At 41.2% G+C, this 124,815-nt stretch overlaps 2 protein-coding genes and 2 long non-coding RNA genes across 12 annotated transcripts in view; all 4 read right to left on the bottom strand.

The window, feature by feature from the left end:
* The window catches only part of NCR3LG1 (natural killer cell cytotoxicity receptor 3 ligand 1), a 24,159-nt gene extending 13,926 nt beyond the window's left edge, over positions 1–10,233 (bottom strand). For all 3 annotated transcript variants that reach the window (XM_021925994.2, XM_021925993.2, XM_031653353.1), the window contains exons 1-2: positions 8,612–10,233; positions 3,729–4,079 (exon numbers count right to left, since the gene is read on the bottom strand). In XM_021925994.2, coding sequence (XP_021781686.2) covers positions 3,729–4,079; positions 8,612–8,681 — 421 coding nt within the window. In that variant the 5' untranslated portion in view covers positions 8,682–10,233. The remainder of the gene's footprint in view (positions 1–3,728; positions 4,080–8,611) is intronic.
* Positions 10,234–24,392: 14,159 nt separating this feature from the next.
* NUCB2 (nucleobindin 2) lies at positions 24,393–81,458 on the bottom strand. 7 transcript variants are annotated; one of them, XM_017948576.1, is made up of 15 exons: positions 81,365–81,458; positions 79,634–79,810; positions 74,958–75,112; positions 62,026–62,169; positions 61,285–61,392; positions 55,585–55,711; positions 47,077–47,180; positions 45,740–45,925; positions 45,465–45,555; positions 44,818–44,876; positions 44,627–44,719; positions 41,123–41,212; positions 25,688–25,858; positions 25,008–25,089; positions 24,393–24,580 (listed from the first exon to the last, which is right to left on the bottom strand). In XM_017948576.1, exons 4-15 carry the CDS (start codon positions 62,167–62,169, stop codon positions 24,573–24,575), a joined length of 1,263 nt encoding a protein of 420 aa, XP_017804065.1. In that variant the 5' UTR covers positions 74,958–75,112; positions 79,634–79,810; positions 81,365–81,458; the 3' UTR covers positions 24,393–24,572. The 7 variants fall into 7 exon arrangements, with proteins under 7 accessions (XP_017804065.1, XP_017804066.1, XP_017804067.1 ...); XM_017948577.3 differs by having other exon boundaries at positions 79,634–79,733; positions 81,365–81,446; XM_017948578.3 differs by lacking the exon at positions 79,634–79,810 and having other exon boundaries at positions 81,365–81,454.
* A 3,545-nt stretch (positions 81,459–85,003) lies between these two features.
* On the bottom strand, positions 85,004–91,360 carry LOC110741217. The gene is made up of 3 exons (XR_002517055.2): positions 91,202–91,360; positions 90,109–90,255; positions 85,004–85,388 (listed from the first exon to the last, which is right to left on the bottom strand). It is a non-coding gene; the product is annotated as an uncharacterized LOC110741217 (long non-coding RNA).
* Positions 91,361–91,724: 364 nt separating this feature from the next.
* LOC103877633 lies at positions 91,725–93,167 on the bottom strand. The gene is made up of 3 exons (XR_002517056.1): positions 93,118–93,167; positions 92,604–92,782; positions 91,725–92,278 (listed from the first exon to the last, which is right to left on the bottom strand). It is a non-coding gene; the product is annotated as an uncharacterized LOC103877633 (long non-coding RNA).
* Positions 93,168–124,815: the final 31,648 nt, after the last annotated feature.

Genomic DNA, 124,815 nt, shown 5'->3' with positions numbered 1-124,815 from the left:
AGAAACTGAATAGAAAGCCAGAAATGGATCCATACAAATATATTCAACTGATCTTTGACAAAGAAGCAAAGGCAATTCAATGGAGAAAGGACAGTCTTTTCAACAAATGATACTGGAACAATTAGGTGTTCATATGCAAAAAAAAAAAAAAATGCATATAGAATATAGACACAAACCTTACACTTTCCACAAAAATTAAAGTAAACTGCCTCATAGACCTAAACGTCAATGGTAAAACTATAAACCTTCTAGACAATAACATAGGAGAAAATCTAGGTAGCCTTGGGTTTGGTGATGAGCTTTAGGATACAATGTTAAGAGCATGATCCATGAAAGAAAAATGTAGTAAGTTCAACTTTTTAAAATTAAGAACTTCTGCTCTACAAAAGACATTGTTAAGACAATCAAAAGACAAGACACAGACTGTGAGAAAATATTTGTGAGACATCTATCTGATAAAGGCTTGTATCCAGAATGTACAAGGGACTCTTAAAACATAACAATTTTAAAAATGAGCCCAGTTAAAAAATAGGCAATCTGAACAAACATCTCATCAAAGAGGATATACAATTCCCAGTACTTTGGGAGGCCGAGACAGGCAGATCATTTGAGCCCAGGAGTTCAAGACCAGCCTGGGCAACATGACAAAACCCTATCTCTACAAAAAATACAAAAATTAGCCAGGCATGGAGATGTGCACCTGTAGTCCTAGCTACTTGGGAGGCTGAAACTTAGGAGAATCACCTGAGCCTGGGAAGTGAGCTGTAATCACACCACTGCACTCCAGCCTGGACGACCAATAAACACACACAAAAACAAGACATACGAATGGCAAGTAAGAACATGAAAAGATGTCCAACATTATGTCATTAGGGAACTGCTAATTAAAACAACAAATGAGATACCACTATATACTTACCAGAATGGCTAAAATCTGGGCCAAGTGTGGTGGCTCATGCATGTAATCTCAGTACTTTGGGAAGCTGAGGTGGGCAAATCACCTGAGGTCAGGAGTCCAAGACCAGCCTGGCCAACATGGTGAGATTCTGTCTCTACTGAAAATACAAAAATTAGCCAGGCATGGTGGCAGGCACCTGTAAGCCCAGCTACCTGGGAGGCTAAGGCAGGAGAATCACTTAAACCTGGGAGGTGGAGGTTGCAGTGATCCAAGGTCACACCACTGCACTCCAGTCTGGGCAACAGAGCGAGACTCTGTCTCAAAATAAATCTCCAAAAAAAAAAAAAAAAAAGGAATTGCCAAGAAGCACTGTACTCTAGTAGATAAAGTTGTTTCTTACGGGAGTACAGGTTAATAATTAAACAAATAAACAGAGTATGGTGGGTACAGGTTTCTCACTGTTGGAGTGGGAGTTTACAGATAAGCAAGAGAAGGATCTATGTGGTAATGGATTAAAGTTGGAGACATCAGTGAGAACAAATGTTTAATATAGGTACAGATGGTTACACATAGAAATATTTATAGATATGTATATATGCAGAGGTTAGTACACATACATATATTTCTTTGCTCTGTTGGCTGAGAGGATCTAGAATCCAATGATACCTCAGTAGCAAAAAGTACACTTAGTGTACTTGGTCTTGGTTTCTAATATCATTTTCCAATAAAAGGAACCAAAGTTTCTTGGAGTATTGGTTGGTTCTAGGACTAGAACCAGGAAATATACAAGAGAGGAAATATACAATATGAGTCTGGAGCATCTTATAGTGCCAAAAAGTAAAAAGTGCTTAAAATCAAACAAAATCCTTGATATGGATTTTCCAAAAATTAAATAAAACAAAAAATAAAATAATAAAATAAAACAAAATCTTACAATGATTGGGGTATGTCAATGTGACACAAGAGCCAAGCGAATGAGCTCCCAGTGGCCAAAGCTGGAACAATTTGAGAAAAAATAAAGTAGTACTGCATTATAACACAAAGTATAAAATAAATATCCTTGAATCCTTATTGATATCAATGATTGAATAAATTCATAAATAGGAGAAAAGAGATAAATCTCCCATGCAGAAGAATTCTTTAAAAAATTATGTAGATATTCCACCCCCAAGGAGGAAGAACATAAGTAACCCCCCACCTTAAGTGTGGGCTGCACAGAGTGACTTCCTTTCCAAGAGTACAGTATGAAAATAGGGGGAAGAGTAACTTTTCAGTAGAGAAACCAGACAAACACTACTTCAACTACATGGCCAAGGTCAACATCAACAGTCATAAGTCATGTGATTTGATGTGATGAAAATAGCAGTTTACCTCTGCAATGTTCCTCCAAAAACCCATAACCCCAAGTCCAATTATGAGGAAAACAGCAGACAAATCCTAATTGAGTGACATCTTGCAATATACCTGACCAATACCCTCACCAAACTGTTAAGGACATCAAAAATAAGGTCTAAGAAACTGTCACAGCAAAAAGGAGCCTAAGAACATATAACAATTAAATGCAATGTATTCTGATGGGATCCTAGAGCAGAAAAAGGACATTAGGTAAAAACTAAGGAAATAGGAATAAACTACAGACTTTAATTATAGTAAAATGTCAATATGGGTTCATTAATTATATCAAGGTACCAAACGAATGCAAGATGTTAATAATAGGGGAAATGGTATGCAAGATGAGAGTGATATGAGAACTCTCATACTATTTTTGCAATGTTTCTGTAAATCCAAAACTGTCCTAAAAAAAAAAAAATCTATTAATGTCTTTAAAAGCCACTGTTGGCCAGGCATGGTAGTTCATCCCTGTAATGCCAGCACATCGAGAGGCCAGGGCAGGAGGATCTCTTGAGGCCAGAAGTTGGAGACCAGCCTGGGCAACACAAGGCCCCATCTCTACAAAAGTGTAAAAATTAACCAGGCGTGGTGGCATGCACCCGAGGTCCTGGCTACTCAGGAGGCTGAGGCAGGAGGATCACCTGAGCCCTGGAGTTGAAGTGAGCTATGATTGTGCCATGCCCTCCAGCCTGGGCAACAGAGCGAGACCCTGTCTCCTATGTAGACCCTTTCTATAGATATATAAAGCCTGGAAGAACAGTGGCTATATATACGGCCATCCTCAGTTGGCTATATATAGAGCCACTGTCACTGTTATTCCTCTGTCAGTTGCAGAGGAAGTGAATCCTAATTAATATGCCTCTCACTCCCAAAATTACTATAGACAAAACATTCAAAGTCTTATGTACAATTATGGAGGGTCCATGCTGGACTGAATTACATCCTCCTAAAATTCTTATGTCCTCCCAGAATTCCCAGTATCTCTGAATGTGACTGTATTTAGAGATAGGTTATTTAAAGAGGCAATTAAGTTAAAAATGGGGTTATTAGGGTGGGCTCTGATCCAATATGATTGGTATCCTTATAAGAAGAGGAAATTAGGGCACAGATATTGGCACAAAGGAAAGACCATGTGAAGACACAGGGAGAAGATGGCCAGAGGAGAGAGGCTTCAGAAAAAAACCAATCCTGCTGACATCTTCATCTCAGACTTCTAGCCTCCAGAAGTGTGAGAAATAAACATCTGTTGTTTAAAGCTACCCAGTCAATGGTATTTTGTTATGGCAGCCTTAGCAAACTAATACAGCCACCAAGTTCATCCACGTATTATCAGACCATTTTATAATACAGGAAAGTGGAGCTCAAAGAGGTGTTTGGGTTTTGTTGTTGTTAACCCCAACACCATGGGAACTATAGGGCACTGCCCCGAGACACTCACCCACAACTTTAAGTTGAACCGTTCCCTGTGCCTTCAGAGGGGTGACAACCACCTCACATCGGTACTCTCCTGCTTCCTCCAGCTGGACTCCAGGCAGCTTCAGTGAGGCGTCCCCACTCTTCAGCCTCCATAGAGACACATTGGCTCCAGGTCGGAATGCCTTTTGGTGATCTCCAAAAAATTCAAAGACCTTGACTTCTTTGTCTAACGTCAGACTCTTCCGAAACCAGGTGATACCCATAGAAGTGATGTTGAGGGGTTGGGAATAAATGACTTTGCAGGATATGGTAACATTGTCATTCAGGCGTGTGGCCTGAATCCCCCTTGCCATCATCTCCACTTTCAGATCACCTGTGGCAATAAGAGAACACAATGTTCAGTTTTTCAATTTATGAACAAGTTTTTGGGATGTGCTATGGACTGAATGCTGGAGTCCTCCAAAATTCATATTGAGGCCTGACTCCCAGTGTGATGGTATCTGGAGGCAGGGCCTTTGGGAAGTGATTAGGTCATAAGGGGAGAGTCCTCATGAATGGGATTAGTGCCCTTACAAGAAAAGACATGAGGCAGGGCACGGTGGCTCACACCTGTAATCCCAGCACTTTGGGAGGCTGAGGCAGGTGGATCGTGAGGTCAGGAGATTGAGACCATCCTGGCTAACATGGTGAAGTCCCATCTCTACTAAAAATACAAAAAATTACCCAAGTGTGGTGGCAGGTGCCTGTAATCCCAGCTACTCAGGAGGCTGAGGCAGGAGAATTGCTTGAACCCAGGAGGCAGACGTTGCAGTGAGCCAAGATCGTGCCACTGCACTCTAACCTGGGTGACAGAGTGAGATTCTGTCTCAAAAAAAAAAAAAAAAAAAAAACAAAAAAAAAAAAAACCAAAAAAAAAACAAAAAAGAAAGAAAGAAAGAAAAAGACAAGACATGAGGCTGGGCCTGGTGGTTCACACCTATAATCCCAGCACTTTGAGAGTCTGAGGCCAGAGGATTGCTTGAGCCCAGGAGTTCTGGACCAGACTAGGCAATATAATGGGACCTTGTCTCTACAAAAAAATAAAAATAAATTAGCCCAGCATGGTGGTTAGCACCTGTAGTCCCAGCTACTTGGGAGGCTGAGGTAGGAGGATCCCTTGTGCCCAGAAGTTCAAGGCTGCAGTCAGTTGTGATAATGCCACTGCACTCTAGCCTGGATGACAGAGTGAGACACTGTCTCAAAAATAAATAAATAAATAAATAGATAAATAAATGAAGACAAGACAGAGAGATATGTCTCTCTCCCCCATGTAAAGATACAGCAAACCAGAAATGAGGCTCTCACCAGAAACCAGATCATCCACACCTTCATCTTGGACTTCCCAGCCTCCAAAACGAGAAAAAAATTTCTGTTTAAGCCACACAGTATATATCTGTTATGGCAGCCTGGCAAGACTAAGACAGGACATTTTTCCATTTCATTTATTTAGATCTTAAATTTCTTTCAGCAATATTTTACAGTTTCCAGAGTATATACTTTCTGTTTCTTTTGTTACATTTGCTCATAAGTATTTTACTCTTTTTGATGCTATTGTAAAGAGAATTTTCTCTTTTTTTGATGTTTTCCGATTTATTTATTTAGAGATAGGGTCTTGCTGTGTCACCCAGGCTGGAGTGCAGTGGTGCTATCACTGCTCATTGCAGCCTCCACCTCCTAGGCTCAAGTGAACCTCCTGCCTCAGCCTCCCAAGTAGTTGGGACTACAGGCACACGCCACCACACTCAGCTAATTTTTTGATTTTTTGTAGAGATGGAGACTTACTAAGTTGCCCAGGCTGGTCTCCAACTCCTGGGCTCAAGCAATCCTCCCACTGCCTCCTCAAGTGTTTGAATTACAGGTATGAGCCACTGCGACTGGCTAGATGTTTTCTATTTTAGAACAGTAGGTTGCCAGCAAGTTTACGCTTACACCAATCCAACAAAAAGTGCAAGGACAGTTCAAAATATTACATTTGCTGTTTCAAAGAAGAGTGCAACTCCAAAGAAGTCAGACTCATTACTAACAATGCAGAGCTAGACATCAATATTTAGATAAATGTCAGAAACCGAATTCCCCTTGTTGCCATCAAACATGTCCTTTCATTAGTCACACCCAACATATCCAAATAAAGTTTTCAAAATTAATGTTAACAAAAAAATGTATCCAAAAACCTGCCAACTTACTCAAATGTTTGTGCAAGTCTATTTTTAAAAATAATACATTAGGCAAACATGGTGACAAGCTTTATGTTCTATGTATCAAGGCAAAAACAGACTTGACCTACAAAATGAAGATAGGGTCAACCGTAACCAAAAAACAGTATGCTTCCCCCTGGTGGCCAACCAAAGAATGGAGGAGCCAAGGATAGGAGAGAAATAGCCAGGCCACCTAGTTCTATTGTCACTCTTATAAATGAAAAGAGACTACCAAAAAAAAAAAAAGAATTGGGGGGTCGGAGGGGGAGGGGAAAATACCAAAACACTAACATGTGCTTAAAAGGAATACAAACCTGAGTGCCAGACTACATAAATTTAAAAGATTTAAATCAACAAATCAAAATTTAGAAGGCAAATTTGGGAAACGTCTATTTTCAGAGCGCCCAAGCGCTCACCCCGGACCTCCATGTATTTTCATTTAAAGGTACAGAGTTTAGTACCTTAATAACAGCTTAAGAGCATTCCTCTTTTTCAAGGACTAGATCCTTGGAATTTTCTGCAGTCTTGTTTCCAAGGAAAAGCATCTATGCATTTATCTTCTCAAATCAACTAGTGGTATAACCTGCATAGAGAATCTCCCGTTCTAGAGCCCTCCAACCAGGGAGGATTGTTAACTACAGCTTTACAAATTGCTCTTTTGAACTTCATTTCTGAAATAAAACCTAACGTTCTTTAAAACATTTTCTATATCAACAACCTTTAAAGACAGTCTCATATAAAGACGGGCTAGAATATCTTGCATTAAAATCTGACGAATTCCTTTGTCTGATTGGATTTTTTTTTTCTTGTACCACTTTAAATTTGCTTCCACACAGAATAACAGCCCGGGAAATAGATGTTCCATTCTAAGGTGTAGGGATTTCTTGTGGGCGGAAATGATTTGTTACGCGCAAGCTTCCGATGGTTTTCAATTTCACAGTCTCTTCCGGTGCCGAAGTCCAGCACCAACGCCTGGTTCTGGGGTCCGACCGTCATGCAGCGGCCGCCTCACTCCTCGTGGCTGGATGAGCCCGAACTAGCTTCCTCCCAGGAGCTGCTGCTGCTGCCACTAAAGCGCCGCCGCACAGCCAAACGGCGTTCCTTCCTCTCCGCTTCCCAGAGACCGCGCGGCCCTTCTCCACCACCGCTAGCATCCGCGGGGACGAGGACCGGACGAAAGTGGCTGGCACCCGAGGCTCCTGAGGAGGGGGCGCCGGGCCCGGGTGGGCGCGGCGGGAGCCCCCAGGCGCCACTTCGAGCTCGAGGAGACCCAGACTGAGGGCGTGGAAGCGCTTCCAGCCACCAGCGCCGAGTCCAGCGCAAATTTGGCTTTCGTCGCCGCCCACACTTCACTCGGAACTGTCTTATTTTAACATTGCTCATTGCAAATGTATAGAAATGCTATTCCCTCGTTTTTATTTTCATTTCCCTCTCCCATTGGGCAGTCATTCTAAGGTGTTTAACATACATTTTTGTTCTCTTTAAGGCTGTATCTTCTGTTTCTCGAACTGTGGAAAGGGTATTACATTGTATGTCCACTGCTTGGCTCTTTGCCTTCAATATCCGTTCACGCTGCTCGGCAAGCAGCAAGGGCGTGGTGTGAAGCTGCCGCCCAGCGCTCCACGGTGAGGTCCACACGCGGCTCGCCTCCACCTGCAGTGACTTGGGGCGCCCAGAGCGCGCCTCCGGTATTCCTACATTCCCCCTCCAGCACCTGGTACCCAGGAGCGTATTGTGGCCAGCCTAGTAAGGGTCAAGCAGCATCTTGTTGTTTAATTGCCATTCTTCTAGTTAGAAATGAGTTTAAATATCTCTACATACGCGTTTCAGCCTTGTAGTCTCCTGTTTAAGTTAACGCAGAACATTCCCATACGAGTTCCCAAAAAAGTAAGAGAACTTTTGAAGGTTACCTCAAGATCAAAACACTCCCCTCCCTCTCTCAATAAAGACCTTACTTAGCAAAGCCAGGAGGACCCACTGATACGCGGATGAATCATTTTCCTATTTTCCCCATTCCCTGATTTTCTTCTCTGCTCCGACCCCTTGGATGATGCAAGAAAGGACCAGATTACCGAGGCACCGAGTGCGCGACATCCAAGGAAGCACCGTTTCCGCTCGCACAGGTGCCGACCCCGCACAGGGCAGGCCTTCAATATCAACCTGTTGCATCCGGGACTCCGCAGCTCACAAAGGAGGGGCGCTTGAAAATAGAGCCTCCAGGCCCGGCGCGGTGGCTCCCGCCTGTAATCCCAGCACTTTTTAAGGCCGACGGGGGTGGATCACGAGGTCAAGGAGATCGAGACCATCTTGGCTAACATGGTGAAACCCCGTCTCTACTAAAACTACAAAAAATTAGCCGGTCGTGGTAGCGGGCGCCCGTAGTCCCAGCTACTCGGGAGGCTGAGGCAGGAGAATGGCGTGAACCTGGGAGGCGGAGCTTGGAGTCAGCCGAGGTCGCGCCACTGCACTCCAGCCTGGGCGAGAGCGACACTCCGTCTCAAAAAAAAAAAGAAAAGAAAAGAAAAGAAAAAGAAAAGAAAATAGAGCCCCCAGCCCCCAGGACGTCGCGGTCCCCTGGAGGGGCGCTAGGGAGCCAACCGCAAGGACCCTCTGGCGCCAGGCGCCTCCGCCCCAGCCCACCCCAGCCGCCTCCACCCCAGCCGCCCCCTACCTGCGGTCATCAGTGCGCACCACAGAAGCCCGAGCGCCGCGCACGCGGAGGAGGCAGCACTCCACGCCATCGCCACGGCAGCAGCTCTGGAATTGTTTTCGCCGAGTGGGACCAGGCGGCCCGGTAAAAACCAAGGGCCGGGGGAGCCCTCTGTTGCGTGAAGAGTTGACGGAGACACAGCCGAGATTTCCAGCCGGTGCTTTCGCACATCCCACTTCTTCGGAAGTCGCCGGGATTTCCAGGGTTCGCACTGCAGGAAGCCAGGCGCGTGACCAGCCCCGCCCGCGCCTCACTTTCGCGCCAGGGCGCGCACCGGCCGGAGAAGCCTACCTCGTCCCCGCCCACGGCACAAGGTTGCGCGGTTACAGCCCCGGTGCCTCTCGCGAGCGGCTCTGCAGTCCAGGACTCTGGGCATCCTCTGAGTTCGCTTAGTAAATTGAGGCCGGGATCCAAGTGGCCCGGGGCGCTGCTCTAAGGAGGATGCTGACCGCAGTCAGTGATTGCGAGAGCAGGTGCACGCGTCCAGAGAGATATCTTACCGTTGGCACGATAAACTTACATTACTTTAAAAACCAAAAGCAACAAAACCTTAGCATTGAGTCGAAAGCCAAATTAAATCCCCAGGACGACTCAGCTAAACGCCTGAAGGTGGCCCTTAATTTCCCATTTCTACTAACCAAGAAGTGGTTTGCGACCTCCTGAAGCAAACCCAAATATTTTCATTCGCTGTTTACCACCTCTAGACCAGTTTTTAAATCAATTTAACCGCAAAGTTCAGAACCCAAGTGGCACTGTAAAGTGTGTGCATTTGTAACGCACAACCTGCATTCTTTCCCCAGCAACCTGCATTCCATTTGTCTCATTGACCCTACTGCATTTTTCCTTCGCATCATTAAAAAGGATGTAATGTACAGAAGAGCACAGACAGACCTAAACTCCAATGCCAGTCATGCCATCTGCTGATTATAGGACAGTGGGTAAGTGACCTCATAGCCCCAGCCTGTTTACACATCTCTAAAACTGAGAAAAAGCAGGGTTAGAGATACTGTCACTGACTAAGCAAATAGTCACATCCTCACTTATCTGCAGAACAGAGTACATGCATAAAGAGCCCAGAAGTGAGAGATGCGCAGAGGGCCCACAGTGGCAGCAACTAGCTGAGGGGCCTTCAGATTGCAGCTTTCCGGACCACCGTTGTAACAGGTAGAGATGTGCAAGGTTAAGTCTGGCTATTGCATTTTAAAAACCTAAATTATACCTCTTCTCAACCTCTGCCTCCTCCAAGGAACCTTACCTGAGGAGACATCCTTGTCTGGTATTAGTGACATCATTAAATAACATTTCCAATGGAGGTATATGATGACTCCTTATACATGCCCAGAATAGTGATTCACAAAGTTGTGACACATACACGTGACTCTGTAGAAATTATCAAATTACACTTTTGGTAATTTTACTGTTTTAGTAATTTTTTGGTACCCTTTTTACTCTAAAGGGTAAAACTGGCAGGTTTCTCCATTTATATTTCGTTAGAATGAAAAGTCATTACCTGTGTTTTCATTTTTACTAATATCACATCTATCTGAACACGTCTTTTGTGTGTGTGTGTGTGTGTGTGTGTGTGTGTGTGAGACAGAGTCTCGTTCTATTGCCCAGGCTGGAGTGCAGTGGTGCGATCTTAGCTCACTGCAACCTCTGCCTCCCCGGTTCAAGAGATTCTTGTGCGTCAGCCTCCCAAGTAGCAGGGATTACAGGTGCCTGCCACCACGCCCGGCTAATTTTTGTATTTTTAGTAGAGACAGGGTTTCACCATGTTGACCAGGCTAGTCTTAAACTCCTGACCTCAAGTGATCCACCCACCTCGGCCTCCCAAAGTGCTGGGATCACAGACATGAGCCACCACGCCCAGCCTGAACATGTCTTTTAATACTTTTGCCAAGTTTTCATTCAACCCTAAAGCACACAGCAGATGCCTCACAATGCTTCTCAAACAAAACAAGCATATATCCTCAGGAATTATTTATGGAAACCTCTGACTTTCTATGTTCTTTATTGGTGCATAGTATTCACAGTATTCAAATGCTGGTTGACACTGAGGTCATTTATATGACACATTACATCCAACTTCCTGTTGGAATATCACATACAATTTTGGAACCATATTGTAACACACATTGAAAATATCCAACAAGCAATCAGAATGGTAAATAAGGGACATTCACCCAAAGACATGTATCCAGGGACAGTATGGCAGAGACTGCTATTTGTCAACCAATATCTATTTTCCCCTTTTTCCTTGAAAAAGGCCTCCAATGTTTTCCTGGGCACAGGGATCTCCAAAATAAAAGACTGCATTTCCTAACCACTCTGGAGCTAAATGTGGCCATATGACCAAGTTCTGGCCAAAGTAATATAAATGGAAATGTTCTGTGTGACTTCTGGGAAATGTCCTTAAAGGGAAGGAAAATGATCTTCTTTTCCCCTTCCTTTTTATGACAGCAGGATAGCACATGTAATGCCTAGAGCTTGAGCAGACATCTTGCACCACAATGTGGAAACCATGCACTAGGACAAGGGGACAGCAAAAGAGAAGGGTTCTGGGTCCCTGATGACTCGTGAAACCTCTACCAGCTTTAGAATGACACTTCTGGACCTGTGGAACATAAGAAGCAAAGTCAGTATGCTACTCTTATTTAAAATGTTCTCATTTTCAGCGGAACCTAATCCTAATCACTACAAATGAGTAAAGGAGCTGAGCCCGTTTTGCTTGGAGTAGCTTGGGGGTTTAAGACATGGTACCAGTCTTGTAAGTCTCTGAAAAGCAAACACCTACGTATGTGAGTACACGTTAGGTGATGTTCTTGAAGGCAAAAGCAAGTTGGAGAGAGATTTTGGCTCAGTATAAGAAAAGCTTTCTGCTGGGTGTGGTGGCTCATGCCTGTACAGCCTGGGTGACAGAGACCCTGTCTCAAAACAACAACAAAACAAACAAAAAAACAAAAACAAAACACACCTCATTCTAGACCAGTGTTGTTCCAAGTAGCTGTGCTGAAGGACTCTTTTTAAAAGTGTCCAACCTGGCCAGGCATGCTGGCTGATCCACTTTGGAAGGCAGAGACAGGACGACTGCTTGAGGGCAACAGTTCAAGACCAAACTGGCCAACATAGCAAGATCCTGTCTCTACTATTTTTTTTTAAATTCTAAAAAATGAAAGTAAATACAAATAAAAAATAAGTGTCCAACCCATGAAGAACTGTCATTTTGTAAAATAAAAATGAATTACTAGAGAAATGAAATAAAAAGACATAAAAATACAAGCCCTCAATTTTTATTCTTAGATTCAACAGACATAAAATTATTTTTGAATTGCTATAAAAGTTTCCAATATCATGAGTAATGTTGGTTGGCCTCCTCACCATTAGGTAACAGCCAGGCGTAGACCAGCACCAGTCACAGACCACACTGTGAGAAAAACCAGTCTAGACAAATGCAGATTGAGAGCCATTCTATAAAACAAATGACCTGTACTCAAAAAATGGCAATGTCATGAAAGACAAAATAAAACTGAGGAGCCATTCCAGATCAAAGGAAATTAAAGAGACCTGACAACAAAATCCAACACACAAATCCTGGATCATGAAAAAATTATTACAAAGGACAGTATTAAGACAATTGGTAAAATTTGAATATGGACTATACATTAGATTAATAGTATTGTAACAATGTTAAGTTTCCCAAATTCGATAATTATATGATGGTTATGAGAAAAAAAATCTTTGTTCATAAGAGATGCTCACTCACATATTTAGGGTAAGGGATCACAATGTTTGCAGCTTAATTCTGAAATGCTTCAGTCAAACAAAGAATTGGACAGAAAGAGTGAAAGCAAGGTATACTAGAATTTGTGAAAGGAAAATATTTTGGGCCCCCAAAATCACTAAGGAAAACTCAAGCTGAAAAACTGCTTAGGGCAAACCTGCTTCCGGTTGTATTCAGTCACTCCTCTGCTCACTGAGATAGATGCATATCTGACTTGCCTCCTTTGGAAAGGTAGAAACTCTAAATCAGAAACTCAAAAGAATGTAACCCTTTGTGTATCACCCGTGACCTGGAAGCTCCCACTGCACTTACAGCCTTCCTGCCTTTGCTTCAAGTTGTCCTGCCTTTCCAGGCCAAACCAATGCACTTCTTACATATATTGATTGATGTCTCACATCTCCCTAAATGTATAAAACCAAGCTGTGCCCCGACCACCTTGGGCACATGTCGTCAGGACTTTCTGAGGCTGTGTCATGGCCATGTCCTCAACTTTGGCAAAATAAACTTTCTAAATTAACTGAGACCTGTCTCAAATTTTCAGGGTTCACAAATTCATTATACTATTGTTGCAATGATTTTTTTCAAAATAACAAACACATACAAAAATAAATGCAATGTGTGATCCCAGATTGGATCTTAGCCCAGAAAAGATTTATAGTAGAGTAACTGGCAAAATTTGCAGATTAGTTTATAAATTGTATCAATGTTAATTTCCTGATTGTAATACCTTTACTGTAGTTATATAACATGTTAATATTTGAGGAAGCTAGGTGAAAGGCATATGGGAATTCTTTATACTATTTTTGCAAATTTTTTGTAAGGCTAAAATTATTTAAAGTTGGGCAGCTAAAACTCCTAACACCCAGTCCAGGACTTTCCACTATACCAACATCATGGACTCTGTCAATGTGCTATCTTACTAAATGGTTCTTGAATTTAAATGGAAATATTTATTTATCATACAACACTGGAGGGTAGGGAGTGTGGTTATAAATGCTCTCAATGACATCTAAATGCTTATTAGACTCTTCATAACATCAGCCAGGTTTCCTCTCCATTATGGATTCTCTAATGTTGAAAAAGAGTGAGGTGCTTTTCTACATGATTTGCCACTGGTTCCCAAACTTGTCTGCATATTAGAATCACCTGGAGATGGGACCCAGGTACCAATATTTTTTATATCTCTTAGGTGATTTCAATATGCATACAAGCCTGGAAACCACTGTGATTTCCACTTCAATGCTATCACTGGAAGACTTGAAGCAGGAGGTGGATAACCACTTACTAGCTATGCTGGAGAATGGGTTCCTTCATTGGAAGATAATATCTAAGCCCTTACTCAGGCTCTATGACTGTCTAATGTTGGTGTTTTACAAATAATCCATTCTATTAACATTGTCAAATATTTTTCCCCAGAAAATTACAACAAATGTTACATATTTTTCTAATTTTACTTTTAATATAATTACAAATAAACCTATACAAACAATGATTAGAACAATATTTTCCAAAAAATATTGCACTGGAAGAATTTTTACAATATATATTTATAAAATGAATTCAAATGTAACAAAAATGATATAAAGTCCTGTTTTTCTGATTCTCTATCGAAGTCCAATTATTTATTTATAGTTTTAAAAATAGGCCAAATATCTAAATAAGAAAAAATAAATCTAAGTAATCTTCAAGCTAGCAAAACTTTTTCCAAAATTTAAAAATAACAATGTTTTTAGCCCCATATTTATAAAAAGTTACTTTTTTTTTTTTTTTTTGAGACGGAGTCTTGCTCTGCCACCCAGGCTATAGTGCAGTGGTGAGGTATCGGCTCACCGCAACCTCCGCCTCCCGGCCTCCAGCGATCCTCCTGCCTCAGCCTCCTGAGTAGCTGGGATTACAGATGCCCGCCACCATGCCCGGCTAATTTTTGTATTTTTAGTAGAGATGGGGTTTCACCATCTTGGCCAGGCTGGTCTTGAACTCCTGACCTCGTGATCCATCCATCTTGGCCTCCCAAAGTGCTGGGATTACAGGCGTGAGCCATCACGCCCAGCAGAAAAGGTTACAGTTTTAATTCAACATTTAAATTGAAAATTTTTCAATATTCTCCCAATAATTAGTAACAACAAATAAAATTCTTTAAAATTCTGACTTTAAAATAGGATATGTAAACCATCATTCTTAAATGGTTTTAAGACATAATTAATACTGGTAAAATGTGGATTATGCAGCACTGGTTTTCTTCATTAAAAAAAAAGTAATAATGGATAGGGTTTTGTTTTGTTTTTTTTCATATTTTAGTTCCAGAGGACAATTTTTTTTTCAGAAGATACTGAATGGTCTTCCATCCAGAACTATTTTAGTCACAAGCTTACACACATTTTCCATCCAAAAAGATCTTTCTATTAAAAGCTATACAAATTGGTACACAGACAGCATTTACTACACAGATACTATTTCTAAAGCTGCAAGTTTCTAATTTTCATGTGTGCTGATACCAGACTAACAGCTTCAGGAAAGATTAACCCCCCTTTCACTGTCACTGAAAGGGGGCTCCGTCTTCTACCTTCAGCCTCCAGAGCTCTTCCATTCTTAGGTCCTGGAACTGGATACAGGGGCTTGGACAGAATTATCAGGAAGTCACCAGAGCCATAGCAGAAGAATGAAACAGTCACTCTAGGCATTAACTGACTTCAAATTGCTGTCCTTACAAAAATACTTAGCCTCTGTTTTATCATTTATATAAATCTTTTAGAAGATAACTCTGTTTTAATATAGTCACCTAGTCTTAATTAGTAATACAAAAGGCTCCCTTAGAGAAAAGATGAATAGCCTGGGATTGTGAGGGAAGGGACAAATTTGTTTGCAAGGCCTGATAATAGAGTCCCATAAAGCCAGTGGCTATGAAACTTTGAGACTGAAAATGGTGCTAGGACCTCTGACATGCCTCAAAAGCTTTCTCCAGTGATTAAGAAGGTGCATTAGAAATACAATAGTGGGAAGATCAATACAAAAGTGGGAAAATGGGGGAGTGCCTATAGAGAGGAAAGAACTTGATTAAAACTCAGGTCATCCACGCAAAAGTAGTGAAGAATTAATAAACTAGGCTACTTTTCTCCTAACCAGGGATTGCTGAATTCATGCCCTAGTTTTTCCGTATCAAAGATGTTTCTTCCTGTATTAACTGTAAGATGAATAATGCCTGCTGAGATCTATGAAGTACTATAGATAGGTTTCTGCTTATCTTTAAAACCATTATTATTTAAGGAGGATATGAAAAAGTCAAAGAACTGAACAGGGACATTCATCAGAGCATCTGACTGCTATGTATTTGCCCCAGATGCTAGTTCACTCTATCAGAGAGGAGTAAAGAGCCAGGGACCCACCCCATGAGTCAGAAATTCTCCTGCAATACAAGCACTCTCTGCAGTTGAAACCAAACCAGGAATGAGGGCCTGCCTAACTAGCTCTAGAAAAACTTCTGCAAAGGTACTTTTTTCCCCCAAAAAAAATCAACCTTGAATCTCAATGAAACATACTATGAACATCAAAGAGAATAAATACACACACATATCAAAAGAAACAAAAAATGATACAGGATTAGGACTGAGATTTAGTTAGAAAAAAATTAAGATGCAAATTCTAAGATCATATTACTAAATGTCATAGAACAAGAATCACTACACAAAATTGATAGGGATTTTAAATGGTCATGTTTGATAGAAATGCTTCAATAAATACCTCCATAAAATTGTTTAAAACATTAAAGGACATAGTAAATACGTTTTAAAAGGGAAATCATCTATACATCACTACTTCAATGAGGAAATATTTAGAAAGTTGTCACACCATGAACAGAATGGGTAAAATTCAAAAGTAAAACAACTCCAAATCACCTTAACAATGGAGGTCAGCATGGAAGCAAAATAGGCCAAGCAACATGGTACAAAACAAATACAACATGGCACAGACTGCACATGTGCCTCATACCTCATGCACAGAAAATCTAAAGCAAGGGCAGGGATTTAATTAAATGACACATACTGTGATATCACTAAAAATGCACATTGAAAATGAACTAAAATTGAACAGAAATAACATGTTAAATGCAATGATTCATGGGAGATAGCAAAGAGAACTAGATGCAATTTTATTTTTTTCTCTCTCACTGTTAAATCACTTGGACTAGTTATAACTTTGAAATCATGTAGAAAATAAATCATTACTCATTTAAAAATTCCATTAGCCAGGTGCGGTGGCTCACACCTGTAATCCCAGCACTTTGGGAGGCCGAAGCAGGTGGATCACCTGAGGTCAGGAGTTCGAGACCAGCCTGACCAACATGGCAAAACGCTGTCTCTACTGAAAAAACAAAAATTAGCTGGGCATGGTGGCACATGCCTGGAGTCCCAGTTACTCTGGAGACTGAGGCAGGATAATCACTTGAACCCAGGAGGCGGAGACTGCAGTGAGGCAAGATCGTGCCACTGCACTCCAGCCTGGGCAACAGAGTGAGGCTCCGTCTCAAAAATAAAATAAAATAAAAATAAAAATAAAAATAGGCTAGGCATGGTGGCTTACACCTGTGATCTCAACACTTTGGGAGACCGAGGTGGGTGGATCACCTGAGGTCAGGAGTTCAAGACCAGCCTGGCCACCACGGTGAAATTAGCCAGGTGCGGTGGCATGCACCTGTAGTCCCAGCTGCTTGGAAGACTGAGACAGAATTGCTTGAACCTGGGAGGCGGAGGTTGCAGTGAGCTGAGATCACGCCACTGCACTGTAGCCTGGGCAACAGAGCAAGACTCTGTCTCAAAAAAATAAATAAATAAAATAAAATGAAAATAAAAATTCTATGGAGTAGCCAAAATTATAAGAATTGTAAAATAAATATTGTAACACTTTAATTCTGAGGTATATATTCATAAATCTGGAAAGGCTTGGGAAATATATTACTAATTATAAAATAATAAAAAGAGGTAAGCAAATTTTCCCAGCAAAACTTAAACTATTAACTGCAATTGATTATAAACAATTAGTAAAACAAAACTTGTTGACACAGGCATGCAGAGCTTTCATGGTAACCAGAGGGTGGAGCACAGAAAGAGAAGTACACTGTCAAGGGCCGGCTGACAAACTGCTACATGGCATACAGGATCATCAAGAGCATGGCTGACATCAATTAAAATCTAAACTAGAGGCCGGGCGCGGTGGCTCAAGCCTGTAATCCCAGCACTTTGGGAGGCCGAGATGGGCGGATCACGAGGTCAGGAGATCGAGACCATCCTGGCTAACACGGTGAAACCCCGTCTCTACTAAGAAATACAAAAAATAGCCGGGCGAGGTGGCGGGCGCCTGTAGTCCCAGCTACTTGGGAGGCTGAGGCCGGAGAATGGCGTGAACCCGGGAGGCGGAGCTTGCAGTGAGCTGAGATCCGGCCACTGCACTCTAGCCTGGGCTACAGAGCGAGACTCCGTCTCAAAAAAAAAAAAAAAAAAAAAATCTAAACTAAAAGCTTTGCTGTGAAAATTATATATATCTATAAACATAAAATATAATTGTTTTTCTACATAATTCTATGAGCAATATTTGAAAAAATCTAAATTTCTAAAACTAAATCAAAAGTTTGATTGCTTTTGATTTGCTTTTGTCACATTAAACAGGTTGGCAGTACTAGAAACAATACATGCACATTTTTCAATTTAGTGTCTTCACCACTTGCTGATGCTGCTTTCTCTGGCTCAGTTCTTAGACTTTTAAAGAAATGGTTACTAATTCATAGCTAACAACTCATTTTTAAAATAAATTAAAAAGTGGGTAGAAAAAGATTAGAATTCTACTAATGATATTATGTCTTTTTAAAAATCAAGGAAAAGGCCGGGCACAGTGGCTCATGCCTGTAATCCCAGCACTTTGGGAGGCTGAAATGGGCAGATCACTTGGGGTCAAGAGTTTGAGACCAGATTAGCCAACATGGTGAAACCCCATCTCTACTAAAAATACAAAAAATTAGCCGGGTGTGGTGGCAGGCACCTGTAATCTCAGTTACTTGGGAGGCTGAGGCAGGAGAATTGCTTGAAACTTGGGAGGTGGAGGTTGCAGTGAGCCATTGCACTCTAGCCTGGGCAACAAGAGTGAAACTCTGTGTCAAAAAATAAAAAAATAAATAAATAAAAATAAAGGAAAGGTCTGATTTCCTTCAAATCCCATACCTCAAAAGCAGACATTTTGTCACTCATAAGGAATGAAAAAGTAAATATTGTATTTTACTTAACACACCTTAGTATCCCAATTCCAAAAGAAACAAATGAATTTTAAAAGTATTAAGTTGAGGCACCATTGGTTAAGGGTGAAGGTGGACTTCTCTAGCAGGTTCTTCAGGGGATAAAAATCCTGCATGACAACGATGAAGCTCATCATCTAACTCTGGCTCTTTTTCAGTTTCTTCTTTATTGTACTTCACAGCTATAAAACAAAGATGAAAACTTACGCACTAACCAGAACCCGGATTGTCAAAACTTTATTCTAAGTTAACAGATTTTTTTAACCCCTCTCTTAAAAATCACATTAACAGCCAGGAATAATGACTTATGTTTCTAATCCCAGCAACTTAGGGGACGGAGGCAGAAGGATTGCTTGAGGCCAGGAATTTGAAGTCAGCCTGGGCAACATAGCAACCCCATCTCTACAACAAATTTAAGAATTAGCCGGGCATGGAAGCACACACCTAGAGTCCCAGCTATTCAGGAAGCTGAGACAGGAGGATTGCTTGAGCCCAGAAGTTCGAGACTATAGTGAGTTATGATGGCACCACTGCACTCCAGCCTGGATGACAGAGAGAGACCCCATCTCTAAAAGAAAAAAAAAATCATGTTATCAAAAACATTTTATAATTTTCTTTATATTTTTCCTGAGAAAGATTTGCATTTAATCTTATTGTAATACTATTCTGTTCAACGTACATAAAATAATGCTGTTGTAAACAAATCTTGGCATAAAAAACATGTATCTATGTCTCAGAGTATTTTTTTTACCACTACTTCTAAATTGTAGTTGTCTTTAGTAAGAGTTAAATATTCTAGAGACTAATCCTTCAAAATCTAATTTTAATTATATATACAGTTTGAGATTCTCAAATTCAAAATTCTGAAACCCAAAATGCTCCAAAATCCAAAACTTTTTGAGTGCCAGCATGATGCTCAAAGGAAATGCTCATTTCAGATGTCTAATTTTTAGATTTGGGATGCTCAACCAATAAAAGTATAATGCAGGCTGGGCGTGGTGGCTCACGCCTGTAATCCCAGCACTTTGGGAGGCCAAGGCAGGCACATTGCTTGAGGTTAGGAGTTTGAGACCAGCCTGGCCAACATAGTGAAACCCTGACTCTACTAAAAATACAAAAATTAGCTGGGTGTAGTGACTCACGCCTGTAATTCCAGCCACAAAAAAAATCCAAAATCCAAAACACTTCAGGTTCCAAGCACTGTGGATAAGGAATGCTCAGCCTCTACTTAAGTATATTATAAAATGCACATGCTTCATGAAAATTCATATGTGAAACAAAACTTCAAATTACTAATAAATTTCACTAACTCAGCTAAACCAAAGACATTTAATAACTAAAGAAATATGAAGAAGAATGGTATAAACACAAGACCAATACTTTCTAACAGAACTGAAAAGAATACTGTTTGCAACTTTCTTAGAAATAATAGGCCAGGCACGGTGGCTTATGCCTGTAATCCCAGCACTTTGGGAGGCCGAGGTGGGTGGATCACGAGGTCAGGAGTTCAAGGCCAGCCTGACCAATATGGTGAAACCCCGTCTCTACTAAAAATACAAAAAGTAGCTGGGCGCGGTGGCAGGTGCCTGTAATCCCAGCTACTCGGGAGGCTGAGGCTGGAGAATCGCTTGAACCCAGGCGGCACAGGTGGCAGTGAGCCGAGATCATGCCACTGCACTCTAGCCTAGGTGACAGAGTAAGACTCTGTCTCAAAAAATAATAATAATAATATTCATTCATAAATGCCCAGTACTCAAAAAAATTATAATTCCTTAATCCATAATTTTAGGCTTAGTAATTCTTTTCTGAATAATATAAATTACATTAGTTTGCTGGAAACTGTGAAATATTTCTACATTAATATCCATCATTTACTCGAGCCAAAAAAGCATTTCAAGAAATTACTCTATTTCTTCCTATTAATTCCTGATTTAACCACAGTTTACCAACTGTGGTTAAACGTTTACCCAAAAGAATGTCTTATCAGTTTCATGTCACAGATAGTAGTCATCAACAAAAGGATATTCCAAACCATTTTTCTATATTGCTTACAATTTAAGCAATATAGATAGAGATTCTATTGCTTATAATTTAAGCAATAGAGATTCTATTCCATTTCTTTAAAAAACATAGCAAGCACTATTACTACATTGAGTGGTTTTTGTAGGTTTTGTAAAGCTGTATATAAGAATAACTTTCCTAAACTGCTATTTAATTTTGGGATCTATTATTTAAGTATGTTTGGAGGAATATGCAATGATTATCTAAAAATCTATAAAATAAGGACTAAGAGTTTAAAAATTATTATGTGAAACAATGTAAACTTGTGAGGTGCTAGGGCAGCCTTCTTTTTTTTTTCTTTTTTTTTTCTGAGATAGAGTCTTGCTCTGTGGCCCAGGCTGGAGTGTAGTGGCGTGATCTCAGATCACTGCAACCTCCACCTCGCAGGCTCAAGCAATTCTCCTGCCTTAGCCTCTTGAGTAGCTGGGACTATAGGTGTGTGCCACCACATCCAGCTAATTTTTCTATTTTTAGTAGAGATGGGGTTTCACCATGTTGGCCAGGCTGGTCTTGAACTCCTAACCTCAGGTGATCCACCCACCTTGGCTTCCCAAAGTGTTGGGATTACAGGCGTGAGCCACCACGCCCAGCCTAGGGTAGCTTTTAACATGCATTCCTATCACACAGAGGTAGGAAAGTTGAATATTATATTTCCCAACCTCCCTTGCAGCTAGGGCTTCAGATATGATTGGTCCAGTCCATCAGATTCACTCACTTGAGACTTTTACTTAGAACCAAGTAACATGGGGACAGAGGCAGGAAGACATGTATCTATTTTTGCTGGCATAAAGAATGGCAGAGGTGGTGTGGCTCTGGAACTGGCAACTGTTCACAGCTTCCTAGTCTAGCAGGCAGCTTCCTAATCCAGCAGGCAGCTTCTTGATTGTTCTAAAAGCGGCAGCTCCTTCAACAGCCTACTCTTGTGACATAATTCCTAGAAGCTCAGCCTAGGTCTGTTTCCTCAGCCCTCCCATCGATTCTGTGACCTATCTATACTCATTCGCCAATTCCTTCTGTTTAATACCTAAAGAAGATTTCATTGCCTACAGCCAAGAATCTTGACCTATACAGAATTTGGCAGCTAGAAGTAAGGCGCAGCAAGTCAAAGGCCCTAAATCTGGGGTTGGCTTAGTTGAGGAGGTAGGGCTTTGGGCAGTGAGACTTTTGCCAACAGAGGTCAAGATGAGGTTGAGACTTCCTGCCACAGAGACGAAGGTGGTAGAACTTCAGAGTGCTAGCATGTGTTGGCTGCTTCTTGCCTCTTTTCAGCAAAGCCCTAAAGAGATATGTGACTTGGACTAAGGTTAACACGTCTGCAGTGATGCAAGGGAAAATAGCTTTGCTGAGAGAATTGCTCTTTGTCTACCATATAAATTGACCAAGACCCAAATCTGGAGCCCTGAAGAATTGAAAAAGTCAAGTACTACTGTACTCCAAAGTGAAACATTTATAAGTAAAGGCTCTGAGGGAGCTACTAAAACTTTCTCAACCTTTTTCAAGAACGTTCCCTTAGAATTTTCTGCCAAATAATAGGAGCCATCCTAGGGGAAGAGACCAGATTAAGACTATTGCCATTCCATGCAAGCCTACAGTTTCAAAGGATCTCAAGGAGGTACCATTCCTGTGAGAACAAAGAGGATGGAGAGCACACAGAGGCCAGCAAGTAAATGATGAGGTTCTTTGTTAAAAACAATGTATTTTACCTTGGTTAAAACTGTCCATGGAAATGACTGAAGACAACAGACCAGAAACTTACTAAATTTTTAGGAATCCACTTGGCCAAGAAACAGAACAAAACAACAACAAAAACCCAAACCTGGCTTGCAACAGATCTATACTGTTACAGATCTGTACTCTAATTCCCAAGCCTGCCCCCAGACACAATTATAGGAAATAAACTGCTAAGGCTGCCCAGCCTCCAAGAAGGATATACTTTCCAATGCCCATGCAGACTGTGTCTGAAAATTAATGTACAATAAAAACCACCCAGAAAGTAAAACCAAGGCCCCCTGAGGACATTAGATAAAGGAATTCCTCTCAGAAAGGTGAATCAGGGGTTGCCTGATGGGCAAACCAAGGAATATATTCATGAACTACAGCAGAGAGATTTAATTATTTTTGCCAAGCAGTATTTTCCAATTGCTATGGATCAGTGGCCACTCTATTTCTAATTCTCCCCTTTTCTAAAAGATCAATTTTAGGGGTCCTGGGCATGGTGGCTCACACCAAGTGATCCCAGTGCTTTGGGAGGCTGAGGGGAGAAGATTGCTTGAGACCAGGAGTTTAAGACCAGCCTGAGCAACATAGCAATACTTCATCTCTACAAAAAAAATGTTTAGCCAGGCGTTCGTGGCGTGTGCCTGTAGTCCTAGCTACTAGGGAGACTGAAGTGGAAGGATCACTTGAGCCCAGGAGTTCAAGGCTGCAGTAAGCTATGATCGTACCACTGTACTCTAGACCAGACAACACAGTAAGACCCTGTCTCTAAAAAGCTTCAAAGTGAGTTTTCTTGCACCTTTGCATTATGCATCTGGCACTCTTGGGGCAGAAAACTTGTCTTTCAGTTTGTAGGTGGCCAGAACACAAGGAGCCACACCCTAACATGACGGAGGGGACTATCTCCAGATAGCATGGTCTTTCATCTAATATGCAATAATGGGCTGGATTTCTCGTGGTTTCTCTTCAGGGAGAGAGGGGTGAGTGTTTTCTATCTCGGAAGAAGATGGTACACAGAAATTTAGGTAGCCAACAAGGGTGGCTGAGGTTCAAATTGAAAGTTGCCTACCAAACATTCCCTCTTCCCTTCTTCCTTAGTAAAATAATCCAACTTTTAGCTGGTCACATTGCCACATGGACTTCTCAGCCTCCCTAGCAGCTAGGTGTGGCCATCAGTGTGACCCAGTTCTGGTCGAGACATAAGTTCAGGTGCTACTGGTTCTGGAAAATGGCCTCAGGGAAGCTGACTCAAGCAGAGAAAGTCCAGTTTCTTGCTTTCCCCACTGCCTCCAGGAGCAAACTTGAACAGTGAGAGTGAGGTAACCTGAGGATAAAAATCATGCACTGAGGATAGCAGAGCAGAAGGATAGGAACCTGGACACCACCTACTTCTAGACTTCTTTTATGTAAGAAAAAAACTCCTATTTAGTTTAAACCACTGTTATCTTTGGTTTTTCTGTTATATGTAACAGAACCTAATCTTAAATGATAAAGTATAGAGCAAAATAAAAAAGAATGAAAAATGACCTGAAATGGTAGCAAAAATGATTCAGGTGAAGAATTTCTAGCAGTTGAGGTTGCCAAAAGTAGAAAAAAGTTACCAGGAAACACAGGGAAATACTATGGCCTTTTCAGAATTGTTAATATCAAAGAAATATTTATTGAAAGAAAGAATGATAAGCACCCATAAAAGAATATCTACGTTTATGAGTGAGAGCAATCTAATTTAAAAGCAAGAGGCAGAGTTTTCTCACTTAAATAGCTCCTAATAGTTTCACTAAATTATGGCATAAAGCCACTTAATTAAATCACTAAAGGAGAACAAAAAAAAAAAAAAAATAGAAGAGACGTGTGAATGTGAGAGCAGAGAGCAGACAGTGAGTTTGTTTTCTTCCTGGTTCTGATAGACTTCAATCCTTTAATATCTGGGTCCCCAAAAAAGTGTTTTCATTTAAAAAGTATCTTCCTTTATTTCAAATATGCTTTTAAAATATTTATTGAGCAGAGAAAAAGGAAGGGAGCTAAAAAGATGAAATAGATGTTGAGTTAACAGCTTTCTTCCGAGCTCTGGTGGACTTCAGACTTTAAATGTCTGTTGGAAAAAAAAAAAAGTTCTTATTTTAAAAGTATCTTCCTTTATTCTGAATGTTCTTTCATATACAAATATACTTGTTTTAAAAAATATGCTTAGCTAATTATAGATTACAATTTTTAAAAACATGTTCTCTGGTAAGATTAATATAATTAGAAAGAATTACAAATAATGTTGAAATAAATCATTTTACCATAAATATGGTTATCAAATTATACAAATGATACAGCACTTAAAATCTGCTGCTGCATAAAACTTTTGGAGGCATTTTCATTTTTCTGTAATCTAAATTGCTCTAATACTAGAAAAAACACACAGAAAATAACATACTACCTTAATGACTTGAAATTATATTTGTAATAAATGTGGACTTCAATTGATACAATAATTTATTTTCCTAAATAAATAATCAAACAAAATTACATACGTGGTTCAAACTTCAATTCTCCAGCTGGCCCTGATGGAGGAATTCCTTGTTGTAATTTTTTTTGTTCCATCTGCTGTATGACCTGGTGAATGGAAAACGAAAGTTAAAAGTATAACTTGATTTTCTATCATATGTGTGACCTTTGACAAAGCACAACAAAGTAACTGAAAATTGTTTTCTAAAACAAAGATATTCAAACGATAAGATTTAGATTTGACCAGGTGCAGTGGCTCACGCCTATAGTCCCAACAATTTCAGAGGCCGAGGTGGGAGGATCACTTGAGGCCAGGAGTTCGAGACCAGCCTCAGCAACATAGTGAGACCTGGTCTCTACAAAATATATTAACATTAGCCAGGAACACTGGCATACACCTGTAGTCCTAGCTACTGGGGAGGCTGACGTGGGAGGATCACTTAAGCCCAGGAGTTTGAGGCTGCAGTGAACTATGATCACAGCACTGTACTCCAGCCTGGGAGACAGGCTGTCTCAAAATAAAATAAAGTAATATAAAATAAAATTTAGATTAATATTCCACAAAACAGTTTTAAAGTATTAAAATTTAAAATACTATAGCAATAGCAGTGTACTATAGTACAATGAAATATGTTACAAAAACACAGGCTTTTAACAAAGAACCTAAAATCTTTTTTAATGCCATAATCTTTTGACAAAATGCCACCTGATGATATTCCAGCTTCTGAGCCTCCAGTTGATCATGCTGACGTTGTAGCTCTTCTTTTTGTTTCTGAAGCTCATCTGCCTTCTTCTTAAGTTCATTTTCTTGTAAAGCAATAATATTTTCATATTCTTTTAGTTCTTCCTCTGTGAAGAACTGTTGCTGATCTAATGTCTAAAAGAAAAAAAATGAGGAAAGAATAATCTCAAAACTACAACAATAAAGTCTGATTGAGCTTTAAAATTCTATGGTTAGCAAAGTATAAAAGAGTATCTATAGGATTATGCCTTTGGGGTAAGAAGGAAGGGGAAATAAGTAATATATATTTATGTACTCATATGAACAAAAGAAAAAACAGGAAGAGAAACTCAGAGATTCTCTTCTGGGATTGACGACTAAAGGCAAAGAGTGAGAACTGGGTAAAAGAGACAAAGAGAACGTGGGAAGAGAAATAAAATTTATCATTCCCCCCCAATCCTCACTGAAACACCAAATTTTAACAGCTGTCTGCACACAGAAAAGCACAAGAAACAAACATCAGGTGAGCACTCACAGTACCTGGTTTCAACTTCATATCACCTACAAAGACATTGAGAAGGGCCAAAGAGACAGTCTTGAATCACCTATGCCACCTCTCCCCCACTCCCTTGCAGCAGACCTGCAGCACAGAGAGTCTGTGCCCTCTGGGGAAGGAGCATAGCGACTAGGGGACTTTACATTGAACTCAGTGCTGCCCTGTCACAGCAGAGAATAAAGGTGTGCTGGGCTCCACCAGTGACCATGCATAGGAGCATTTGAACCAGCCCTAGCCAGAGGAGAATCGCCCATGCCAGCAATGGGTACTGAATTTCCTGGCAAGCCTCACCATGCGGGCTGAAGTGCTCTGGGGCCCTAGGTAAACTTGAAAGGCAGTCTAGGAAAGAAGGACTATAATTCCTAGGCAACTCCTAGTGCTAGGCTGGGCTGAGAGACAGTGAACTAGGGTAGCAGGTGACCAGGGGAGATACCAGCTGGTGAGGCTAAGGGGATGCTTGTGCTACCCCTCCCCCAACCTCAGGCAGTACAGCTTGCGGCTATGAAAGTGATTCCTTTCTTGAGGAAAGGAGAGGAAAAAGTAAAGAGGGCTTTGTTTTACATCTTGGATACCAGCTAAGCCATGGTAGGATAGGGCACCAGGCAGAATTGTGAGGTCCTGATTCCAGGCCCTAACTCCCAGGTGACATTTCTACACATACCCTGGCCCAAAAGGAAAACTGCTGCCTTAAGGGAGCAGTCCTGGCAGGCTTCATCACTTGCTGAGTAAAGAGCCCTTGGGCCCTGAATAACCAGCGGCAAGACCCAGGGAGTATGCTCTGGGTCTTGGACTCTGAGACGTGCTGGCTTTGGGGTGACCCAGCACATTCCCAGCTGTAGTGGCTATGGTGAGAGACCCCTGTTTGAGGAAAGCAGAGGGAAAGTAAAGGCGATTTTTGTCTTGCACCCTAGGTACCAGTTTGGCCACAACAGGGTAGAGCAACAAGCAGGCTTTTGAGGTCCCCAAGTCCAGGCCTTGGCTCTTGGACAGCATTTCTGGACTCGCCTTGGGCCAGAGGGAAGCCCACTTCCCTGAAGGGTAAAGGCCTGGCAGCATTTACTGCAAGGTGACAGAAAAGCCCTTGGGCTTTCAGTAAATATCAGCAGTGGCTGGCAGAACCCCGTGTGGACCAGAGGTGGTGGTGGTAATGGCCACAGGGAGAGCGTCCTCTGCCTATGGAAAGAGGAGTGAAGAGCAGGAAGGCTTTTGTACTGTGGTTTGAGTGCCAGCTTAGCCACAGTAAAATAGAACATCAGGTAAATTGCCAGGGTTTTTTACTCCATTTCCTGGCTTCCAGACAGCATCTCTGGACACACTCAGGATCTGGGGGAACTTGCCACCATGAAGGAAAGGGCCTTGGGCAAGGCCGAGTGCCATGTTGGCTTCAGGCTTGACCCAGCACAGTTCCATGGTGATGCCCATAAGGGTACTTGCATCACCACACCTCCAGTTCCAGGTGGCTCAGCACACAGAGAGAGACCATTTGTTTGGAAGAAAGTAAGGGAAAAGAACAAGAGTCTCTGCCTGGTAATCTAGAGAATTCTTCCGGATCTTATCCAAGACCACCAAGGTGGTACTTTTAAGAGTCTGCAAAAATCACAGAATTACTGGACTTTGGGCCCAAGTCCCGTGGAATACCTGGAAAGCTTTCTGAAGAAGGACATGCACAAACAAGCCCAGAATATGAAGATTATAATAACTTTCTAACTCTTCAATGCTCCGACACCAACAAACATCTACACACATCACCACCACCCAGGAAAACATGACCTAACCAAATGAATTAAATAAGGTATCAGGTTCCAATCCTGGAGAACCAGAGATATATGACCTTTCAGATACAGAATTCAAAATAGCTGTGTTGAGGAAACTCAAAGAAATTCAAGATAACACAGAGAAGGAATTCAGAATTCTATCAGATAAATTTAACAAAGAGATCAAAATAATTAGAAAGAATCAAGCAGAAATTCTAGAGCTAAAAAATGGAATGGACATGCTGACGAATGCATCAGAGTCTCTTAATAGCAGAACTGATCAAGCAGAAGAAAGAATTACTGAGCTTGAAGACAGGCTATTTGAAAATACAGAGGACGCAAAGGAAAGAGAATGAAAAACAATGAAAGCATGCTTACAAGATCTAGAAAATAGCCTCAAAAGGGCAAATATAGGAGTTTTATTGGCCTTAAAGAGGAGGCAGAGAAAGAGATAAGGGTAGACAGTTTATTCAAAGGAATACTATCAGAAATATTTCAACATTCAAGTACAAAAATATAGAACACCAAGCAGATTTAACTCACGTCAGACTACCTCAAGGCATTTAATAATCAAACTACCGAAGGTCAAGTACAAAGAAAGAATCCTGGCCAGGCGTAGTGGCTCGCACCTGTAATCTCAGCACTTTGGGAGGCAGAGGTGGGCAGATCACTTGAGACCAGGATTTCAAGACCAGTCTGGCCAACATGGAAAAACCTCATCTCACCTAAAAATATAAAAATTAGCCAGAGGTGGTGGCACACAGCTGTAATTCCAGCTGCTCGGGAGCCTAAACCACAAGAATCACTTGAACCTGAGAGGCAGAAGTTGCAGTGAGCCAAGATCACACCACTGCATTCCAACCGGGGTAAAAGAGCAAGACTCTGTCTCAGGTGGCAGATTTTTCAGTGGAAACCTTACAGGCCAAGAGAGACTGGTATGAAATATTTGCAGCACTGACAGGAAAAAAATTTTTTTTACCCTAGAATAGTATATTGACTGAAAATATCCTTTAAGCATGAAGGAGAAATAAAGACCTTCTCAGATAAACAAAAACTGAGGGATTGCATCAACACCAGACCTGTCCTATAAGAAATGTGAAAGGTAGTTCTTCAATCTGAAAGAAAAGGATATTAATGAGAACAAAGAAATCATCTGAAGGTACAAAACTCACTGGTAACAGTAAGCACACAGAAAAACACAGAATAATATCACACTGTAATTGCTGTATATAAACTTCTCTTGACTTAAGTAGAAAGGCCAAACAAGGAACCAATCAAAAATAACTAAAAATAAATAAAATAATAACTACAACTTTTCAAGACAGGCAATAAAATAAGATATAAAAAGTACGGTCGGGAGCGGTGGCTCAGGCCTGTAATCCCAGCACTTTGGGAGGCCGAGGCAGGCAGATCACTTGAGGTTGGGAGTTCGAGACCAGCCTGACCAACATGGAGAAACCCCATCTCTATTAAAAATACAAAAAATTAGCTGGACATGGTGGCACATGCCTGTAATCCCAGCTACTCGGGAGGCTGAGGCAGGAGAATCGCTTGAACCCAGGAGGCAGAGGTTGTGGTGGGCTGAGATTGCGCCATTACACTCCAGTCTGGGTAACAAGAGCAAAACTCCATCTCAACAATAACAATAAAAAAAAACCAAAGTAACATGAGGCCAGGCGCGGTGGCTGATGCCCGTAATCCCAGCACTTTGGGAGGCTCAGGTGGGCAGATCACCTGCGGTTGGGAGTTTGAGACCAGCCTGACCAACATGGAGAAATCCTGTCTCTACTATAAATACAAAATTAGCTGGGCATGGTGGTGCATGCCTGTAATCCCAGCTACTTGGGAGGCTGAGGCATGAGAATCGCTTGAACCCAGGAGGCGGAGGTTGTGATGAGTTGAAGTCTCGCCATTGCACTCCAGCCTGGGCAACAAGAGTGAAACTCTGTCTCAAAAAAAAAAAAAAAAAAAATAGTAACAACGAAAAGTTAAAAAGCGGGGGATGAAGTGAAAGTGTAAAGTATTTATTTTCTTTTTGCATGGTTGTTTATGCAATCAGTGTTGTCATCAATTTAAAATAATGGGTTATAAAATATTATTTGCAGGCCTCATGGTAATCTCAAATCTAAAAACATACAATTGATACACATACAAAAAAAGCAAGAGATTAGAGCATGCCACCAGAGAAAATCAGCTTCACGGAAAGGAAGACAGGAAGGAAGAAAAAGAAGACAGCAAAACAACCAGAAAAATAACGAAATGGCAGGAGTAAGTCCCTACTTATCAGTAATAATAACTTCGAAAGTAAATCAACTAAATTTTTCGATCAAGACATAGAGTGTCTGAATAGATGAAAAAACAAGACCCAATGATCTGTTGCCTAAAAGAAACACACTTCACCTATAAAGATATACAGACTGAAAATAAAGAGATGGAAACAGATATTCCCTGCCAATGGAAACCAAAAAACAGCAGGAGTAGCAGGAGCAGTACTTACATCAGACAAAACAGAGGTCAAGACAAAAACTAAGAAGAGACAAAGAAAATGATAAATGGGTCCATTGAGCAAGAAGATATAATGATTATAAACAGATATGCACCCAACACTAGAACATCCAGATATATTAAGCAAATATTATTAGACCTAAAGACAAAGACAGGCCTCAATGCAATAACAGCTGAAGATTTCAACACCCCACTTTCAGCATTAGACAGAACTCCCAGACAGAAAATCAACAAAGTAACATTGGACATAATCTACACTATAGATCAAATGGATCTAATAGATATTTAACAAACATTTCATCCAATAGCTATAGAGTACACATTTTTCTCCTTAGCACATGGATCATTCTCAAAGATAGACAATATGGGCCAGGCACGGTGGCTCACACCTGTAATCCTAGCACTTTGGAAGGCCGAAGTGGGTGGATCACTTGAAGTCAGGAGTTCAACACCAGCCTGACCAATATGGTAAACTCCATCTCTACTAAAAAGATACAAAAATTAGCCGAGCGTTGTAACACACATCTTTAATCCCAGCTACTCAGGAGGCTGAGACAAGAGAATCACTTGAACCCAGGAGGCAGAGGTTGCAGTGAGCCAAGATCGCCCCACTGCACTCTGGCCTGAGCAACAGATTGAGGCTCTGTCTCAAAAATAAATAAATAAATAGACAAATAGACAATATGCTAGGCCACAAAACAAGTCTTAAAACATTCTGCTGAGCATGGTGGCTCATGCCAGTAATCCCAGCACTTTGGGAAGCCAAGGTGGGCGGATCACTTGAGGTTGGGAGTTCAAGACTAGCCTGGCCAACATGGTGAAACCCCATCCCTACTAAAAATACAAAAATTAGCTGGGTGTGGTGGCATGCGCCTGTAATTCCAGCTACTTGGGAGGCTGAGGCACAAGAATTGCTTGAACCTGGAAGGTGAAGGTTGCAGTGAGCTGACATAGTGCCACTGCACTCCAGCCTGGGCAACAGAACAAGACTTTGTCTCAAAAAAAAAAAAAAAAAATTCATAAAATAGAAATAATAGTAAGCATCTTCTCTGACCACAATGGAATAAAACTACAAATTGATAATAAGAGGAATTTTGGAAACTATACAAACACATGGAAATGAAACAGTATGCTCCCGAATAACCAGTAGGTCAATGAAAAAATTAAGAAGGAAATTGAAACATTTCTTGAAACAAGTGATAATGGAAACAACATACCAAATGCAGTACTAAGAGGGAAATGTATAGTTATAACTGTCTGTATCAAAAAAAGAAGAAAAATCTCAATAACCTAATAGTGCATCTTAACTAGAAAAGCAAGAGCAAACTAAATCCAAAATTAGTAGAAGAAACGAAAAAATAAAGATCAGAGCAGAAATAAGTGAATATGAAATGAAGAAAACAATATAAAAGATCAATGAAACAAAAAGTTGGTTTTCTGAAGTTAAACAAAATTGACAAACCTTTAGCCACACTAAGAGACAAAGAGAGAAAACCCAAATAAATGAAATCAGAGATGAAAAAGGAGACATTACAACTGGTACTGCAGAAATTCAATGGATCATTAATGGCTACTATGAGCAACTATATGCCAATAAATTGGAAAATCTACAAGAAATGGACAAATTCCTAGACACATACAAACTACCAAGATTGAACTCGGAAGAAATCCAAAACCTGAACAGACCAATAACAAGTAATGAGATCAAGGCCATAATAAAAAGTCTCCCAGCAAAAAAATGCCCAGGACCCAGTGGCTTCACTGCTAAATTCTACCAAACCTTTAAAGAAAAACTAATGCAAATCCTACTCAAACTATTCCAAAAACTAAAGGAGGAAGGAATACTTCCAAACTCATTTGAAAAGACTCGTACTACCCTGATACCAAAACCAGACAAAGTCACATCAAAAAAAAGAAAAGTACAAGGCAATAGCTCTGGTGGATATCAATGCAAAAATACTCAACAAAATAATAGCAAACTGAGTTCAACAATACATTAAAAAGATCATACATCATGGCCAACTGGGATTTATCCCTGTGGTACAAGGATGGGTCAAAATACACAAATCAATATGATATATCATATCAACAGAATGAAGAACAAAAACCATATGATCATTTCAATTGATGCTGAAAAAGCATTTGAAAAAATTCAACATCCCTTCATGATAAAAAACCCTCAAAAAATGGGTATAGAAGGAACATACCTTGATATAATAAAAGGCATATACGACAGACCCACAGCTAATATCATACTGAATGGGAAAAACTGAAAATCTTTCCTCTTAGATCTGGAACACAACAAGGATGTCCACTATCACCACTGTTATTCAATGTAATACTGGAAGTCCTAGCTAGATCAATCAGACAAGAAAAAGATATAAAGGGCATCCAAACTGTAATGGAAGAAGTCAAACTATCCTTGTTTGCAGATGATATGATCTTGTATTTGGGAAAAACCTAAAGACTCCACATACAAAAAAACTATTAGAACTGATAAATTTGGTAAATTTGCAGGATACAAAATCAACATACAAAAATCAGCAGCATTTCTATATGCCAACAATAAAGCAATCTGAAAAAAGAAATTTAAAAATTAATCCCATTTACAATAGCCACAAATAAAATTAAATACATAGGAATTAACCAAAGAAGTTAAGATCTCTATAATGAAAACTATAAAACACAGATGAAAGAAACTGAAGAGGATATCAAAAAATGGAAAGATATTCCATGTTCAAAGATTGAAATAATCTATGTTGTGAAAATCTCCATACTACCCAAAGCAATCTACAAATCCAATGCAGTTCATATCAAAATGTCCAATGACATTTTTCACAGAAATAGATAAAACAATCCTAAAATTTATGTGAAACTACAAAAGACCTAGAATAACCAAAGCAAAAAGAACAAAACTGAAGGAATCACATCATCTGACTTCAAATTATCCTACAGAACTATAGTCACCAAAACACAATCGTACTGGCATAAAAACAGACATACAGGCCCAATGGAACAGAATAGAGAACCCAGAAACAAACCCACACACCTACTGTAAACTCGTTTTTGAAAAGGGTGCCAAGAACATACATTGGGGAAAATACAATCTCTTCAATAAATGGTGCTGGAAAACTGAACATTCATATGCAGAAGAATGAAACTTGATACCTATATCTTGCCTTATACAAAAATCAAATCCAAATGGATTAAAGACTTAACTCTAAGACCTCAAACTATCAAACTACTACAAGAAAACATTGAGGAAACTCTCCAGAACATTGACCTGGACAAAACATTCTTGAGTAATACCCATAAGCACAGACAACCAAAGCAAAAATAGACAAATTAGATCACATCAAGTAAAAAAGCTTCTGCAGAGCAAAGCAAAAATTCAACAAAGTGAAGGGATAACCCACAGAATGAGGGAAAATATTTGCAAACTATGCATCTGATAAGGGATTAATAACTAGAATATATAAGGGGTTCAAATAACTCTATAGGAAATTATCTAATAATCTGACAGAAATGGGCAAAAGATTTGAGTAGACATATCTCAAAAAAAGACATTAAATGGCAAACAGGCATATGAAAAAGTGCTCAACATCACTGACCATCAGAGAAACACAAATCAAAACTACAATGAGATACCATCTCACCCCAGTTAAAATGGCTTTTATCCAAAAGACAGGCAATAACAAATGTTGGCAAGGATGTGGAAAAAAGGGAACCCTTGTACACTATTGGTAGGAATGTAAATTAATACAACCACTATGGAGAACAGTGTGGAAGTTCCTCAAAAAATTAAAAATAGAGTTAACATATGACCCAGCAATCTTAATGCAATCTTAATCCAAAAGAAAGGAAATTGGTATATCAAAGAGATATCTGTGTTTCCATGCTTGTTGCAGTACTGTTCACAATGGCTTAGATTTGGAAGCTAAGCATCCATCAACAGATAAATGGATAAAGAAAATGTGGTACTTATATACAATGGAGTATTACTTCAGCCATAAAAAAAGAATGAGATTGTCATTTGCAACACCATGGATGGAACTGGAGGTCATTACGTTAAGTGAAATAAGCCAGGCACAGAAAGACAAATATCACATGTTCCTACTTATCTGTGGGATCTAAAAATCAAAATAATTGAACTCGTGAAGATAGAGAACAGAAGGATGGTTACCAGAGGCTGGGAAAGGTGTGGAGTTGGGGAGTGGTGGGGACAGTTAATGGGTACCAAAAACAAATAGAATGAATAAAATCCAGTGTTTCATAGTACAACAGGGGGACTATAGTCAATAATAATTTAATTGTACATTTGAAAATAACTAAAAGAGTATAATTAGATTGCTTGTAACACAAAGGATAAATGCTTGAGGGGATGGATACTCAATTTTCCATTATGTAATTATTATACATCGCATGCCTCTACCAAAATATCTACGTACCCCGTAAATATATACACATACTATGTATGCACACACAATAAATTTTAATTATTAAAAAAAAAGAAAAAACTTATCTGAATACACCTTTTCTGTATAGATTCAATTTTTGGAAACGTGTTAATGTTTCACATACTCAAGAAAAGAAAATTAAAATCAACAAGACAGGAAAATCCTAAAACTTGAATAGAAAAACAGAAGTAAATAAATAGTACTTTTATTTTAAATGAATAAAATAACCCACGGAACAGAGAGGAAAAAAATGAACTAACCCAAGTAATTTTTGATCATAGTATTTGTACAATATGCCTTCATGTTAAAAATAACAAAATCTTTTTTTTTTTTTTTTTTTTTTTTGAGACAGAGTCTTGCTCTGTCATCCAGGCTGGAGTGCTGGGGTGCAATCTCGGCTCACTGCAACCTCCGTCTCCCAGGTTCAAGTGATTCTCCTGCCTCAGCCTTCCGATGAGCTGGGATTACAGGAATGCGCCACCACTCCCCCTGCTAATTTTTGTATTTTTAATGGAGACAGGGTTTCACCATGTTGGCCAGGTGTCAAACTCCTTATATCAGGTGATCCACCCACCTTGGCCTCCCAAAGTGCTGAGATGTTACAGGCATGAGCTACTGCACTGGCCCCAACAACAACAAAATCTAAACAAAATTTAAAGTCTTATTTTACAGAGGCATGGATTACTATTCTGAAACTTCTTGTACATTCTAGGATTGAGTGAATAAATGAAATATTTTTAAGGAAAAGGGAGTTAGGTTTTGCATGAAATATGGCAAAAGATAGAATGCTAAGTTGAAATCAAAGTTGTTGCACATATGTTCATTGCAGCACTCTTTACAATAGCAAACACATAGAATCAACCTAAATGCCCAACCTAAATGAGTAGATAAAGAAATGTGGTACATATACACCATGGAATACTATGCAGCCATAAAAAAGAACGAGATCACGTCCCCTGTAGGAACATGGATGAACCTGGAGGCCGGTATCTTTAGCAAACTAATGCAGAAACAGAAAACCAAATACTGCCGGGCGCGGTGGCTCAAGCCTGTAATCCCAGCACTTTGGGAGGCCGAGACGGGCGGATCACGAGGTCAGGAGATCGAGACCATACTGGCTAACTCGGTGAAACCCCGTCTCTACTAAAAAAATACAAAAAACTAGCCGGGCGCGGCGGCGGGCGCCTGTAGTCCCAGCTACTCGGGAGGCTGAGGCAGGAGAATGGCGTGAACCCAGGAGGCGGAGCTTGTAGTGAGCTGAGATCTGGCCACTGCACTCCAGCCCAGGCGACAGAGCGAGACTCCGTCTCAAAAAAAAAAAAAAAAAAAAAAAAAAAAAAAAAAAGAAAACCAAATACTGCATGTTCTCACTTACAAGTGGGAGCTAAATAATGATAAACACATGGACACATAGAGAGGAACAACACACACTGGGGCCTATGGGAAGATAGAGGGCAGGAGGAGGAGGAGGATCAGGAAAAATAACTAATGGGTATGAGGGCTTAATACCTGGGTAATAAAATAATCTGTAAAACAAAACCCCATGACACAAGTTTATATATATAAACTATATAATAAACCTGCACACATACCCCTGAACTTTAAAAAATTAAAATGAAAAAAAAAGAAGTCAGAGGTGTTGGATTGCAATTGGAGATATCAGTGTAAATTCATGAGTTTTAATACATATTGATAGATATGTAGAAATGAATATTATATAGGTGTGTATATGTGTGTATGTGTGTACATATACACATCCATATTATATACATATTATTTTAATTCCCCAGCTCTGTCATCTGACAAGACCTTGGAAGCAATGACACTGCAGTAGCAAGGAGCACATCCAGAGCCCAGATCTTGGTCTGCAGTATCGATCTCCACTAAAAGGAACCAGGGCTCCTCAGAAAAATGGGTCACTCTGGGTTGGGTCAGGGAAAGGATAAGGTAAGTCTTGAACATCCTGATATACTAAAAGTAAGAAAGTCTCCAAAGAATGATTTGGACATGTCAGAAGGACACAAAAGCCAGTCTGAAGAAACTCTCACTGGCCAAGTCTGAGACAATTTGAGTATGGAAACAATGATGGTAAAGATTAGAGCTTATTGAATAAAAGAAACAACGAGTCTACACCAATATAAATAGAAGGTCAAGGGGGAAGGAATAGCTTTTCATTACAGTAGAAAGCCAACTAACAAATGTAGAAGGGATGATCAGGTTAGAAAATCTCCATTTGTCTACCATCACAGTAATAATTCTAGCTAGAATCATCAATGGACATCATAATACATTCACATATTCTCGAAGTATTTTTTTTAATTTTTTTATTTTTAGAGACAGGGTCTCATTACATTGCCCAGACTGGTATCAAATTCCTGGGCTCAAGCTGTCCTCCTGCCTCCTAAGTAGCTGGGCCTACAGGTGGGCACCACCATGCTCAGCTCTGATATGTTTAAAGAGTGCACATTTTTAACGGTGGATTTATAAATTGGTATAAGTCTTTTGAAAAGCAATTTTGCAGAAGAATTCGCCCTTCTCTATCCCTCTACTTATATCAGTGTAGACTCATGTCTTCTTGTTTTATTCAATAAGTTCTAATCCTTATCATCATTATTTCCATGTTCAAATTGTCCCAGATTTGGCCAGTGGGAGTTTCTTCAAACTGACTTTTGTGTCTTTGTGACATGTCTGTATCATTCTTTAGGGACTTCCTTGCTTTCAGTATAGGATGTTCAAGCCTTAAAAGCCTTAAAAATATTCCCTGGGTCCTGGTAATGCTACACTGAGAATCTACCCTATAAAACAACCCTAATCACATAAAAAGCTTTATACAAAAATGTATTTGTAGCAGCATTTTCTTTTTAAAATAGCATTAAAAAATGAAATAATCTAAATGTCTGACCCTGAAAAAATGTTTATATGCCTCCATAGCTTTTAAAATAAGGCTTACAAATATTACGTGAAAAGATTTTTGATATGATGTTGAATGAATTTTTTTTTTTTTAAGCTGACTTCTGTCTGGGTACAGTACTCACATCTGTAATCCCAGTACTTTGGGAGGCCAAGGCGGGCAGATTGCTTGAGCTCAGGAGTTCAAGACCAGCCTGGGCAACACGGCAAGATCCTGCCTCTATTAAAAATACAAAAAAAAAAAAGAAAGATCCAGGCATGGTGGTGCATGCCTGTGGTCTCAGCTACTCAGGAGGCTGAGGTGGGAGGATCACTTGAGCCGGGGTGGGTTGAAGGGGGCGGGGGCAGAGGTTGCAGTGAGCTAAGATCACACCACTGTACTCCAGCCTGGGTGACAGAGCGAGAACCTGTCTTTACTTTTCCTAAAATTATTTAAAAAAAAAAAAGGCTGACTTCTTTCCAGGCACAGTGGTTCACACATTTTGGGGAGGCTGAGGCAGGAGGATTCCTTGAGCTCAGGAGTTCGGGACTAGCCTGGGCAATATAGTGAGACCCGGTCTGTATTTATAAAATAAAAAAACAAAAACTGACTTCTGATTCTTTCACTATGGTGGGCTAGACAAGATACTTTTTAAAATATGAAAGGTAAAATATTAACTTTACGTCAAAAAATCTGGTAGACACCACCTTAGCAAAATGATTAAAGCTACCATTACCAGTTATGGGGATCCTCAACATGTGCCTTCTAATAGGATACACTGAGCATCTCTTCTGTGGTATTCAAGGGACACTGTACAACAGAATAGTCTGTCCTCTTGAAAAATCGTTTCAGATTGAAGGAGACTAGAAAGACATTACAACTGAATTCAGTCTATCATCTTGGATTTTCTTTTGTTATAAAGGATATTGTTGGGAAAATTGACAAAATCTCACTAAGTCTAGAGATCGGAGAAGAGTACCATGTGTGTAGTATTGATAATTTTACTGTAATTATATAAGGTAAATCCTTGTTTGCAAAAAATAAACACTCAAGTATGTTAAAGTGGCATGATGTGTAATTTACTCTCGAGCAATTCAAAACTTTATATATATGTACATATATACATATGTTTTTATATATACATACATATACATACGTACATACATTACAACATAATTATATGTTATACATATACACACATAGAGATTAAAAATAGGAAGGAAAAAGAGAGAAAGATAAAGCAAACATAGTTAAATCTGGTTGAAATGTATTCAGGGATTTCCTGTCTATTCCTGCAACTCTTGTAAATCTGAAATTACGTCAAAATGTTAAGTATGTAATTATCTATTGATCTTCTAGTCTACCAGACACACTAAAGGGAATGTATATACACATAATTTTAGCATTCTTCTTCTTCACCAAAGGCAAGAAACATTTCAAACGTTAAGACAAAAAACCAATACAAAAAGAGGTTGACTTGGCCGGGCGCGGTGGCTCAAGCCTGTAATCCCAGCACTTTGGGAGGCCGAGACGGGCGGATCACGAGGTCAGAAGATCGAGACCATCCTGGCTAACACGGTGAAACCCCGTCTCTACTAAAAAATACAAAAAACTAGCCGGGCGAGGTGGCGGGCGCCTGTAGTCCCAGCTACTCGGGAGGCTGAGGCAGGAGAATGGCGTAAACCCGGGAGGCGGAGCTTGCAGTGAGCTGAGATCCCGCCACTGCACTCCAGCCTGGGCGACAGAGCGAGGCTCCGTCTCAAAAAAAAAAAACAAAAAAAAAAAGAGGTTGACTTTTCTGATGTCAAACTACAGGGGCCAACTGTCCCAATTTGCCCAAAAATGTCTGGTTTTAGCAATGAAAAGTTCCACATCCTTGGAAATTCCTTAGTCCTGGGTAAACTAGAATAGCTGTTCCCTTTCTCAAACAATTTTCTGGACAATTAAAATTTTAATTTAAACAGTAATCTTTTCAGTTTTTATGTAGAAAAAGACTATGTTCTTTCTTCCATCCATTTTGGTTGGTGCCTCTCAACTATTCTTTTCAAGTTGTCTAAGCATTCATTCAAACACAGTTGACTGTGTTACAAGTTGATATACTTTTCTGGAGCAATCTGCCAAGATATACTGAGAAATTTTAAAAACTGTTCATAAATCTTAAGAATAGTTCTATTCCTGGGAGTTAATCCCAGGGAAATCATTATAGATTGCCCAAAAATGTGCGGAGAAATGGATAGTCATCATAGTGTCATTACAGTAAAATACTGGAATTTACCCAAAATGTCTAAATCTGGAGAAATGGATATATAAATTATGCTACAGCCATATAACTGCATGTTAGGTAGCCATTTTAAAAATCATGTTTTTGAAGATTGATATTTAAAAAGTTTGTGAAATATTGTTAAATTTTTAAAAAGTATTTCATCAACATACAAAGTCATTTATACAGCATGAAGCCATTTTAAAAAATACATAAATATGACCGGCCTGATGCAGTGGCTCACGCCTGTAATCCCAGCACTTTGGGAGGCCGAGGTGGGCGGATCATGAGGTCAGGAGTTCAAGATCAGCCTGGCCAAATGGTGAAACCCCGTCTCTACTAAAAATACAAAAATTAGCCAGGTGTGGTGGCAGGCACCTGTAATCCCAGTTACTTGGGAGGCTGAGGCAAAGAATTGCTTGAATCCGGGAGGCGGAGGTTGCAGTGAGCCGAGGTAGTGCCACTGCACTCCAGCCTGGGTGACAGAGCAAGACTCTGTCTCAAAAATAAATAAATAAATAAATAAATATGAATATATGTATATGTGTGAATTTAAAATGAGACAATACATTGTTTACATACTGTATGCTATATGTGAATATACTATATATACAAACTGCATACTATTCCAAATTAACATAATACAATGCATAACCTGAGAATCTACCTCCGAGCAGTAAAATTATAGGTGAATTCTAATTTATTCTTTCAATGTATCTATATTTCTAATTTTCAATAATGAATCCTATTTTATACTTTGAAAAAAAGTATAATTTTTAAAAGACTTCTAATTTTATGCAGTGTGATTATAAACAAGAAATAAATTGCTACAAGCTTTCCAAGAAATCAAGTTCATTATTTTATAGTGACATTTATACAAAAAACCCAAGATAGTAAGACTATACATGCAAACATAATGGGGAATAAAAGTTAAAAGTACAATAGACTGACGCAGAATTTGTTGAACCATACATCTCATACAGAGTAGGTTCTATTACCTCCCAGCTATCCGGCTCCAAGAATTCTTTTTTTTCTGTGGCTTTCAAAAACTCCTCCAGAGTCACCAATCTGTCTTTGTTAGTATCAACCTGATTAAAAGAAAATGTATACATAATACAAAGTAAATCTTTCTCATATTATTTAGCCACTATCAACTGTCTTGTAATAGATGCCACTACATAAACATACAGAAATTAGGACTCACCTAACATCCACAGAAACTGGAGGAAAAAAATAACAGAGCACTCAACATTATACTAGAATTACAAAATAAATATCTTTCTCTTCTATATAATTCAAATTGGAAAATATGAGATATCTATATACCTAATGCCCCCAAAACCACTAAGTTTCAGTCAGCTGATCTGAGTGGTTGACTGGTATCGTCTTCGTACTTTACCATAATATGTATAATCCCTCTTGAAGCCAAGTTCTTCAGTAAGAAAAAGAACCATTCTAGAAAGAGGACAGTTTTAGCCAAGAGTAAAGGAGGTTAAACTAAAATGCTCTCAACACTTTTTCTTAAAAAAACACAATTACCTAAATCAAAACTAAAGCTGACAACCTCTCCAAATCCTCTTGCATAGCTGTTACAGCCTGTGGCAAATTTCGTTACAAAGGTGTACTGTATAATGGTCAAAGAAATTCACTTGATAGTTGGGATGTCAGCAGTCAACAGACATCCCAATTTAGCATTTACAGTTCAAAAATTCAGATGAAAGTTACTGAAGCAAAATAGTGGGATTCAGTTACCCTGCATATGATGCCTATATCAGAGTTTTTGGCTTAGAGGGAGGAGACGCAGAGCAAGAACTACAGAGAAAGGCAAATATTTAAATGAGGGTAGCCATTAGATGGACCATGGACATCTAAGCACAGACTCAGTGGAAGTAAGACCTTGTGATGATCTAAAAAGGAGTATTCCAGAAAAAAGAAATATTAAGTCCAAATGCTCTAAAATGGGAACAAGCTTGATGAGAGGTAAACATCAGAAGGCCAGTGTGGCCAGAAGAGAGAGAGTCACAGAGCGCAAGGCAAGGATGAAGTCACAAATCTTTCGGAAATAGGAGGGATTTGGGATCATATTATAAGGGAAATTGCAAGCCATTGAAGTATTCCTATGCAAGAGAGCACATGACCTGATTTATGCTTTTAAGAGCTTACTCTGCCTACTTATGAAGAAGAGTCTGCAGTGGGGTAAGGAACAGAAGCAGAGATGCCAGTTAGGAGACTTGCTTGGACTTGATTGGTATTAAATAGTAGTGGAAGTGGGGGGAAGTGGTCAAATTCTGGATCTGTTTGAAAGATAGATCAAATAGAACTTATAGAGGAAATGCAGGATATGAGGAAAGAAGTTAAGGATGACTTAGCCTGAGCAACTAGATGAATTATGATTAATTTGTTGAAATGAAAAAGGCTGAGGAAGGAACAGATCTGGGTTTGAAGAAGATGTGAGTTAAACACAAGGAGAACTGTCAAGCAGATACAACCCTGGAACTCAGAGAAAGGAGACAGCTGAAGATAAAATAATTGAACTCACCAGCATACATGCAGATATAGAGCATATATAGAGACATGGGACTCCACACTACCACCTAAGGAGAGAATGAAGCTAGAAAGAAGAACATGGCCAAGGGATAGGAGCAGGGCAATGCAACATGTAGAACTTGGAAACAGGAAGAAGAGCCAGCAAAGAAGAGAGAGTAGGGTATGAAGAAATTGAGGAGGTGTGGTTTCCCAAAAGTGAAGAAACCATTTCAAGAAAGAGGGAGGCATCAACTGTATCAAATGTTGCCAAGGGGTCAAGTAAGATGAGACCACTGGACTTGACAAGATAGAGGTCATCCAATGGGAGGATTTTTAAATGGAATGATTGAGGCTACAGCACAGATTAAGACAAAAAGGAAAGGTGAAGAATTAACAGGAAGAAGAATAGACAACTCTTTGAAGAGAAACAGAGAAATGAGGCAGTAACCAGAGGTTGTTTTTTGTTTTTGTTTTTCAGTACTGAAAAAAGGGTTTGGTTTGGTTTGGTGTGGTGTGGTGTGGTTTGGTTTGGTTTTGAGATGAAGTCTTGCTGTGTAACCCAGGCTAGAGTACAGTGGTGTAATCTTGGCTCACCGCAAACTCTGCCTGCTGGGTCCAAGAGATTCTCATGCTTCAGCCTCCTAAGTAGCTGGGATTATAGGTATACAGCACCACCCCCGGCTAATCTTTGTATTTTTAGTAGACACGGGGTTTCACCATGTTTGCCAGGCTGGTCTCGAGCTTCTGACCTCAAGTGATCCACGTGCCATGGCCTCCCAAAGTATTGGGATTACAGGCGTGAGCTATCATGCCCAGCCCAAAAAAAAAGGTTTTATACCTGATATGCAGTAACATCTTTATCTTTTAGAATATTTTAAAGTAGTTGCAAATTATTTTATTCATACTAAAGGCATCTAGTATAATAATCTGGATCAAAAATGCAAACTTCAGCCTGGACAACATAGCAAGACCTTGTGTCTCCAAAAATTAAAAAGTTAGCTGGCAGCCTGGGCAACATGGCAAAAGACATACCATCTCTTAAAAAAAAAAAAAAAAAAAAATTCGACCTGGTGTGGGGGCTCATGCCTGTAACCCCAGCCAGCACTTTGGGAGGGCGAGGTGGGTGGATCACTTGAGGTCAGGAGTTCAGGACCAGCCTGGCAAACATAGTGAAACCCCATCTCTACTAAAAATACAAAAATCAGCCAGGTGTGGTAGTGCATGCCTGCAATCCCAGCTACTCAGGAGGCTGAGGCAAGAGAATCACTTGAACTTGGGAGGCGGAGGTTGCAGTGAGCGAAGATTGCACCACGGCACTCCAGCCTAGGTGAAAGAGTGAGACTGTGTCTCAAAAACAAACAAAAAAGGCTGGTGGCTCACACCTGTAATCCCATCTATAATCCGAGCACTTTGGGAGGCCAAGGTGGATGGATCACCTGAGGTCAGGAGTTCAAGAGCAGCCTGGCCAACATGGGGAAACCCTGTCTCTACTAAAAATAAAAAATAAAAAACAGGTGTGGTGGTGGGTGCCTGTAATCCCTGCTACTCAGGAAGCTGAGGCAGGAGAATCACTTGAATCTGGGAGGTGGAGGTTGCAGTAAGCCGAGATCATGCCACTGCACTCCAATGTGGGTGACAGAGTGAGACTCCATCTCAAAAAAAAAAAAAAAAAAAATTAGCTAGGCATGGTGGCTCCAGCTGGTGGTCCCTCCTCAGTCTCAGGAGGCTGAGACAGTAGGATTGCTTCAGCCCAGGAGGTTGAGGCTGCAGTGAGCCATGATTGCACCACTGCACTCTAGCCTGGGCAACAGAGCAAGACTCTGTCTCAAAAAAAAAAAACAAAAAACAAAAAACAAAAAAAACGCAAACTCCATTTAAATATAAATTCTGTATATTTTCCATCTTAAAGTAAGATTTATTGCAAGAATTAAATAATATATAGAAATAATATATTATCTTAAACTTTTAAAACATACCTCATTCATTACATGTTCCCTCATTCTAAGCCTTTCTTCTTCCATTTCTACCATATCATCCTCTTCATTTTTAGGGTCATATACTTTCTCCAACTAAAAAGAAAAATTTCAAATGAACATGAAAGGAAAGAAAGTAACAAGAAAAAAAAGAAAGAGAACAAGAACATTGAATACTTAATAAACTCATTTACCTCTTTAGTAAATAGGGCTTCCAATTCTTGTTCATCCAGGAATCCATCACTATTAACATCTAAAGTTTAAAAGTTACAAATGCAAAAATAGATTTTAATACCTTAGAAAATAATTAAAATACAATGATTTATAAAAGGTTTACAAAAGTAGTACTGATGTGAGCATCAATAGACTGCAGAAAAGCATTTCTTTTTTTTCATGAAGCTTTAGATCAGCTCAACTGATAAATATGCTATATTTATTTGTAACTCATAATTATTTGTGAGGAAAGCATATCTTGACTATTTTTTCCAAAAATATAAAGTAAAGCAATATTCTATGGGAGTAGAAGTAAAATGTAATATTATAGTATAAAGCCTATCAGATATAACCTAGCTAGTCACAATATACAGTTTTCAGTTTACAGAGAACTCTGCAATAATTCATATGACTCAACAGTAAAAGCCAGTATAAAGACACAGCTACTGATCTAAAATTTTATACTGCAGGTGAGCAACAAAGACTATCATATTACCCTAGAAAAACTCTAATCATTTACTCTCACTAGATAACTCAATAGCAGACTTTGGCAGAAATCAATTAAGAGGAAAGCAAATATTTTTTCAAACAGCAGATATAAATATTAATATTTGTATCAAATTGTTACCATGTAATTTGAAAAATGTCTTGGGGTCAAAGTCATTAGGATCCAATCCATCAGTCTCTTCCCATACCTCTTTTAGTTGATCTTTGCTTCCCTGTGAACCAATTTAAAAAAAAATTGCTCAAAACAAAATATAATCTATCTGTATAGACTCACAATATAAATTTGAGGAACTTTGCATAAGAATCAAGATTTCAGTACTAATAACATGATAAAATTCTGCTGATACAAAGAAGTATCTTTATCTAAAAATGGTTTCATAAAGTCACAATCCTTACTGGATGATTAACTTTAGGGTGATTTTCATGCTTTTTCTTCATTTCTTCAAATTTAGACTCTTCTTCTTTTCTCTTTTCTTCATTCAATGTTTTTAAATATTCTCTCCTTTCATGTTCCTTCATCATTTCATATTTTTTAAATTCTTCATGTCGAGTCTTGTCATAGTGTTCCAGATCACTTGTTGCCTGAAATGCAATAATGCATTTAAGTTAAATAAAAACATGCATTTGAAAAATGTAAATAAAGCCATTCTTGAATATAGCATACTCTTGAACAGATGTGGTACAGGAAAGCAAAAACATACTGGATTCCTCTTTTTTAATTCTACCATTTAATTTTAGTCAAGTTTTTTCTTTTTTTTTTTTGTTTTTTGAGACAGAGTTTCACCCGTCACCCAGGCTGAAGCGCAGTGGCATGATTTCAGCTCACTGCCACCTCTGCCTCCTGGTTCAAGTAATTATCCCACCTCAGCCTCCTGAGGCCTCTTGAGTAGCTGGGATTACAGGCACTTGCCACCACCCCCGGCTAATTTTTGTATTTTAAGTAGAGACAGGGTTTCACCATGTTGGCCAGGCTGGTCTTGAACTGCTGACCTTGGGTGATCCACCCACCTCAGCCTCCCACTGTTGGGATTACAGGCGTGAGCCACCATGCCCAGCAATTTTCGTCATTATTATTACCAGAGATGTAGGTATTCAAATAAACTAAAAGTTCAAAGCTAGCCCCAACTTTAAGAAACTCATCATAAGCAACTAGTATATAAGTTGATTTCAGAAAAAAAAGAAGAAAGGAACTATATCAAATCTAGACAGTATAGAAAACTAAAATAGCTTCTAACCATTGAACTAATCTAATACTTGCCAGGTTAGAACTAATTCCATTCACATATAATGTGAGAGGTCCACAAACTCTTATCTAAAATCTCTGAGGCCAGATGTGCTTCAGAATTTTCTACCTTAAAGAAAGGGAATATGGCACATATGCCATATTATGGAATATCCCTGTAGCATCTGTAATCAAACAGACTAGTATTTCTTAAGCAAAATCTATAAATACACTAAGTAGGTTAAATAAAAACTGTAAATAGTATTACTGTAGTTGGTTTATTCAGGTCAGGTTTCAGTTTTTACAACTTTTGGATTTAGGAATTGTGGATAAGGGATTTTAGACCTGTATGTACATATTAATATCTGTATTAATAAGGGTTAATCTACCTTCCTTTAAAGATCTTCAACAGAATATATAAAAGTTATATTTCCATTTCATTGGGTTTACTTGTCAAATTACAAAACCTCAAAGGCACAATAAAGACAAAACTTTTTGGAATTATTCTCACCGCTTTGATTAGCATATCTAAATCTGTGGATTCAAACTTGTCAGGATTCAGGTGGTTTAGGTGATCAAATTGTTTTAGAAGAGCTTGGTGGTCCATGCCTATATCTGAAAGAAAATGAGAAAACTGTAAATGATCAATTTCTAGAAGCTAGAAAAATTATAATAATTATACATAAGAAAAAGATTTCATATTTATTCCTACAGGATTTTATAAGGAAATACAAAGTTTTAGAATAAAGGCTTATATTTACTTTATGAATACTGCATATGTTATTCTAGTCAAAGGTAGTGTCCTTGAACCTAGAGTGGAATACAATTTAATATGTGTATTTTTAAAAATTCTCTCTCCTTATTTTTTTTAATTTATTTTTTTTGAGACATGGTCCCGCTCTGTCACCCAAGCTGGAGGGCAATGGTGCAATCATGGATCACTGCATCCTGGACCTCCTGGGCTCAAGCAATCCTCCCACCTCAGCTTCCCAAGTAGCTAGGACAACAGGTGTGCACCACTATGCCTGGCTAATTTCTTGTTTTTAATTTTTGGTAGAGACGGGGTCTCACTATATTTCCCAGGCTGGTCTTGAATTTCGGGCCTCAAGTGATCCTCCCACCTCAGCCTCTCAAAGTCCTGGGATTACCATGCCTGGCCTTATGCTTTATTTATTTATTTATTTATTTATTTATTTATTTATTTATGATGGAGTCTTGTTCTGTCGCCCAGGCTAGAGTGCAGTGGCAAAATCTCTGCTCACTGCAAGCTCCGCCTCCCGGGTTCATGCCATTCTCCTGCCTCAGCCTCCTGAGCAGCTGGGACTACAGGCACCTGCCACCAGCCCAGCTAATTTTTTGTATTTTTAGTAGAGACAGGGTTTCACCATGTTAGCCAGGATGGTCTTGATCTCCTGACTATGTGATCCGCCTGCCTCGGCCTCCCAAAATGCTGGGATTACAGGCGTGAGGCACCACGCCCGGCCTTGCATATTTTAATGTTATATCTAAAACAACTACTTGACTATCAGCATAGTTAATAACAAACCCTTTTTAATTATCTTAAAACTACTAAATATCCTGCTTTTAATTAGATAAACTCTAATACAGTGTCCTTATCAAAGTTTTAAGGAGAATTTCTAAAAATAATTGCTCTAAAGCTTACATGAAAGAATTCCTCGTATATTGCCCCAATGGATCCCTTATGAAACAAAAAAAATCTAATTTAGGTAAACTCCTTTTAATTATGACTTATTTTTAAGGAAATATCAATTTTTTTAACTTTTAAAAAACAAGTTACAATTTACTACAGTGAAATGGGTGAAGTGATGCTGGATTGTTTCAGTTGTATTACATAGTGGACACATGTAATGGATACACAATGGATATACATACAAGACAGCTCACCAGAAACAACACAATATGAGCCCTTATAGAATTGAGCAAAATGGGTACATTGTCGAAGTTGTTGGAAATCAGCTCTCACTTAGGAAAAAGGAATATACAAATATGGAATGGTGAAAAGCAAGAAAGAAATTAGTAGATATGAATGGGAATTAGCATTATCTGTGTGAACTCAGCATTTCTAAAATACGTACATTTAGCATGTATATGCACATGTTTCACATGTATATGAATATGTATGTGTGTATATATGTGTATATGTATATAGACATGCATGTTTCCTAGCTCTGTGCAATTAAGGTGCCAAGAAAATACACTCCAGTAGCAAGGAGCGTACCTAGTGCCAGCTCTTGATCTAAAATATAGTTGCCTATTAAGAAAAACCAGTGCTCCTCAGAGAAATGGCTCATTCCACAGCTGGGGCAGGGTAGGTACAAGTTGATCCTGGAACATGTTGTTATGCCAGAAAGTGAAGAACTGCTAAATCTGGTTCAACCAAGTTTTCACTGAATTCTAAGTATGGCACTGTACTAGCAGTTCTACTTATGAAGAAAATACTTGTTTTTAAGACTTAGCCCTAAAAAAATATGACCAGACAGTGAAATATATAAAAAGACCCTTAACCTCACTCAAAATAAGATAAATACATATTAAAACTGCACTGTTATACTATCTAACAGAATGGAAAATTCCTGAAGTTTGATGACATATGCCATTAGTAACGTTGTGAGGAATTACTGCTGGTGGATATGTGTATTGATACAACCTCTATGGAGGCAAATGTGGCAATATCTATCAAAATTACAAATATATATAATTTGATTTGGCAATTCTACTGTGGGGAAATTATCCTACAGATAATCTTATATGGATACACAGTGACATATATACAAGATAGTTCACTAGAAATAACCTAAATGTCAATTGACAGGGGCCTGGCTAAATAAATTATAGTATATCCATATAATGGAGTTCTATGCAGCTGTAAAAAAAAAAAAAAAAAAGAGAGACAGAGAGAGAAGTGGTCTCTATGTACTAATACAGAAAGATATTCAAAATATATTATTAAAAGAAAAACAATGTACAAAAATGTGTATTTCCTTTTGCATAAAAAGAGAGGGACAATAAAAATATTTTATTTGTATTTGCTTACATACAAATAAAGAAACTCAAGAGTCAGGCACAGTGGCTCATGCCTATAATCCCAGCACTTTGGGAGGCTGAGGCAGGAGGATCACTTGAGACCAGGAACAGGAGTTCAAGACCAGCCTGGACAACACAGCAAAACCTCATCTCAAAGTAACTTAAAAATAAATAAATAGATAAACCCAAGAAGGATAGTTATGGGGACATTGGGAACTGACAGAATACAAAAGTATCAGGTAGATTTTTGCTCTATATTTTCTACATTTGAACCACGTGAATAAGCCAGGCATGATAGCTCATGCCTGTAAACCCAGCACTTTCAGAGCCTGAGGCAGGTGGATGACTTGATCCCAGGAGTTCAAGACCAGCCTGGGCAACACAGCCAGACTCCATCTCAATAAAAAGAAAAAAAAAAAAAAACTGCCTACTTTAAAAATTACCCCCTTCCCTAAAATTAAGACTATGTAAGCCCTTCCTCAAAGTATCAGATATTTCAATTCATACTGAACCAATGAGAAAATATTCCTTAGTTTCTAAGTTACATCAGACTGTTTTCTTTCTTTTTTTTTTTTTGAGACAGAGTCTCGCTCTGTCACCCAGGCTGGAGTGCAACAGCGTGATCTTGGTTCACTGCAACCTCTGCTTCCCAGGTTCAAGTGATTCTCCTGCCTCAGCCTCCTGAGTAGCTGAGATTATAGGCATGTGCTACCATGCCCAGCTAATTTTTGTATTTTTAGTAGAGACAGGGTTTCGCCATGTTGGCCAGACTGGTCTTGAACTCCTGACCTCAGATGATCCACCCACCTCAGCCTCCTAAAGTGCTGGGATTATAGGCATGAGACACCATGCCCAGCCTAGACTGTTTTCTTTATGCAATGAAATTCAGTACCCATCTTGGAATGAAGAGGATACTGTTGCCGGGCGCGGTGGCTCAAGCCTGTAATCCCAGCACTTTGGGAGGCCGAGACGGGCGGATCACAAGGTCAGGAGATCGAGACCACCTGGCTAACACGGTGAAACCCCGTCTCTACTAAAAAATACAAAAAACTAGCCGGGCGCAGTGGCGGGCGCCTGTAGTCCCAGCTACTCGGGAGGCTGAGGCAGGAGAATGGCGTGAACCCGGGAGGCGAAGCTTGCAGTGAGCTGAGATCCGGCCACTGCACTCCAGCCTGGGCGGCAGAGCGAGACTCCGTCTCAAAAAAAAAAAAAAAAAAAAGAAGAGGATACTGTTAAGACTGAGGGGATGGAAGTTGTCCCAGGGATAGAAATCTCCACACATCTTAGGCCTGGCTTCAAGTATGGAATTACCTTGCATGCCTAAGTACCCCAAGTAGCATGGCATGATTCAATTTACTTCTCATTGATATCCTTAATTTCAGGATGATGAGTATTTGGTATTTGTTTTCTAAGATTATATGTTTAAAACGTAGATTACTATACTCTTTCCCAGAGCCAGAATCTCTAGAGGTGAGATCTAGCAATCTATATTTCTAAAAAGATTTCTCGGAGATTCTGGTGCATGCAATCTGAAGTTTTAGAACTACCATTCCAAGAGTTAAATGTTCAGATGTTTATTAATGACAACAAACCACCCAGATAACCAACCTATGGGAGGATATCACAGGGATGTATGAACCAGCTTGAAAGATCTCCCACTGGCTAAATCTACTCCTTGATTTTGACTCATAATGAGAAAGTTCATTCCAAGGTAATACAGGAAATTCACCTATGCTGTCACATAGTACTTTTATGATTTTATTTTCTACATTTAAATCTTTAATTCATTTACAAGTATTCTGATAAAGCATTATAAGAGATATGGCTTTAACTATACCTTTGTCCAAATGGCTAGCAAGTTATACCAAGACTACTTAGTTAAAAATTTGTTGGGTGTGGTGGCTTACACCTATAATTCCTGCACTTTAGGAGGCCAAGGCAGGAGGATCATTTGAGGCTGGGAGTTCCCTCAAACCAGCCTGGAGAACACAGTGAGACCTTGTCTCTACAAAAAAATTAATTAATTAAAAAAAATAAATTAGCCAGGCATGGTGGCACACTCCTGTAGTCATAGCTACTCAGGAGGCTGAAGTGTGAGAATCTCTTGAGCCCAGGAGTCTGAGGGTGCAATGAGCTATGATTGCACCACTGTACTCCAACCTGGGCAAGAGTGAGACCTGTCTAAAAAAAATAAATTAATAATAATAAAAATAAAAATCTATATCCCACTAATAATGATACCACCTTTATATTAAACTAAATTATATTGTGTATTTAACTCTACTTCTGCAATGTCTATTGTGTTTCACTGATCATTCTACTTTTCTGCCTAAGCCATACAGTTTTAATGACTGAGGCTTAGTGACATAATTTAATATTTACTATTAAAGATTTAATAGATATTAAAGATTCGATTTCTAATATCTAGTCCTTCACTGTTCTTTTTCAGAAGTATCTAAGTTTTCTTACTTGTGTCCTTTTTCTTTTTTTTTTTTTGAGACAGAGTCTCACTCTGTCACCCAGGCTGGAGTGCAATAGCGTGATCTTGGTTCACTGCAACCTCTGCTTCCCAGGTTCAAGTGATTCTCCTGCCTCAGCCTCCTGAGTAGCTGGGATTATAGGCATGTGCTACCATGCCCAGCTAATTTTTGTATTTTTAGTAGAGACAGGGTTTCGCCATGTTGGCCAGACTGGTCTTGAACTCCTGACATCAGATGATCCGCCCACCTTGGCTTCCCAAAGTGCTGGGATTACAGGTGTGAGCCACCATGCCTGGCCTACTCGTGTCCATTTTCACGTGCACTTTAAAAATTTCACTTGGCTAGTGCCAGAAAAATAATGTATATATTTTTAGTTGGATTGTGTTTAAATTATACATTAATCTAGAGAAAATTGACATGTTTATAACATTGAGTCTTTGCCTCAAAAAGTAATTGTGTCCTCCCACTTGTTCAAGTCTACTTTTGCATCCTTCATGAGTATTTTAAAGTTTTTGTCTGTCAGTTTTGCACATTTCTGAATAGGTTTATTCTGGACATTTTATCTTTGTTGCTATTGTAAATGGAGTCCTCTTCTTCCATTCTATGTTCTAACTGGCTGTTATGTACATATGGAAAATATTGATTTCTACGGATTAAGTTTACCATTATTTTCCTATTGAGGGGCTCAATTTTCCTATTGTTTATAGTAAATGTTTCCATTAATTATTTTTGGTGTTCCACATATATATAAACATCATATCATTTGTGAAAAAGGATGGTTTTATCACCTCCTTTCCAATTACTTTATCTCCAGATTCTTTTTATTTGTATAAATGTTTTGGCTAGGTCAGGCATGGTGGCTAACGTCTGTAATCCCAGCATTTTGGGAGGCCGAGGCGGGTGGATCACCTGAGGTCAGGAGTTCGAGACCAGCCTGACCAACATGGTGAAACACTGCCTCTACTAAAAATAAAAAATCAGCCGGGAGTGGTGGCAGGTGACTGTAATCCCAACTACTCAGGAGGCTGAGGCAGGAGAATCCCTTGAACCCAGGAGGCGGAGGTTGCAGTGATCTGAGACTATGCCACTGCATGCTCCAGCCTGGGTGACTGAGACTCCGTCTCAAAAAAAATAAAAAATACAATAAAAATTAAAAAATTAAAAAATATATTTTGGCTTGTACCTCCAAAGCAATGCTATTTAGTGGTGGTTACTGTGGACAACACTGTCTTGTTTCTAATTTCAGTCAGGATACACACTTGTGCTTCCCCACTAAGTATGATGTAACCGAGTTAGATATAGCTGATTGTGTTATAGAAGTTATCTATTAATTAGTATTTTATTACTTTAAATTATGAATTGGTGTTCAATTTTGTCAAATGGATTTTCTGCATCCATGGAGACAGCCATATGACTTATAAATTTTTTTGTGTGTTTTTTTGAGACAGTCTTGCTCTGTCACCCAGGCTGGAGTACACTGACGTGATCTCAGTTCACTACAACCTCTGCCTCCTGGGCTGAAGAGATTCTCCTGCCTCAGCCTCCTGAGCAGCTGGGATTATAGGCACGTGCCACCACACCCAGTTGATTTTTGTATATTTAGTAGAGACAAGGTTTCACTATGTTGGCCAGGCTGGTCTCAACCTCCTGACCTCAGGTGATCCACCCGCCTCGGCCTCCCAAAGTGCTGGGATTATAGGCGTCAGCCATCATGCCCAGCAAGATAACTTTAAGATATCCTTGCATTTCGTAAATTCTATTTCATAGGTATTTAATCTTCTCATAGTCTAAAAGAATAAGGATTCTAATATTTGTTCCAATTTATCATTTGTCCTTTGACTTTATGACTTTTTTTGATACATCAAAATTTTAAAGATTTTTTTCTCCTTAGGACTATTTATATGATGATTTATAATATTAGATTTCCTAATATTAAGTCAATCTTGTATTCCTGAAATAAATCCAACTGTTAAGAGATAGTATTCTTTTTTTTTTTTTTTTTTTTTTTTTTTTTTGAGACGGAGTCTTGCTCTGTCCCCCAGGCTGGAGTGCAATGGCGCGATCTCGGCTCACTGCAAGCTCCGCCTCCTGGGTTTACGCCATTCTCCTGCCTCAGCCTCCGGAGTAGCTGGGACTACAGGCGCCCGCCACCTCGCCCGGCTAGTTTTTTGTGTTTTTAGTAGAGACGGGGTTTCACCGTGTTAGCCAGGATGGTCTCGATCTCCTGACCTTGTGATCCGCCCGCCTCGGCCTCCCAAAGTGCTGGGATTACAGGCTTGAGCCACCGCGCCCGGCAAGAGATAGTATTCTTCAGAGACATAATAATTTTGATTTTGGCATCAATATAAAGCAAGAATGTGGAAGCTTTCCGTCTTTTTATATGCTCTGGAATAAATTAAATAGAATTGACAATCTGCTCTTTAATGGTTTGACAGAATCACTCAAATCATTAAAGAGTAGACAGATAGTTTCCTTAATGAAACTATCTTATTCTGAGAGCCAGACATGGTGGCTTGCATATGTAATCCCAGCAACTCAGGATTACTTGAGGCCAGAAGTTTGAGACCAGCCTGGGCAACACAGCGAGGCCATATCTCTAAAAAACATAATTAAAAAAACAATTAGCAGGGCATGGTGGTGCAGGCCTGTACTCCTAGCTACTTGGGAGGCTGAGGTGGGAGGACTACCTGAGCCCTAGGAGTTCAAGGCTGCAGTGAGCTATGATCATGCCATTGCACTCCAGCCTGGGTGACAGAGGAAGATCTCGTCTCCTAAAAGATTTTATTTTAAAAAAGAAAGAAAAGAAATGGTCTGGATCCTGTGTTTTTTTCTGGGGCTAGATCTCTGAAAAATTTTCTATTCCATGTATGAAAATTCTTCTAATTAGATTTTCTTTCTCTGCTTTCTTTTGGTTTCCTTTGATATTATTTTTCCTCCTTTAAACCAGTTGTTTAATTCATTACTTTTCATTCTTCCTTTTCATTGCTATAATTATGGCTAATTACATTGATTTTTGAATGACATAAAATGTATTATCTATTCAAAACATTAAATTCTAAAAATTAAGAGAAGCCAAATCAATACTAACAAAATTTTGACTAGAAGAACATAGATGGCACGTACTAATATAAACTGACCTCAACAACCAAATACTAAAATTTTCTAGCCAGGCCCGCTGGCTCATGCCTGTAATCCCAGCTCTTTGGTCAAGGTAGGAAGATCGCTTGAGCCCAGGAGTTCAAGACCAGCTCGGGGAACATAGCGAGACCCTGTCTCTCTAACTAACAAAAAAATTTAGCCAGGCATGGTGGCACACATCTGTGGTCTCAGCTACTCAGGAGGTTGAGATAGGAGCATCACTTGAGCCCAGGTGGTCAAGGCTGTAGTGAACTGTGATTGTGCCACTGCACTCCAGCCTGAGCAACAGGGCAAAACGTTGTTTCAAAAGGAAAAAAGAAAAAAATATATATTCCTACCTTTTGTTTAGTACTTACCTTGAAGGGAATCCAACTTAGCTTTAATTAACATTCTTAACCTTCCTACTTCTTGCCTTTTCAGTTCATCAAGTTTTGTCCTCACATGGTGACTTACTAAATCCAGTTCTTTGCTTAGCCTCCCACTCTGTTAACAAAATTAATAAATTAGTTTTATCTGTTACATTTCATTTTTAGACAAATGCAACAGCTTAAAAACAGGGTTAAAATACATTAGTGATAAATACTTTTGACTAATTTAGATACATTTAATATTATAAAAAGAATTTCTTTCAAAAGATATTAGCTTTAGGGCTGGGCATGGTGGCTCATACCTGTAATCCCAGCACTTTGGGAGGCTGAGGTGGGCGATCACCTGAGGTCAGGAGTTCGAGACCAGCCTAGTCAACCTGGCGAAATAACATCTCTACTAAAAACACAAAAATTAGCTGGGCATGATGGCGCACGCCTGTCAATCCCAGCTACTTGGGAGGCTGGGACAGAAGATTCATTTGAACCCAGAAGGCAGAGGTTGCAGTGAGCCAAGATTGTGCCACTGCACTCCAGTCTGGGCAACAAGAGCGAGACTCTGTCTCAAAAAAAAAAAAAAAAAAAAAAAAAGGCTAGGTACGGTGGCTCATGCCTGTAATCCCAGCACTTTGGGAGGCCAAGGCAGGCGGATCACCTGAGGTCAGAAGTTTGAGACCAGCCTGGCCAACATGGTAAAACCCCGTCTTTACTAAAAATACAAAAATTAGCCGGGTGTGATGACCCATGCCTATAATCCCAGCTACTCGGGAGGCTGAAGCAGGAGAATCGCTTGAACCCGGGAGGCGGAGGTTACAGTGAGCCAAGATCATGCCATTGCGCTCCAGCCTGGGCAACGAGAGTGAAACTCCATCTCAAAAAAAAAAAAAAGATTAGCTTTAACTCTAAAATCCAGATGTCTGAAAAACCATGTAATTTAGAAAAGCATCATTAAAGCACAAAGCAGAAACTCAAAAGGTTAAATTGTAAAATGGTGTAGCCACTTCAAAAAAGAGTTTGGCAGTTCCTCAAAAAGTTAAACATAGGGTTACCATGACCCAACAATTCCATTCCTAGATATATAACTAAAAGAACAGAAAACATGTTAACACAATAACTTAAACATAATATTCATAGCTGCATATTCATACTAGTCCAAAAAAGCAGAAACCTAAATGTCAATATCAATAATGAATGGATAAACAAAATACAGTATACCAATACAATAGTATGTTGTTTGGCCATAAAAAAGTATAAAATCCTGACACATGCTACAACATGAATGAACCTGTAAAACATTATGCTAAGTGAGAGAAACCAGACACAACAAACCATTTATTCTGTGAGTCCATGTATACGCAATGTCCAGAACAGGCAAATCCACAGAGATGAATAGTAGATTTATTGTGGTTGGGGAAAGGGGCGCAATTAGGAGTTACAGCTTAATGGGCACACGGTTTATTTTGGGGACAATGAAAATATTCTAAAATTAGATAGTGGTGATGATTGCATGACTCCGCGGGTACATTAAAAAACTACTGAAATGGCAGGGTGAGGTAGCTCCCACCTGTTATCCCAGCACTTTGGGAGGCTGAGGTAGATGGATCGTTAGAGCGCTGGAGTTTGAGACCAGCCTGGCCAACATGGTGAAAACCCATTTCTACTAAAAATACAAAAATTAGCCAGGTGTGGTGGCACATGCCTGTAGTCCCAGCTACTCAGGAGGCTGAGACAGGAGAATCGTTTCAGCCGGGGAGGTGGAGGTTGTAGTGAGCTGAGATCATGCCAGTGCACTCTAGTCTGGGTGACAGAGCAAGAATCCATCTCAGAACAAAACAAAATAAAACAAAAAAACAGGCAAAAAGACACTGAATTTTATGCTTTAAAAAGATAAATTTTATGGTATATGAATTACATGTCAACAATTTATTTATTTATTTATTTATTTATTTATTTTATTTTATTTTATGAGATGGGGTCCAGTCTGTCACCCAGGCTGGAGTGCAGTAGCATGATCATGGCTCACTGCAGCCTCAACCTCCCAGGCTCAAGCAGTCCTCCCACCTCAACCTCCCAAGTAGCTAGGATTACAGATGCATGCCACCATGACTGATTAATTTTTGTATTTTTTGTAGAGACAGGGTTTTGCCATGTTGCCCAGGCTGGTCTCGAACTTCTGAGCTCAAGCAATCCACCCACCTCAGCCTCCCAGAGTGCTGGGATTCCCGGGAGCCACTGCACCTGGCTTCTTATTTTTTAAAAAAGTTAAGTTGGTCAGCACCATTAAGGCTAAAAAGAACATTTAAATTAAAAGTCAGTTGGCCTCTATAAGCATTAGTCATTCCATATATAAAAGCTTTTCAAAATTTATCTTTTTTAGGTCCCCTTTGATTGCTTTCTTCATAGATGAGTGATTAGTAGGAAAACTAGGAGAATATACTGTTACAGAATCAAAAAGAGCAGTATATTTCAAGGAGAGAATAGTCATTATTATTAGATAAAACAATGGTTGTCAAAATGTAGTCCCCAACTAGAGCAGCATCACCAGGGAACTTCAGAAATGCAGGCCCTAGAGTTACTGAATTGGACACCCTGAAGGTAAGAACCAGAAATATGTTTTAACAAACCCTGAAATCTAAAAACTATTGAGATAAATAAAGGAGTCCGGTAGAATGAGGAATCAAAGGTGTTAGGATGTTCACTAGATTTGGCAATTAAGAAGTCATGGATGCCCTCCATGAAGGTATATTCAGTGGAACAGTGAGGGCAGTACCATAACCTTTCCAGTTAGGGAATGTTTGGGAAGTGAAGAAATGTAATATGATTTTCCTTTCAAAATGCTTAGCTGAAAAGGAAAGAGAGGCGGGCACGGAGGCTCACGCCTGTAATCCCAGCACTTTGGGAGGCCAAGGCAGGGGGATCATTTGAGGTCAGGAGTTTGAGACCAGCCTGGACAACATCTCTACTAAAAATACAAAACTCCTATCTCTACTAAAAATACAAAAATTAGCCAGACAAAGTGGCCCACACCTGTAATCCCAGCTACTTGGGAGGCTGAGGTGGGAGGATCGCTTGAGCCTGGGAGGCAGAGGTAGCAGTGAGCCAAGATTGTGTTGTGTCTGTACTCCAGCCTGGGTGACAGAGTGAGACCTTGTCCCAAAAAAAAAAAAAAAAAAAAAAAGAGAAAATTCTAACTTTTTTTCTTCATTTTTTTATGAAACAAGAGTTTTTCTTGGTTATTTGTGATGATTCTACTGGTTTGGGTTTTATTGTCTAGTTTTACTCATTTTTTTTTTTTTCTTTTTTAAAAGATGAAGTCTCGCTCCCTGTCATACAGGCTAGAGCAGTCATATAATCATAGTTCACTGCAACCTCAAACTCCTGGGCTCAAGTGATCCTCCCACCTCAGCTTTCTGAGCAGCTGGGACTACAGGCACATACCACCACATCCAGCTAATTTTTTATATTTTTGGTAGAGCTAGGGGTTTCACTACATTGCCTAGGCTGGTCTTGAACTTCTGGGATCAAGCGATTCTCCCACCTTGGCTTCTCAAACTGCTGGGATTACAAGTGTAAGCCACTGTGTCTGGCCTCAGACAATTTTTTTTTTTAATTTGAAGGATAATTTTTAATTTAATTTTTAATTAAATTAATTTTAAATTTTAATTTTTTGTAGTGACAGGGTCTCACTATGTTGCTCTGGCTGGCCTCAAACCACTGGCTAGAAGCCATCCTCCTGCTTCAGTCTCCCAAAGTACTGGGATTACAGGTGTGGACTACTGTGCCAGCCCCTCTTTTATTTTTTATTTATTTATTTATTTTTTTAAGACAAAGTCTCACTCTATTGCCCAGGCTGGAGTGCAGTGACACAATCTTGGCTCACTGCAACCTCTGCTGCCCAGGTTCAAGCAATTCTCCTGCCTCAGCCTCCTGAGTGGCTGGGATTACAGCTGTGTGCCACCACACCCGGCTAATTTTTCTATTTTTAGTGGAGACAGGGTTTCATCATCTTGGCCAGGCTAGTCTTGAACTCCTGACCTCAAGATCCACCTGCCTCAGCCTCCCAAACTGCTGAGATTACAGGCTTGAGCCACTGCACCCAGCCCCTCATTTCTTTTTTATTGTGTAACTGTTTAACTTCATTTTGGTTCCCCCTAACCATTCACAGAAACAGGAATTGAATGTGAAAGGAAGAGAGTTATAAAAATATTCCCTGCACCAATCTAGGAAGCATATTTTCTTCTTTTGCCTGAATATCTCTATGTAGTATCTCCCATGATCCACATTTTCTATGTTACCCCAAATAATGCTTTTACTCCTGATACAAAGACATTAAGAGTTCTATATCAGATATATTCAGCATAGGAAACTTGTTCCACAGATCGAATTAATCCTTGAGAAGAAAAGTAAGGTTATCTTCATAGACAATTCCGGGGAACTATTAGCATAACACTATTACCTTTTCCCCAGAAAAGTTCACAACTTCAAAGAGGAGAGCTGTGAACTAAATGCCACACCTGAGCGCTGACAGACACCACAACCTAACGGGAGTCAGTCTTTCAAAGAAGTTCACACCAAGATCAGAAACTTAAAATAAAAGGTTTGTTTGACCCAGAATGAGTCTTTCAAACACAATTCTTATTCTGATTCTAGAAAAAAGGCAATGTAAGTTTTTAAGAAAGTAAAAATTAAATAAATAAAGGTAACATAAGCAAACAAAATTATCTTAGGAGACATTATTGAAATTTTAAAATTAACTGGATTTTTTTTACTCACTGAGTCTAAGATAAACCCAGCTAAGCTGATTCATTTCCTTTTAAGGAAAGACTTTACAAGAATCTCTCATGTCAGATCTCTACAACCCCCTTTCTTATTATGAGTACCAAAGAGCTGACTATGGCTAGAATTATGTCAAATAGGGTACTTAGGACAGAGTCAAATGGTTAAACCTCTCTGATTGATATAATACATAGCCCATTATTTCTTCTGTTAATCTGGACCTGATGAAAACACCAGAACCTCGCCTATTCCAAACTTTTGAATAACTTCCTACTGTTCTCAGATAATGACCCAAACCCCTTAACATGATATACAGGCCCTCTGTCATTGAGGTTGTGACTCTTCCCAAACCTCATCTTTTGGCCACTCAGGCCTCCATTTCCCACTCTGGGGTCTAGCCACAGTTACTGCTTCCAGTTTCCCGTATACCTCTTGCCTCTGTACCATTGCACCTTTGTCTGGGATGCCTCCCAGTCCCTCTCCTTTTCTCACTACATCTTTAAGCTCTGGCATAATCTCTATCAGGAAGAATAACTTCCCACCTCACCCCACTGCTTCATATTAGATTATGTGTCTGTCATCTGTATTTCTAGATTAAATACTCATCATATAATCCATCCTATAATCTATTTCTGGATATGATTTTCCCTTGAGGATTCCTTAAGGGCTGGGAATAAATCTCATCTTTGTATTTCTAGTACTTAGCTCAGGGTCTGGCATGTGCAAATGTTTGTTAAATATTTAAGCCGAGCGTGGTGGCACGCGCCTGTAGTCCCAACAACTGGAGAGACTGAGGTGGGAGGACGGCTAAAGCCCAGGAACTCAAGGCCAGCCTGGGTTATATGGTGAGACTTCATCTCTAAAAAAATTTTAAATTAAGACACATATATGTATACATTATTTAATTGCATTTACCTTTATTTCCTCTATGTCTGCTTTCTGGAGCTTTTCTCTGAAGTGTTTATCTGTTTCCAGCACATCAATCACTTGCTTGAGATATTCATCATAATAAAGTCCAGTATCCTTCAAATTAAGAAACCAACAGTAATGCTTCTGCAGGGTTTTCCTTGTTTGAATCTAAAGAGGTCAATCCTGAGAAACAATTTCTAGCAAATGGCATTGAGACACACTTACTATGATAGTTTCAACAAAGTGAAAAAGCTGTATTTCTGAAATAAATAGTTTTATATCAGAACCAATATCATCTTTTATTGTTACATAAAGGTAGATTTTTCTTTTTTACGACACTCTGTAGTCCAGTAGATTTTCTATATGGTTCAGACAATGAAGATTTTACCATTTTGGTTTCTCCCCATTGTTATCTGTCTCTGCTTTGAATATAATACAGTGTTTTATTGGCTAGTTAGCTCTGTGTCAGAAATGTATTACAACTAATTCTCCTATTTAATATACTAACTATATTAAATAAATATTGTCTAAGGGTAAGCAGCATATGCTTGTCCAATACTCTTTTCGCTATTTCAGAAATAGTTTCCAAGTGTACAATTTTATAAGTCATAAATATTACCAATATTTTCATTATAATTCCTCCCATTTCATTTAATTATAATTTTACCTCATTTTACCTCATTTAGTTATAATTATAATTCATTTCATCTAGTTATAATTCCTCCTATTTCACTTCATTTCACTTACTGGTGGTTCTATCTTTGCACTTTCCACAGGGTGAATATTTTGTACTTTTGTCTTGTCTATGTCTATAGGCACAGCTTCAAGAGCAGTAAGTACACATGTAATCAAGAGAAAGCAATACTGTAGCAGGATGGTCCTCCACCTCATCTGAAATAAAGAAATAATTATGGTAAAGTCATGAAAAGATGTTTTAACACTATATACAAGCATTCCAAATGTCACAATCATATATTTAATCTCAAGAGGTTTAATAAAACAAAAAAATCATAGGAAAAGGAAAAAACAGATTACAACTTGTCAAAAATAATGCTTAAAATATATCACTAAAGAAAATCAAGGGAGAAATGTTTTTGTAGCCAAAATTAAAAAGACAGAATACAATATTTTAAAGTTTATACTGTTTTTTGTTTGTTTGTTTGTTTTTTTGAGATGGAGTTCGCGCTTGTTGCCCAGGCTGGAGTGTAACGGTATGATCTCGGCTCACCACAACCTCTGCCTCCTGGGTTCAAGGGATTCTCCTGCCTCAGCCTCCCGAGCAGCCGGGATTACAGGCATGCACTATCACGCCTGACTAATTTTGTATTTTTAGTAGAGACGGGGGTTTCTGCATGTTGGTCAGGAATGGTCTCGAACTCCTGACCTCAGGTGATCCACCCACCTCGGCCTCCCAAAGTGCTAAGATTACAGGCATAAGCCACTGCGCCCTGCCTATACTGCTTTTACACTATAAGAAAACATTTGGTTAATTACAAAAGCTTCAATCTAGCCATGGCCTTTTTTTTTTTTTTTTTTTTAAGGCAACACATTTTACCCACAAAACACCATTTGGAAAAGAACACATAACCCCATTTTCACCACAACCCTAGGTGGCACATACACAGGAGAGTGACACATTTTACAAATGAAGAAATTAATTATTAAACCAATTCCCTTACAGAGCATTGTCTTGCCATTAACAAACCACTAAAACTCACATTTTACTATCTTTATACCCATCTTTTTTAGCATCTTTATTGAGATATACTTCACATGTCATAAAATTCACCCATTTAAGTATAGGATATGTCTAGTCTATAAAGATGCTACCCAAAGTTTAGTTCTCAATCTTACAAAATCAGATCATCTGAAAGCACATCAGAAATGCAAATTCTCAGGCTGTACCCAAAACCTCTGGGGTGGGGGCCAGGAACCTGTTTTAACAAACAGGGGGGTCCAGGGGGTTCCTATGTATACTAAAACCTGAGATCCACTCTTCTCTAGGATACTAGAATCTCTAATAGGGTAGTATACTTCACAGAATGTCTTCTCACTATGAATCACCTCCTCTTCCCCACAAATACTTGTAATAACAAAAAAGGTTTATTACTCATTCATGCTTCATGTCCACACATACATAGGTGTGCATTTCGGGTTTTTTGAGATATAACTCATAAGCCATAAAATGTTTTAAATTATACTATTCAGTGTTTTCTAGAATATTCAAAAGGCTGTGCAACCATCTCTACTATCTAATTTTAAAACATTTTCATCATCTCAAAAAGAAACCCTATAACCATTAGCAGTCACTCACTGTTACCCTTTTTTCCCATCCCCTGGCAGCCACTAATCTACTTTCTAGCTGTATAGATTCGCCTATTTTGGTCATTTCATATAAATGGAATTATACAATATGTAGCCTTTTGTGTCTGCCTTTTATCACTTAGCAGTATGTTTCCAGGTATAACCACATTGTAACAAGTATCAGGACTTTATTTCTTTTTTATAGCTGAATAGATAGTCTATTGTATAGATATGCCACATTTGTTTATCCATTCATGAATTGATGGACATTTGGATTGTTTCTTTCAGGCAGTTTTGAATAATACTTCAGTGAACATTTGTGTTCAAGTTACTGTGTTAACAGGTTTTCAATTATTTTGGTTATATAACTAGGAGTAGAATCGCTGAGTCCGTTTGGTAACTCTAAGTTTAACTTTTTGAGGAACTGCCAAACTGTTTTCCAAAGTAGCTATACCATTTTACATTCTCACCACTTATATATGAGGGTTCTAATTTTTCCATATTCTTCCATGTGTTTTTGTCACTTCTGCTGCTCTCCTCTTCTGCCAAGTCTACCATAAATAAGAAGTCAAGAGAATGTGTTTGTATACATGAGTGTGTGCGTGTGTGTGTGCATGTCCTAACAACACCTGACAACATTTTTTTTTTTTTTTTGAGACAGAGTCTCGCTCTGTCGCCCAGGCTGGAGTGCAATAGCCCAATTTCAGCTCACTGCAACCTCCATCTCCCAGGTTCAGCAATTCTCCTGCCTCAGCCTCCTGAGTAGCTGGGACTACAGGTACTCACCACCTGTAGTGAGTTTTTTTTGTATTTTTAGTAGAGACAGGGTTTCACTATGTTGGCAAGGCTGATCTCGAACTCCTGACCTCAGATGATCCACCCACCTCGGCCTCCCAAAGTGCTGCAATTACAGGCATGAGCCACTGCACCTAGCCTCTGACAATATCTTGAAGTTACAAAGTCACAAAAAGTTTCTGAGAAACTACTTTAAAACTCTTAACTGAATTTATGGTTCCTAAAGATTTAATTGATCCCCAAGCTTTATTCTATATAACAACAGAAACCATCTATTGAATGTTTACTATGTACCAAGCAGTATGCTAAACTTTTAAAAAATATTAACACATCAACTCTTACAATGACTCTGTGAAGTCAATATTATTATCCCCATTTCAAAGTACAAGAAACTGAGGCATATCACTTCTAGTTCACACAGCAGTCAGTCACACAGCCAGAGTGTAGACCTGGGGGTGACTGACTCCAAAGCTTCTGCTGGCTTTCCAGGAGTGGTTCTCAAAGTATGGTCCCTGGGACAGCAGCACTGGCATCACCTGGGAATTTGTTAGAAATGCAAATTCTCAAGGCCTACTCCATATTTTCTAAATCAGAGGCTCTGGGTATAGGGGGCCTCACAATCTGTGTTTTAATAAGCCCTGTAGGTGATTTTGATACATGCCAACATTTGAAAACCACTGCCCTAGAACATACTGCCTCCCTTTGCTCTATTATTTACCAACCTCACCTACAATGAGATACAAAGAGAATGCCCATCTCAAAGGTAAACTTGGATCCTTAAAAAACAGAAAGTGGGAAAAAAGAGAAATAGAAAGTGAGTTTTATACCAAGCAGTAAGGCAGAACTAAATTTAGGTCTGTATTCTAATTCCAGCTGCACCACTTACTTGCTATGTGATCACAGGTTAGTCAATTAACTTTTCCCACTTTAGTTCCCTCATTTATAAAAATAAAAAAAAAATTTAAATAAGAGAATTTAACTTGAATTTAGTATGACTTAAGTACTTAAATTATATTATCTATGTATTCTGTTGAGTACAGATCTTTCCCATTACCTAATCAGAAATACCTAAAAAAAAAAAAAAAGAAGAAAAGCTGCTTGTACTCACACCATTCATTTAAAATGATTAAGTTACATGACTTGTAAATGCCTTTAAACTAAATATTGCTTATTCAGCTAGCTTAAAATTATATTGGTAAAGCAAGTGGCAGGCCTGGGTGCTGAGATACAAGGATTAACAACAAGGAAAATCAACTAGCAACGAAAGTTGGTATCTAGACACAATAAAAATAATGTAAAGCCAGGAAGTGTCACACTTTGGAAACAAAATATGGAACATTATCCTCTCTAATCAAACTGATAATTTGCTTCTGTGGAAGCAGAAACAAAGTTCCTCCTTGATTTCAGGTTTAGAGATTGTCAGACTTACATTTCATTCAAGTTGCATTTAGTTATAACTTTTGCAAGAAAGAGGGCAATGAATTGTGACCGCCATTTCAAAGCCAAAAACTTTCACCTTTTGATAATTTTGAAGGACAAAAGACTGGATTTTTTTTTTTTTTAATGCAGTCTTACTCTGCCACCCAGGCTAGAGTACAGTGGCATGATCTTGCCTCACTGCAACCTCTGCCTCCTGGGTTCAAGTGATTACCCTGCCTCAGCCTCCAGAGTAGCTGGGATTACAGGTGTAGGCCACCACACCCGGCTAGTTTTTGTATTTTTAGTAGAGACAGAATTTCACCATGTTGGCCAGGCTGGTCTTGTACTCCTGATCTGCCCGCCTCAGCCTCCCAAAGTGCTGGGATTACAGGCATGAGCCATTGTGCCTGGCCCAAAAGACTGATTTTTTTTCTTTTTTTTTTTGAGACAGAGTCTCACTCTGTTGCCTAGGCTGGAGTGCAGTGGCGTGATCACGGGTCACCACAACCTCTGCCTCCCAGGTTCAAGCGATTCTCCTGCCTTAGCCTCTTGAGTAGCTGGGACTACAGGTGTGCGCCACCATGCCTGGCTAATTTTTGTATTTTTAGTAGAGATGGGTTTCACTATGTTGGTCAGGTTGGTCTTAAACTCCTGACCTCGTGATCCGCCTGCCTTGGCCTCCCAAAGTGCTGGGATTACAGGCGTGAGCCACCATGCCCGGCCAAGACTGATATTTTTAAGGAGAAGTCTGTTTAAAAATAAAATACAACAGAACTGATTAATAGTAAGTACAGCCAGAAACAAGAAGACACATATTATATGATTCAATTTATATAAATGTTGAAAATAGGCAAATCCACAGAGAAAGAAGGCAGATGACAGGTTGTTGAGGGTTGCTGGTGGAGGGAGGGGAAAATGAGAAATAAGTGCTAAATGGGTACAGGGTTCCTTTTTGGGGTGATGAAAATATTCTAAAATTAAATCACTGAGATGGTTGCATAACCTTATGAATATACTAAAAAACAGTGAATTGTATACTGTAAAAGAGAGAATTGTATGATACATAAACCATATTTCAGTTTTTTAAAAAAAGAGTGAAAATAGAGCAAAAAAAATCCAAGCTTATAAAATGTGAAAATTTTTTAAAATATAATTTATGAACCACTATTAACCTTCTACACTAGTCATGTTTATAATTTTTCAAAATTATCCCATTTTCTATGTTCTTAATGATTTTTGTTTGCTTGTTCTGCAATCACTAGAAAAGCATGTGAAAATCTTACATCATGATTTTGTCTGTTTTTCCTTATAATTCTGTTAATTTTTATTCAAATATTAGGTATATATAAATTTAAGATTTTCTAGCTTTACGGTAAATTTCATCTTTTATCTAATGACTGACCTTTATATCCTAACCATATTAGTATTTTTTTTTACTGTTTTTTGAGACAGGGTCTCAACATGTTGCCCAGGGCAGTCTCAAACTCTTGGGCTCAAGCGATCCTCTTGCCTCAGCCTCCCAAAGTGCTGGGATTAGAGGCATAAGCTACTACACCCAGCCTCAATTAATGGAATATGAAAATTGTAATTGGCCACATAGCAACAGCAACATAGTCTTTGTTATGTGTATATGCATGAACTTTATTATAGTTATTATTATTGTCATAACTTCAGATTGAGTTTTTGCATTGTTGGTGCTTGTCATTGTAAATATCTTCACAAAGATTAAGCTGTGATTGGGCATTAAAATGAAAAGTTATTTTGTAAGCACAGAAACAAAGCAGCTGATGTTAGTGAAGCAAATACTTGATATTAGGGGAATAACAGCAAGTTTACTTTTTCTTCTAGAGGAACAACTAAGTGCTTTACCTGACTTTAGACAGGAAGATACCTGCAAGGAGACAAAGCCATGTTACGTTTTGTTAGTAAAACACAACAGGATTACCTATTAGCAGCCAAACAATGCAGATGAAGATAGCAGAAACCAACGATGCCTCCAATAAATAAAAAAACTCAAGGAACATGAGGCTGAATTGGTAGAATCATGCAAATGTCAATTTGTCAGGAACTTCCTAAAATTACTGAATAGAAGCTGCATAACTTCCAGCAAAGTATAGTTTAAGGAAAAAAACAAAGCTGAGTTTAGTCAACAGGAAATTCTGACAACATCCTGATGTTCTTTCACATGCCTCAAAATCTACATTAATGCTAAAAGTGGTAAAGAGATTGATACAAGAATGGTCAGAAAATAACAAATCACTGTAACATTGCTGTAAATGCCTACAGCCAAAAGTTGTTGCCATATTAAACATTAAATTATAAAATGATCTCCCCCAAGATGTTATATTAAGCATTTTTAAGAAGTGGGGGGTTGATGGATGGTGGCTGAGCTAAAGGAAGAGTAGCTAAATCTGATTTGAATGTTGAAGAGCCCTACATAACCTGACAAGTGTGTTTATTAGTTTAGTTTTTGATACATTCTGAGAGTGCGTATCTCAATAAAGAATATGTTGCCTGAAAAGTAATACAAGTTGGTGTGATTCATGAAGGCCAGTCCTCCAGGTCTTCATCAACAAATCATTTAAGGAGAGTCTGAGGAAAGAATATGAATCTGAAAACTTCCTGTCATCGTCTTCTGATAAGACGAAGAAAGCACCAACACCAAGCTTGTAAAATTAGTAGAGGGGGCTTGGAAGAAAATCTCTGGCAAAAGGGTAAGAAGAGACCAGGCGTGGTGGCTCACACCTGTAATGCCAGCACTTTGGGAGGCCAAGGCGGGCAGATTGGTTGAGGTTAGGAGTTCAAGACCAACCAGGCCAACATGATGAAACCCTGTCTCTACTAAAAATTACAAAAAATTAGCCGGGCATGGTGGTGCATGCCTGTAGTCCTAGTTACTCAGGAGGCTGAGGCAGGAGAATCGCCTGAACCTGGGAGATGAAGGTTGCAGTGAGCCAGATTGCACCAGTACATTCCAGACTGGGCAACAGAGTGAAAACCCATCTCAAAAAAAAAAAAGATATGTTATTAAATAGACTTTAAGGGCCAGCCACGGTGGCTCATGCCTGTAATCCCAACACTTTGGGAGGCTGAAGTGAGTGGATCACCTTAGGTGAGGAGTTTGCAACCAGCCTGGCCAACATGGCAAAACCCCCGACTCTACTAAAAATATGAAAATTAGCCCGGAGTGGTGGTGCACGCCTGTAGTCCCAGCTATTCGGGAGGCTGAGGCAGGAGAATGGCTTGAACCTGGGAGGTGGAGGTTGCAGTGAACCAAGACTGTGCCACTGCACTCCAGTCTGGGCAACAGAGAGAGACCCTGTCTCAAAAAAAAAAAAAAAGAAAGAAAAAGAAGAAAGAAGAAAGAAGGAAGGAAGAAGAAGAAGGAAGGAGGAGGAGGAGGACTAGGAGGAGGAGGAGGAGAAAAAGATAAAATAAAATAAATAGGCGGCCGGGCGCGGTGGCTCAAGCCTGTAATCCCAGCACTTTGGGAGGCCGAGACGGGCGGATCACGAGGTCAGGAGATCGAGACCATCCTGGCTAACACGGTGAAACCCCGTCTCTACTAAAAAATACAAAAAACTAGCCGGGCAAGGTGGCGGGCGCCTGTAGTCCCAGCTACTCGGGAGGCTGAGAAAGGAGAATGGCGTAAACCCGGGAGGCGGAGCTTGCAGTGAGCTGAGATCCGGCCACTACACTCCAGCCTGGGCGACAGAGCGAGACTCCGTCTCAAAAAATAAAAAAATAAAAAAATAAAAAATAAAAATAAATAAATAAATAAATAGGCTTTAAGATTCCATTGGGCTGGGTGCAGTGGCTCGCACCTGTAATTCCAGCTACTCAGGAAGCTGAGGTGAGAAGATTGCTTGAACTCAGGAGTTCTAGGCTGCAGGGAGCTATGATTGTGCCACTGTACTCCAGTCTGGGTGACAGAGACCCCAGGGTGGGATAAAAGATTCTATCAATATTAAGAAACACCATTGTATACCATACAGAACAAATGCTGCCAATTAAACTCTACCACTGTGCTTTATCATTTACAATTCTATTTTATGTTTGCTGAAAGTATTTTTAGGCATATCATAGATTTTTCTCACATCATTTTTACACACACATAAAGAAATTAAACGAAATAAATTGATTAAGGTATTCTAAGGACTTCTTCACCTTTGTAGCCCAAGTCTTTTTAAACACTTTCTTGAATTGTTACCTTTTGTGTTTTCCCATACAATACTGTTCTCTCTACCAGAGAGAGGAATGGTGATTTCTTCAAGCCATTTTTGGTTTTTGTTTTTTGAGACAGAGTCTCACTCTATTGCCCGTGCTGGAGTGCAGTGCCACGATCTCAGATCACTGCAACCTCCACCTCCCGGGTTCAAGCAATTCCTGCCTCAGCCTCCTGAGTAGCTGGGATTACAGGTGTGTACCACCACGCCGGCTAATTTTTGTATTTTTAGTAGAGATTGGGTTTCACCATGTTGGCCAGGCTGGTCTCAAACTCCTGACCTCAAGCAATCTCCCCACCTTGGCCTCCCAAAGTGCTGGGATTACAGCAGTGAGCCAACGTGCCTTGCCCTTAAAGTTGATTTAATAATATATCTTTTTTTTTTCTTTTTGAGATGGAGTTTCACTCTGTTGCCCAGGCTGGAATGCACTGGTGCAATCTTGGCTCACTGCAACCTTCACCTCCCAGGTTCAAGTGATTCTCCTGCCTCAGCCTCCTGAGTAGCTAGGACTACAGGCGTGCACCACCATGCCTGGCTAATTTTTTGTATTTTTAGTAGAGACAGGGTTTTGTCATGTTGGCCAGGCTGGTCTCGAATTCCTAACCTCAACCGATCTGCCCACCTCAGCCTCCCAAAGTGCTGGGATTACAGGCGTGAGCCACCATGCCCGACCTTAATACCATATCTTGATTTTTAAATCTACCACCTTCTATAGCGTTTTTTCGTTTTTTTGTTTTTTTAGACAGGTTCTCATTCCGCCGCCCAGGCTGAACTGCAGTGGTAAGCTCACAGCTCACTGCAAGTTTGATTTCTTGGGCTCAAGAGATCCTCTTGCCTCAGCTTCTCAGATAGCTGGGCCCACAAGCAAGCCACCATGCACAGTGATTTTTTTTTTTTTTTTTTTTTTTTTTTTTTTTTAGTCGGTTTTTTTTTTTTTTTTTGTGTGGGGGGGTTTTTTTTTTTTTTTGCACTGTTTTTTTTTTTTTTTTTTTTTTTTTTTTTTGTAGAGATGCGGTTTCATTATGTTGCTCAGGCTGGTAGGGCTTTCTATTTATCCTGCCTCTCTCACCTTTTAAATTTATTTTTGATTGATGGAGAATGTTTTACACTCGTTTCTAATCTGTTAGTGCTTATTCTAGACATAACTAGGACAATTAATTTAAACACTTAACTCTACTTCTTAGTAAGGCCTCAATAAACACCAATTGCATTTAAAAAAAAAAAATGTTAAGTATTCCAGCACATTAGGCAAAAAAATAATGACACAAAAATCTCTTTAAATGCCAAGATGTCAAATGTGTCTGCATGAAAGGAATAACAGTAAGTTTACTAGGTTTACAGATTTTCATGAACGAGAAAATATACAAATATCCATATAGAAGAAAGAAAGATGAGTAATAAGGACAGACAACGGAAAGAAGGGGGACTAACCTACTTTTCTTCCACTATCAGGTCAGTAAGAATGACCTTCTCCTTTCCTTTATCACCCTCTTCTTTCGTAAGAGAGATACGGACCTAAAGAGGAGATACTGGGCTGAACTAGGCTGAAACAGTAGACTCATCCAAACCAGGACAGGCTGATAATTTACGCTCTAAAGTAGGATGGTGTGAAATTCTAAATTTTGTAGTCATCTCAAGACAGAATGGGAGGCACTGACCCCAAAAGCATCAGAGCCCCAGGTAAAATTGCAAAGTAAGCAGAGTTCTTAAGCTTCTCTTAGTATTCAGTAGATATAATTTCCTTAAATTTTAAAGTCCTAAAAGAAAGCTAATCTCTTCCCCTGTCTCAACCAAGTCAAAATTTCTATTCTGCCGGGCACAGAGGTTCATGCCTATAATCCCAGTACTTTGTGAGGACAAGGAGGGCGGATTCCTTGAGCCCAGGAGTTCAAGCCCACCCTGAGCAATATGGTGAAACCTCTGTCTCTACAAAAAATACAAAAATTAGTTGGGCATGGTGGCACATGCCTGTAGTCCCAGCTACTTGGTGGGGGATGAGGTGGGAGGATCACTTGAGCCTGGCAGCACTCTAGCCAGGGTGACAGAGTGAGAACATGTCTCAAAAAATAAAATGTCCATTCAAACACAGAGGCACATTTCTTAGCTACTGATTTATACCAGTAGTTACAAAGACTAAGTTTGCTTAGTGTGTGTGTATGTGTGCAAGCGCATGTGTGTGCACGTGCGTGTGCGTGTGCATGTGTGTGTGATGGTTTCCTGTTTTGATTGTTGGGCAAGATATCCTGGAAGTGGTTAAAAAGAATTACCATAGATAACCGGGTTGAAAAGTACAGAAAACCGAAGATTTTCTCTTTCCTTGGAAGTAGTCTGTTTCTCCTTTATTATGTATCTTTTTTTTTTTTTTTTTTTTTTTTTGAGAGACAGCTCTGTTGCCCAGACTGGATTGCAGCACTGCAATCTTGGCTCACTGCAACCTCCGCCTCCCGGGTTCAAGCAATTCTCCTGCCTCAGCCTCCTAAGTAGCTGGGACTACAGGCGTGTGCCACCACACCCAGCTAATTTTTTGTACTTTTTTTTAGTAGAGATGGGGTTTCACCATGTTAGCCAGGCTAGTCTCGATCTCTTGACCTCGTGATCCGCCCACCTCAGCCTCCCAAAGTGCTGGGATTACAGGCGTGAGCCACCGTGCCATGCCTCCTTTACGTGTCTTTTTCCATCTTCCTCAATCCTCTTCTTTTGCCCCTCTTCCTTTTCAATTAAAGGCTGAATTGAAGAATGTTTCCTTTAACCTATTATAAGTATATATGTATGTATGTATTGAGACTTTGTTTCTAAAAACAAAACTAAACTAATATTTATGTATTAAGTAACGACTATGGTACCAGATACTATGCTAGAAGACAAAGGTAAGTGAGATCGACATAGTCCTTACCCTCACAGGGCTTCAATCTAGTGAGGAAGATAAGCTATTAAATACAATCGCAATTTTTAAAATGCTGCTTACAAAACAATGCATAGCATGATCCTTTTCTGTTAATTAAAAAAATTTAAAAGTCATGAAAATGGTATTCACCAAACAGACATTCTCAGTCAGGTGATTTATAATGTTAAATGTCTCTTAAAAACAAAACTGGGTTGTTTTTATGGTCACAAGTCTCCTGATTATTTTGTTTATTTGAGGTCAACGAGTCTAGATCAGAAAAAAGGAAACTGCAGCACTAGCAGCAAAAGAATTACTGTAGTTTGCGCCTACCTAATACAACCAAAAAATGTAAAAACTTTCAAAAATACAAATATACTGTGTAGAAATAAAATCTTAACTTACTGTCTCCCTTCTAAAAACTCTAAAAGATTGACTGAATCTTTAGAATCTTTCTCACTCCAATTTCCATTCCCTGAATTTCTTTCTCTCAAAGCTATTTATTTCAGTTTACTTTTTGAAATAGAAACAATGACAATTGAAGCATTTTGCATGACAAGTATAGGGTATATTTATATATTATATATTACAAATATTATATATTATAAATATATAAATTAAATATTATATTTATATAACATTCACCAAGAAAAGTCTGGAAGGGGCCGGGCACAGTGGCTCACTCCTGTCTGTAATCCCAGCACTTTGGGAGGCTGAGGCGGGCAGATCACCTGAGGTCAGGAGTTCGAGACCAGCCTGGTCAACAGGGTGAGACCCCATCTCTACTAAAAATACAAAAATTAGTTCAGTGTGGTGGTGGATGCCTGTAGTCCCAGCTACTCAGGAGGCTGAGGCAGGAGAATCACTTGAACATGGGAAGTGGAGGCTGCAGTGAGCAGAGATCACGCCATTGCACTCCAGCCTGGGTGAAAGAGTAAGACTCCATCTCAACAACAACAACAAAAAAAGTCTGGGAGGAAATAAAATATTGGTGTGGCTACATAAGTTAAGCAAGAACTAGTAGTAAGAAAATTTCAAGAGAACTAACAGTTAAGTAGTTAAAAAAGAAGAAGGAGAAAGAAAAAGAACAAACTACCTTTAGCTAGCAAGGAAGGCAAGTGTTCCTCATGTGACCATGGTGAAATGTATCTTGAGATGAATTATATTTACTTTCAATATAAATTTACTTCCTGATGATTAGTTATGTGATACCCTTGGGATAACTTACCTCTGTCATTTTAGTGCCTTGCTTACAGCAAGTAGCTCAATAAATGTTAGCTCTTTTTAACACAACCATAAAATGTACAACAATCATCTATTCAGCATTTATGGGTAATTTTTAAAAATAACCAGAACAAATATACAAATAAGACAGAAAGGCTTCTATAATAAATTAAGGGCTAAAAGTAAAAACAGAAACACAATTTATTAGATGAAGATTATTTCCTTCTGTAGTTAATAGTCAGACTTAAATCTCTGCCATGGCAAATTACAGAAGCTTCTATGAGTGGTTATCACAGATTATAGATTTCAGAGCTGAAAGATAAAAAGATTCATATCATGGCAGAGACTTCTATTTGCTTGCCAATATCCAAATCTTTCCTTCCTTCTCAGTAACAAACACCCAGTTTTAAAGAGGGCAGCCATGCATTCAGCTACATTTCCCTGTTTTCTTATAGCCTCAGCCTTGGTTCAGGAATTCTCCTTAAAGGAAGAGGATGCATCTTTCTTCGCCTATGCTTTGCTGCCTGGAACAGGACAGTGATGGTTAGAACTCTGGCAGCTATCTTGGACTTACAAGAACCAGTGCTACGAGAACATCTTAGGGATCACTGATAAAAGAACTGAAAGAAGCTTAAGTCTCTGATGACCTTATAAAGCCACTATACCCATCCTAGAGTGCTATTTCAATTATTATTTTATATAAGAAAGTAAATGTTGCATGTTTAAGCCATCTGTGAGTCCGTTTTTGGTTTTTCCTTTTTTGTATTTTGGTGGTGGTGGTAGTGGTAGTCATTTTTCTTTGCAACCAAATGCAATTCTTGAGTACTTACGTTCAGGCAGGTAAATAATTTTTATCTCCTTTTTACAGATGAGACAACTGAGGTCCAGAGAGATAAGATGACTTGCACAATACCAAAATAGTGAAGAGATGGGTCTTGGCTCCTAGCCCAATGTTTTTTCACTAAAAACTGACTCGTAACACGTTCTAAATGTTTAAAAAAAAAAAAAAACAAAAAACAAATAAAAAGACACAAAATTACAAAATTTAGACTTTTTACAGTGGTAACGGTACATGATAATGTATGCATTTGTCACATAATGTGAAAAGTGCCAAATTTTTATGATGTGGAAGGAGACTAAATTATATCATATTCCAGTAAGGAAGGGAGAAAGATATGTGAAATAAACAGAATCAAAACCAGAATAAACAAAGATGTTGGCCAGGCACGGTGGCTCCTGCTTGTAATCCCAGCACTTTGGGAGGCCAAGGAGGAGAGATCACCTGAGGTCAGGAGTTCAAGATCAGCCTGCCCAATGTGGTGAAACCCCATCTCTACTAAACAAATACAAAAATTAGTCGGGCACAGTGGCAGGTGCCTGTAGTTCCAGCTATTCAAGAGGCTTAGGCACAAGAATCGCTTGAACCTGGGAAAGGGAGGTTGCAGTGAACCGAAATGATGCCTCTGCACTCTAGCTTGGGTGACAGTGAGACTCTGTCTTGGAGGAAAAAAAAAAAAAGATATTGATTTATTATTCCCAAATTTTACTGTATTCCTCCCCTCCTGAATAACTAAGAGGAATTCAGATTAAAAACTTATTTTTTTCAGCAATGAGACTTCAAGATATAGGGCAACTTTTCCTATTAAATCCTTAACTGGAATTTTTCTTTACTCTTACCACCACTTTAAAAATATTAACTTTGTTCCTAGTTTGTCACAGAGATCAATAATAAGATGAAATATCTCAAATTCTTTTCTGAAACTCCATCAAATAACATGTAAAACACAAAGCAGCTCATGTGCAAACTCGTTAGTGAACATAAGCAGTTATTTCTAAGTAGTCTGTTAAAAAAAAAGCAAATAAAATATTTTCAAATTTTAAGGACACAGGTATTTCTTTTCTTATATATGGTATATTTAACATAAAATAATCTATGCAGGAGAGTAATCATATGCATGTTGTATTTTGGAAAGGTATATTATTTTTATTGACAAAACATGGTAAAAAATAAACACGCAAACAGCAGATTAAATCCTAACTTCCCCTATTTACTTGCAAGCTACTTCTTGCCTCTGAGTCTTGATTTTCCTACCTAGAAAACTGAGCTCATACCTCTTCACAGGTTTGTTGATGGGAGGAAAATAAGAATGAATACAAAGTAACCAGCACAGTGCACGACAATGGTAATTGCTCAATAAATATTAATGCCTTTCTTGTCTTGAAAAGGAAACATAAAGAAATATGAAAATCTGTTCTGTAAACACCCAAAGTGGTAGAACTTAAAAAGCAAGACCAGGTTGGGCGTGGTGGCTCACACCTATAATCCCAGCACTTTGAAAGGCTGAGGCGGGTGGATCACTTGAGCGCAGGAGTTCAAAACAAGCCTGGGCAACATGGTGAAACCCCGCCTCTACAAAAAAAATCAAAAAATTAGCTGGGTGTGGTGGTGTGTACCTGTAGTCCCAGCTACTCAGGAAGCTGAGATGGGAGGATTGCTTGAGCCCAGGAGATCGAGGCTGCAGGGCGCCATTCATACCACTGTACTCCAGCCTGGATGACAGAGAAAGACCCTGTCTTAAAAAAAAAAAAAAAAAGTAAAAAAACAAAACAAAAAGCAAGCAAGACCAGTTTGACATACAACTTTAAAAGTCGTTTTAATTTTTGTTTTTGTTTTTGTTTTTGTTTTTTGAGACAGGGTCTGACTCTATCACCCAGGCTGGAGTGCAGTGGCGCTATCTCGGCTCATTAAAACCTCCACCTGGGTGCGGTGGCTCAGGCCTGTAATCCCAGCACTTTGGGAGGCCGAGGTGGGCGGATCACAAGGTCAGGAGATCAAGACCATCCTGGCTAACATGGTGAAACCCCATCTCCACTAAAAATACAAAAAATTAGCCGGGCGTAGTGGCAGGCGCCTGTAGTCCCAGCTACTAGGGAGGCTGAGGCAGGAGAATCGCCTGAACCTGAGAGGCGGAGCTTGCGATGAGCCGAGATCGCGCCACTGCACTCCAGCCTGGGCGATAGAGCGAGACTCCATCTCAAAAAACAAAAACAAAAACAAAAACACCTCCACCTCCCAGGCTCAAGCCATCCTTCCACCTCAGCCTCCAGAGGAGCTGGGACTACAGGCACACACCACCACGCCTGGCTAGTTTTTAATATTTTTGGTAGAGATGGGCTTTCACCATGTTGCCCAGGCTGGTCTCAAACCTGTGAGCTAAGTGATCTGCTCACCTTAGCCTCCCAAAGCCTAGAATTACAGGCGTGAGTCATCATGCCTGGCCTTACAGTCATTTTTGAAAGGCCACATTAGAGCTCTTCTCTGAACACTGCCAGAACCAAAGTCCTGACGCAGTTATAGGCCAATGAAAGCAATGCATCCAACATAATCTCTTCCTTCCAATCTTAAATCAGAACTGTAGCAAGAGACTCAGGCTTCCTTCTCTAAGGCACTACCTTGTGCTAGGAAATGTGGATTGCTTCTTCTTACTATCAGTGTTACAAATCTAACGATAAAACAGGGTAGGGTGAAGAAAAATAAATGGCTTTTGAGTTTCTCCATGGCACCAGTGTCAAGGGCCACAGATAGCCTGGTGCTCACCTCCATTTTCCCTTTGAAAATGAAAGTCAATGGGAAAGTGAGGTTCAAATAAAATATCAAGTGTATGACCAGCTGAGCTGGACTACAGCTTTTCCCTGACCAAGACATTAGTATAGATCTTAGAGCCTCTGTTGTCTAATCTGTAAAAAAGGACACTCATCAAGGAAACTATTTTATCTCCTTTTTTCCAGTCTTAACAATGGGTTGGAGTATCCTAGATTATAGGCTTATGAAAAACAGATCTGTATCACTCAATAAACATATTATTAAAATTATAATCTCTTTATTATTTACATATGCTGTACTTCAGATAATTAAAATACACTGCCAAAAAAAAAAAACTCTGCCAAGGCCAGGTGTAGTGGCTCACACCTGTAATTCCAGCACTTTGGGAGGCCGAGGCGGGCAGATTGCTTGAGCCTAGAAGTTTGAGACCAGCCTGGACAACATGGTGAGGCCTCTTCCCTACAAAAAATAAAAAATAAAAATGAGCAGGGTGTGATGGCATGCGCCTTTAGTCCTAGCTACTCAGGAGACTGAGGTAGGAGGATCACTTGAGCCTGGCAGTTCCAGGCTGCAGTAAGCCATGATCACACCACTGCACTCCAGCCAGCCTGGGCAACAGAGCAAGGCCCTGTCTCAAAAAAAAAAAAAAAAAAAAGGCTCTGCCAAAAATAAAATCAAGTAACTACTATCTGAACTTCTATTAGGCTGCTTTAGGATTTTAGAATCAGAGAATTCTAAGATCAGAAATAATCTTGGAGGTACAGTAGTCCTCCCTAATCTGCATTTCACTTTCTGCAGTTTCAATTACCTGAGGTAAAACAAGATATTTTGAAAGATCACATTCATATAACTTTGATTACAGTGTATTATTATTATTTATTCATTTTATTATTATATATGTATAGCAAAAAACATAGTGTATATAAGGCTTGGTACTATCTGTAGTTTCAGGCATCCATTGGGACCCTTGGAACATATCCCTCTAGGATAAAGGAGGACTACTGTAATCTCATTCAGCCCTACTTTTATAAAAGGTTATAAATACAGAAGGAAGTTAACTGACTTTGGCCAAGTTCATTTGGCAGAGCCCGTACTGGAATCTGGCCATGAAATTCTAACTAAATATACTTTTCACCACATCATGGTTGTAAAAAAAAGTTTTGATTGAAAATAATTAAAATGATTGAAGTTTTTCCTTGAATAAATTATTTGAAATGGTTAGTAGCCTGTTTTTTGTTTTGTTTTTGAGACATAGTTTTGCTCTAGTTGCCCAGGCTGGAGTGCAATAGCGCGATCTCGGCTCACTGCAACCTCTGCCTCTCGGGTTCAAGTAGCCTGCCTCAGCCTCCTGAGTAGTTGGGATTACAGGTGCCCGCCACCACGTCTGGCTAATTTTTGTATTTTTAGTAGAGATGGGGTTTCACCATGTTGGCCAGGTTGGTCTCGAACTCCTGGACTCAAGTGATCCACCTGCCTCAGCCTCCCAAAGTGCTGGGATTACAGACATTAGCCACCATGCCTGGCCTAAAGGATTATTTTCAATACATTTTTAAATCCTGCACTTGATTCTGCCAGCAACCCAGTACTCAAAAAGGTATTTTGTAGACCCCAGCCTTCAAAAGGGTCCTTAGAAAGTGGAAAGTAATTTCAATATTATTCTAAGTAACGCAAAATTAGTTTAGTATGTGTTCAGAGATTCATAACATACCCCAAAACAAAAAAGACATCTGAATTGATGTTATTGATATTAGTGCCCATAATTAATAGTGTTTTGAAAAGTACCCTAATTGTCTTAATTGTGCATTTTATCTCAACTGTTTTTCACAGAGCACAAACCAACTTGGCAAAAAGCATGCTGAAAGGATATATACAAAATGTGTGATATGAACAATATGTACGTACCTTGGGAGAGCAAAGAAAGGTAAACACAACACAGACAGATTCGACTCTTAGAAGATGGGTCGGCCAGGCACGGTGGCTCACGTCTGGTAATCCCAGCACTCTGGAAGGCCAAGGCAGCTGGATTACCTGAGGTCAGGAGTTCGAGACCAGCCTGGCCAACACGGTGAAACCCTGTCTCTAATAAAAATACAAAAAATTAGCTGGCTGTGGTGGTGGGTCCCTGTAATCCCAGCTACTCGATGGTCTGAGGCAGAAGAATCCCTTTAATCCAGGAGGTGGAGGTCGCAGTGAGCCAAGATTGGGCCATTGCACTCCAGCCTGGATGACAGAGTGAGACTCCGTCTCAAAAAAAAAAAAAAAGAAAAAAAAAAAAAAAAAAATGGGTAAAATTTGGATAGACAGAGAAGGGCATGAGTAAGCACATGGAGACAGAAATAAATTTTTGACTCCTTTAAATTTCTAAAATTGTCTAGTTAAAAAAAAAAAAAAATTGACCCCCTACTACAAAGGTAGATGAAATCACGGAGAGCCTGAAGACCATGATGAGAAATGGAAGTTTCCATGTTCATCCTAATTATAACAGTGATATTATTTGAGATTTCATTTCTAATTCTAAATTTCCAAAATTTTAATTTTTGACCCTATTAGCTCAGGAAGATTTGTGGAAATATTTGTTCAACATTTGTTGAACTTATTCAAGTTTCAAAAAACAAGAACATTCCTTAAAGCATCTCTCTCATCAATTCTTTAAACTTTCCCATAGGGAAAGTCCACAATCTCCCTCAAACAAAATTCACTATCAGAAATATTTGCATTTAACCTGTCCCTAGTTTTAAACCAAGGTAATAACTTTTAGTGTTCATACTCGTCCATGAATTTAACAGAGCCTTCTTAGCAGACTTAGATGGTAGCACTAGCTTGTTCAATTGCATAAAATGTACATTATTCAATTTAGGAGTTTAGTGGACACAGAATTTCAAGAGGTTCTGTCTCTCAAAAATCATAATGGTTCCCGTTCATTTTCATTCCCTCATATTCTCTCTCTCTCTCCCTCTTTCCCTCTCTCTCCTAGCCATTTGATACTGTAAAATAATTGTCATCTAAGACCGTTGCAAACATCAACCACAGTAACCACATTTGCTCACTGAGTTACCACTTAGCAGGTGCAAAAAGGAAGTATTCTATTTCTCATCTCCTAAAACCAAAAGGGTTCATCTCGTACCTAATTTGTAACTTAAGGGAAAAGGATATCACGACTGATACTAACTTTCTCCTAAGTGTCAGAGGTTGCCGGCTTAACCAGACCGGAGAAGAGCAGGATCCCCGGGCCTAGCTTTGCTCAGCGGCGCAGGGAAGCATCGCCTGGAATTGGTGGGTGTCCTTCCTCACTAGTGGGCACCCGCTCGCCCATCGACCTGCCCAAACCCGACGGGACCCCGCCAGGGTCTCGGCTCGGCACCTACCCTCTCCTGCTCCCCGCCAGGAGCCAGCCACCCTCCTCGACCCCGAAGAAAGCTCGCGTGCCCTGCCGCGAGTGGAGCAGAAGGAACCCAGCGCCTCCGGCTGGCGCTGGGAGCCCCCTCCCCGCCGCTGCCCCGCCCACTGCACGGCCCCCGCCATCCTCACTGCTCTGGCAAGGCAGGCGAAGACCTGAGCCTTATCTCCGGACCCCCCCACCCCGCAACCTCCCGCCGCGCTGCTCCGCACCGACCGCGCGGCCACCGGCCTTACCTGGCCGGGTCTCGGTGAGCGAGGCTGCGCCTGCGGCTTGCGTCCAGCGCACAAACCTCTCCTCCAGCCCCCAGCCCACCGCTCCGCTCTGCCCGCCTCCCGCCGCGCGAGCCCGCCTCCTGGCTGCCATGGCGACAGTTCCCACACCCTGAGGCCGCTGATTGGTCCGGTTCGGGATTGCTGACGACGCCGATTGGCGGGAGCAGGGACACGGCCGTTCCGTGGAGCCTGGAGGCGGGCGGTGGGGAGCGCCGAGGCTATGGAGCCTGGGGGGAGGCTGAGCCAGGAGGGACGTGGCGCTCTGAGATGCGGGCTCGGGAGGCCGCGCCTCTTCCTTCCCTAGCTTTCCCGGAGAAGCCTGTGGAGCAGGACCTGGGCGGGTGAGGTGCCGTCCCGAGACCCGGGCAGAGCCCCAGTGATCGCCTCTCTCTTGGCCGCTGGCCTGCGAATGGCTGTCAGGCCCATTCTCGCCCACAGGCCTCGCTCGGCTCTGACACCCCGGTCCTCCGTCTTGGCGGGAATCTTACTGGCATTTGTAACCGCACCCACCCCCGTTATGCTGGGCCCTCGGTCACTGTGGTTTAACTGTTATTTACCCACATTTTCTCTCGTCGATTCGCAGACAGCTCTTTCCTCTGCATCCTCCCCCAGAGAATAGACATCTGCTCCAAACCCCTCATTTTAAAGTGGGGAAACTGAGGCTCAAAGATGCACATGGGTAGCTTGAGGTTTCCAGAAGCTTTTGGAGCCACAGGCTGTTTACGAAGTTTCATTCTGCCAATTAGTTTTTTTCACCTGAAAAATTGGTATCATATACCTTAGGGTTATTCACGAAGATTGAATGAGATAACATTGCCAGGAAAACAGTACAGGCCAGGCATGGTGACTCACCCTGTAATCCCAGCACTTTGGGAGGCCAAGGCAGGAGGATGGCTTGAGCTCAAAAATTTGAGACCAATCTGGACAACAGTGAGATCCCATCTCTACAATAATATTTTTTTCTTTTTTATCTTTACCACAATGATGTTTCAGTCTGAAGAAAATATTTAAAAATTTGCCAGGCGCTGTGTCACACATCTGTACTACTCAGGAGGTGGAGGCGGGAGGATCACTTGAGCTCAGAAGGCCGAAGGTGCAGTGAACCATGATCATTGTGCCACAGAGTGAGACCCTGTCTCAAACAAACAAACAAAGAAACAAAAAAACACACACACAGAGTACAGAATCTGCCACATAGTGTGTTAGCAATGAAAGCTTCTGTTATCTGGAAGTATTACCAGGCAGATTGCCTCTGTTGCACAACTGGACTCTGTGTGCCCCTAACTGTATGATTTGCGAGTTATTTAAGTGCTCTGTGCCTCCATGTCCTTGTCTGTAAAATGAGGATAATAATAGTACCCTCCTACTTACAGCATAGCAAATTAATTTAAAAAGTGGCACATTGTAAATTTTCAATAAATGTTAATTAACTATTCTCAGATTAGTGGCTGAGCTGGGACTATAACTTAGGTCTCTGGATTTCAACCCAATAGTATTTATTTATTTATTTAGAGACAGGGTCTCCCTCTGTTGCTCAGGCTGGAGTGGAGTGGCGCAATCTCAGCTCACTGCAGCCTCAACCTCGCAGGCTCAAGCAATCCTCCCACCTCAGCCTCCCAAATAGCTGGGACTACAAGCGCACACCACCACGCCTAGCTAATTTTTTGGCATTTTTTGTAGAGATGGATTTTTGCCATGTTTTCCAGGCTGGTCTCAAAGTCCTGGACTCAAGTGATCTGCCCGCCTCAGCCTCCCAAAGATTAGAGGCGTGAATCACCACACTTGGCCTCAATTATCTTTACTAACACTTCTCATCCACATACATAGATCAGTACCTCAAGGTTAAGCTCCTTTTTGAGGTTCAGGAGAAGAGGACCCTTGTCCATTTTATTTATCCTTTTTGAAGTTCAAGAGAAGACTACACTTGTCCATTTTATTTAAATCAAGATCTTAATCTATCTGCCTTATCATCATGAAAGTCCAAGAAAGTTGTGGCACTACCTCAGCTGAAGGGTTAAGCGCAAAGGCAAATGTAAGGTAATAGTCATATTTGGCTCTAATGGATAAATTGAAGAGTAAAGGCACTAGAGAAGAAAGGATATTCAGGTTAGCGGTATAGGAAAACTAAATTTCAATTTGAAAAACATGGGAAATTTTATTATCTAGGTTTTGGTTATATATAATTAGTAACCATTGGTAGTGTCAGATCAGAAGACCATACCACATCCTAACACTACAAAACACTAGAACTAGACTGTAAACACATTGAAGGCAGGAACTATCTTGTGCATGTTTATTAGCTATTATCTAGCACAGATGAACACACAGTGCCTGAATCAGGCATTAAAACTTAGGATAGGCCAGGCAGGTAGGTGGCTCACACCTGTAATCCCAACACTTTGGGAGGCTGAGGTGGGCAGATCACTTGAGGTCAGGAGTTTGAGACCAGCCTGGCCAACATGGTGAAACTTTCCTGTCTCTACTAAAAATACTAACATGGTGAAACCCCGTCTCTGCTAAAAATAGTTAAGTGTGGTGGTGCACGCTTGTAATCCCAGCTACTTGTAAGGCTAAGGCAGGAGGATCGCTTGAATCAAGGAGGTGGATGTTGCAATGAGCCAACATTGCGCCACTGCACTCCAGCCTGGACAACAAAGCAAGATCCTGTCTCAAAAAAAAAAGACCTGTGTTGGGCCCAGTGGCATATACCTGTAGTCTCAGATACTCAGGAGGCTGAGGCAGGAGAATAGCTGGAGACCAGTTCTGGGCTGTAATGTGCTATGACAACTGGGTGTCTGCACTGTTTGACATTAATGGGGTGAACTTGGCTGGGCAAGTTGGCTCACAAGTGTAATCCCAGCACTTTGTGAGGCTGAAGCCGGCAGATCATCTGAGGTCTGGAGTTCAAGACCAGCCTGACCAACATGGCGAAACTCCATCTCTACTAAAAATACAAAAATTAGCCAGGCATGGTGGCAGATGCCTGTAATCCTAGACACTTGGGAGGCTGAGGAGTATGGCTTGAACCTGGGAGGCAGAGGTGGCGGTGAGCACTGTTGAGATTGCACTGTTGCACTCCAGCCTAGGTGATAAGAGTGAAACTCTGCCTCAAAACAAACAAACGAACAAACAAAAAAGTGTGAACTCCTAGGAGCAGAAGACTGATGCAGGGCAGGAAAGCCCCAAAATGGAGGGTTCTTGGCTTCACCCAGGAAAGAATTCAAGGGTGAGCTGGTGGTGTTAAACAGCAACTTTTATTGAAGCAGCAGTACACGGCAGCAGCAGAGGTACTACTCCTTGCAGAGTAGGGCTACCCTGTAGGCAGTGTGCCCAGAGCAGCAACTCAGAGGCAGTTCTGCATTCCTGTTTATACTGATTTTATTTTATTTTTATTTTTTTTTATTTATTTTTTATTATTTATTTATTTATTGAGACAGAGTCTCACTTTGTCACCCAGGCTGGAGTGCAGTGGTACAGTCTCAGCTCACTACAACCTCCACCTCCCGGGTTCCTGCTTCAGCCTCCTGAGTAGCTGGGATTACAGGCACCCACCACCACGCCTGGATAATTTTTGTATTTTCAGTAGAGATGGGGTTTCACCATGTTGGTCAGGCTGGTCTCAAACTCCTGACCTCAAGCAATCCACCCACCTCGGCCTCCCAAAGTGCTGGGATTCTAGGCATGAGCCACTGCATCTCGCCCTATACCCACTTTTAACTATATGCAACTTAATGGGCAGTTTATGCAGAAATTTCTAGAATGAGGGTGGTATCCTCCAGGTTGTCAGGTCATTGCCACAGAAAGGGGCCATAACTTCAGGGTGTTGCCATGGCAATGGTAAACTGACATGGCACACTGGTGGGCATGTCTTATGGGGAGGTGCTTCTGCTCCAAACCTGTTTCAGCTAGTCCTCAATTTGGTCCAGTGTCCAAGCTCTGCCTCCAGCGTTGAGTTCTGCCTCCTGCCTCAGTACCACCAGGTTGCCTAAGGAGGCGTAAACAGGTCCAGGTTGGAAACAGAGCAGGTCAGAAATTCCTCTGCTGATCAGTAGTGGGATCACGCCTGTGAATAGCCACTGTGTTTCGGCCTGGGCAACATAGCAAGACCCTGTTTTGCCTAGAACAGTTCATTTGTGTGCACAATTAGAAAAAGCTACTTTTAGAACCAGATAAATTGAATGGGAGACCTTCTTTATGTTTGTCCTGGTTTCAGTCAACTAAAACCCTTTTTTTCCCCCTTTTCTTTTAGAGGTAGGGTCTCACTATGTTGCCCAGTTAGTCTCGGATTCCTGGCATCAAACAGCCCTCCCACCTCAGCCTCCCAAAATGCTGGGATTACAGGCATGAATCACTGCACCTGGCCTACGCCTGTCTCTACAAAAAGAACTTTTTTTAAATTAGCTGGGAAAGAATCCACAGACCCTTTGAAAGATGCAGCAGGCTGCAGCCTACTCTGTGAGACAGGTGAAAAACTGTAAGTTCCCAGAGTGTGAGAGGGGGAGAGTCTTTCTCCAAGCACACATTCCTACCAGGAAATCTGAAAATCTAGTCCACAGGAGAAGGCTTCAACCCTACCCAGAGCTGGAATGGATTTAGGGAGTGGCGTGAAATAAATAAACGTAGAAGCAGTAGTGGGAAGTGCCTTGTAGGCATTCCCAGTCTCCACCATGAAAGGAGGGAAGCCATTCCTGACCGTATCTTACAGGGGCCCTCGGGGAAGTCAAACTCAGGGAGGGGTCACAGGGTGAAGGAAGCTCCCAACTGAATTTTATGATATAATCTGGAGTGGTGGTGAACTCCCTTGAGCAGAAACCAGGGGGCAAGCGAGAAGTATGCAGGAGACACAAGCATACATGCTGGGTGCTCAGCCTTACCAGCAGATAGGGAAGGGCATGACCTGAAAGCTGTGGTTTCAGGTCACAGTGTGCACAGACTGCCTGGATCTAAACTCAGTGCTGTTAGCAGGGCACTGAGGGAGCAAGACCAGCCTTGCTAACTGCATGGGAGCTGGGTGAGGCTTGCTGCTGCCTGCTACTCCCCACTCCCTTTGTGAACTCATGTGTGGCAGAGGCAGTTATACTCCCTTCTGGAACAAATGGAAACACATCCCACAACACTGCCAAAAGCAATCTACAGATTCCATACAATTCCCATCAAAATACCATCATCATTCTTCACAGAACTGGAGAAAACAATCCTAAAATTCATATGGAACAAGAAAAGAGCCGCATAGCCAAAGCAAAACTAAGCAAAAAGAACAAATCTGGAGCCATCACATTACCCAACTTCAAACTCTACTACAAGACTACAGTTACCATGGTGGCCTTCGCCTGTAATCCTAGCACTTTGGGAAGCCAAGGCGGGTGGATCACCTGAGGTCAGGAGTTTGAGACCAGCCTGGCCAACATGGTGAAACCCTGTCTCTACTAAAAATACAAAAATTAGCCGGGTGTGGTGGCAGGTGCCTGTAATCCCAGCTACTTGAGAGGCTAAGGCAGGAGAATCATTTCAACCCAGGAGGTGGAGGTTGCAGTGAGCTGAGATCGTGCCATTGCACTCTAGCCTGGGGGACAAGAGTGAGACTTTGTCTCAAAAAAAAAAAAAAGACTATAGCTACCAAAACAGTATGGTACTGATATAAAAACAGGAACATAGACCAGTGGAATAGAATAGAGAAAAATGGCCAGCCATAATGGCTCACACCTGTAATCCTAGCAGTTTGGGAGGCTGAGGCTGGTGGATCACTTGAGGCCAGGAGGTCAAGACCAGCCTGGCCAGCATGGTGAAACTCTATCTCTACTAAAAGTACAAAAATTAGCCGGGTGTGGTGGTGGATGCCTGTACTCCCAGCTACTGGGGAGGTTGTGGTGGGAGAACTGCTTGAACCCGAGAGGCGGAGGTTGCAGTGAGCTGAGATCACACCACTGCACTCCAGCCTGGGTGACAGAGTGAGACCCTGCCTCAAAAAAAAAAAAAGAAAAAAGAAAAAAAAGTCAAAAAACAATAGATGTTGGCATGGATGTGGTGAAAAGGGAACACTTTTACACTGCTGTTGGGAATGTAAATTAGTACAACCTCTATGGAAAACAGTATGGAGATTCCTCAAATAACTGAAAGTAGAACTACCATTCAATTCAGCAATCCCACTATTGGGTATCTACCCGAAGGGAAAGAAGTCATCATATGAAAAAGATACTTGCACATGCATGTTTACAGCAGCACAATTCTCAAGTGCAAAGACATGGAATGAACGTAAGTGCCCAGCAACCAACAAGTGCTTAAAGAAAATGTGTTATATATACATTATGGAACAGTACTGATTCATAAAATGGAACAAAATAATGTATTTCGCACCAACTTGGATGGAGCTGGAGGCCATTATTCCAAGTGAAGTAACTCAGGAATGGAAAACCAATTATCATATATTCTCACTTATAAGTGGGAGCTAAGCTATGAGGACACAAAGGTAGAATGATGTAATAGACTTTGGGGACTCAGAAGGAAAGGTTGGGAGAAGGGTGAGGAATAAAAGACTACATATTGGGTACAGTGTATACTGCTGGAGGACTGGGTGCACTAAGATCTCAGAAATTATCACGGAAGAACTTATCCATGTAACCAAAACCTACCTGCACCCCAAAAACTATTGAAATAAAACACTTTCAAAGATAAAAAAATGGCCATGCACAGTAGCTCATGCCTATAATCCCAGCACTTTGGGAGGCCAAGGCGGGCAGATCACCTGAGGTCAGGAATTCAAGACCAGCCTGGCCAACATGGTGAAACCCTGTCTCTACTTCAAATACAAAAAAATTAGCTGGGCATGGTAGTGCACACCTGTAGCCCCAGCTATTTGGGAGGCTGAGGCAGAATCGCTTGAACCCGGGAGGCTGAGGTTGCAGTGAGCCGAGATCATGCCACTGCACACTCCAGCCTGGGCAACAGAGTGAGACTCTGTCAAAAAAAAAAGAAAAGGAAGGGAAGGGGAAGGGAGGGGAGGGGAGGAAAGGAAAGGAAAGGAAAGAAAAGAAAAGAAAGAAAAGAAAAAGAAATACCACCTTGCAGAATAAATAAAACCCCAGCATTGAAAGTCTTGCTGCTAGGAACAACGCATGTTTTGGAAGCACCACCCTTTGTGCTTTGTTGGGGGAAACCAGTTATGTGGAAGCACTTGTGGATACTCAAGAGTGTGCATGGGAAGGAACGAGTGTAACATGGGCAGGGCAGGGACCAGTGGACTTTTTGTAAGCTTTCAGCTCAATAAAATGAACCCATGTGGTAAAATAATAACAATAAGTAAAGCTAAAACTTGAAGGTTTAGCACTGACAGAGAATCTCCTGGTGGGAAAGAGGTCTAAAGAACATGGGTCAGACTCGGTGGCTCACACCTGTAATCCCAGCACTTTGAGAGGCGGAGGCAGGCGGATCAGTTGAGGTCAGGAGTTTGAAAGCAGCCTGACCAACATGGTGAAACCCCATTTCTACTAAAAATACAAAAAAAAAAAAAAAATTAGTAGGATGTGGTGGTGCATGTCTGTAATCCCAACTACTCAGGAGGCTAAGGCAGGAGACTCGCTTGAACTCAGGACTTGGAAGTTGCAGTGAGCCAAGATCATGCCATGGCACCACTCCAGCCTGGACAAGAGAGTGAGATTCTGTCTCAAAAAAAAAAAAAAAAAAGCAGCAACAACAACAACAAAACCATAGTCACTACCTTGTATATTCCAACTGCTCTATAATACTAATTAAGACAAAAAAAAAAAGAACATAGTCACTACCTTGGACAAGGGAAAATACATAAGCTTTGGCATCAGAATTGGACCCCAACCCTGGCTCTACTGCTTATTACATGTGCCTGGTTTTGAGTTAGTTCCCTAACTCTAGGCCAGGTGCATTTTCTAGCAGAGTAGTTGTTCAAGTCTGGAAAGAGTGAATCTAGGAAGTATAGTGGTTAAGAGTGTGAACAATGAAACCTGTCCACCTGGATTAAAAACCCAGCTCCATTCATATTAGCTAATGGCCTCCAGCAAGTCACTTAACCCCTCTCTTTAAAGCACAGCTTTCCCACTTGTAAAATGCAGGCAACAATAGTTCAAGCCTCATATAGTTGTGGTAAGGATTAAATGAGTTTATATTTGTAAAGCAGAGGGTGCCCGGAGCAAAGTGCTTTATTAATGTCTAATAATATATTGGTCTCCGTTTCCCAACCTATAACCTGGGGATAATAATGCTGAACTAACTGTAAGGATTCCAATGATACGTGTAAAGTGCTAGAAAAGTGGCCAGATGCGATGGCTTATGCCTGTAATTCCAGCACTTTGGGAGGCCTAGGCAGGCAGATCACCTGAGGTCAAGAGTTGGAGACCAGCCTGGCCAACATGGTGAAACCCGGTCTCTACTAAAAACACAAAAGTTAGCTGGGCGTGGTGGTGAGCACCTGTAGTCCCAGCTATTCAGAAGGCTGAGACAGGAGAATTGCTTGAACACAGGAGGCAGAGGTTTCAGTGAGCTGAGATCGCCCCACAACACTCCAGCCTGGGCCACAAGAGCGAGACTCCATCTCAAAAAACAGAACAAAACAAAGAAACACCAAAAATAAAAAATAAAAAACCCAAAATAAATAAATAAAAATAAAGTCCTAGTGAGGAGATGTCCAGTAGCTTTTATTTCTGTTCCCCACCTCGCCCCTACTTCTGCCCTGTTACCTTGGAAATCTTGTCTGATTACTGCTACCTCTGCCTTCAAGTTGTCTCTTGCTCAGCTTGGTGTAAGTAATTGATTCCTTGATTTCCTTGATTTCAAGAGATTTCTTGATTTCCTTTGGCTCAGCTGAGAAACTCAAAATGTGTTTGCTAGAGGCCAGAAGAAAATAAAAGTGAAACAACCCCAGAGAACCAGCTGACGCGAACCCTGACCCGTATTACATCTCTTTCTACTCTAGGGTGAAAACAATGGTTTCGAGGAGATTCTGGTTTTCTAAGACTTCAGTTCCCTTCTCACTTCCTCTTTTAGGACGCTGCAGAACATCAACTGGCCAATTAGTTACAAAATCAAATTCTTCATTGTGTTAAGAAAAGGGAAGAGGGGCTGAGTGTGGTGGCTCACGCCTGTAATCCTAGCACTTTAGAAGGCCGAGGCGGGCAGATCAAGACCAGCCTGGCCAACATGGTGAAACTGCGTCTCTACTAAAAATACAAAGATTAGCCAGACATGGTGGCACATGCCTGTAATCCCAGCCACTTGGGAGGCTGCAGCAGGAGAATCACTTGAACCCAGAAGGCAGAGATTGCAGTGAGCCAAAATCGTACCACTGCACTCCAGCTTGGGTGATGGAGTGAGATTCCATCTCAAAAAAAAAAAAAAAAAAAAAAAAAGGTTAGAGAGAGGGAGAATACTTACTTCCAAGAGACAGTAAGTAGTCAGAACCTAGAAAACTCAGGGTAAACTTTTCTGGGGAGCTACGACTTACTGTTGTTGTTGTTGTTTTTATTAAGGTCAAGATCAGGGATGAGCAAACAATGGCCCTTGGGTCAAATCAACCCATTACTTGCCATTACTTGTTTTTGTTGACAGTCTTATTATAACACAGCAAATTTCAACATCTGTCCATCTTGTGTATGTGTTATCTATCGTCTCAGGCTGTTTTCACACTACAATGGCAGAGTTAAATAGTTGTGACAGAAACTGTATGGCTCTTGGCCCCTTACAGAAAAAAAAAAAAAAAAAATTACTAACCTCTGGACTAGATAATTCACCCAGGATCATATTTTCAGTATTCTCAGTGCAGAAATTCCTTACCTTCATCAAATCCACTAATGCATGGCTTCTCAATCTTTAATGTGCATTTAAGTCACAGCAGGAACTTATTAAAATGTAAATTCTAGCCAGAGGTCTGGTGTTGAACACCTGTAGTCCCAGCTACTTGGGAGGCTGAGGCAGGATGATCACTTGCTTGAGCCCAGAAGTTCAAGGTTACAGTGAGCTATGATCATACCAGGGCACTCCAGCCTGAGTGACACAGACTGAGACACTGTCTCTAAAAAACAAAACAAAACAAAACAAAATGTGTTAAAATGTAACCAGACATGGTGGCTCAGGCCTGTAATCCCAGCATTGTGGGAGGCTGAGGTAGGTGGATCTCTTAAGACCAGGAGTTTGACACCAGCCTGAGCAATACGGCAAAACTCGTCTCTATTGAAAGTACAAAAAATTAGCCAGGTGTGGTGGCAGACATCTGTAGTCCCAGCTACTTAGGAGGCTAAGGTGGGAGAATCACCTGAGCCTGGGGAGGTGAGGCTGCAGTGAGCTGTGATGGCACCACTGCACTCCAGCCTGGGTGACAGGAGTGAGACCCGGTCTCCAAAAAATAAAATAAATCCAAAGTCTGATTCAGTAGATCTGCAAGGAAGCCTGAAATTCTGTTTTCTGACAACCTCTGAGGGGTACCAATAAGGCTGTTTCCTGGATCCACTTGATCCCATCAATTATCTCATCATTCCTGCCCCCCCCCATTACCCAGCTTAATTACTCTGGTTAATCAGTAAAATCACTCCCATACAAATATCAACTTCCTTGCCTTTCTTTCCCTCTGCTGCTCTCACCTGACAGAAACCCAACCTTGGATGAACCCAACATATACCTTCTTCTTGTTTGTGCCATGCAGCTCTACATTGCAGGAGAAAAATCACTGGACCTATGTCTCCAAATTCACGGTCATCAATCTCAGACAGACCCTAAGTACTGCCCAGCAACTTTCCACTTTCTCTCTCCCACACCCATAATGACCATTCCATACCTTTCCTTACTCCTCAAACCTCCCATTCTTCCTTCACACTCATTTCAGAGGTGATCCTGAGTCAGCTTTGTTGAGAACCTCTTTGTATCAGTTAAGGAACTCCTGTTTTAAAGCAGGATTTCTCAACACTAATGACATTTGAGGCCGAGTAAGTCTTTGTTGTGGGGAGTTGTTCTGTGCGTTACAGGATGTTAGCAGAATCCCTGGTCTCTACTCACTAGATGCCACTAACATCCACTGCCAGTTGTCAACCAAAAATATCTCCAGACATTGCCAGAGATCCATTGAAGAGTACAATCTCCCCTGGCTGAGAACCACTGGTTTAAATAAACAGAAACCAACTCCAGCTGGAGATTTATTGAGAGGCTAATGGAATAACTCATAGATAGACCTTGAGTAGGATACAAATCCTAGGGGCTGGAGATCTTCAGCCTTCTTTCTGGAAGTTGTCATTAGGTTAGTTCCTTCTGTCTTCGGGTATTCCTGATTAAGTTTCAAATTCTCAGTAGGAAGAATCTAAGTCCTGTTTGGGTCAGGTGTTCACTCCTATAGCCTGGAGAATAGAGTCTGTGACTAGCATAAACCTAGGAAGAGGTATTCAACAGGAAAAAAGTAATAGCCACCATACTTCCTTTGTATTATGTATCTATATTCTGTTAAAGTGACATAAAACTGGCTACAAAGACTTCAATAAATTGGAGTTTATTTTTCTATGATAAAGAAATACATCTGTCGGAGGCAGTTTTTCCCCTGTGTTCAGCTGCTAAGTAATATCATCATAGCCTCTCTGCATTCCTCAGCTCTGACTTTTCATCTTCAAGCTTATTGCCTGAGGTTGAAAGACAGCTAGCATACTTCCTAACATCATGAGTCATGACCACATTCAGAAATAGGAAACAGGCTGGGCATGGTGACTTACCTCTGTAATTCCCGTGCTTTGAGAGGCCAAAGTGGGAAAATCACTTGAGGCCAAGAGTTCAAAACCAGCCTGAGCAACATAGCAAGACCCTATCTCTACAAAAAGAAAAAGAAAAAAATTAGCTGGGCATAACAGCACTTTGAGACCCCATCTCTACCAAAAAAAATAAATTAAATGCAGAAATGAGCCAGGTGTGGTGGTGTGCACTTGTAGTCCTAGTAAGGAAACTGAGGTGGGAAGATCGCTTGAGCCCAGGGGCTCAAGGTTACAGTGAGCTATGATTGGCCACTGCCCTCTGGACTGGGTGAGAAAGTGAGACCCCATCTGTACAAGAAAAAAAAAAAGTGAGGCGGGGCCAGGCACAGTGTCTCACACCTGTAATCCCAGCACTTTGGGAGGCCAAGGTGGGCAGATCACCTGAGGTCAGGAGTTCAAGACCAGCCTGGCCAATATGGTGAAACCTGTCTCTACTAAAAATACAAAATAAGCTGAGCATGGTGGTGGGCGCCTGTGATCCCAGCTACTCAGAAGGCTGAGGCAGGAGAATCACTTGACTCTGTCTCAAAACAAAGGAAAAAAGGAAAGAAAGAAAGAAAAGAAAAGAAATTGAAACACTTGGGATAGGAGATGGGGGGATGCAAGGAGGCAGAAAAAGAACCTTTTATGTAAGAAGTTCCTTCTCCTTTTGTTAGTAAAGGAAAAACTGTCACAGAGCCACCCCCACACACCACCCCACTCCCACCCACCAGCTCCAGCAAACAAGCCTTAAAGTTCCATTGACTAGAAATAGGTTATATGACCATTCTCCTGGTACAAGGTATGATAGGAAAGTTAGTGTCTGGCAAAGAAAGAGGAATGCAGTCATCATGACTGGCTTACACCAATTACAATGAATCCCCTAAGTATGGACACACTGCTACCCCCACACCAAATTTGGTTCTATTAACAAGGAAAAAGAGGGTCTGGCTCTTAGGCAATCGTGCAGTTTTTGCCACGTTTTCCCGATACAAAATCCCCAAACACTCATGATTCTGTACCCATGTCCTCTTTCCTTCCTTCTGTAACAACAAAAGGCAGTCTCTTTACCTATACTCTGAATTCCATTCCCCTCACCTCTCAAGGACTTCACTCCTTTATTTGGCTATTGCCTTTCCTTCCTATATGATGAATCTTCCCCTGGTTACAGAATCACATTCCAGGCATACAAACATGCTATAGGAGTGTCTTCCATCTTTTAAAAATCCCCTTCCCTATGGATAAAGAAATGTGATAATGCAAGCAGAGTAAAATTTTAAGTAGAAAATTTAGCAATTTTACTGCAAAATTCTTTCAACTTTTCTATATGTAATTACATACTTTTTATAATGTAATGTGGGAAATAAAAGCTGTTCCTTGACCCCAAATCCCCCTCCAAATTTCCCTGCTTATTGTTCAAATTCATTGAAAAAGTTCCTTCCCCTAGTTACTCACCTCTCTTTTCCTCTTATTTATACTAGTCTGGCTTCCCTTTTCTCCAACAGTATACTGAAGTTGCTCTTTTTTTTTGAGATGGTATCTTACTCTGTCACCCAAGCTGGAGTGCATTGGCACAGTCTCGGCTCACTGCAACCTCTGCCTCCTGGGTTCAAGCAATTCTCCACCTCAGCCTCACAAGTAGCTGGGATTACAGCCACTCGCCACCACCCCTGGCTAATTTTTGTATTTTTGGTAGAGACGGTGTTTCACCATCTTGGCCAGGCTGGTCTTGAACTCCTGAGCTTGTGATACATCCACCTCAGCCTCCCAAACTGCTGGGATTACAGGCATGAGCCACTGCGCCCGGCCTATTATTTTTATTTATTAAATTTTTTATTTATTTTGTTTTGTTTGAGACACAGTCTTGCTCTGTCACCCAGTGAGCCGCACAATCTCGGCTCACTGCAACCTCTACCTCCCAGGTTCAAGTAATTCTAGTGCCTCAGTCTCCTAAGTAGCTGGAATTACAGACATGAGCCACTGTTCCTGGCCGAATTTTTTTTTTTATTTCCTCAAGACAGAGTCTTGTTCTGTCATCTGGGCTGAAGTGCAGTGGCTGGCTACAACCTCTACCTCCTGGGTTCAAGCAATTCTCCTGCCTCACCCTCCCAAGTAGCTGGGATTACAGGTGCCTGCCACATACCCGGCTAATGAGATTGCTTTTATTAAGGTCACCTTTGAGTGGACACTTTTCTGTCCTCATCTTACTCAACTGCCCAGCAGCACTGTTTGCTGCTGACTCCTCTCTCAAAACACTTTCCTCTCTTAGCATCTGACACCACTCTCTTCTAGTTTTCTTTCTACCTTTCTAGATAATCCTTTTCAGGCTCATTTGCCATCTTCTTCTTCATTACCCAACTTCTAAAAGATAGAATGTCCCAGGGTTGGTTCTGGGACCTCTTATCTGTCCACAGCAAATTTTTTTCACAGGAGCACTATTGGCATTTTATGTGAGACATTTCTTCATTGAGCAGGATTTCTCGTGCATTGCACAATGTTTTATATTCCTAGATTCTACCCACTAAGTGCCAGTAGTATCTCCTTTGTCCCTGCAGTCAATGTGACAACCCAAATTGCTTTCAAACAATCTCTAGAAAAGTGACACTTCTCCAAGTGAAGAACATTATCCTCTTTCATTCAGTGGTGCGAGCCAGTCCATAAACCATACACCTACCATGTACAGTATATGTAAATTCTCAAATATCTCTGGCCCAAACTTCTCTTAGGAAATTTAGACTATCTTTAACTATCTACATTTTTATCTGGATGGCCTGTTGTGGAAGGTCAATAAATATTTGATGAATTAATGATCTAATTAACTATCTTAGTCCCTCTTTTTTTGTGTGTGACAGAGTGAGACTCTGTCACCAAAAAAAAAAAAAAAAAAAAAAAAGCTGGAGTACAGTGGCATGATCTTGGCTCACTGCTACCTCTGCCTCCCGGGTTCAAGCGATTCTCCTGCCTCAGCCTCCCAAGTAGCTGGGATTACAGGTATCCACCACCAGGCCCAGCTAATTTTTGTATTTTTAGTAGAGACAGGGTTTCACCATGTTGGCCAGGCTGGTCTTGAACTCTTGACCTCAGTGATCCACCCATCTTGGTCTCCCAAAGTGCTGGGATTACAGGTGTGCGCCACTGTGCCCAGCCTGTCCCTCTTTTGTCTAACACTAAATTGATCTTCTCATGCCTGTTGTTCACTGTGGGAGACCAGGAGATGTGCTGCTCAGACCCCCTTTCAAGAAAGGACCTGCTGCCCAGCTGTAGGAGTGTGGTTAGCTGAGAGTCTCTAGCTGTTACTGGCTTTAAGGTCTACCTCAGCTCTACAGCCAAAGTCACACTCTTCTTAGCATGTAGTTAAGTCATACTCTTCTTGGGCAGGTTTCCAGCCAATGAGTGGGCAAGGTGGTAGTTCATGGGTCTAGTCTAACACAGAACCCCTCCAACCGGAAATTTTTGCTCAGGAACCCCTCCATTGAGCTGGCAGAGACTTTGTCAGGTTTACATCATCATCTGCAAACTCTCCCTGCACAAGTCTGCTTCTGTCCCTTTTCCTACACAGGTATTACTCCCCTGATAAGCCTTTGGCACACCTAACTCTGTCCTAGGATATGCTTCCCAAACAATCTGCTCTGCACTCTCTCTATCCTTCTCATTTTAATAATTTGTATGCATTCAGTTGATCAAGCTAACCCCCTACGAGTCATCTCTGATTCTTTGTTTTCCTTCATACCACATATTTGCTTCATCAGCCTCAAAAGGTTCTGTTGATTCTACCTCTAAGGTACATAATCAATCTCTCTCTCTCTCTCTCTCTCTCTCTCTCTCTCTCTCTCTCTCTCTCTCCCCCTCTCCCTCTTCCTCTCCCTCTCTCTAATAACCCAGTCTCAGTTATCATCATATCTCAATGGAATACTGTGAATAGCCTCCAAATTACTGTCCTACTGTCAATTTGGCATCCATTCTTCACACAGCAGTTGGAGCAATGCTTTAAAACATAGCACTACTTGCCACGCACGGTGGCTCACACCTGTAATCCCAGCACTTTGGGAGGCCGAGGTGGGTGGATCATGACATTGGGAGTTCGAGACCAGCCTGGCCAACATGGTGAAACCCTGTCTCTACTAAAAATACAAAAATTAGCCGGGCGTGGTGACACGCGCTTGTAATCCCAGCTACTTGGGAAGCTGAGGCAGAAGAATCGCTTGAACCCGGGAGGCAGAGGTTGCAGTGAGCCAAGATTGTGCCACTGCACTCCAGCCTGGGCAACAGAGTGAGACTCTGTCTCAAAAGAAAAAAAAAAAGGGCACTACTCTACTTGAAAATAATGTGTTCTCACTTAACTTCTTACCATGTCTGTCAATCCTCTGTATGATGTCTCATTCATCTTTCTGTCCAGCCTCATTCCTCACTATTCTCCTTCTCTATCATTATACTTTAACCATGTTGGTTTTTCTGATCTTTGAAACTATTTCCACCTGAGGCCTTTGCCGAAGCTGTGCCCCTTTCAGCAGATCACTATTCCCCCAACAGTTTGCATGGCTGGATTCTTTTCATTCATTGGAAGTCAAATGCCACTGCTTCAAAAAAAAAGCTACTTAATCTAAAGCCATTTTCCTCTCCTCCCTCCTATTACTCTCTCTAATTGTGTGTGTGTGTGTGTGTGTGTGTGTACTTTTTTCCTTAATTGCTTTTTGTCTGTGTCTTTCACTAGACCATAAAATCGATGAGGGCATAAACCATATTTGATTTGTTTATGCCCAGAGCCTAGCATATAGCAGGCAATCCATACACATTTGTTGAACGCATGAAAGTCATCTAATTATCTTAGGTACTCATATTGTTGGGTTGTTTTCCTCATAGTGTTTTGGCAAAGGGATTTAATTTTTGTTTTTATTGTTTTCTTTCAGAAAGAGAATAGGGCCTAGCATGGAGGCTCATACCTGTAATCCCAGCACTTTGGGAGGCTGAGATGGGTGGATCACCTGAGGTCAGGAGTTTGAGACCAGCCTGGCCAACATAGTGAAACCCCACATCTACTAAAAATACTAAAATTAGCCAGGCATGATGGTGCGTGCCTGTAATTCCAGCTACTCAGGAGGCTGAGGCAGGAGAATCTCTTGAATATGGGAGGTGGATGTTGCAGTGAGCCCAGATCATTCCACTGCACTCCAGCCTGGGCAACAGAGCAAGACTCCATCTCAAAAAAAAAAAAAAAAAAAAAAAAAAGGTTTATAATATTCTAAGGACAATAATCCTACTTCCTTTTAGTAATCTTACCAAATAAATTTAAAAAATAAATAAATATAAAGAATAATACATTAGAAACATAGGAGGAGGAATCCTGAAGCATATATCCCACGGATTATAAAAATGTAGTAAGAATAAATAAGTTATGGCTGGGCGCGGTGGCCCACGCCTATAATGCCAGCACTTTGGGAAGCCAAGGCAGGTGGATCACCTGAGGAGTTCAAGACCAGCCTAGCCAATTTGGCAAAACCCTGTCTCTACAAAAATACAAAAATTAGCCAGGCATGATGATGGGTGCCTGTAAACCCAGCTGGTCATGAGCCTGAGGCAGAATCACTTGAACCTGGGAGGCAGAGGTTGCAGTGAGCTGAGATCACATCACTGTACTACAGCCTTGGCAACAGAGCGAGACTCCATCTGGAAAAAACAAAAAACAAAAAAAACCCAAATAATTTATAAGTTCAGTCATACTGCAGTGAGGAACATTATCAAATAAATATTGAGTGCTACACTTATATATATTATTTTTCATCCAAGAAAAGACCTTAGAGAGGCTTTGCAACAATCAGATCAATTACATAGATCTTGTTTCCTAACCTCTGGATTTTCATTCTATAAACTTAAACAAACAAACAACAAAAAAAAAACTCTTACCACCCCCAAGGAATAGGCAGTATATACAGTGAGCAGTCTTTTCAGGTAATTCCTGTAATTCTTCACTATGATAAAAGTTGGGTCGGGTGCACTTGCTCAGGTCTGTAATTCTAACACTTTGGGGGGCCAAGGCAGGAGGACTGCTTGAGCCTAGGAGTTTGAGACCAGCCTGGACAACAAAGTGAGGCCTCTGCTAATCAAAAAATTAGCTGGACATGGTGGTGTATGCCTGTAGTCCCAGCTACCCAAGAGGCTGAAGTGGGAAGATCACTTGAGCCCAGGTTTAGCCTGCAGTGAGCTGTGATTGTGCCACTGCACTCCAGCCTGGGAAACAGAGTGAGACTCTGTCTCAAAAAAAAAAAAAAAAAGCCCTGAAATACTTGGAAAACTGAGTTTACATTTTTTATTCACTCTAAAACAATCTAAATCACATATAAACATCAACTTTTGGCTGGGCGCAGTGGCTCACGCCTGTAATCCCAGCACTTTGAGAGGCTGAGGCGGGCAAACCACGACCTCAGGAGTTCGAGACCAGCCTGGCCAACATGGTGAAACCCTGTCTCTACTAACAATACAAAAATTAGCCAGGCATGGTGGTACACACCTGTAGTCCCAGCTACTTGGCAGTCTGAGGCAGAAGAATTGCTTGAACCCGGGAGGTGGAGGTTGCAGTGAGCCAAGATCAAGCCATTACACTCTAGCCTGAGCAACAGAGTGAGACTCTGTCTCAAAAAAAAAAAAGAAAAAAAAAATTCAACTTTTATGACTTTTTTTTTTGAGAGAGAGAGCGCCTACCTATATTGCCAAGGTTGGAATACAATGGCGATTCACAGATGTGATTATTGTGCACTATAGCCTCAAACTTCTAGGATCAAGGAAAGGATCCTCCTGCCTCAACCTTCCAAGTAGCTGGGACTAAGGGCACACACTACCATGCCCAGCTGTGATTCTTTTTGAAAGCTCTACTGATGCAGACATTCTCTTATGACATCACGAACTTACCCAAATAATCTTATGCTTTTTGGTGATGCTGTAAAAATTGTATCTTCCCACTCAATGCAATCCTGGGTTGCAGTCCTGAGATGAGATTAACACATGATGTCATAGGGGGATGATACAAAGAGATGTGCAAAGGCTTGCAATGGTATGGAGGAATGAGTTGTTATTCCAAGGTGTTAGTCATGATGTCATAGAGGGTGTAGCCAAGCAACCCTCAAGAGTGGAGGGGAAGACTGTTCATATAGTTTCATATAGTTCATGACATCACAAAGACAGGGCTCAGGACATTACAAAAACTTGACATCTTAAAGGATGGTCAGACTCTGAAATCACCAGTGGGAGGTGCACAACAGGAAAAGGGTTGGGCCCATATTTGGGAAGTCAGTGATCAGCGATGTCATAAGGGAATGGAGCAGTCATTCATTCCTTCGAGCATGAACACATAGAAAAGTTTGAAAGTTTTAGGACAAAGATTACAGACTACTGCCCAGGGGTGGGATCTGGCCCATAGACATGTTTTGTTGGCCTGCACACAGGATTTTGTGTGTTTCTTGCCCAGTTAATTGCTGAATTTGGAATTTCTATAATAAAAATCAGGATTTCTGGTTTCTTTTTAAAAATGTTAGAGTTCTGACAACCTTTGGTCTGCATTCCTACCTGGGAACAGCTGGCTGGAGCACACTAACAGCTTCCTTTTTTTGGGTGAGGCAGGTACTCTTAGTTTACCACAGTCCTCATTTAGTTAGTTTTACTCATATTATCCACCTAGCACTTGTGGGCATTCAGGTTTGTGACACTGGTTTGGGGAATTCCATATAACAAAGAGGTAAGGTAATGTTGGGAAATACGTTGTAGGAGGGGAAGGTAATCTATGACATGAGAAGCTATGTAGACCTTAGGAAATTCACTGTGACAAGGATAGAAGCAGTGGAATATTGATACACTGCTATTTTAACCCCAAGAATATTCTGATCCTGCCACCCTTGACTTCTGAGAGTATTTTGCCCCCATTGTGTTGAAAGCATTAAGAATATGCCACCCCAAAATACACTGCTCTGGCATATTGACTATTTTGAATTAAATATATATACACATATATTGAGATGTGAGAAAAACAGTCGCACACTGTTGCCGGGGCTAGAGTGCAGTGGCGCGATCTCGGCTCACTGCAATTTCCACCTCCCAGGTTCAAATGATTCTCCTGCCTCAGCCTCCCAAGTAGGTGGGATTACAGGTGCCTGCAACTACTCCCAGCTAATTTTTGTATTTTTAGTAGAGACGGGGTTTCACTATGTTGGTCAAGCTGGTATCAAACTCCTGACCTCATGATCCATCTGCCTCGGCCTCCCAAAGTGCTGGGATTACGGGCATGAGCCACCGCACCCGGCCTGAATTAAACATTAAAAAAAAAAAAAAAAAAAAAACAGCGAATACAAGATCACTCTGACCTTCATTTTGTTTCTTAAAAGCAAGAGATGAAGTTCCTATGTGAAAGATGCCCTCTCTATAAACCAACAAACATTCTTATTATCAAGAACAGGAAGAAAATTCTGTACAAAGGAACCTTTTAAAACTAACCCTTATCTTCCTAGTCACTTCTCTACCCAATGAGCTACCCTAGTCCAAACTCTTTTGCCTTATCACATTTTCACAGTTACTATTCTTTGTCCAAAGTCCAATTCAGTATATAAGTGATTGACTCTCACTGCTTCTTTGTGTCTTCATTTCTTTATGAGGGCTCTGGTGCCATTTAAAACTTGTATTAAATAAATTTCTATGCTTTTCTCCTGTTAATTTGTCTTATGTCAATGTGATTCCCAGGCCCAGCCAGGACCCTAAGAGGATGGAGGTAGAGTTTTGCTGCCCCACAGTGTATTCAAGAGTTTTCTTGTGCATGCATTAATCATGGAATTAAACTGAATCAATAAAATTTGACTCATAAAATACTTTCCAAGAAAATTCACTGATGTTGACATAATTCTTATTATATGTTTGTTGTTAAATATCCTTGGTGTTGACCGGACATGGTGAATCACACCTGTAACCCCAACAACTTGAGAGGCCAAAGCAGGAGGATGGCTTGAGGCCAGTAGTTCAAGACCAGCCTGGGCAGCATAGTGAGACCCGCAACTCTACAGAAAAAATAAATACATAAAAAGAACAAAAAACCCACACAAATCCTTGGTGTCAAATATCCTTGGGTCAGGTTTAGAAGAAATCTTCTTACTCCCCAAGTGGTATAAACCATGATATTTTCAAAAGATCCATAATATCATCAACAATTGTCCTTGAAACATCCCACTCTCTTTACTGCCTGCATGCCTCAGCTCAAACTGCTCCTTTTCTTAGAAGGCCCTTCTCTTTCACTGACCTCTGAATTATTCTTCAAATAACAGTGGAGAAATTACTTCCCCAAGCCACACTCTCCTAGCATTAAGAAACAACTCCTGGCTGGGCACAGTGGCTCATGCCTGTAATCCCAACATTTTCAGAGGCAGAGGCAGGCAGATCACGAAGTCAGGAGTTCGAGACCAGCCTGGCCAACATGGCAAAAGCCCATCTCTACTAAAAATACAAAAATTAGCTGGACTTGGTGGTAGGTGCCTGTAATCCCAGCTACTCAGAAGGCTGAGGCAGGAGAATGGCTTGAACCTGGGAGGCAGAGGTTGCAGTGAGCCAAGATTGCACCATTGCACTCCAACCTGGGCAACAGAGTGAGACTCCATCTCAAAAAAGAAAAAAAAAAAAACAACTCCTCCTCCTACAGAACTTTGAAGACATCTTTATTATAAAATTTATCACAGTGGAGTACCTTTTTTATCAATTTCCTTTGGTAGAATTAAAGATTGTGAGTTATTTAAAGGTAGTATTTTCTTTCTGGCAATCTAAAGTCATTTAATAAATATTTGTATAGTGAATGTTCATAAGCCAGTATAGGTCAAAAGTGTATGGGGTGGGGCCATGATGAGAAATGCTACTATATGACAAAAGTTGCCATATGAAAATGAGGCAGAATATGATGTCATGGGGAAAATCTATGCAAGCTTATCTGATGACACTAGTCTGGATGTGCTGACTACAATAGGAAGAGGAACTGAGCCCTACATTTGATCACTAGGGTGGCACAAGCTTCTAGGAAATCCTCCCATGTCCAGATCATCCTGAGCACTTACCACAGTGCTTGGAAGAGAGTAGACCTACAGTGAATACCTACTTGATGAATAAATCAATGAGTGAATGAATATGAGAATAACCTAGTATATTCTGGGCTCTAAGCAACCCTAAATCAGGCTTCCCCCACCCCCTGAGATAGTCTCTCTCTCTGTCACCCAGGCTGGAGTGCAGTAGCACAATCAAGGCATACTACAACCTTGACCTGCTAGGCTCAAGCCATCTTCCCACCTTAGCCTTTGGAGTATCCGGGACTGTAGGCATGCACCACCATGCCTGCCTAATTTTATTTTTTGTACAGATAGGGTCTCTCTGTATTGCCTAGGCTGGTCTTGAACTCCTGGGCTTAAGTGATCCTCCTGCCTCAACCTCCCACAGGCTTTGGTTCTGAATTAGGTTAGTCTGGAGTGGTTCAGCTCTGTTGCAAGCTGTTCTTTGTTGAGCCAATGTCTTAGTTGAGGTCAAGCGTTGTTGTCTACGTCAGCACAGTATTCCCCCGCTTATATGCAATTTCACTTTCCTGGGTTTCAGTTTCCAGCATTCAAGTACAGTCCAAAAAGATTAAATGGAAAATTCCAGAAATAAACAATTCATAAGTGTTAAATTGTATGCCGTTCTGAGTAGCATGTAGTATGATGAAATCTCAGCCATACTGCTCTGTCCCACTCCAGATGTGAATCATTGCTTTGTTCAGTATATCCATGCTGTATACACTACCCATTTATTAGTCACTTACCAGTCATCTCGGTTATCAAATCGACTGTCACAGTATCACAGTGCTTGTGTTCAGTAAGTCTTATTTTTCTTAATAATGACCCCAAAGCCCAACAGTAGTGATGCTGAAATATTGTTATAATTTTTTTTTTTTTTTTGAGATGGAGTTTCACTCTTGTTGCCCAGGCTGGAGTGCAGTGGCCTGATCTCAGCTCATTGCAACCTTCACCTCCTGGGTTCAGGCGATTCTCCTGCCTCAGCCTCCCAAGTAGCTGGGATTACAGGCAGGCGCCACCACACCTCATGTTTTTGTTTTTGTTTTTGTTTGAGATAGAGTTTCGTTCTTGTTGCCCAGGCCAGAGTGCAGTGGCCAAATCTTGGCTCACTGCAACCTCCACCTCCCGGGTTCAAGTGATTCTCATGAACACATACAATGATGGTCCCATGATTTTAAAATGGAGCTGAGGGAGGCCGAGACGGGCGGATCACAAGGTCAGGAGATTGAGACCATCCTGGCTAACCCGGTGAAACCCCGTCTCTACTAAAAAATACAAAAAACTAGCCGGGCAAGGTGGCGGGCGCCTGTAGTCCCAGCTACTCGGGAGGCTGAGGCTGGAGAATGGTGTGAACCTGGGAGGCGGAGCTTGCAGTGAGCTGAGATCCGGCCACTGCACTCCAGCCTGGGCGACAGAGCGAGACTCTGCCTCAAAAAAAATAAATAAATAATAAAATAAAATAAAATAAAATGGAGCTGAATAATTCCTATTTCCTAGTATTTACCATACTATACGTTTGAGTGTGTGTGTGTCTGTGTGTGTTTGTGGGTGTGTGACAGGGTCTCACTTTGTTACCCAGGCTGGAGTGCAATGGTGCAATCACAGCTCACTGTGACCTTAATTTCCTGGGTTCAAATGATCCTCCCACCTTAGCCTCCTAAGTAGCTAGGACCACAAGCTAATTTTTGTATATATACTTTTCTTTTTCTTTTTTTTTTTTTTTTTTGAGATGGAGTCTCGCTCTGTCGCCCAGGCTGGAGTGCAGTGGCACGACCTCAGCTCACTGCAAGCTCCGCCTCCCGGGTTCATGCCATTCTCCTGCCTCAGCCTCCCAAGTAGCTGGGACTACAGGCACCCGCCAACACGACCGGCTAATTTTTTTGTATTTTTAGTAGAGACGGGGTTTCACCGTGTTAGCCAAGATGGTCTCGATCTCCTGACCTCGAGATCTGCCCACCTCAGCCTCCCAAAGTGCTCGGATCACAGGCGTGAGCCACCGTGCCCCGCCTATACTTTTCTTTTTTAGGACAAAGTCTTGCTCTGTCACCCAGGATGGAGTGCAGTTGTGCCATCTCAGCTCACTGCAACCTCCACCTCCTGGATTCAAGTGATTCTCCTGCCTCAGCCTCCAGAGTAATTGGAACTACAGGTGTGTGCCACCATGCCAGGCTAATTTTTGTATTTTTAGTAGAGATGGAGTTTCACTATGTTGGCCAGGCTGGTCTCGAATTCCTGACCTTGTGATCCACCCGTCTCGGCCTTCCAAAGTGCTGGGATTATAGGCGTGAGCCACAGCACCCGGCCTGTACTGTATCTTTTATCATTACTTTAGAGTGTACAAAGGTTGATGCAAAAGTGACTGAGGTTTTTGCAATTAAAGTTATGGCAAAAAAATCAGGCACGGTGGCTCATGCCTGTAATCCCAGCACTTTGGGAGGCCAAGGTGGGTGGATCACCTGAGGTCAGGAGTTCAAGACTAGCCTAACCAACACAGTGAAACCCCATCTCTACTAAAAATGCAAAATTAGCTGGGCGTGGTGGCACAAGCCTGTAATCCCAGCTACTTGGGAAGCTAAGGCAGGAGAATGGCTTGAACTTCGGGAGGCAGAGGTTGCAGTGAGCCAAGATCGTGCCATTGTACTCCAGCCTGGGTGACAAGAGAGAAATTCTGTCTTAAAAAAAAAAAAAGGTAATGGCAAAAACCACCATCACTTTTGCACCAACCTAATACTTCTACTTATAAAATAAAAAAGTAAAACAGCCTCAGGCACACCCTTCAGGAGATATTTTAGAAGACAGTCTAGAATATGACATCCAGAAGATGATGCTCTGTGCACATTATTGTCCCTGAAGACCTTCCAGGGTGACAAGATTTAGAGTGATATTGATGATCTTGACCCTATGTGGGCATAGGCTAATGTGTGTGTTTGTGTCTTAGTTTTTAACAAAAAAGTTTACAAAATAAAAAAAAATTTTGTTTTAATAGAAAAAAGGATTATAGCATAAGAATATAAATAAAATACTTTTGTGTAGATGTACAATGTTTGTGTTTTAAGCTAAGTGTTATTACAAAACAGTCAAAAAGTTTTTAAAAAAATTTTAAAGTTGGTTGGGTGTGGCAGCTCATGCCTGTAATCCCAGCACTTTGGGAGGCCGAGGCGGGAGGATCACCTGAGGTCAGGAGTTTGGAACCAGCCTGGCCAACATGGTGAAACCCCGTCTCTACTAAAAATACAAAAATTAGCCAGGAGTGGTGGGAGGCGCCTGTAATCCCAGCTACTCCAAAGGCTGAGGCATGAGAATCGCTTGAACCTGGGAGGCGGAGGTTGCAGTGAGCTGAGATCATGCCACTGTACTCCAGCCTGAGCAACAGAGTGAGACTCTATCTCAATAAAATAAAATAAGATAAAATAAAATTTAAGTTTATAAAGTAAAAAAGGTACACTTAGCTAAGGTTAATTTTTTATTGAAGAAAGAAAAATATTTTTTATATATTTAGTGTAATCTGAGTGTGCAGTGTTTATAAAGTCTACAGTAGTGTACAGTAATGTCCTAGGCCTTCAAATTTACTTACCACTCTTTTAGTCCTGCAAGCTTCATTCATGGTAAGTACCCTCTGCAGGTATATCATTTTTTATCTTTCGTATTTCTACTGTGCCTTTTCTACATTTAAATACACAAATACTTATCATTGTGTTACAATTGCTTATAGTATACAGCAACATTCCATACAGGTTTGTAGCCTAGAAGCGATAGGCTATACCACATAGCCTAGGTGTGCAGTAAGCTAACCATCTAAGTTTGTATACTCTATGGTAAGTACAGCTAGGTAAGCACACTCTGTGATGTTCATACAATGATGTACAACAAATTTCTCGGAATATATTCCTGTCATTAAGTGACACATTAAAACTACCTTTGCAAAATTATGACTGAGACAGTGAAAGAGATCTAACTTTACCAACTCCATCTTGCTTCGAACCTCCAAGCCATCCTTGTTCATTCCTGGGCATAGGCTCAAATAACTTTGGCAGAAACTCAGTTTGTAGTTTATAGTTTAAACAAAGACGGTAACAGCTCTTTCCCAAAGCAGACCTCCTTCTTGCCTGGGGACTAGATTGCTTTTGTAGGACTAACATTAGCCACAAGATTAGAAATTATGGTTTAGGAGTCATGCAGTTGGAGGCTACAAGGTTCAGATCCTCCCTAAACTGCTCCTAAAATCAGTGTTTGAGGTATTTTGCAGACCCTGCACTTGATGGATCAGCTGGCCCCACCCAGATCAATAAACTGGCTCAGTTGATATTGTGGCCCCCCCGACCTAGGAACTGACTCAGCACAAGAAGATAGCTTGGACTCCCAGTGATTTCATCCCTGACCAATCAGCAGTTCTGGCTCACTGGCTTCCCCTGACCCGCCAAGTTATCCTTAAAAACTCTGCTCTTCTGCTGGGCGTGGTGGCTCACGCCTATAATCCCAGCACTTTGGGAGGCTGAGGCGGGCAGATTGCCTGAGGTCAGGAGTTCGAGACCAGTCTGGCCAACATGGTGAAACCCCATATCTACTAAAAATACAAAAAAATTAGCTGTGTGTGTGGCGGGGTGTGCCTGTAATCCCAGCTACTCAGGAGGCTGAGGCAGGGGAATTGCTTGACCAGGGAGGTGGAGGTCACAGTGTGCCAAGATGGTGCCACTGCACTCCAGCCTGGGCAACAGAGTGAGATTCCGTCTCAAGCAACAACAACAACAACAACAACAACAACAACAAAAAACCACGCTGCTCTCCAAATGCTCAGGGAGACTGATTTGAGTAATAATAAAACTCCAGTCTCCCATACAGCCAGCTCTGCATGAATTACTCTTTCTCTATTACAATTTTCCTGTCTTGATGACGGCTCTGTCTAGGCAGGGGACAAGGTGAACCCCTTGGGTGGTTAAAACATGACTGTTTATATAGGGTTTAGTACTAGCCAAGGTTTCATTCATCAGCTGGGGGTTTGGGAACTTATCCACCACAGATAACTAGGAACTACCCTAGTTATTTCATCCCTGGAATTAGAAACCCAAAAGAGTTCTGTAGTGACTTCAACATACCTATACATCAGAACAAGCTCTTTATGAGAGCCTTGAAGATTTTCTTTTCTTTTTTTTTTGAAACGGAGTCTCACTTACTCCGTTGGCCAGGCTGGAGTGCAGTAGTGCAGTCTCGGCTCACTGCAACGTCTGCCTCCCAGGTTTCAAGCCATTCTCGTACCTCAGCCTTCCGAGTAGCTGGGACTCCAGGTGGGCGCCACCACGCCCAGCTGACTTTTTAGTAGAGTTGGGGTTTCACCATCTTGGCCAGGATGGTCTCCTCCTGATCTCGTGATCCACCCACCTCGGCCTCCCTAAATGCTGGGATTACAGGAGTGAGCCACCACGCCCGGCTTCTCTTCCCAATCTCACCAGCTCCACTGTTTTTCTTATTGTCCCCAACACTTTCCATTGCAGTAAAATCTAGTGCTTATATGCCATGTTTGCTCAGTCTTCCTTCTCTTTCCCTAAATTTATCCTTTGGACTAAGATCCTCTCACTTTTCTCACTCTTCTCTCAATGCATATTCTTTGTCAAGGCCGAATTCAAAATTAGTCCTATGTAGGAAGTCTTCTTTGACTGACCTATCCCAAAGCCTTTCTCTGTATAGGAAGGTAATCTTGGTAATTTCTCACTTAATCAAACCCAGCCCTTATGCAGTCCTTATCCTTCTCGGGTCCTTGGCAGCATTTGATGCTGTTGGACAGCCTCTCCTTGGCACTCTCTTCTCCCTTATCTTCCCTCATGGGGTTTTCTCAAATTTTTTTTTTTTTTTTTTTTGAGAGACAGGGTTTCACTATATGTTGGCCAGGCTGGTCTTGAACTCTTGACCTCAGGTGACGTGCCCGCCTTGGCCTCCCAAAGTGCTGGGATTACAGGTGTGAGCCACAGCACTTGGCCTTTTTTTTTTTTTTTTTTTTTAAGACAGTCTCACTGTGTCATGAAGGCTGGAGTGCAGTGGGGTGATCTCAGTCCACTGCGACCTCCACCTCTCAGGTTCAAGTGATTCTCATGTCTCAGCCTCCCGAGTAGCCTGGATTACAGGTGCCCACCACCACACCAGACTAATTTTTGTACTTTTAGTAGAGACGTGAATCACCATGTTGGCCAGGCTGGTCTCAAACTCCTGACCTCAGGTGATTCTCCCATCTCAGCCTCCCAAAGTGCTGGGATTACAGGTGTGAGCCACTGCACTCAGCCCAGGTTGTCTCAACTTCTTCCTTCCTCCCTGACCTTTCCTCCTGTCTCCTCCTCCACCTCCTATCACCTAAACATAGGGAATCTTCAATGATCTCTTTGGGTTGAGCAGACTTATTTATCAGCAATGCCTTGTATGTTCCTTACCTCCCCTTCCCATCACAGAGTACTAACCACTATAAGATCACGGCTTTACCTCCCCTTCAGTATTTGCACTATTTCTAGTGTTTGCCACACTTATCTGACAAGGAAAGAGGCAAGCTAAGAGCACACATGGACTTCTACAGGGTCCCTGAGGCTCACAGGTATTGAGGTCTGCCCTGGAAGATGCCTCGTGAGCCCTCGTGGCCAAAGTCTCAGCATGGAGTGCATTGGCCAGTGAGGAGTGTATAGCCTTCAAAGGACCACTTGGAGGCTGCCATAGTTTCCTAGAAGTCGAGTGACTCAGATCTCCAAAGACTCAGCAGTCACTCAGCCAGAGGGAATGGGACAAAGCAACTCCTGGCACTCAGACTTTGAAGCTGTTCTGGGAGTCAGGTAAGTTGGAAGGCAGCATGATTGTGTCAGCCCAGAAAACTTAGTTCCTTAAAATTACGAAAGTCCTATAGTAGCTGACTTTGCCTTTTCCCTACGTTAGAAAGAGAATCCATAGGCTTTTGGTTAATATGAGATACTACGATCAAGAAAGGCAGCAGCTGGAGTACAGGCCTAGGCCCTCAGAACATCCCTTTATCTTTGGAGGAAGGACAAGGCTCCATTTGTGAGCCTCCATTTGCAAGCGTGAGTGGACCTTGTTGCTCCTGCCAAGAACTGGGAAAACTCTTAATTGGAAAGACACCAAGCTGTGGCTTTCTATGAGAGCAGATCCTGACTTGGACTTCAAAGGAATGATCCCCAGAAGGGTTAGTTAAATATGTGTGTTGAGGATTTCAAAAAGATATGAATCCTTACTATGTGTCAAGCCCTGTGGTAGTCACTCTATGTATGTGTGAGAAAAGTAAGTTAGGACCAATTAATTTTTTCATCCTCCTAGGGATGAGTACACCCATATACTCTACAACCAGTAAAAAGAATAAGACAACTCTGATATGTAATAATCTTCAATATGGGCTGGGCGTGGTGGTGGCTCACGCCTATAATTCCAACACTTTGGGAGCCAAGGTGGGTGAATCACCTGAGGTCAGGAGTTCAAGACCAGCCTGACCAACATGGAGAAACCCTGTCTCAACTAAAAATACAAAAAATTAGCTGAGTGTGGTGGCACATGCCTGTAATCCCAGATACTCGAGAGGCAGAGGCAGGAGAATCATTTGAACCTGGGAGGCGGAGGTTGTGGTGAGCTGAGATCACGGCATTGCACTCCAGGTTGGGCAACAAGAGTAAAACTTCGTCTCAAAAAAACAAAAAACAAACAAACAAAAAAGCTTTTATATTGTTAAATTAAGAAATAAGTAGAAACATTACATATATATATGTTCATATTTGTGAATACAAATACACATACACATGGATGATCCATCTAGCACCTTAGTTTCTCAGTTCCTTAATATCTTGAATTATTGCCTTATATGAACATGACTAGAGAAAAACAGACAATCATGCTAACTGATCTAATTTTAAATGTATGACCAGCTGAGTGCAGTGGCTCATGCCTGTAATCCCAGCACTTTAGAAGGCCTAGGAAGGAGGACTGCTTGAGGTCAGGAGTTCAAGGCCAGCCTGGTTAACATAGTGAGATCTCATCTCTACAAGAAATTTTTAAAAATTAGCTGGGCATGTTGGTACACATCTGTAGTCCCAGCTATTCAGGAGGTTGAGGCAGGGAGGATCACTTGAGCCCAGAGGTTGGAGGCTACAGTGAGCTATGATTGTACCACTGTACTGCAGCCTGGGCAACAAAGTGATACCCTGTCTCAAAATAAATAAATAAATAAAAATGAATAAATGTATGGCCAGAATCCTCAAGTGGACCTTCAGTGGTATATAGCCACCCTAATTTCCCTAAACCAATTCACTCTCCCACTCTCCTTAGTACACCATTTCACTCCTTCTCCTTCTCAACCTCTAATACTCCCCCTCACTCTCAGCTGATAACATTGCTCTTCATTTCACTGAGAAAATATTAGGAACCAAAGAGAATTTCCACATCCTCTCATCAATAAAATCTACTCATTGGCCTACATATTTCTCTACCTGTACACTGTGTCTTCCCATTAACAGTGGATACTTCATTCAAGTGCCCACCTAAGGCCAACTCCCCCATTTGTGTGGTGGCTCTAACCACCTCTCCCCTAACTAGTTGGATTTTAGATTCATTGAATGGAATTTGAGGTCCCATAAATCCAAGAAACTAAGACTTAAAGGCAAGTGTACGTGACAAGTTAAGGAAACTGAATTGACTCCCAAGTGCAAGGCAGGGGTAGAGGTCCCCAGGATTTTTCACAGGGAGATCAACTGGGCTAAGGATTATGAGGTCTGTTGGAGGGTGTTGGAGGTTTTAGTAATGGCTATGCCACCTGCTGTGTGAACTTGGCCAAGTTACTTAGATTCATGGAATTGGGCAGGGGGTGAGGAGGCCACAGACAAGACCAGCAAAATTACCTTTTGACCCATGGAAGCCCTCTATAACATATTCCCTAAATCAGTCAATGTTCTCACAAACAACAGAAATCAATTGAGCTAAGCAGAAAAGAACTTGATTAAAATAATATTGGTAGTTCACAGAATTTCAATAAGGACAGGAGAATCAGGATTGAAGATTTTTGCAGCTACAGACCAAGCTCAAAATCACATCCTAGAGCAATCTGATGAAGACAGTCCAGCTGCTACTGGGCCTACTGGACTTCACAGCTTACACGGGGCATCCCCCAAAACTAGAAACTAGACACTGGGTGCCTGCCTCTGAACCTGCTGCCATTGCTACCTCTGAGAATGAATGGAGCTGTGATTCTTGGAGCCACTTCTCTAGAAGAGATTCCACACAGCCCTTGCTAAGGAAGGAATCTCTTACATCCCCAGCTTCATACCCACTGTCTTTTCCTAAGGAAGCTGCCTCACCCACAACCCTCTGCTAAGGGAAGGTGTGGGAGCCAAGGATATTGCATAGAGACCGCTACACTTGAGCAAGCCATAGGACCCGATTTAAGAACTCAATCCATCTGGCACAGTGGCTGATGCTTGTAGTCCCAGCACTTCGCGAGGCTGAGGCAGGAGAATTGCTTGAGCCCAGGAGTTCAAGACCAGCCTGGCCAATATAGCAAGACCCCATCTCTATTAAAAAAGAAAGAACATTTAAAAAAATTAGGCCAGGCACAGTGGCTGATGGCTATAATCTCAGCACTCTGGGAGGCCGAGGCAGGTGGATCACTTGAGGTCAGGAGTTTGAGACCAGCCTGGCTAACATGGTGAAACCCTGTCTCTACTAAAAAATACAAAAATTTACAGAGCATGGTGGCATGTACCTATAGTCCTAGCTACTTAGGAGGCTGAGGTGGGAGAATTCCTTGAACCCAGGAAGCGGAGGTTGCAGGAAGCTGAGATCACACCACTGCACTCCAGCCTGGGTGACAGAGTGAGACCCTATCTCAAAAAAAAAAAAAGAAAAGAAAAGAAAATTTTTAAAAATTAAATTTTAAAAGAACTACAAACCCAGAGACTGGCCTGTGACCTATGAGATGGCTCAGTGCTCATAGCTCTGACCAATGGGCCTAATAAAAGTTACCTAAGGCAATCTGGCTCTCTGTGTCTCAAATTTGAAATTTGTTTTTGTTTTTGTTTCTTTTTTTTTTGAGACACAGTCTTGCTCTGTCACCTTGGCTCACTGTAACCTCCACCTTCTGGGTTCCAGCAATTCTCCTGCCTCAGACTCCCGAGTAGCTGGGACTACAGGCGTGTGCCACCACACCTAGCTTTTTTTTTTTTAATTATTATTTAGTATAGACGGGGTTTCACCATGTTGGCCAGGCTGGTCTCGAACGCCTGACCTCAGGTGATCCGCTTGCCTCAGCCTCCTAAAGTGCTGGGATTACAGGTGTGAGCCACTACGCTTGGCCAATTTGGGAAAATGTTAAGAGATTCACCAGTTGGCAGCAGGGGAAAATATGAAAAGACACAGAGAAACAAAGAGAGCTGCAGAAATATCATGAATGGGGTAATAAGTAAAAAACGATGATAAAATAACCTTGCATTCTGAAGGATGGTTGGTATTAGATTTCTGTGAAACTCTCTCCCCCTTAGTGCTGCATGTATCCACCATTTGAGAATTACAAACAAGGCCAGGCGTGGTTGCTCACGCCTGTAATCCCAGCACTTTGGGAGGCCGAGGCGGGCGGATCACTTGAGGTCAGGTTATGTAGCTGAGCGTGGCCAACATGGTAAAACCCCATCTCTACTAAAAATACAAAAATTAGCTGGGCGTGGTGGCTCGCAACTGTAGTCCTAGCTACTCAGGAGGCTGAAGCAGGAGAATCGCTTGAACCTGGGAGGTGGAGGTTGCAGTGAGCAGACATGGCACCACTGTATTCCAGCCTGGGTGACAAAGCGGGACTCTGTCTCCAAAAAAAAAAAAAAAGAACTACAAACAGTTGGGCACAGTGGCTCATGCCTTTAGTCCCAGCCTGCCTGGGTGATGACTACAAAAATTATTAATATATTAATATTCAAACCTTCACATTAATACATTATACGTTCAAACCTTTTACATTAATACATTAACTCTCAAACCCTCTAATGAGAGCTCAGTTTTTCCAGGTTGGTTCCTAGACCTTTTGAGATGGAGTCTTGCTCTGTCACTCAGGCTGGAGGGCAGTGGCATGATCTTGGCTCACTGCAACCTCTGCCTCCCAGGTTCAAGTGATTCTCTTCAAAATTCCAGCTACCTCCCATGTAGCTGGAATTACAGGCATGAGTCACCACACCCAGCTAATTTTTGTATTTTTAGTAGAGACAGGGTTTCACTATGTTGGCCAGGCTAGTCTTGAACTACTGACCTCATGTGACCCACCCACCTCAGCCTCCCAAAGTGCTGGGATTACAGGTGAGAACCACCGCGCCCAGAGAGTTCCTAGACTTTTATGTTGCAGAATCAAGGAAAAGAGTAAAGAGAATCAGATGGAGAATGAGGAATCTGTTTCTCCAAGTCTGAAATTTTCTTGCTGGAGAAAATATTGAATGGAGACTGAAGGAAAGGCTGGGGCAGAAGGGTCTTCAGCTACATAAGCTAGTCGAGTTCAAAGTTAAGAGTGAGGGAAAAATTGAGTGAGAGAATAGTTGCTCTAAAAGTGAAGAGTGCTGAGTGAGGCAGAGGTACGAAGGAAACTTAGATTTTTTTTTCTGTATCCTTTCCATTTCTAATTACATTTCTACTGATGGATTTGTTTCTTATAATGTGACAGAGACCAGGCTAACTCGACTAACTGGACCACACAGACCTTTGTTGGGTGGCTTGCTGAAGTCAAGACACTTCGAATGCCTGATAATAGCGAATATTCTATTTTTTTTTTTTTTTTTTTTTAGATGGAGTCTTGCTCTGTTGCCCAGGCTGGGGTGCAGTGGCGCAATCTCAGCTCACTACAACCTCTGCCTCCAGGGTTCAAGCAATTCTCCTACCTGAGCCTCCCAAGTAGCTGGAATTACAGGCATGTGCCACCACATCCGGTTAATTTTTGTATTTTTAGTAGAGACGGGGTTTCACTATATCGGCCAGGCTGGTCTCAAACTCCTGACCTTGTGATCCACCTGCCTCAGCCTCCCAAATTGCTGGGATTACAGGCATGAGTCACCGTGCCTGGCCGTGAACATTTTTTAGATGGTTTTTATTAATTAATTGAAATTGTGCCTACTTATACTCCCTCACTTTATGGTGACATGTTCTTGTACAGGTTACCTTCTCTGTGCATCAATTTCCTCCTCTGTAAAATGGGAGTAAGAAAAATACCCATATTATTGCTCAGATTGTTGTGACAATTATCCAGTAGGACAGAGGTAAAACGTGGCATCTGGAAGAGGGTCATCTCCCAACAAAGATCTGCAATTATCATCTCCTTAAGGACCCTCATTTTACAGATGGGACATTTGAAGCAAAGAGAAGTTAGGCATCCTGCTCAAGGGTAGGAGCCAGGACTTAAAGCCAGGCTTCTGCCTCCAACTCATCCTCTTAGCTATTCTCTCTGTGCTGCCTAAACCAGTTCTGGCGCCAAGGCCTCTGCAGCTACCACTGCCTCCAGAGAGGATTTTCTGGGTCCTCCTTTTATCATTAGCTTCAGATTTAAGCTGTTTAGTGCATCAGAATGGCTGAGGCTAGCATGTGCTTGGAATATGAGTATCTGCCATTTTCAGCTTAGAGTGGGAAGTGACTCTGCCTCTTTCAAGTCTCACCAAGATTCTCCTAACCTAAGAAGTGAGCTTAGAAACTGAGCAGCCAATGGCCAGGTGCAGTGGCTCATGCCTGTAATCCCAACTTTTGGGATGCCGAGGCAGGCGGATCACCTGAGGTCAGGAGTTTGAGACCAGCCTGGACAACATGGTGAAACCCGTCTCAACTGAAAAAAAAAAAAAAAACACGCCAGATATGGTGGCCCAGGCCTGTACTCCCAGCTTCTCAGGAGGATGAGGCAGGAGAATCACTTGAACCCGCGCGCCGCAGGTTGCAGTGAGCTGAGATTGCACCACTGCACTCCAGCCTGGGTGACACAGCGAGACTCCTGTCTCAAAAAAGAAGCTGAGTAGCAAAGGGAGAAATGCGCACTCTTACCACTTTGTAGTCCTTTCTCAAGGAGAAAGCGAAGCTTGGTGGTTAGGAGAATAGAATCAGGAGCAAACTGCCTGGGCTCTGCTCCTTACTAGCCATATGTCCTCGGGCAAGTTACTTACCTCTCTGTGCCTCAGTTTCCTCATTTGTAAAATAGAGATAATAGGTTACTTATCATAGAGTTCTTAAAAGGATTAAATGATTTAATATTTATTTGCAAGTACTTATAACAGTGCCTGGCACTACTAAGCATTATATAAATATTACATAAATATAGAAATCATAGAAATTTTAAAATATGAGTCATTTTGTCATGCAGTTTATCTCTTTTCAAGTAATATGTTGAGATACACTAATGTTAAATATATAATAACTTCAAAACTTTCTCAAAGGAAAAAGGGTAGGGAGGGATATATTTAGAAAACATAGATGGGGTTTCTTTTCTCTATGTTTCCCTTCCACATCCCTGAGTTGTGTGGAACTATGGTTGAGGATACCCGACATTTCTGATCATGTGCCTATGCACAGGACTGATTTATGTTTGGCTACTATTATAAGATCTCCTTCCATACCTGCCTCGTCCTCCGGAGATGCCCCTCCCTAATGCTTGAGCCAATTCCTTTGCCTCAGTCCTGCTCCCAGGCCCTACACGCATGGGATCTCCAAGATGCAGAATACCTGCCTTGCTAACTACACAGATGGGCCAGGCATGGTCTCTGCTCACAGGTCACTCGTATACCAAGAGGATCAGTACTGTTTTGTCTTGAAAACAGGCATTTCTGCTGTGTATGAGAACTTGACCTTCTTTCATGGGGTTCCCTAGAAATAATTACATCCACACTTCTGACCACAATCAGTTACTTATGACTTATATTAAGTTACCCAGGGAAATAATCATTTCCTTAGAAGAAGTTATGTTATGACCAGCCTGACCAACATGGTGAAACCCTATCTCCACTAAAAGTACAAAAATTAGCTGGGCACGGTTGTGCATGCCTGTAATCCCAGCTACTCGGGAGGTTGAGACAGGAGAATCACTTGAACCCGGGAGGCAGAGGTTGCAGTGAGCTGAGATTGTGCCACTGCACTCCAGTCTGGGTGACAGAGTGAGAACCTGTTTAAAAACAAAACAAAACAAAAAAGAAGTTATGTTAGCTTAATGTTTTATGTAGTTTATTTGGTTACAGTTTCATACATATAGCAGGAAAGCTCATCTCCAGAAAGAATTTCAAGCTGCATGACATTCTGTGCTGGAAGTCAGACATCTTGGAGTCTAATCCTAACTCTGCTTCTCTGTAACCAGGGGTGAGTTGCTTCACCTCTTGGGTCCCCTCTTATTTTTGGATGCTCTTTTTAATGGTAAATACTTTTTGATGCTCTCAAAATCAAAATCAGGCTTTTACTGAATCAATGAAACGTGGGGACTAGGTACCAACTAGTCCAATCCCTCATTTTACAGAGAAGAAAACGGAGGCTAATGTTGATAAAGTGGTTCACCATGGTCAGACATCTAGCTGAAATCAAAGTGAAGACTATGTGATGAAGAATTATGCTTTGTTGCTTGCTAGACCCCAAGTCATTGTGTGCCTGTTGGTTATTATGAAGCAGTCAACAATATTGTGCTTAGCTTATTACACAGTTTTCCCCCTTTATTTAGACAGCTCCCTTTGAAGAAAAGAAAGGCCTTGGATTTGTTGTGATTTGCTTTGAGGGATTACAAGCTTTTATTTTAAGTTTTTTGTAATAATTAAAACTGAACAGCTTTAAACATCGAAACAAGTCAAAGCCTTGCTCTAAGTCCCTAGATATAGAAAGCCTAACCAGCAAGCATTAGGTTCTGAATTGGACATTTATGATCTTCAAAATAGAGGGGATGGTAAATATTATGGATGAATCTTTGTTGAAAACAGAGGTACGGTCAGGTGCAACGGCTCATGCCTGTAATCCCCACGCTTTTGGAGGCCAAGGCCAGAGGATTGCTTCAGCCCAAGAGTTCAAGGTTGTGTTAAGCTATGATTGGGCCATCATGCATTCCATCCTGGGTGACAGGAAGGAAGGCAGGAAGGCAGGAAGGCAGGAAGGAAGGAAGGAAGGAAGAAAGGAAGGAAGGAAGGGAGGAAGGGAGGGAGGGAGGGAGGGAAGAGAGCATCCTAGTGTCTCTCTGTGTGGAGGAAGGGGAGGAAGGGAGAGAGAGAGAAGGCAGGAAGGAGGGAAGGAAGGAGGGAAGGAGGGAAGGAAGAAAGTAAGGAAAGGAAGGAGGGAAGGAAGGAGAAAGAGGCAGGAAGGAAAGAAGAGGAGGGAAGGAGAGAAAGGAAGGGAAGGAAGGAAAGAAAGAAAGAAAGAAAAGTAGAAGTGTAACTGGAAGTGCTGATGGTTGTTTGCAGCTTTGCTGCTCAAAGTGTGGCCCAGTAGCAACAGTATCAATTGAGAGCTAGTTAGAAATTTGACATCTTAGGCTGGGAGCAGTGGCTCTTGCCTGTAGTCCTAGCACTTTGGGAGGCTGAGGTGGGTGGATCACTTGAGGTCAGGAGTTCGTGACCTGCCTTAGCAACATAGTGAAACCCTGTCTCTACCAAAAATACAAAAACTAGCTGGCTGTGGTAGCATGCCTGTAATCCTAGCTACTTGGGAGGCTGAGGCAGGAGAATCGCTTGAACCTGGGAGGCAGAGGTTGCAGTGAGCCGCGATTTCACCACTGCACTCCAGCCTGGGCAACAGAGCACAACTCTTTCTCAAAAAAAAAAAAAAAAAAAAAAAAAGGCATCTCATGCTCCCTCCTAGACCTAATGAATCCAAATCTACATTGTAATAAGACCCCTCAGGTGATTTTTCTTGGCACTGTCTATATTAGTCTGGTAGGGCTGCCACAACAAAATTCCACAAACTTGAGTGGCTTAAACAACAGAAATTTATTTTCCTGAAGTTCTGGAGACTGGAAGTCAAGATCAAGTTTTCAGCAGGTTTGGTTTCTTCTGAGGCCCCTCTCCTTGCCTTGTAGATGGCTGCTTTCTCTTTCTTTCTTTTCTTTTCTCTTTTCTTTCTCCTTCCTTCCTTCCTTCCTTCCTTCCTTCCTTCCTTCCTTCCTTCCTTTCTTTCTTTCCTTTCTTTCTTTGTTTCTCTTTCTTTCTTTCCTTTCTTTCTCCTTCTTCTCCTTCCTCTCCTTCTTCTTCTCTTCTCTTCTCTTTTGAGACAAGGTCTCATTTCCATGCCCAGGCTGGAATGTTGTGGCATGATCTCAGCTCACTGTAGCCTCAACTTCCTGGACTCAGGCGATCCTCCTACCTCTGCTTCTGGGGTAGCTGGGACCACAGGCATGCACCACCATGCCCAGCTAATTTTTTGTACTTTTTGTAGAGACAGGGTTTCATTATACAGCCCAGGCTGGTCTTGAACTCCTGGGCTCAAGTGATCAACCCGCCTCAGCCTCCCAAAGTGCTGAGATTCCAGGTATAAGCTTCCGCGCCTTGCTAAGATGACTCCTTTCTCTGTGTGTGCATCCCTAGTGTCTCTCTGTGTGTCCTATGAGGACAACAGTCAGATTGAATGAGGCCCTTATAACCATCTCATTTTAACTTCGTCACCTCTTTAAAGGTCCTATCTCCAAATACAGTCACTTTTTGAGGTACTGAGGGTTAGGACTTCAAAATATGGTATGTCAGTGGGGATAGAATTCTGCCCACAACAGTGTCTAAAGCAAGTCTGGCTTGATCTGTCCTTTCCTTTGAAAGTCCCCAGCGTGACCAGAGCCTCAGAGACAGACTTGGGCTGCCCAAAATACACAAGAGCCAAATGCCAAATGCCAATCCAGTCATCAACAGAGAGACATCACTGTCATAGAACTGACATATTTGAAAGCTGCATGCCCTCATTTCTCTCTGTTGACTTACCTAGGAGGTCAGATCCTCCACAGGTCACCAAGTAAACTTGGCATGTTTACCCCTTCTCAATGACACTGTATTCCTCTAGAAACCTTAATGCGATCCATGGTGTTGACATATTACCAACCTGGGAAACCCTTAGTGTCCTTCATTCATTTCTTAAAAGCAATCCTGTGTCTCTCATTTTCTCAGGTTGGGGCGCATATCCCAGTAACCCCCAAACAATGTGATATAACTCACCTGATCTTATTATTATTTTTTGTGTGTGTGAGATGGAGTCTCACTCTGTTGCCCAAGCTGGAGTGCAGTGACGTGATCTTGGCTCACTGCAACCTCCGCCTGCCAGATTCAAGTTATTCTCCTGCCTCAGCCTCACTAGTAGCTGGGATTACAGGCACGTGCCACTACGCCAGGCTAATTTTTGTATTTTTGTTAGAGATGGGGTTTCGTCATGTTGGCCAGGCTGGTCTTAAACTCCTGACCTCAAGTGATCTGCCCGCCTCTGCCTCCCAAAGTGCTGGGATTACAAGCATGAGCCACCTCACCCGGTCTCCATGATCCTATTTAATGCTCACAACAACACTATGCAATAGATACTATTATCCCCATTTTACAAGTGAGGAAAGTGAGGCTCAGGAATGTTAAGGAACTTATTTAATGTTACACATTTGGTAGTAGGAGGTCAGAATTTGAGCCAACTCCAAAGCCTGTGGTTTTAGGTCTTGCAATATATAAACCTGCTTTGCAAGCTATTATTTACAGACTTGTGACTGACTTGTTTTACTGCTCCTGCACGTGGTTCATATGTCATATGTCAACCTCATCATTATGATCACTATCATCTTCATCATTCACATTTGCTGAAAGCTGTCATGTTGCCAGGCAATTTAAGTTTAAACTCTTAAGGTATTTGTTTTAGTGCTGGAAGCTGGCGGAAACAACCATTTTGCTCAGTTATTCACCATGCACAAAATCTGAACAATTGGTCCTCTGGTTTCACCCTTCATGCTTGATGCCTTCAAATATCAAGATAAATCCTTTTAGCCAAAATAAAAATAAATCCAAAGGAACTTAATCTGTGGGCCTATTACTGCTCAGTGTTGAATGACTGTGCTTTTATTCTAGTCGGACTTCTTTTAAAATTTTAAAATGTGGCTGGGCACGATGGCTCATGGCTGTAGTCCTAAGCACTTTGGGAGGCTGAGACAGGCAGATCACCTGAGGTTAGGAGTTTCAGACCAGCCTGGACAACATAGTGAAACCCTGTCTCTACTAAAAATACTAAAATTAGCCAGGCGTGGTGGTGCATGCCTGTAATCCCATCTACTCAGGAGGCCGAGGCAAAAGAATTGCTTGAACCCAGGAGGCGGAGGTTGCAGTGAACCAAGATCGTGCCACTGTACTTCAGCCTGGGTGACACAGTGAGACTCCATCTCAAAAAGAAAGAAAGAAAGAAAAAAAATTAAATTAAATTTTAAAATGCTTTGTTACTGGAATTTACAGTTTGGCTGCCTAATCTTCAGATCATGGATTTTTATATCAGTCAGTAAATGAATGTAAAGGAAGACAGATTATTTTGTATTTGAAGTTTGGTTAATATACTTACCAGTTTGGTCACTTTGGGAATGTTATTTAACTTCAAAGAGTCTCAGTTAATCTCCCTATTACAATGGGTTAATCAACTTTTTGTTTGTTTTTTGGGTTTTGGTTTTTTTTTTTTGAGATGGGAGTCTTGCTCTGTCGCCCAGGCTGGAGTGCAGTGGTGAGATCTCAGGTCACTGAAACCTCTGCCCCCAGGTTCAAGTGATTCTCCTGCCTCAGCCTCCTGACGACCTGGGATTACAGGTGCATGCCACCAGGGCTGGCTAATTTTTGTATTTTTAGTAGAGACAGAGTTTCACCATGTTGGCTGGGCTGGTCTCAAACTCTTGACTTCAGGTGATCCACCCACCTTGGCCTCCCAAAGTGTTGGGATTACAGGCATGAGCCACTGCGCCTGGCTGATGGGTTAATCAACTATTAAGAGTTTTTATTTTTTAGAGGTACATACTGAATAAAATGATATGATGGCCAGGAGTTGCTTCATGTCATCCAAGTGTAAGGGAAAGTGGGTGGGTATACAGTTGAAACAAGACAATATACTGATAATGGTTGAAGTTGGGTGATGGGTACACAGAGATTCTAAACTATTCTGCCTACTTTTCTATATGTTTGAAATTTTTCTTTTTTTCTTTTTTTTTTTTTTTCCCCCAGAGATGGAGTCTTGCTCTGTCTCCCAGGCTGGAGTGCAATGGCGTGATCTTGGCTCACTGCAACCTCCGCCTCCCGGGTTCAAGCGATTCTCCTGCCTCAGCCTCCCGAGTAGCTGGGTCTACAGGCACATGACACCACGCCTGGCTAATTTTTTGTATTTTTAGTAGAGATGGGGTTTCACTGTGTTAGCAAGGATGGTCTTGATCTCCTGACCTCATGATCTGCCCGCCTTGGCCTCCCAAAGTGTTGGGATTACAGGCGTGAGCCAGCGTGCCCTGCCGCACTTTCTCTAAACTAGCAAAGAGACAAATTTGGAGTCAGTGTGACTGAAGCTCTTACTTTTCAATTGAGTAACTTGTTTGGTCTGCTCTATAACTAACGTGTCAACAATGCATGGAGTACTAGTTCAGGGTTAAGAACTGACTCTCTGGTAGGAAGACGGGGGAAGTTCTGATTTGTAACATTTGCAGGAGTAAATACATACACCATTGCCAATCTTGCCATATCACTGAGTGCAGAATTGGGAGATATGCAGTTACTGCATACCATTACATAGGATTTCTACCATACAGGTGTAGTAGATATAAGTAACCTCAAAACATAGATCACAGTGAAATGTAGCAAAAATAATTAAGAAGTGATTAAACATGATTATCATGTTTTTGCCTTTGTTTTTTTTTTTTTTTTTTTAAGACAAGGTCTGGCGCTGTCTCCCAGCTAGAGTGCAGTGGCACGATCTCAGCTCACTGTAACCTCTGCTGCCCAGGCTCAAGCAATCCTCCCACCTCAGCCTCCTCAGTAGCTGGGACTACAGGTGTGCACCACTATGCCTAATGTTTGTATTTTTTGTACAGATGGGGTTTTGCCATGTTGCCCGGGCTGGTCTTGAACTACGGGGCTGAAGCAATCTCCCCACCTCAGTCTCCCAAAGTTCCAGGATAACAGGCATGAGCCACTGTGCCTGGCCACATAAGTTAATTCTTTTTTTAGTTTTTATTTTTATTTATGTATTTTTGAGACAGGGTCTTGCTCAGTTGCCCAGGCTGGAAAGCAGTGGTGCCATCATAGCTCACTGCAGCCTTGAACTCCCGGGCTCAAGAAATCCTCTAGTCTCAGCTTCCCAAGTAGCTGGGACTACAGGTGCACACCACCTCACCCAGCTAATTTTATTTTATTTTATTTTTATAGTAGAGACAGGGTCTTGCTATGTTGCCCAGGTTGGTCTTGAACTTCTGGGCTCAAGTGACCCTTCTGGCTCGGCCTCCCAAAATGCTGGGAATCTAGCCATGAGCCACCACACTCAGCTGAGAAGCTTACTGTTAAAGAGATCCACTGTTCACTTTGTTGAGGGCAATCAAGAGGGGAAAGTTTTTTACACAAGGAGGATTCCAGCCCTTTGTTAGAGCCAGCAATACAGCCTGAGAGGTGAAGGGTTTAATATCCAAGGAAATGACTGAATCAGGATTCTCATCAAGAACATCTTAGCACATCCTCAAGGTTCTATAGGTATTTAAAAGTTCCACAATGTGCTGTGTGATGATGTGCTATTGAGAGAGAGAGGGGAAAAAAGACATGCCCAGAGCATAGGCTGTTTTCTTTGTGGTATGTCAGAGGACAGAGCACTTCTTACATAAGAGAGCTAATAAACATATTTTGGACCCTACTTATAGCATTTCTAAGGCATTTTGTCCTGGGCATCTTCTAAGATTTTACACCTTGGAGATACAGAGACAGCTCACTTAAAAGGTTTTCTCTTTCTGTCATGAACCATACATATTAAATCTGGATGGGTAGCAATGTAATCATTTCCCATCCAAGATGGCTGCATTCAAATGAGGCCACTAAAGAGTATAAAATAGATCATGATCATTTAAGAGTTTAAGAGTTTCAGTCTGAATATGCATCCTTGAAGTAGCATTATATTTCAGCCTTAAAAATGTTCATATCCTTTGACTTTGTAAAATTCTGTATAAAGGAAAGAATCCCAAATATGCAAAAAGTTTTATGACAGCCGGATGCAGTGGCTCATGCCTGTAATGCCAGCACTTTGGGAGGCCGAGGCAGGTGGATAATTTGAGGTCAAGAGTTCAAGACCAGCCTGGTCAACATAATGAAACCCCGTCTCTACTAAAGGTACAAAAATTAGCTGGGTGTGGTGGCAGGCGCCTGCAATCCCAGCTACTCAGGAGGTTGAGGCATGAGAATCGCTTGAACCTGGGAGGCAGAGGTTGCAGTGAGCCGAGATCGAGCCACCGCACTCCAGCCTGAGTGAGAGAGTGAGAGTGAGACTCTGTCTCAAAAAAAAAAAAAAAAAGATGATGGGGGGGAGCAGTGGCCCCCCCCTGTAATCCCCCCACTTTTTGGGGGCGCGGGGGGCGGGGGATCACGAGGTCAGGAGTTCAAGAACAGCGTGGTCAACATAGTGAAACCCGGTCTCTACTAAAAATGCAAAAAAGGAGCTGGGCGTGGTGGTG

This window comes from Papio anubis, chromosome 12 (genome assembly GCF_008728515.1).
Source record: "Papio anubis isolate 15944 chromosome 12, Panubis1.0, whole genome shotgun sequence".
NCBI lineage: Eukaryota > Metazoa > Chordata > Mammalia > Primates > Cercopithecidae > Papio > Papio anubis.
The sequence above is the reverse complement of the archived record's forward strand: the minus strand, read 5'-3'. Positions and strand labels throughout refer to the sequence as shown.

Bases quoted from the DNA above. Each gene is read 5' to 3' on its own strand.
- NUCB2 (XM_017948576.1), bottom strand. From the start codon at position 62,169: ATGAGGTGGAGGACCATCCTGCTACAGTATTGCTTTCTCTTGATTACA. The intron at 47,181-55,584 runs GTAAGTACTAAA...ATTTTCTTTCAG, and splicing joins TAAGTTGGATTCCCTTCAAG to ATATAGGCATGGACCACCAA. The intron at 44,877-45,464 runs GTAACAATTTGA...TTTAAACTTTAG, and splicing joins GACATTTTTCAAATTACATG to ATGTTAATAGTGATGGATTC.